General features: G+C 45.7%; 2 long non-coding RNA genes across 2 annotated transcripts; both read right to left on the bottom strand.

The window, feature by feature from the left end:
• Positions 1 to 28,101: 28,101 nt before the first annotated feature.
• Positions 28,102 to 119,802, bottom strand: LOC142575993 (uncharacterized). The gene is made up of 3 exons (XR_012826751.1): positions 119,646 to 119,802; positions 37,293 to 37,323; positions 28,102 to 28,283 (listed from the first exon to the last, which is right to left on the bottom strand). It is a non-coding gene; the product is annotated as an uncharacterized LOC142575993 (long non-coding RNA).
• On the bottom strand, positions 75,788 to 94,764 carry LOC142575994 (uncharacterized). The gene is made up of 3 exons (XR_012826752.1): positions 94,625 to 94,764; positions 92,884 to 92,914; positions 75,788 to 75,966 (listed from the first exon to the last, which is right to left on the bottom strand). It is a non-coding gene; the product is annotated as an uncharacterized LOC142575994 (long non-coding RNA).
• Positions 119,803 to 134,400: the final 14,598 nt, after the last annotated feature.

Raw genomic sequence — 134,400 nt, 5'->3', positions numbered from 1 at the left:
CATCAGGCAGCTCAACTAATAACTGTAGAAGCTGCATTCAAATCACAGTGAGCATTCTCCACTTCCGGTGTCATTTTCTCTGCTTCCTTTCTAAATAAAAAGAGTTTCACGCGTAAATATTTTCACAAACAACAATTAAATTTGTTCATTTTTGCTTTTCCTTCCTCCTTGGCTGTTGCTTCGGCTCTCTCCCTTAGTAGATCACCTAATTTTTCAACTTCTTGCGACTCTTGTCTGCCGTTGCCAATATTTCACGAAAAGTGCCGTACAATTGGTGAAAAAACGACACGAGGCAACGGGTGTCGGTCATATTGCTTATGGGTTTAGCGGTTATTCCAAGCCTTCATTAAAATTTTGAGGTTATTTGGGATGGCTGTGAAACGTAGATATCTGAAAAATCATCAGTGGGGCCTTTCCAGCGGGAAACCCCTTGAGATTACGAAACAATCTTCGAAATATTGAGAAAGGCGAAAACATTCCTTCTGCAGCACAGAATCACAAGATGTGGCACAGAAAGAGGTCAAAGAATAGGAGCACGCGTCATACATATATACATACATAAAGTCACTAATCGTTGACTTGCGCTGTTAATGATGCGGAATACACAAGTAGAGAGACACATTTAAAACATTAAGTTACTTTATCTTGACGTCTCAAAACGACCACATGATTACAAGGCGCGGTGTAGCGGAGGACTCGAAAATAACATTGACCACCTGGTGTTCTTCAGTGTGCCCAAAATGTAGAACCTAGCCGTCTCGCAAGTTGCAAGTCATGCTGCACAGCTGATTTCACGTTTAGATTGGTGCCGGTGTGAGGGCGTAAATGCGTTGCTCAAGTGGCCGAAGAGTGCTATGATGACGGGAAGCTCAAACACTTGCATCACGTCGTCTGCTTGGCCCAGCACTTGCGTATAAATAAAAGTAATGATTCTTGTGATGCTGCATGCATAATAGGTCAAGAACTATGCGTTGCCAATGGCCGTGGTAAACGTTTGGTTATAGATGTTTCGACAGGAAAGCGAAAGTTTTGTGAATGATATCCTGAAGGTAATGCGGAGGAGAAGAGTCCCAATGTTGCAGCCTGTATGAGGCGCGCTAAATTTAAAAAGGAACAATTGTCGGGAAGAAAAATGCTTAATGGATGAGGGGCACTTCGGAACAGTGAAAACTTTCGAATGTGTTTTCCTTTGCAATCAACTGTGAAACGAAACATCGGCGTACCTATAAACCCGCTGCATTTTTATCTGTGAACTACGGAAACGTTTGCCTATTGTGGCGAATGAAATTGGGTGGATGTGTGATATTCTTCTAAAAATATACTGCTTCTTTTTAGTTGTGCGCTGCAACTCACGGAAGTAAGCTTACCTCTACTGATCGGGAAGGCAAAAATATTGAAATGAAGGTCTTCGCTCAGTTAAGTCCTGGCATTAGAGCATAAAATAAAAGTTATATATTGAGAAGTCGAATTCGAATATGTTACTGCAGTGAGCCAAATAAAGCTACTAATAAACGGTTCGCTTATCGAGCTGAGAATGACATGACCTCCAAAATATTTGGATCCCTTTTTTTCAAGGAAGCCACGTCTCTGTTTGTTTGAATTGTCTATAAATTACCCGAACATAAAAATAATAAAACTCTTCGTTGTTGGCACGAACGAATGATGGGATTGTTCGTTTACGCGGTGCAACTGTCTAGCATTTATGTCAAGATCTTTAAAAACTTTCCCAAAATAGTATCTGTTGAGTACTTAAAAAGCAAACTGGTACATAGACTAAAACTTATTACGGCTGTGCCGGATGGTCTAAGTGACTTCTTTATGCTTCTTTATGTAACTCTCCAGAATATCACTGAGCACGTACAAAGCACAGTTATTCTGGCGTGTCAATAGCTTCACCTAAAAAGCAGTGGCGCTGATCCAAGAAACTCTTTTGATTGGAGTGATTAAGCACGAGTTGTAAATTACTGAACTAGCAATAACCGTTGTGTACTGCAGGACATTATGAAGGACACATCGTACATTGGTGGGAGAAGGGCCATCAAGGAGTATTGACGGTTCTTCAAGGAAGGTTTTCTATAATATTTGGGCGAACAAATGTGATCGCTGGGCAAGAAAATATATAGAGGGGTGAATTTGTCATGTTGGAAGAGAAGTATTTAATGTCCGATCCATGTGATGCATAGTAAAAGTTCGCTTATGTCGTTAATGGCGTAGCATACACAGCTCTACCACACACCTGACAAGAACGAAAGAAAAATAGGTAACACGGTGTTGAGCTTAGAAGCCCAAGTAAGGAATCTCGATTCTTCTATATGGAAGTTGACCTCAAAAAACATCTTCCTTTAAAGTCCATTTGCATCATTGAGCCTCCTAAATTTTATGCTAAATTTTTAGAGCTGACGTAGAAAGCGCAGTTCTGCCTCAAGTTTAAAAGGCATGCTCCGACGCTAGTTCCATATATACATAATGCCTGTTGTTGTGAAGGCGGAGAGACATTGCCGCAGCTGCCTAAGAGTGCCACGATGTCGGAGAGCGAGCAAGCCGGTATCCCGTGGCGTCCTCAGCTATGCCCTTGGTGGAAAACATGACTTGTGACTCTTGTCAGAGGCGATAAATAATAGCTCGAGGAATATTGGGGGGCTCGAACAGCATTACCGTATATTTCAGAAAACGCATTCGGAGACTGAATAGAAGGTTTTAAGAAGAGTAAGCCCACGGTCATGCTGAAGAGAAAAGTGCAAATTCACAGCCGATATCTGGCGTACTCAAATAAGAACAGTTGTTCGCAACCAAAACACACGATATATCACGGCCACTTGTGCGCTCAAACAACTTTTGACTTTCAACATCTGTGTTTGCAAAAACTGTAAACGGAAACAAGGACATACCTATGCATCCATTATCTTCTTTTTGGTACATTTATGGAAACACTTCCCCATTTTTCCATTCCACTTATTTTGATAGCTGTGTGATAATATTGTACGAAAGTATTACAAATTTTTTCTGCGTAGGCTGCACGGCACGGAGCAAAGCTTACCTCTGTTGATCTGGAAGGCAAACACTTTTGAAATAAAACTGTTGAGGGTGTGAAATTTTAGCCCTACATTCTAAATGAAAGTTTTAGAACTACTTTACCGCTGGTCGCCTAAAGCCACATACTAATGGTGCCTAAGCGAGATCGGAAAGTGAAAAATATGTTAGTTTCTTTAGAGAGAGCAATGCCTGGTATGTGCGTAAACTTTATTAAAGCAAATTAACATAAAAGAAGAAGATTGTTCAGCAATAGTTAGCGCAAATCTGAGGACAAGGTTGCTTTTTTTATTATAAGTGTATTGCGTCGCTGATTTCACGATAAAGAACAGCGTAAAAAGTGTGAGCCATCAATCAAGAACGTCACCAATTTATGATACTCGCGTCCTTTAATGTACAGCACCTTTACATAATGAGTGACACCGTTAACTAAGTTCATTGTAATAAAGAAACATGCTTAGAGAACCCATTGATGCGAAGCTTTCAGCTAAACAAGAACGCCGTTCTTGTTTAGCTACCATTTGCAAGAGAAGGCACCTGTCGTATATCCGTCCTATACAACAAAGGGGGTGCAGTGTCAGAAGAATGTCAATCGCATTACCAAGCATGGTGTTTGATTGCGACAGCACTTATATGGACACTCTAGACGCAGTTCTGCCGTCGACGTCGCCCTTGGATTGAGATGGCTAATGTGCCTAAAACACATGAAGGTCTACGAGATCACATGATCTTTGAACAGTTTCTTCGTTGTTGTGAACCAAAGCTAGTCATTTTCTTGAAGGAGCGAGAGTGCAAATCCCTTGCCGAACTTGCTAGTTTGGTGGATCGCTTTTTTGAAGCGCAGAACTGGACAAACCTAGGAAAGTGTCCCGATAACACAAATGATTCTGCTGGGGAAAACATTGAAGCTCCCAGGAAACCTCAACTTATGTGCACCCTCTGTCACCGGTTTGGATATTTGGCTCCTGACTACCGTGCCCCACCTAAGCGTACGCTGAAGTGTGACTTATATTACAGAACCAGACATACAGCTGAAAATTGCCGAAATCAGTACGGGTACAACAGACCGAGTTCTTTGTGTGCACTCACGGAATGTGAACCAGTTAGGCCTCGTCCAGTGAAAGCATCAAAACGTTCAGAAAAGAAGACTCGCCGATCAAGTGACAGCGATGACGAGAAACCTGGAAATGCTGTAACCTTCCTCATCGACGGGATGCCAGTGGTTGAAGGCCGGCTGTTAGGAAGAACTGTTCGTGTATTACGAGACACCGGTTGTAATACCGCAATGGTCTGACGAGAACTTGTTCCAGAGGTGTATATGACGGGAAGAACGAGCAACGTTGTTCTTCTGGACGGCTCAACAGGCTACCTACCTGAAGCTGTCGTACAAATGAACACGCGTACTTTACAGGCAAATTAACAGTGCCATGTATGGACACGCCCCACTACGACGTAATTCTGGAAAATCTTCCGGGCGTCAGAGGACCATACTATCCAGACTCTGACTGGAAGCACCCCGCTGCTCCCAACGCGGAGTCGTCGTCGATAGAAATGAAGTTTACTAAGGCGCCTAGGAAGCATAAGCATGTATAGAGCGTAGCTGAAGCCAAAACTGAAGAACAAGGACAAGGCAAGATTCGTCCTTTGTGTGTTCCGACAATTGTCTTTCGAGAAGTAACTAAAGGACAACTCATTGAAGAACAGCGGAAAGACCCGACGCTGAAACATTCTTTTGCTAAAGTAAATAAATCGTTTAACTCGTCAAAGGGTCACAGCTACGAATTCGTCGAAGAAAAAGGATTATTGTATCGCTTTTACCACCGGGCCACTGGCAGAACCTTTAAGCAGGTGGTCATACCAAAAGCATTTAGACATGGCGTATTAGAAGTGGCACATGAAAACAGCAAGGCAGGATATAAATGTATCAGGAGAACAACCAACCGTGTCCTACAAAAATTTTATTGGCCAGGTGTACACAGAGACGTAAAATGCTTCGTGAAGTCGTGCGACAAGTGCCGAATGACAACCCCTAAAGGGAAAGTACAAGCCGCTCCACTTCCGGGTGCGTGCAAAAATACGACAAGTTTGTTCAGTCCTGAAGTTTTAGAAGCGCCGACACAAGGCCCGCCGAAGTCGAAAAAGCGCCGGTGACCAGACCAGCAAAACCAAGCCCATAGAGGAGCACGCAAAACACGTCAACAGCAGAGTTTTGCGTTGGAGTCTCCTGTTGCAGGAGTATTCTTTTACTGTTCAATATATAAAATGTTGTGACAATTTCGGAGCTAACTACTCGAGCCGCGCGTAATGACATGTTTATATACCAAAATGCGATTGGGCAATCGAGTGATTGGGACCTCAATTAAGTGCTTAGTAATTAGTTGTAAAGGAACAGACTTGTGCCTTCGTTCTTTAACTGGGCGCTACACCCTGTGGACAATGTGTTGTGTGCTCATATGAACAATCGGACAAACAAACACGACAATTTTCCTTTTTCTTCTTTTGCATCCCGCATCCTTGTGTTAGAATAGTTGTGAGCAATTTGCTCGAGAAGGGGGGGTATTTTGATAATATATGGTACGCCTGAGTCGAAAGTATAAACATATGAAGGCAGTGCGCCGTGCGGTGGCGAAGAGTACACCGACTCTTTGAAAATACCCGCGAGAGAAGCCATCATCATCATCGACGCCGATTTGGGAGCGTCGACAGTGGCGCCTCAAAAAGCGTGGCGCGAGCGAGTGTGGCCCGTGGCGTGAGCAGTGCGCTAGGTTTGGTGTTCGAGGGCAAAGAGCTTCCTCGTTGGGCGTCCGGCCCATAGGAGCTATCGCCGCCCCGCGCCACTACGCCACACCCGAGTCAACGTTGTCGCCCGCTGAGAGCTGAGAAGTTACCTCGCCCCACCCTCCCGCTGGGCAACTCGTCCAGGAGGGCTGGTGGTCCTGAACCGGGGTGATAGAGCGTTCGGGTGAGCGGCCACAGGGCTACCCCGCCAGCTGTGGACGCGACCCGGTGACTGCGGCCGTATGCTCCCGAGCGCAAACTCCGCCGGAGGGAAACCGGGCACGCGGAGGCTCCCGTATATCGACTGTTGCGCAGGGCCACCTGAGCCCCGCGAGGCGGTCCGACCCGGCTGTCCGACCCGGCTGTCCAACCCGGCTGTCCAACCCGGCCGTCCGACCCGGCTGTCCGACCCAGCCGTCCGACACTGTTGTCCGACCCCGCTGGCGACATCGGTTCCACGAGGTCTCCGACAAGGCGACACGCGCTTCCGCCTGAACTGTAGGCCAATTATAATTCACTGATACATAGATATAGCTGCATGTCTTCTATGAGGTATTTTGGGGAACTTTCACGTGTGTGTGCCGTTTTCTGTGTTATGTGCGTCAATACAAGTTTGATGTGTGTTTGTGCTTCCGCGTGCTGCTTCTCCCTTTTCCTGGAGTGATCCGGCGCCCGATAACATCACAGACACAACATCCACTCAATAGAGTAGGAGGCAGCGCTATGCTGGTGCATGCTTGACATTCATGTCAGGACGTCAGCTACGACAAATTTCGTCCTAGCAGTTTGTGTTTTTGAAACTTCCTTGTCCACATGATACACAGTACGGATTTCTTGCTGTTCGACGAAATCAAAACACCAGTGACTACGGTCGTGTTCTGCTCTGTCCTTCTACAACCCCAGCCCAGAGCACCATGACAACTTCCACACTAGTTCCGACACCGACAGGTGAGCCTTCGAATTCGCCTACCTTGTCCTGCGCACTCACTCTGCGCTGCATTGTTCGCCCATAGCAAGGGCAACCTCCCAGGCACTAAATTGCTGGTCCATCATACACCCATGCGTGACTACAAACCGAGATGTGTGCCACTGTGAAGGTACGCGGAACGGGAGAGTACAGAGATTCTCGAACACGTGCCTGAAATCCTGGACGGGGACATTAGTCGGCCCTCACGGAGCCCATGGGCAGAACCTGTAGTGCGTGTTCAGAAAAAGAATGGCTCATTGTCATTTTGCGCAGATTACAGGCAGCTCCACAAGTCTAAGACACCCGGCGCACAGCACTATCTCAAATTTATGACGCTATTGATAAGTTTAGTCATTCCAGGTTCTTTTTATGGCTTGATTTACGCGCAGGGTATTGGCGTATCATTGTCCATGAAGAAGATAACTGCAAGACAGCCTTTCGGACTCCTGCAGGCGTGTACTAATTTAGCCGCATGCCATTTGGGTGCCGCACTGTTCCTGTTACCTATAAGCGCACCATGAATTGCGTGCTAGGAGCTCTGAAGAACCAAGCTTGTGTCGCATATTTGCATGAAATCCTCGTCGTTCGCGCAACGGAGGTAGAACATCTTCGCACTTAGAATGAAACAGCACACAAGCTCTATGAGGCTATTTCTCGGTTGAATCGTGACAAGATTTTATACCTCGAACATACTACTCACCAAACGGCATGCAGCCGCTGTCGACGGGCATGACTATAAAGGTAGAGTATGCTACACCAACATGCCTGAGACAAGTTCAGTCGTTGGTGGGTATGGCTTGGTATTACGCCGATTTATTCTCCACGTCGCATGGACGACCACTCCTCTATCCGATTTACTGCAGAAGGAAGTCTATTTTTAGGAAAAGAAATTGTTTACGCTCTTGAAAAGAGCAGTTAACCCATTGTCCTGTACTAAGTCACTTCATTGAGGACTAGGCCGTTGAAGTGCACACTGATGGAAGCCAGATAGACCTCGGGTCAGTGCTTATGCAAAGTGACCTTTATGGCTTCGAAGGTGTTGTCGGACACGCGTGCCAGAATCTTTCAGAAACCGAGCGCAAATATTACTCTCATGAGCAGGATTGGGCTGAAAAGGCTTCGAAGGTCTTGCCGCACACGCGTGCCAGAATCTTTCAGAAACCGAGAGCAAGTATTACTCTCATGAGCAGGAATGAGCTGAAAAGACGGGAGGCTAACGTGTACGGAGCATAAATATTTCGAGTATACTGGACTTAAAATACGAGAGAACGATGCCGGTGGCGGAGACAAATGCTTCACAGCGATTGGCGCTTACATGTTTCGGGTTCGCATTCGCACGGCCGTACACCACCACTGTTGTATTTCAGTTGCCTCGCAATCGATCAGAAAGGGAGAAGACGTTCCAATACCCGCTGTCAATTCGCAGGCGCCACTTTTCTTTGTCGAGTAAAAGCCACTACAGTGAAAATATTTCACACGTGCAAGACGTAAGCACACGGCGCCTCGTGATGCATATGGCATGCTTTCGCAGCCAAGGGGAAATTTCCACATACCCTAGTTACCACTGCACTGAAAGCCTACACAGTGGTTCTCAGGCAACCTCACAAGAAATGAAATCATGTAAATTTCACAGAGAACGAGCTTAAAAACCTCAAAATGGTTGCGCTATAAGCCATGGCAACACATTCAAGTAGTGCCACGCTAGCTCGCACATACCAGATGAAGGAAAGGCTTCCCGCACGCCGTTTCCTGCTCACCCGATGAAAAGGCTCAATAAGCTTCCCAACTTGCGCTTGGCGGTGCTACAAACGCTGCTGAGCAGCGCCGCCAGTGCTGCCGCGGCTGTCGATTTCTCAGTAAATCTACTGATACTTAAAATCTTCTGCTGATTCACTGATATGGCGTTTAAAACTACTAAATTTTTGCCTGTTCTAAGGAAACGAAAGCAAAAGCTGCTACTTTTCCAGTACTGAATTTAGTTTAATGCGCTGCCACCTCGGCAACCAAAAAAGGCTCGCTGGATCAGAGAAGCACATTCTTGCCTTTCAAGATTCTCTAACCTAGCGCAACCTGGCGCAACGGATTCATAAATGTCATGAATCAATGGAAGTGAGCACATACCAAGTCCCACAAGTATGAAATCACAGCCAATGACTCTTCTACTTCTGGTGCTTTGACGACTTATGGGCTAATAGGGAATAGGAACCCGCACTTACTAGTTCCTAATAGTGTAGTAAAGTTTTCAGTTGCTGCTTGTTTATGGCGCATGCCACATGTGACAGAGAACGTCACTCATTGCGTCGCATAAATTCACGCGTTAATCAGGCAACTTCGGCGCGCACACTTCTTTAGAGCTCACTGGAGCTCATCGAGACTGAAGCATTCCGGTACAGTCATCATAATCAAACTGTCATGACTAAGCTACAAGGCTTAGTAACCACGCTACCGTGGATAATAGAAAACATTAGATCAAGCGTCAAACTTGCGCAGTCCAACATACTTGATTTTGCCGGTAACGATTATCCATGCCTCCCTGGGTTATTTTTCATATGATTTACCAGGGAAACTGTTAATATTGACAGGCGGCTTTTGCTCCCGGAGTTTTTGTCACTGTTGTGGCAATACACCACAAAACAGTACCAGGATCCTTGACTACCCGACCTTTGTACCATTTTTAAACATCGACGACGCGAGCAGCCATTTCGCAGAGATCACGGTAAGGTTGGTAATATCAAAGAACGATTTATCTTTATCGATGTCCACTTTTTATTTAATCGACTTAATCGATTATACATGTTTTATTGATGGCTTTCTAGGGCTTGAATGGAGTGTCGCGAAAATATTCAGATTTTACTAGTTTTACGGCTGTGGAAGAGCGACTGCCGACTGCTTCTGCTAGTGTCCCCAGTGATGCCGAGCAGAGAGCTTCCCTTCTCTTCCTCCCACACCGCATATGCCATCAGGCCGCCGAAAGCCGGAGACTGAAATGTTCTCGCTATTCAAGGCATATAATGGAAACCTGCTCGTTGATCGTCTTGTCATTCTGAGTGCACTGTCGCGCAGAATTTGCTCAGGTTTGGAGCTTGTAATTGAAGTAGCAATGGAGTTTATGTCGATTCCAGCAAATGTATAGCTTCTGAGCGTCTATTCTCGCACTCTCGTTTTACAGCGGCTATAGGCAATCCAAAGCCCCTCCTCACCCAGACCTAGACAGGAGACAAGCACGGGACTGGCACCACCTGCAAACAAATACTTTCCCACATTTATACAGGCTGCACAAAATGTACCCAGACAAATACTGCAACAAATGCCTGTAGTGCGAAGCAACACGGACATTGGAACACATAACATTCCAGTGCGCGTTACGTCCGGCGGCTGCCACCTCGCCGCTGCTAGAGAACACTCCCCATAGCTGGATGTGGGAGGCGCGACTCGCGGAAGTGGAATTGGAAAGCCAACTGGCGACCCTTTACCAGGCCCTGCGACCTGCTGTAACCAGTGGGGCCCTGGAGGAGGGGCTCCACCCACCATAACCTGACAACCTCTACTACAATAAACGTTCACTCTCTCTCTCTCTCGCATTCTGGTTGTGGGGCCACTAAAAACAACTGTCGCTTTCGCCGAAGCATCCTAGCTAACTGTGATTCATTCGCTCTGTAGAAAACAACATAGAGCTCAATACCACCGACCCGTATTCTTCTTTTCCTCTGCGCATATTGCAATTTCTTGCATATATTAGTTGGACTTAACCTTTAATATTTGTCATTTTGCTGCGAAGCAGTTTATGGCTAGCCGGACATGAAATTTTGATGTGCGCGGGCACAACGTCAGCGGTCTCGGTTTGTCGTCGCTCCAAGCCCGTGCGTGCCTAGTTTCTTTCCGTTACTGCCTTGGGACCGTGGGCGGTGCTGTCGAAATGTCACGCATTCCGCCGGCTCCTCGGGGCTGCAGCGCTGCAGTCGCGGGCGCGGCTAGTTTCCTTCCGCTCTCCAAGGTAGTGGTACATGTACACGGTGGAGCACAATAATAAAACCTGCAGCTGCCGAGTAGCGCATTTCACTGAGCGTGAGCCATACGTCGTGCTCTGGCCTAGAGTGTGTCTAGCTTTGTGCCCGAGCCGATCAGCGTCATCATCATCAGCCTGGTTACGCCCACTGCAGGGCAAAGGCCTCTCTCATATTTCTCCAACAGCGCCGGTCATGTACTAATTGTGGCCATGCCGTCCCTGGAAACTTCTTAATCTCAGCCGCCCACCTAACTTTCTGCCGCCCCCTGCTACGCTTCCCTTCCCTTGGAATCCAGTCCGTAACCCTTAATGACCATCGGTTATCTTCCCTCCTCATTACATGTCCTGCCCATGCCCATTTCTTTTTCTTGATTTCAACTAAGATGTCATTAACTCGCGTTTGCTCCCTCACCCAATCTGCTCTTTTCTTATCCCTTAACGTTATACCTATCATTCTTCTTTCCATAGCTCGTTGCGTCGTCCTCAATTTGAGTAGAACCCTTTTCGTAAGCCTCCATGTTTCTGCCCCGTAGGTGAGTACTGGTAAGACACAGCTATTACACACTTTTCTCTTGAGGGATAATGGCAACCTGCTGTTCATGATCTGAGAATGCCTGCCAAACGCAGCCCAGCCCATTCTTATTCTTCTGATTATTTCCGTCTCATTATCCGGATCCGCAGTCACTACCTGCCCTAAGTAGATGTATTCCCTTACGACTTCCAGTGCCTCGCTGCCTATTGTAAATTGCTGTTCTCTTCCGAGACTGTTAAATATTACTCTAGTTTTCTGCAGATTAATTTTTAGACCCACTCTTCTGCTTTGCCTCTCCAGGTCAATGAGCATGCACTGCAGTTGGTCCCCTGAGTTACTAAGCAAGGCAATATCATCAGCGAATCGCAAGTCACTAAGGTATTCTCCATTAACTTTTATCCCCATTTCTTCCCAATCCAGGTCTCTGAATACCTCCTGTAAACATGCTGTGAATAGCATTGGAGAGATCGTATCTCCCTGCCTGACGCCTTTCTTTATTGGGATTTTGTTGCTTTCTTTATGGAGGACTATGGTGGCTGTGGAGCCGCTACAGATATCTTTCAGTATTTTTACATACGGCTCGTCTACACCCTGATTCCGTAATGCTGAGGTTTCGACAGAATCAAATGCTTTCTCGTAATCAATGAAAGCTATATATAAGGGTTGGTTATATTGGCCGATCAGCGTGTACCATAGCAACCACAAGACCACCGTCACCGCTATCACGATAAAAAAAAAACAATGACCTACCGATCAAGAAAATAAATGTGCGTTCGTACCTTTATTCACGATGAAGCAGCCGTCTGGGCCACAAATGAGGTTGGATCTTTGTTTAAAATTCTGTGTCACCTCTGTATCGCGTGCGAACAGCTTCGTTGCTCGTCCGCCTTAACAATTGTTCGCGTTTTTTTTTCTAGTTCTTGTTTACGTGTGCTGCGGAGAGATTCAGTAGCGTCATGTATCCTGTTTAATGCTGCTCTATGTGGCATATTATAACATACACTTTTTTAGCTTTTCAAAGATCACTATTGCAACTCTATTTAGTCTTTAACAAATGAAAGATTATTTTTTGCAACTTTGTACATTTGTATTTCTAAATTGGTTCCTCCTCTCAAACAGTCCAATAGGGCCGTACAAAAGACGATAACTATTTCAACTATTTTACCATGCCCAGCAAATATTTCGATTAATCAATTATTCGATGGAGAGCCCTGCATCGAAAGCGATTCTACGATGAAAGGCTAAAAATGATGAATGATGAATAGTTAATCGAATAAAAAGCCGCATTTTCTCCCGAAAGCCAAAGAATCGATTGCGAAAGAAAATTAGTAGACAACTGTACGAAGTAAGAATAGTACTATTATGGGCCGTATAAATTTGTATACATAGGCGCCCTAAATAAATTAAAAACCATGCTGTCACGAGTGCACAATCAAACTTGAACACACCTGAATCGATGACCGCGCAAACTCGCTGTCAAACCGCTGACGTGAAGAAATGCCGCAACAGCCTTAGCGAGCTAGCGCAGTGATTTTTGTGACATCTGTGTCACAAATATCACAAATGTCGCCGTGTCAGCGAAGTGACAAAGAACGCACCAAGCTACGAGCCGCCGAGGAACCTCAACTCTTCCCCTTACGCAGATCGCCTCAAGGTACGGTAGCGCGACCGCAGGCAAGCGCCACACGCGCACTTTAGGCCGGTATAGAATGCCGACCCCCTCTCCTCCAACTGGCGCCTTGCAACGTGGCTTGCCACGCGGACGACGCCACTGCGCGCTTGCTATCTGCTTTCGTCTCTTTCGCGTGGGCGAGAGTGAGCTACGATCCCCCGCTTCCATCGCACGCCTTCACTCGCATATACAGCGTATGGCGCGTTGCGACGGTGTTATCGCCCTTGGACTTTATACAGAACCTCACGGCGATGGCAACACGGACGCCAATGCCGACTGCGGAAATGCGCTTTTAGTGTCAATGCATTTGCGCAGTAAAGATTAATCGACCACACATAGATCCCGGGGGTCGCGAGTGCCTCATGGTGCCGGCGACTTGGTGACACCGCTGTCCGCTAGAGGATGGAGCGGCCCCGGTGTGTCTCGAAAAAGTTGAGGTTGAGAGGCCTATAGTGAGAGAATGCTAAAGGCATTGCCATAGGCAGTCATCCTGAGATGGGTGCCGTCAAATTATTTTTCATGTCATTGCAGGTTATCAGCTTGTGCGCATTGGACAATTTATAATGTTTACGGAGAAGTAGGTTACGACTTCTCTATGACTAAATTACCAATATCAGTCACGTGAATTTGCAATTTAATTAAAATAATTACAAAGTAACCGTAGCTTTTACGCGGACTAGCTATACCGGAATCTGGCGGCTTCAATGACATTGCCGCGAACCGAGGGGTTGCTACGGAAAGCTACAAGAGGATCAACGTTGCAGGCGCTTAGAATGCACTAGCGCTTGTAGCGCTTGCGCCTCGAGCACGCGCCGCCCAGCTTTATTTTCGTCAACTTTCGCAGTGCCGAGCGAGAACGCCAACATTTAGCGTCTGCACGTAGCGTCGTCGGTGGCCGCTGCAGGGGTCCCCGTTCAGTGGAAAGGTGAAATTTACTTGTCGACAAAGTAGAGACTATGCCATCTTGGTTGACTGGAGAGTACATGGATACACCTACGACATCCGCGGGGAGCTCCGTGGGAGGATTTTCGAGGTATACCGGTTTGAGGCAGTCTAATGAGACTACCTCTTCGCGAACATTCACTAAGATAATGACGCACTTCCACGTCTTATGCAGGACACGGTACGGCCCATCGTAGGAGAGTGTAAGAGGTGCATTTACAGCGACTCGTCGCGAAAAGGTTGGGTCGTAGATGGAAGGCTCGGATACACAAAGATGATGTGGTCCAAAGATCGAGGTGGGACCCGGCGCATTCACTGAATACATTGAAGGCACTGAAAATACTTCAGCCGCTGGGACCCGGGGTCCAAAGGAGCGAACAAGTCTCCAGAAAGCCACAGGGGTGCACCATAGACGAGTTCGGCCTGAGAACAGCTGAGGTCGCGATGAAAGCGCGTAGGCGGAGAAGCACGATAGAAAGGTGGTCGACCCAGGGCTCCCGATCCAAGCGTCCAGCAAGAGCAGCCTAGATCTGGCGGTAGAGCCACCCAACCACGCTGTTGGCATAGGGATGATGTGCAGTGGTGCGCCAGTGTTTAGCGCCATGTGGGTGGTCGAGGAAAGTGAAGAGAGTACAGTCAAATAGCTGTCCGCGATCAATGGTCACGATGCTGAGGCAGCCAAAGCGGGAAACCCATGCTGAAACGAAGGCTTCGGTGACCGTTTCCACAGAGATGCCCGGAATGGGCACGGCTTCGTGCCAACGGGTGAAGCGGCGAATTAGTGCTAGAATGTACCGACAGTCGTGAGAGGGAAAAAGTTGTCCAAGTAAATGAAAATAGACCAGGTCAGAACGACAGTGAAGTGGCAAGAAAAACTGCGGGAATCTTCATGTGGCGGGTCACTTTGGCGGTTCGGCACGTGAGGCACGAACGTGTCCACTGGCAAACATCAATGTTTGGCAAGACCTAGCGCTGCTTAACGAGGTACTGTGTGGCTCGGATGCTGGGATGGTAGATGTCGTGAAGTAAGTGGAACACTGCACGAAGCAAGCCAGGCGGTATGAAGGGGCGAGTTGCAGCCGCTGACATGTCACGCCAGAGTGAGGCAGGCACAAACGGGTGAGGAACAAGTTGTAGATGAAGGTAACGGGGGTAGTCATGCAGCGCTTGCAGCTCAGACTTTTCCGCCAGCGCCTGAGCTAGACGTTCCCAGTCCGCACATGATGCAGAATAGCCGAGGGAGGTGTTGTGGGAGAGTACATAAACTGCCTCACTTCCGGTGCCTTTGATATGCTGGATATCTGTAGTGAACATCGATATATATTCCAATTGACGAAACTCATGTGCGACGCAGTTAGAAGTGTTTCTACGGAAGAAATTACCCCAGGGGGTTATCATCCTTAAAAACATAAAATGGCTGACCCTCCAAGAAGAGCCGAAAGTTGTGGATGAAGGAGTAGATGGCAAGCAGCTTGCAGCCAGAAGCGCTGCAGCGAGTTTTGGCCGGTTCGACCTTCTGAGAGAAGAAGCGCAGTGGACGCCACTCGGAGTAGACTTGCTGTTGCACAAGAGCGCCGCCGTCCACACTAGCAGCATCTGCCATGATGCGAATAGGCACGTTAGTTCTGGGTGGATGAGAAGTGTCGAATTGGCGACGGCTTGTTTAGCAGCCCTGAAAGCAGCTTGAACTTTGGTAGACTAGGAAAGCGTTGATAAGGAGCCCTTGGTAGTGCGAAGGTCACTCAGTGGGTGTAGAATCTCAGCGCAGTGCGGACTAAAGCGTCAGGAGAAATTCGCTAGGCTCAGGAAGTCCCGCAGGTGGCATAGGGTGGTAGGGGCTCAGAAGTCTTGCACCCCCTGGATGTTGAAGGGCAACGGACGGATTCCCAGCGCCGAGATTCGGTGATCCAGGAACTTGAGAACGGAAGACTTAAAGACGCATTTCTGGGGGCTCACAACGAGTCCATACTGTTGAAGGTGTTTTAAGAGTTCCTGGAGGTGACGGTCATGATCTTGTGCATTGGCACTGGCGATGAGGATGTCATAGATATAGGCAAATACGACTGTGGAGGCGGCGCGTTACCTTGGCAATGAATTTTCGGAAGGTTTGAGCTGCGTTGCGTAGCCCAGAGTGCGCACGTACATACTAAAACATGCCGAAGGGTGTAGTAATGCACGTCTTCGGGATATCAGCAGGCTCACAGGGCATTTGGTGGTAGGCCTTCAATTCTTCAACTTTACTAAAGATTTCGCATCCTTCCAAGCGGCCTGCAAAATGTTGAATGTTTGGACGGGGATACCTATCGTGGATCGTATGAGCGTTGAGCGACCAGTAGTCGCTGCACAAACACCAGTCACCCGGTTCTTTCTTGAACACCAGATAGAGTGGAGAGGCCCAACTACTGGATGAAGGGCGAATAATACCTAGCTGGAGCATGTGCTCAAATTGCCGTTTAGCAATATGCAGACACTCACGCAAGACGCGGCGCGGACGAGCTAAGACGGCTGGACCACGCGTAACAATGTGGTGGGTTACGCTGTTCTTGGGTGGCTGATTTAAATTGCAAGGTCTCTTCACCTCAGAAATGTCTTCGATGATTCTACCATATGAGCATGGTGGCATCGGCGTGCAGACGCTGGCAGGAGGGACAGCCGACCGAACTCACGGGTTGAAAAGCCACGTGTTGGTGTCGATCAGGCGACGGCTGCACACGCTGTCATCGAGGTCTAATTGCATTAAGTAGTCAGAGCCGAAGATAGGCTGTTTGACGTCGGCTAAGCTGAAGACCCACCGGAACGTGCGACGAAGGCCAAAGTTGAGAGTGACGGTGCGTAGACAATACGTGGAGGTGGAGGTAGAAATCGCCGCGTGAGGCGTATGGCCAGGTGACTTAGAAGAGCGGTCGCGCTGGTAGCAAGGCAATATGCTTGCCTCGGCACCTTTATCTACAAGAAAGCCCAGGCGGAAATGGAGCCCATGACGATGAAACGGCCGGGTTGTAAGGGAAGGCCACATGTCGCCGTCATTGTTCTTGCCGTGCATTTCCCGCATTTCCCATTGGGCGCTGCAACATAAGTGTATTCGGAATGCCCGTAGACGGCAGTGCCATGTAGCAATCAAGGAGAGAAACGTTTCCAGGTCCTTCCTTTAGGATGAGTTTAAGAAGAAGACAGTGCTAACTGGACAGAGAATATAAAAAGGCACTCATCCATATGGGATATGTCTGAACGTACCGTATTTTTTTATTTTCTTTTATTCATCGCACACTGGTTTTAGCATTTTCGGCAGGCATATTAAGCAAATAAAATTTTTATGGTACACTTATTAGGCTTTTAAGTGTTACCGAACGATCAACGCGTTCCAGTTTGCGCTGTATATGAAACGCTGCATAAATACGGGAGAAAAACATTCGGTATTTTTTAGTAACTTTGCAAGAAGTCAAAGCAATATGCGGTAAATACGCGTCAATATGTCTTTCAATACACTCCGTTATATTTATTATTATTATTCGCATCGTACGTGCATTGTAACACGTTTGTCTGGAATGGAAATTTGTAGAAATAAAGTATGTCAGATATTGATGGTTCAGAATCTGAAGATTACTGCAAACATCGGCGAATTATTTTCATTACCTGCGTATGTAATCTTCATAAAATCAAACATATTTCACTGCTTCAGTGGTGGTGGCAACGGACGGAACGGCTCTACAGTGATCGCTATCCTCTGCTTTTGCGGTTACTGCGTTGGAATACTTCACTGTCTTCAAAATCACCGCTTGCCTGCTGCAGCTTCCCAATAGCGGCCGCTACCACGTGTCAGCTACAGCTCTACGTCATGAGCCACGTCACCACCATGCTGACTTAAAGACGACGGCAAGCCTTCGACGAGCCCATTTGCTCAGTGGTGGTGGCAACGGACGGAACGGCTCTACAGTGATCGCTATCCTCTGCTTTTGCAGTTACTGCGTTGGAATACTTCACTGTGTTCAAAATCACCGCTTGCCTGCTGCAGCTTCCCGATAGCGGCCGCTACGACGTGTCAGCTACAGCTCTACGTCATGAGCCACGTCACCGCTGTGCTGACTTAAAGACGACGGGAAGCCTTCGACGAGCCCATCTCAGTGGTGGCGGCAACGGACGGAACGGCTGTACAGTGATCGCTATCCTCTGCTTTTGCAGGTTGGTTTAATTTCTGACTACTTTAATGTACCATATTGCTTCTGCCCCCCCCCCCCCACTGCTGCGTATACTTCCTTTACATTTTGGCGCTGAAGTGCTTTGTAGCTTCTGTTCTGTCAACCGAAATGTCGGAGTTGTGTTTGGTCTGTAATGAGCTGCTCCCAGATAATTGTGTGAATCCAACGTGTTCTGAATGTAACTACAGTTACCATTTGGGAACATGCTCGGGCATAAGCAAAACTGCCTTGAAAGCTAAAGATGATACGACAAAAAGAGCATGGAAATGCCAAACATGTCTTGTCTTAGCTGCCCGTGGCACTCAATGCGCAAGTGGTAACTTGCGGGATGAAAAAGCACTGGAGAAGGTGCTCATTGAAATTAATCGAAAATTGACTCAGTTACCTGCAATTCAGAGTAGGGTGGATGCTCTTTGTTCAATTAAGGAAACGGTCGACAAAATGGAACACTCCATTGAGCATCTGTCTGAGCAGTATGACATGGTACTTGCAGAATAAAAAAAAACTATCTGCAGAAACCCTAAGCCTTGGGAAAAGAATCGATATGGTGGAATCCTCTCACAACAATCAGGAAGTGTCTGAATTAAAGAAACAGGTCGCCGCCCTCGAACAGCACAGTAGAAGACAGAATCTAGAAATTCAGGGACTGCCAGATATTGAAAACGAGAATCTGCTCGTTAGGGTGAATGAACTGGCAAATAAACTTCACCTTCCTCAGTTGACCCGTACCGACTTTGAGGCCTTACAAAGACTGCCTGCCAAGCCTGGCAAAGCCTCGGTAATATTAGTTCGTTTCACATCACGTGTCATGCGCGATGAATGGATGACAAAGAAAAACGACCTTACAGCTGCTCAATTGGCGATACATTTCAAAGACAATTTGACACCGCAGAATAAGAAACTTCTATGGATGATGAAGGCAAAGGCGCGGGAAATGCACTACGAGTTCGCATGGCAAAAGGATGGAAAGCTCTTCATGCGTAGGGCATCTGGCCAGCGGGCAGTGCGCATCAATTGCGAAGCTGATCTTGATAAGATTCGTTGAGCGGCCACAAGATTGCACCGCTTATAATTTTCCTTGTTATGATTTCTGCTTTCGATGACTGACTTCACTAAAGTTATGTACCACGATGTTTCTTCTTTGAAATCCCTAGTACATACCCTGCCCAGAAAAAGCGATAACATGTCATGTTTTCCACGCAAATATAAGAAGCTTGAGGAACATGCAGCTTGAAACAGAGGCATTTTTTGAATCCCTTGATTACAATTTTAACTTCATAGCATTTACGGAAACTTGGTTTCAGAATGTTCAAGATGTTGTACACTTTTCCGGCTATAGGTCTGAAGGTGTTTATAGATCAGGTCGTAGAGGTGGAGGAACTTCATTGTATATTAAAGATGACGTTGCCAATGATGTCTTGTCGCAGTTTTCTGGTATTGCTGCGCATTATGAATCAATCATTGTTAAGAGTGCTGGAACAGTCATTGCTTCAATTTATCGCCCGCCTTCTGGTGAAGCTACAGCATTCTTTGAATATATTACGTCTGTTTTTGAATATGTGTCCTCTGCAATGCTTCCCATTGTCCTGGTTGGCGATTTTAACATTGACTTACTAACAGACACTTCACAGTCTGGACAATTTTTAGGCATAATTGAGTCATTCTCTTGTATAAATGTTACACGCTCGCCGACAAGAATAACAGGATTAAGTCAAACTCTGATTGATCGGCGTGTAATTAGTCATGATGAAAGTGATGTTATACCTGGCATTTTTTCAGTCAATTTGAGTGATCACTAACCTGTATTCTGTATCTTTCCTGTTCCAAAAAACAAAATGTATCCCGCTCGCATTCCCCCAGTACCTTATCGTAGTTTTAATCAAATGAGTCTCTCTGCTTTTCACTCGATGATCGAGTGTGTTGACTGGTCGGATGTTTATGAGGAAGAAAACGCAAGCATTTCGTACGACATCTTTCTGCAAAAAGCTAAAGGTTACTATGAAGAAGCTTTTCCATTGCGTTATGCGAAAAAAGCACATACAAAATGTCGAAAACCATGGGTAACAAAAGAGTTACTTCAAAGAACAAAAGCCCGTGATATTATGTACCGTCAATTTATTAATCTAAAAGATATCTCTGTTCTAAGTGAGTATAAGAAAATTCGAAACAAGTTAAACTCTGATCTCAAGAAAGCTCGATGTGAATATTACAAGAATATGTTTATTGCTGTTTCTCATGACCCCCCAAAAATTTGGAACACATTACGATTGCTTATTGGTCAACAACAGAACAGCATCCCTGGTACACTAACTACTGATGGTGTCGTATACAGTAAAGAGACTTTGTCAGATAAATTCAATTCCCACTTTTTATCTTCAGGCGCATTTTCATCTTCCAGCACTCAGCTAGATGCACAGAAATATATATCCTCTTGCATTACGAATTCTATATTTATGTCTCCTTGCATTGAATTAGAGATCAACTCTTTTCTTAAGAAGCTAAATAAAAATACTGCTGCCGGTAATGACGACATTAAAGCTACTCCAATTATTTTCGCTGGTAACCTTTGATCAGCACCTTTGCAGCATATTTGCAACAGAGCATTATCAACAGGCATTTTTCCAGTTAATATGAAAATAGCTAGGGTTGCGGTCTTGCACAAAGGTGCTCCTTTCAATAGTCTTAACAATTATCGACCGATTTCGGTGTTACCCTTATTCTCAAAGGTTTTAGAGCACATAATAAAAACAAGACTAACCAAGTTTCTTGATGAACATGAATTGCTTATCAAGGAACAATTCGGCTTTCGCGAGAAAAAATCTACTGAAACAGCTTTACTTAGTATCAAAGAAAAATTAGCTAAGAATATTGATAGCAAGGTGTTCACCCTAGGAATTTTTTTAGACTTCCGAAAAGCATTTCACTCGGCCAAGCATAATATACTGTTTGAAAAATTACCACATTACGGCATTCGAGGGGTAGCTCTACAATTAGTGCGCAGTTACTTAACAGACAGGCTGCGGTATACGTTTCTTCACGGGTATAAATCTCAGCTACAGCCTTTGAAGTTCGGTGTACCATAAGGTTCTATACTCGGTCCACTATTTTTTACTATCTACATAAATGATATCGTGCCGGTACCACAATCTTCCTCTATAGTTCTGTATGCGGATGATACCAGCTTGTTTTTCTCTGGTAGCTGTTTAAGAGATTTAGAAATCGCGGCAAACGAGTGGTTGATATCGCTTTCATACTGGCTTGAGTGTAACCAGCTAGAATTAAACGTTAGTAAAACTAAATATATTTTATTCAAAGGCAGAAATAAACGCGAAGATTACACCATTTCTGTTAGATTTAAAAATAATGACATCGAGCGTTTCCCGTTGTTTAAATTCTTAGGTGTACTTTTTCATGAAAATCTCAGTTGGACACCGCAAATCAACAAAGTACATGCCAGTATGTCTAGATCAATTTCTGTCTTATATAAACTTAGGTCTCTGGTACTAAACTGGCTAAAGCTCCACTTATATTATTCACTAGTTCATTCTCATCTCAATTACTGTCTCTTAATATGGGGTACGACTTCAGGAACGAACCTTGAAAGGTTAAAAATTATACAAAAGAGAGCCGTTCGCTGCATAGAAAATCTGGAACCCACTGAACACACTGCGCCATATTTTAGCAAGCTTAAATTGCTTACTGTTAAGCAACTTTTTAATCTGAAGCTCGCCTTGTATATTCGCAAGGAAATTAGAAATGAATTGAATAGTTATATGGCTCAGTGCTACCCTACTAATGTTCCCTATGATCTCCGACACGAGCGATTTAGAATACCGTTATTCAGAACCATTTACGGTAATCAAACATTGCTCTACCTTATACCTAACCTTCTCCGCAACACTAGTTATATCCATGAACTTATTGAAAAATGTACTTCTATCCACAGTTTAAAGAAAAATGTTACAATGTACTTACTGTCTGGTGCTCTGTCCTAAATAAGTTCTTGAGTTAAAAAAAAACCTTTTTATTGTTCTATAACCTCTGTGTTCTGCTGCGTTTTCTAACAGTTATACATTGCTAGGAATTAGTATGTTACGTTTTGTATAACGCTTGCACAAACTTTGTACTTTTTAATATGTTGCCATTTATGTACGCATTTGTGCTTGTTATGGGCTATTGCTGTTGCATTATTGTGCGATTCCGTTACTCAATTTAAGATGCCTAATCGCGATGTTACTTCTGTTCATGAAAATCTTTTTGTGGCGCTTTAATGTACAAGCCATTGTTTTTCTTTTTTTATTCTCACTGCTTCTGAGCAAATGTATGGGTGGAGGGACCTTAGTCAGGCAGAGCTCATCTGCCTTTTAGTCCTTTCAACCCAGGCAATGTATGTCTGAATAAACAAACTGAAACTGAAAAGCGCCACCAATAGCTGAGAAAGGTTAATGGTATTACGTGTCACTCACAAGAGCTGACAGCATATTTTGCTTTTTTTACGACTGTCAAAGAATTAGGTAGGCCATGTACGGGGATGGTTCGGTCCCTCCCCTTAAATTTCTGCCGTGGTCAAGTATGCAAGTGGAGAAAGGTAGATTATGCCACAGAAATTGTATTAGCATGAATTTCAGGGAATTAGCACAAGATATCAGGGAATCTCAAACTTCGATAAGTTTGCGAGTCAAGGTGACGATGTCACCCCGAAGCAAACGCCACTGACATATTGGAGCAACTTCCGCTTTCCATGGCATCTATGCGAACTGTCGAATAATAATCGGTCTCCGGAAGCTTTCCTTCTGCGCCGGGAATCTTACAGCAGGTCAGTGATTTTTCGTTTACTTGCAGCATTTTCATTCCCGCGTAGGCGAATACATTTTGATCTGCACTGTAATTAATACGAAAAGCATGCGCAGGTTATGTGATCGGCTCTAGAGACAAGATTGGCGTGATTGGAACCAATGTCCATGGTCAGGGCAGGTTCCAAACCGCCATTTACTGCGCGCGCACAGATGCCTAACCCAGCCCGAAGTTGTTGCACATACAGTTAACGACGACGACAAGCCTGCGGCCAAGTCAGCTTTGTAATATGCCACTGTAAAGAGTACTATGTAACTGGTAAAATCAAGTATTAGGCAGCCATATCATCCCCTTCCGCAGGTAATATTGAGCAAAATAAAATTACAGTGCCGACAGTATGCATGAACAAAAGGTATACCCACACTTCGTTCTAACCTTTGGACAAAGCCTTCTGTCATCTATCTACTCCCTGTTCATTTTAATGGCCAAAATAGAGCTGGTCTGAGCTGTGCCTTGTTATGTTCGACCAGCGGGGGCTGGCTAACTTCGGGGAAGCGACCGTCGGAAAGGCGCCACCATGTCTATTGCGGCGACTCGCTTTGAAAACAACAATGCACCGAGTCAACAGCATGTTGGCACCACCATGTCTGCTGCGGCGACTCACTTTTAAAGGACGACAATACGTCATTTGCTAACCGTGCTGCACCGGGATGTCTACGATCAGTCGGCGGACCATGTATTGTTAGTGGATTCGCCATTACCTTCACGGCTTGTTTGAAGCGGTGGAAAGTTTTGTGGCGCCGTCTCACGGGCCTTAGAAGTCGGCAGTTAATAGACAGATGCGGCGGCAACTGTCTGAGGGTTCAACACTGGGATGAAGAGGCGCCTGCTCAGGACAAAACCCGTGTCTGCGAAAAACACTCTCACCTTGGTGTGGTCAGTGCAACCTGTGCGGAAGTGAGGGCGTAAACGCTCCCCCTCAAAGGCGGCGGCTACGATGACTTTGGACGCTCCGAATTGGTCGGAGGTCGAACGGCCGTTTTCCCCCACCTAGGGATCTGAGGAGGACAGAGTGTTTATAAGCAGCTGTTGCGCGGCGGCTGAGTGTACATTCTCTTTCAGTTCGACGTAGTAGTTCTGCGGAAACCCGCAAGGTGGAGAGAAGCAATGAATAAAGGGAAAATGAGACATCCACCCGTTTTGTAGCAATTGCTACAAAGGAAACCCATACGGGTTCCTCGAAAGAAAAGCCTCATAGTTGAAGAAAAATTCGTCCTGGTCCGGGACTCGAACCCGGGACCACCGCCTTTCCGGGGCAGCCGCTCTACCATCTGAGCTAACCAGGCGGCTAGCAGATGGTAGGGCGAAGTCGAATTTGTCGACAACACGAAGCAAAGGCAAGAGTTTGACGTAGTAGTTCTGCGGAAACCCGCAAGGTGGAGAGAAGCAATGAATAAAGGGAAAATGAGGCTTTTCTTTCGAGGAACCCGTATGGGTTTCCTTTGTAGCAATTGCTACAAAACGGGTGGATGTCTCATTTTCCCTTTATTCTCTTTCAGTGGTGCTAGACTGATGAACTGCAACGTTCTCATGTAGATTCTGTCAATAAATCCCATATTCCTCGTTCTCAGTGAGAACAAGTCTCTCCCTTCAACGACGTCCTCAGCTTGGATAAGTTGCACGACGACACGGGCCAGGCACCATCTATTTCATGCCAGAGCCCAACCGTTACAGCCTGCGGCTGCCATGATCATTGTAACCAAGCCAGCAACCGCCGATCAGAAGGCACCCAGTGGGTACTGTCACAGGACGAAGTATGGCAGCGTCTGCGGGTACGTTGTTGTAAAATGTCAGTAGCTCGCAGGCTTTTAAAAATGAGCATTTGTTATTTTTCTTATATTGCACTTCATTTGCTGTATTGCTTCAACGCGCAAGATAACTCGGCAAACATCGGAATCAATACAGTTGTCCTTGACAGATCGTCGCTATCCAAAGTCTATTGATGTGTTCAGTTGGCATGCATTAACGATCACGGGAACATAGCATGTTGGAGGGCACTATATTGGAGTTGCTGTGTGCAACCTCGGGATGTTCCTCTGTAGCCTTGAAACATTAAAACCACAGCAGCTAAATTCACAGAATTACTTGAATATTTTTGAATAGGCTACGGAGGATTCTACGTTTAACGCAATAATCTAAATGTCGTTTACTTGTTATTGCAAGTCGTTGATTTCTGCTCAAAATAAAAAAAAAAGATTATTTGGCTTTCTCAATAGGGGAGAAAATAGTACTGAATTGGGGGGGGGGGGGGTGGACACACGTGCATATTCTAGGGCTCGGCGTCACCTATAGCTGAAACGGACTATATAGGATTCAATGTTTCTCTCTAAAGAATACACATCTGTGAGTCATATATGAAGCAGCTAGTCTCAACAATATTTTAGACACTGTTATTCTCTTTTATCTGTCGTGCCATCAGTGGGCCTACAGAGGGCGTCTATATGAACATAAAAATTCGATAACTATAACAACTTTCATGTTTTAGGCTTCGAATTGGCTATAAAGAAAAGGTTATGTGCCGGGAGGTGTTTTTTTTTGTTTGTTTTCGTCGTCGCTGCCTTATCGTTCATGTTTTATATCTTGAGTTGTGGGCCCAAATCGTTAGGTATAGTGTGTTTTCGAGCGGACGATGATATCTTCTAATCTGATTAAATTTTTGGTTCACTTTTAAACATTCACCATTCATTACACGTTTTATCGAAAACTAACTACGTCATAAACCGCCGGCAGCCAAGAGGAATTTGTGATGCCTTCATCACCGACGGTGCGCGTAGCTATCATGCCACTACAACGTTACACATGTTTCGGCGCAAGTTTTCGCACACAAAAATTTCATTTATAAGCAATTTTTGTTTCGATAGCGTTTTAGCTTCTTCATTGTCACTGCATCGCCACTTCCACTGTCGAACGACATCTCTTCATTATTATGCATGCTAATTGTTTATGCAAGCTTTGCTAGTTCCTTGACGTCGAGATCGATGCCGCTTACAGTATAACGTGCACATCAAAAAAACAAGTCTAAAGTAAACGTCTTACTTAAAGATAGGCTAATCTATGCTTTGACTACACAATAATAACCGTATATTACGCGCAGATTCATAGCCATCTAACCTCGTCTATGCCTTCCAGGAGCCCTTAAGCAAAACCTATTGCTTTCATCTTCTGCCATTTTGACACGAGAAGAATCTAATCACTTGTGCTATAAATAGATGTTACTGATTTGTACTATCCGCTCAACAAACCATGTATTACTCATATAGGGAAATTGAATGGTTACGTATTTGCTTATGAAAGCCACACAATAGGCAAACTTGTAAAGCTTATTTCCATCAGGGTAGCCAACCGAAGATAATCTCGGGTTAACCTCCCTGTCTTTCCTTTGCCTTTCTCTCTCTCTCTATTATTTCTATGCAAGAAAGTCCTAATTGATATGCTACAGGTCCTTTTTTATGAAATATTTTTTTTTTTAAATTCCTAACGTGAAAAGTTAGCCTCCTAGGCAGAAAATTAAGTTCTGTTTCATTAAATTGTGTAATTCAAATAACGATACAATGCATTATAATAATAAATTTTCATTTATTGTTCCATCAAGGAAACGCCACCTTCATGAATTTAGTTGTAACTCAAGTGATAATGGCGTAATAATCTAATACATATTACATGTATAATTTATGAAATCCTGCATAAATAGTATACCTACTTGGTAGATACTTGAGTCATATACCATGGTCCCTATACCTTAAAGCTATTCCAAGCTTTTTTTATGGCAGCCTCCTGACGTCAAACTTACGTATTCACTGACGCAAGCGCCGGGCGATGAGCCGTAGCGGTGTTTAAACGAGCCACTGAAACGCTCACTTCGTTTAAGGGAGACGACTTTGCTTTCGAAGCGAATAGCACTGCCTATCACGACAGGTATTTCTTATCTAGTTGGCTGACCAGAGGTGAGGAGCACGCAGCAGTCGAGAGGATTTCGGTGAGGTCTGGTTATCGCAGTGAAAGTAAATAATCCGATGAGGAGGGATGTGTAGGCGTCAGTGATTCGTGCTCTTTTCCTTGCGTAACTTTTGGTGTCTGGTATAAAATCACGGCGGCGTGCAACCGAACGGTAAAAATGCCCCTCGAAACGGACCCTCAGCTAAGTTGGCTGAGCAATGTCGTGTAGTACGTGCTGAAACGGCTGGACAATGTTAAATAGCCACGCAAAAATATGTACTATGTGGAAATAAATCAGTTTCTCCCAGCACCTCCGAGTAGCCAGTACCAGAGCGTTCGGCGGGATGCCATTTTATGCTAATTTGAGAAAGGGGAAGTCCTCCGCTATTCTGAAAAATTAAGTTCACTTTTGTTCAGCATATTAATGAATCTGTAACGTGTTCACGTCACCTTGACGTGGTGAGCTTTCGTGGTCTTGTGACGTCTCGTGACAGGATTGAGAAGTGGACGCAGAACGAAAATTTTAATCAAAAGCAGAGGGCTGGTGGTAAAAAAGGCGTGAAAGTGGAAATAATTATTTTCTTTTGTTATGCCTAATAACGCTTAATGAGTGTGTACACGTCATATCAGATCAGCAGTTCTGGCGATTTTCGTGATGTCCCGTGACAAACAAGCGAAATGGCGTGGCCCGAAAAAGCTTGACCAATCGTGGACGTCTTAAACGAAGAGAAAAATTTCGAATAGCCTTGAGTTACAGCACACCGTGATTTGCTTCAATTAAATATTCTTTGTATTTAAGTACTCGTAGGAATATAATTCTTTGTTTCTATAAGTAAAAGGCTGGCATTGTTACTATAACAATTTTGATGCGCTGTCATCTGGCTGTTCAATAGCATTGTTATTGTCTAAAATTTGCCTGAAGAAGGAATACTGCAGTCTCTTACTCAGGCCCGTCTTTCTCCACGTTATACGTACCCTGTTGCGTACATGTACTGAGTGAAAATAAATATTTATTTTCAACCAAGGCGCAACGCTGCAATGATTGTAGTTCAGAGAACTGAAGAGAAATTTCACATAATTGAGACTGATTCTGCAAATATTGTTCATACGTGTAAATGTTTCGTAGTACCTGTACGAAAAATATTTGAGAACCGGTTCTTTTAAAATAAATCACATTCCCTCCATAAATGTATCCGTAGGAAAGCACACTTTATTCCGTTGTTGTAGGTTCTCAGCGAAAGGAGTATTGTGGACCCGAATTGCTTTCAATTCGAGCACCTGTAGGAATTGCTGGTGCCCGATGATCCAAACGTCAGCGCACACTTGCAGTTGTCTCCGCAATCGACGCCATTTAGATTAGGGTCGCAAGACTGAAAAAGCACGAAGGTAAGTAACATTCAGTTTTATAGATTAAGTGATGCCTAGTGCCTATAGACCACACTGTGCTCGTTGAAGCAGTGAAGTCAGAACAATCTCAGTTTTCAAATCCGAAATCAAGAAAGGCGCTGCCAGATGGAATTTCACGCTGCGGTATACAGGTTATAAATAGAAATAAGGTGCCTCAGAAAGGCTCGCCGACGTTTCGATCGGAGGACGTATCTTCGTCAAAGGTGGCCTCGTCATTCTCGGCATGTTAGTTTTAAAGGGTTTGTGGAGTGACGTCACGTGCATTTGTTGTCGGTGGCGACTGGTTGTAAAGGGAGAGATTTCAAAGAGAATGAGCGCTGTCGCCTAACGTCTGTAAGTATGGTCCCTAAGATGAGAGGATAAGAGCGGGAGAGCGACAAACGGAGAGAAAAGAAAGAAAAGGAGAAAAATAAGGGAAAAATACACGGAGGGCGAAAAAGAAAAAGAAAAGAAAAAGAAGGGCATGAGATGGTGTTGGGGAAACGAGAGGCTAGGTTTTTCTTTCTCCTTCTCTTTCTTTACTCCCCGCCTTCCCACTCTCCCACTCCTGTCCCCTCGCCTAGGAACCACGCTTACAGACAGTCACGTGACAGCGCCCATTCTCTTTTAAGTCTCTCCCTTTACAACCAGCCGCCATCGACAACAACCGCAGGTGACGTCACTCTACTAGCCCTTTAAAGCTAGTATGTCGAGGATGACGAGGCCGCCTTTGACGAAGCTAGGTCCTACTATCCAAACGTTGGCCTGCCTTTCTGAGGCACCTTATCGCTGTTGATAACCCTGACTCTTAAAACTGTAATTCAAGGATAATAACATGACAGTTATAAAAAATCGCGTTAACAGCGGCAAAGGAGATTTTTGTTTCAACGAGCCATTGTATGTGTGAGAAAAGCAACATTAAGGTATGGATGCTTGCCTCGGAAAATGATGCGAGCATCAAAAATACCAAACGACCAAAAATTTCAATACTGTTTTTCATAGCGGAAAATACTTTTGAATGTTTGCAGGGCTTCGGCCCTCGGAGTATATTGAAACCGAGGAAGTTAGATGTCCAATGTTTACATAGAGAACATGTTTGGAATGAGCCTGCGTTGAAGGAACTGCCCTAGGGGCTTTATGAAGATTACGTGGTTTATCTACATTTACTTGAGAAAAGGATCGATGCAACACATTCTCAGGACATCTTCTTGAAATTTCGTAAAAATAGAAAAGATGTGATGACTGGGCGACACCCTATAGGGATGATTGTTACCACGCAGGCATAGGTTAAGTAGATCACGAAGTAGGAATTATTCATATTCATATTCCAAATACATTTTATTTAAAAACAGCAGATGGTTGATCTCACTGCAGCACTTCAAGTTTGTTTTCCGGGCGGCTACAAACCCAAAAAATTTGAGCAGCATATATATATATATATATATATATATATATATATATATATATATATATATATATATATATATATATATATATATATATATATATATATATAGAGTGCCTAATTTAGGATAATATAGATAAAGAGGAGCTTGCGTGAGAAAGTTGACGTTTAAGATGCATGCTGGACCGTGCCAAAAGACTCGCCAAAATGGCTGTTTTTGATATCGAAGCTGAAAAAACGGCACTAATGCCACTCACTAGAAGGGACGCGTAACCTGGAGTGCGCGTCTCCTGTGAGTACGTCCGAGGTAAGGGAGGCGCAGTGGAGCGTGCTAAGTCTTAGGCCATAGTGACAGCCAGTTGTGCACGCGTCGTTCTACAAAGTGCTGTTTGAATTGCGCGTAGACCACCGGATGGTTTCAGTCCGAGTGAGTCAATTTATAAGCGAGTTTGTCGGGCCATGGTCTTGAACGGTATATATTTTGCTCGTACTGAGCATGAATGGAATCCCACGTGTCGGCGTTCGATGAGTAGGGGCTTTGTCTTTTAGAAATACTAATGAAATGCGCAAACGTGCAATGACGTAACATTTTTATATTTGAGGCTGTTTTAGGAGTTGAGAAAAGCGAATCACGTAAATTATAACGATGTAACAACCACATGATTGGGTAATTCATAGTAGAATCTATATAATACCTTTGTCTTTGCCTTAAAATGAAAGTTTTCTGATTTAATATTTGTAGGTGCTCAGAACGACTGTGAAAGCTGGCCTGACTTGTAAAGGTTTTACATTTTATTTTGATTGTTCGATTCAAGTTACATGAAACACTCTGACAATTGGTAGAAATAACGGAGTATTATATAAAGAATATATGCAGGAGAACTTCAAAGTGAAGCAGGCTGCCATTGTTCGGTGAGGAGCCTATTTGTGACGCCGGTAACCAGAGCACAAGTGGGCGTATTTGCTGGCACATTGTGCGCACGTTGACAATTGGCGCTTGGTAGCGTTTAGTAGGAGCTCCTAAGTCACCCGCCATTTCAAGCAGACTGAGATGCGCGCTGATTCGGCCGTGTCCTCCTGCCGAAACTTCTCCCGATTAATATATCTTGCCAGGCTAGATCAGCGGTGGGCGTAAATTTTATGACGCGGAGAGTCTTGTATTCGCCACGGAAGAATTTCGTCTCTTTCACACAACCTTTTTGCTCCATGGAAGGATGTTCCATTTCTAGCATTAGTTTTATCCGCTTTCACTACATGTCGCAGTAAACTGCAGAATAGGCAGCCACAGAAAGAGAGAATTCGCCTGGGTTGACGAAGTGCCACTATCTGTAACAGTTGCCACTATCTGTAACACACTCCGAGAAAATTGTTTTAGTTCGCCTATTCATTGCAACATTCCACAACTTTCTCTTGTTCAAAGACTTCTACAGACTGTACTAAAACTTCCAGCACTTCAGAAACACTAGTTTATTTACGCCCAACTGAAAATTTCGCTATCTTTTTAGCTGCCTTACTGTTCAACGCTCCCATGGTACGACCATTGGCTTCAGGCAACGCTTTTCAAACAGCGGTATTGTTTAAAGCTGGAACCGCATGGCGCGTTTTTCGCTCGCGAAAAACGCGACTGGCGGCAAACGCCCGCGTTGCCGCCGACGCGCGAGCACCCGTACGAAAAAAGGAGCGGCGCTTTCGCTCCGTGTTTTCCGGATTGCCAGACAACATAACTCTCAACGACATGTATTGTGTCTGTTACCGCATATACAATATGCCCTTAAACTTACAGAACACTACAATAAAAATAATCTGAGTGTAATTAGACAGCGACATTTCTTTCCGAAGTGTATTTATCAAGCTTAATTTCAAGCAGCAATATTGTGTGCGAAACTGCGACTATGTACCTTCCGCATGCTGAGAAGCCGCTGCTTGTTTACAACTTCACATATAAAAAGGAGGGTCGGCCGCTTACTACCGAGCTGAAGAGGTGATTGCTACTATTAAGGGGGATGCTGATACTGAAGCAAGAAAAAATGCGGGTCAGGAGGTACATGTGGGTGCGGCCTGCCTGGTTGAGAAGAGAGCGAGCCCAATACACTGGTAATATTATTAGCAAATTGTCTTGCCAGTACTAGCGATGAGACTCGACGCTTCTCCACTTTAGTTAATAGGGCCTCGTTGAAGGTTGCTTTGTTCATTTTGGGTGAACACGATGCGCGAACCAACACGATGCGCGGACGAAATCACGGTAGCACACGTTTTCCTTGACGCGCGCGCCAGTTCTGCCTTGAAAAAAAAAAAATCCGCCAAGGAGGTTCCGTCGAGATGCGCAGAGAGCAGGGCCATCTGGTGGCAAAAAAAGAACCAAAATGCCACGTGACCAAACGCCACGTGACTTACCTGAACTCTGATTGGTGGACGCGCCGCGCGGCGCGTTTTTTACTACTCCGAGCAGCAGCACGCGGTGGCGCGATTTCGTGACGGATCATGCTAGGCACGCGTCAAAATGACGCGCGCGTCCCACCATCCGCGCGTCAATCGCGCCTGAAATCGCGCCATGCGGTTCAGCCTTAAGGAAACACGCTGCCAGAGGCTGTCGTAAAGGATAGTGAGCCGCTAAATTCAAGCACTCAAAGCGTAAAAAGCTATTTCAAAGCGTAAATAACCATCTTAGCATTGTCCTTCTTTTTATGTCAACTAGTTGTAGACTAGGTCTTTTTAGTTGCGCAACAGAAAAATTTTGGGGTGTTCAAGATGTTAAATCGTTTTCTCGCATATTGTTCAAAATATACTCTAGCAGATAGCAGTATTCACGTAGCTCGTCGCATTACACTCTTTGTGTAATTTTGGGTTTTGTAAACATAGGTGTAACTTTGAAATACTTGTATACGATGTCGAACCATGTTTTTCATTTTTCAGTTCGTACATTGTTCTTTTGTTTTTGTTTCCGTGAAACAGTGGCCATCATGTTTCACTGGAGTTATGGCTCCTCCCTCATCTTACACTGCGCAAAGGCACCTTAAGCGTTAATAAATGATAATAATGAAAAAATATTCGCTTCCTTTCACATGCTCAGGGATGCAAGTTGGTCGATGGTTTGCTTCGAACCCTGGTCCTTCAGCACAGCAGCCTGCTGCTGTACCTATTACGCCACGGATTATCCTGAGGCGCAAGCTGGTATGGAAACGGTTAGATAGAAAGGCAGATAGTTCCCTGAAAGCGTACGAAGTTTCCAAATAATGCTAATCGTAGTAAATGTGAGTTGCAGGATAGAATGGGTTGGAGTCGCTGCGCACGGCCCTCTATCGCATCAATCCTTGCGTGATAAGAGTAAGCGAAGCGTCTGAAAACTTAAATTTTTGGATTGCACACTATTCGGGAAAAGCCCACATGTTTATACAGCACTACTATGGGATTCGAAAAAATTCACAGATCTCATCAAGAAACGCCAATGTATGAAAGCCTCTAACCCTACAGCTAGAATAAAACTGGCAAAACTTTCGAAGTTAATCAACAAGCGTAAGACAGCTGACATAAGGAAGTATAATATGGATAGAATTGAACATGCTCTCAGGAACGGCGGAAGCCTAAAAGCAGTGAAGAAGAAACTAGGAATAGGCAAGAATCAGATGTGTGCGTTAAGAGACAAAGCCGGCAATATCGTTACTAATATGGATGAGATAGTTCAAGTGGCTGAGGAGTTCTATAGAGATTTATACAGTACCAGTGGCACCAACGACGATGGTGGAAGAGAGAATAGCCAAGAGGAATTCGAAATCCCACAGGTAACGCCAGAAGAAGTAAAGAAAGCCTTAGGAGCTATGCAAAGGGAGAAGGCAGCTGCGGAGGATCAGGTAACAGCAGATCTGTTGAAGGATGGTGGTCAGATTGTTCTAGAGAAACTGGCCACCCTGTATACGCAATGCCTCATAACGTCGAGCGTACCGGAGTCTTGGAAGAACGCTAACATAATCCTAATCCATAAGAAAGGGGACGCCAAAGACTTGAAAAATTATAGACCAATCAGCTTACTGTCCGTTGCCTACAAAGTATTTACTAAGGTAATCGCAAATAGGATCAGGAACGCCTTAGACTTCTGTAAACCAAAGGACCAGGCAGGATTCTGTAAAGGCTACTCAACAATAGACCATATTCACACTATCAATCAAGTGATAGAGAAATGTGCAGAATATAACCAACCCTTATATATAGCTTTCATTGATTACGAGAAAGCGTTTGATTCAGTCGAAACCTCAGCAGTCATGGAGGCATTACGGAATCAGGGTGTAGATGAGCCATATGTAAAAATACTGGAAGATATCCATAGCGGCTCCACAGCCACCGTAGTCCTCCACAAAGAAAGCAACAAAATCCCAATAAAGAAAGGCGTCAGACAGGGAGATACGATCTCTCCAATGCTATTCACAGCATGTTTACCGGAGGTATTCCGAGACCTGGAGTGGGAAGAATTGGGGATAAAAGTTGATGGAGAATACCATAGCAACTTGCGATTCGCTGATGAGATTCCCTTGTTTAGTAACTCAGGAGACCAATTGCAATGTATGCTCACTGACCTGGAGAGGCAAAGCAGAAGGGTGGGTCTGAAAACTAATCTGCAGAAAACTAAAGTAATGTTTAACAGTCTCGGAAGAGAACAGCAGTTTACAATAAGTAGCGAGGCACAGGAAGTGGTAAGGGACTACATCTATTTAGGACAGGTAGTGACTGCGGATCCGGAACATGAGACTGAAATAATCAGAAGAATAAGAATGGGCTGGGGTGCGTTTGGCACGCATTCTCAGATCATGAACAGCAGGTTGCCATTATCCCTCAAGAGAAAAGTTTATAACAGCTGTGTTTTACCAGTACTCACGTACGGGGCAGAAACCTGGAGGCTTACGAAAAGGATTCTACTTAAATTGAGGACGACGCAACGGGCTATGGAAAGAAGAATGTTAGGTGTAACCTTAAGGGATAAGAAAAGAGCAGATTGGGTGAGGGGACAAATGCGAGTTAATGATATCTTAGTTGATATCAAGAAAAAGAAAAGGGCATGGGCTGGACACGTAATGAGGAGGGAAGATAACCGGTGGTCATTAAGACTGACGGAATGGATTCCAAGGGAAGGGAAGCGTAGCAGAGGGTGGCAGAAAGTTAGGTGGGCGGATGAGATTAAAAAGTTTTCAGGGACAACCTGGCCACAATTAGTACATGACCGGGGTTGTTGGAGGAGTATGGGAAAAGACCGTTGCCCTGCAGTGAGCGTAATCAGGCTGATCATGATGATGATGATGATGATGATGATTCCAGAGCTCTACGCTTCGAGAAAGCAAAACTTGATAAACAACCTTCGGGAGGTCATCGTAATTGGAACAGAGACAATCTCAAAAGCGACAAATAGTCGGACATCTTGTTATAATGAAAGCTAGGTGCCGGTAACATGCCATGTTATCGATAGCTAATTTTCGCAGTATGTGCACGCACTGGAGTGCCTGAAAATGGCTGAAGCTCACAGTGCCGGAAACCAAAAGGGAGTTGAAAGGGTGGAGAGAAAAAAAAGTTAGTTGAAGGGTTGGACACTGCGCGATCCAAGTTCAGTGTTAATTTACATTTTATTTATAAGATGAAAATTTCACTGTGGCAACTACTTATTCCCTTGGATAGTTATATAGTTATTCCTTTGGATAAATATAGTTCGTTGGATATAATGTTTCGCACACACGATGCAGTTGTGCGTAATTGATGTTAAGCATGACTTAGCTGGGTTTTCCGAGTTGCGCACGAAGGCCACAGCTATCGGTGGCCACCACAAGCAAGGCCCAGATGCTCGAGAGCGCAATACCGAAATGTAGCGGCAAAGCATCTTAATGCACTGGTAGTGGCTCAAGCTGTTCTGACGAGCTGGGTCAGCGAGCATCAGATGATGACTAGGCTCCTAAAGCTTCGCATACCCCTATTACTGTGGAGCTTTAGTAGTGTGATGGATTCGAAAACATCCCTGCAGGCCAGTGGAAAGTGTTAGCTGCTGCTGTGAAGGTAATGGAGTCACTTGCTCAAGCCGCAGCAGGGCATTCTGGAGATAAACATTCCACGTTGTCTCTAGTAATTCCTTTGCTGCAGTAAGCTGACATTGTACTTGCTCGGGACGCAGCCCAATCACATCAATCATCTGCAATTACTCCAAGTGTGGTACCCAGCATCAAGGGAAGGTTTTCTGGTGTGAAGACGACTGAGAATACAGTTCTAGCGATGTTACTGGACCCAAGATTTAAGGATGGCTGCTACACGGAATCTGCAGAGAAGTGAGCCTGCGCTGTTCTCAGCAAAGCCGCATAGGGGACAACGCAATTTTTGTGCTGTGAACTACAAAGCGAGACTAGTTCAGGTTTGAATAGCTCCCGAGATGCTTCTGTTGGGGCCTTTGCAAGCTTTGCCTGAGATGTTTCTCAGAATGTGACAGTTCCGTCAAAATGACGTTGAGCTACCTGAGAGTTCCCCTCCTTCTTCCTATGACAACCCACATCAAATGCGCAAGAGCAAAGGCAGGCATCTTCACCCGTCCCTTGTATAACCACATGCTCTGAATCATCAAGTGAGATTATGTCTAAATCATCAAATGATTATGTCTGGAGGAGGAGGGGAGATGGCCTTCGAAAACTTCGCTTCAGAAGTTCCTCAGAATCTATAATCACAGATTTTCAAAGCTACCAGAGAGCTCTTCTCCTTCCTCGCTATGAGAACCCACTTTATTGGTGGAAGAGCAAGGGCAGCCACCTTCTCCCGACCATTCAAAGAGTAGCCCGCGGGTACTTTCAGTGCCAACAATCTTAACAACAAGTGAAAAGCTGTGCTCGACAGCCAGTGCCATTTTAACCTCTTGGAAGGAAGCAAATTCTTCTCCATCATGTGATGCAACGAGTTTTTCTATGTGCAAGTTTCGGGCTTTGAAAGGCGTTTTATGAAATGCAGAAATGCATGTACAGCAAATAGACGCTATCTGTGATATTTTGCACTTGGGTTTTATTATCAAATATTTTTCTTTGATTTCTTTCTCTATGTGTGTATTTTTGGCTTGTAACTAGAAGAAGGAAGGGTCTTCTCACTTGAAGTGGAGCTCCTAGTCCTTATATGTCATGATTTTTTCGCTTGGAATATGTTACCAAATGCTTTTATGTGATGTCTTATGCATTTGTGTGCTGTAGCTTCTTACCTGTGCTGAATGGAGTACTCCTTTAGAGTGTGGGAGCGGCTAGTCTACACACATGATTTTTTTTCTGATTAGGATACGTTATCAAAGAATTCTTTATGATGCCTTTGTATGCTGTGTCCTTCGAAATAAAGGATTTTAGCATTCGAGAACTTGACGTCGTTAAGTTTGGTTATTGGGACAGCTGAAAACTATCCGAATTTGCTCAAATTATTCGACCCTGAGGACTACTGTCTTCAAATTAACTTCGAAACAAAATGATACTATTCACACAAGCCTTCCAAGAACCAAGCAAATAATTTTGAAGAAAATGCTACCATTTGAGACGCACGGAAACCCGATATATATATGATTGAGACATGCTGATGTTTGACACTAGTATCTCACCTGGCTGGGATTGCAACTCGAGTCAACGGTTCTGAAATATAAATGGAAGATGTGCGCTCAACTTTCATCAGCATAAAATAAGTTTTACACGAAGTTTAGATATTTAAGCGCATATACAAGGAAACATTGAATTTTCTGTGCAAGAAATAATTATATTGTATGCGAAGATAAGCTGCACATGTATTTCGCGCAGATAGCAGCCAGAAGCTCCCATCTGGATTTGATGTTGCGGTTTTCGTTACAATGACAACGATGGTATATTTGTCATGTCACTATGGGACTCACCCTCGCCCTCTGGGAAGTGAAAAATTTGCGAACTCCTGGTCCTCTCACAATTTACATGTACAATGTACATGTACATGCAATGCAATGTATATGTACATGCACTGTACAATGTACATGCTACCTACTGTTATTTACTTCATGACCTCATTACTTACAATACTCACATAGTTCGAAGAATATGTGATAAAACTTGAGTCGCTGTTGGCTGACTAATTGGTTATAATTCCGGAATTAGCAATAAAAACTTCCATCTAAAAATCAATATCCAGTGCACCATGCCACCACTTCCACCACTTCAGCCGCGACATGTGCTGAAGTATTCGTTCAGAGGTGTGCTATTGGCAAAGACGTGTGCGTGCGAACGAGCAGGTGAGCACCGCGACAGGAGAAGCGAGAAGGGAGGGAGAGACGTCACATCCGCTGTGCCACTCAGATGTTCAGTCTAGGCCAGGCAAATGGTTTTCATTAATTAGCTGCAATATCACGCCGCCTTTTTGTGTGTGAAGTTATTAGCGACGTCGTTAGTTCCGCTTTCTACTTCCGGGTTTCCAGTAATTTAGCACAAGTCGTGCTCACGTGTTCGTCTCTAATGTCTACGGTTCTGCGCTTTGGTGTGCGATAATCAGCGATTTCTAATTCATTCTATATATTGCAGACACTTCTGTAACTAAACTTGTAACCAAATTCACTTATGGTCTAATATATTTATATTGAAACCCATGAATTTTGTATTGTGCTATTCTTCCTACTGTTTTCCGATTTATTTTGAATTTCGTCCTCGACCGTCCGAGGAGGTGAACCGGAATTGCTACGCAAGAAACAAGAGTGTCCCGCGAAGCTCGTGCCACTAAATATTCGACAGATACTCAAGTATGCTTTCACGTGGGAATGCGAAAACATTATATGGTTTGTAGACCTAGATACGTCATGAATGCGCTCATTTTATGCACTCAGAACATGGCGCCACCTCCTCCCCATTGGCTGTGTCGTCACTTACTCAATGACGCACGCACTAGGCCGCACCTTTAGGCAGCCAGATGGCTGTGACGTGACGTATGCGACGACGCACAGATATGCAGACATGTAGTGAGCCAGGTCTGTGAACCGCCATAGGGTCAGGAAAGTGTGCTCGTCTTGCACCTTGGAGGCCCGGGTTAGATTCCTGCCCAGACCAAAATGTACCATATGCTCTTCAAAGTCATAAGTTTGTGTACGGGAACCCGCTTGTGAAACTTGATATTTATCGGAGCATTCTTTATGTGTTCTTGCTCCTTCCGCCATAGGCAATTTTTGGTGCCATTCCTCGGTCAGGCCGACGGCGAAGAATTTTCGAGTAATGGGGCGTATAATGCTTTCGTACTAAATTGACAATATTAGGAACGCTAATTGTGGCACGAGCCACGCCTTGGGATCGGTTCTCAGTGAGCAAGCGGTGCGTTGTAAAAAAATCATTTGACGCTTCAGTAGGTTGCCGTGCAAATGAATTTCTTGAGTATTTCAGCTTCTATATTTTCTTTTGGGGGGTTGTTAAAGGGTGCCTGAAATGGTTCAGACAAATTTCGTAGACGCGTAACGTACAGCTACAGTAAAGCATTTGTATTAGAATTTGTGTAAAGCGTCTCATATTAATAGAGCTCCTGACGATTACAAGTTACCCTCCTTCATAGGCATGCCTTTTCTCCTTTAACTCGTTCGCCGAGGCATCCTTTGCGTTCACTGGCTCTCTGTCATCCTTAGACATCGTGTCGTCTCCTTCCGGTCATCTTGGAGCCAGCGCAAGAAGCCTCAACCTCTCCGCCAGCCGCCTGGCAGTCGATTCCAAGCGAGAGCTATCGAATCAGCGTAACACATAAGTTCTCCTGTATAGGATGCCTATGTGCCGTGCGTTTAATAAGGTAGGAGAAGGCCAGTGTACGGGCAATCAAAAAGTTTCTTTAACTACTAAGTTCTGGAAAACGGCCATCACTTGCGGTTAATAGAGAGAGGCCGGTATTACAGCGTCAAAATTTCATCATTCATTATCTGCGAAACTCTACCACTCCTTTTTGCCTTTTAACTCTCTCATGCCGGCTATTTCGAGCAATATACACGGCGGAAGCAAAGCACTAAAACATATTGCAACTGTAACCAAAGGAGTACGAAGATTCCGTGGTTTCACCGGAAGCGTGAGGCATTGAAAATGAGAACAACGTTTAGCTTTGCGGTTAAAACTGAGGCGGAGTTTAAAAAGTGCCTGGGTTGACATGCAGGCGCGAGACAGCATACGAGGCAACTCATGCTGCACAGTGGAAACAGCATCATTTGGGCGCCTCAGAACGTTGGCGTGACAAGTAGGACTGTCACTGGTGTTGCCTACGTCGTACGTCAATTACATTCTACCTCAGTGGAGCACAAGATGAAGACGAAGAAGCAACTTTCTTAAGTGAAAAAGGTGCTCGGTGCCTTTATGCCAGGGCCCCAATGGCCAATACCACCGCTGGTGTTCATCAAACAGGGACAGCCGGATACGCATACGCAAGCGATGGAGGATTGCCTTCCGCAACACAGGTTAGTTGGGGAGGCGCGCAGGAGATGAGACCGAAGGAAAACCGTCAGCGCTTGCAGTGGAGAGGGTCTGTTTCCTTCGGGCCACTCTTTATTTAGTTTTCTTTGGTATCAACCCGCAATTCTTTTGTCTAACACTTGTCATGGACCTATCCCGGGAATAATGCATTCTACAAAAGTGGTTAAGCAGCATGCTAGTACCGTACCACCGTGATTCCTGGATATACCACAGGAATCATGTGGCGTATTAAAAGGGAACCGCTCTCCCCTTATTTCCTTGTGATATCTAGCTTTTCGAGACACTTCGTCTCTGCTCGAAGACGCACATGCTGTCCTTTGGAACGCGTCTATCGGAGGTGGTCATCAACGCTGCACCGAGTTCTGAACTGGTTCTTGAAGAAGCGGCGCTTGAAGCGGCGCTTGAAGTGCTGCTTGGCTCCCGCGTACGGGAAAGAACGGTGATAAGATAAGCGCCAACCACAACAGATGTTGCAACATCCTGCCACCAAATAGCCAAATTAAAATTCATGCTAATAATCTCTTCGATAATAACCGTGGTTGGCGCCTCAGAGTATCTAGTGGCACGAGAATCGAATGACACTTTTGTTTCTAGCGCAGCTCTTCGGGTTGACCTCCTCAGACGACGGGGGATGAAATTCAATATAAATAAAAACAAATAGCAAAAATAGTAAAGTAGAATATTCGTGAATTCCTTTATAGATATGATATTTCTTTCTTAGATATAAAATCACAGGATAAGTTTAGTTACAAGTTCAGTTACTGGAGTGCCTAGAGCAATTAGAATTAATTAGACATCACTGATTACCACACACCAAAGCGCAGATCAAATCGTACACTTTATAGACCCGCCACGTGAGCAAGACTCTGGCGAAATTTCTGGAAACCAAGAAGTGGAAAGTGAAAGTAATGACGTCACTAATGACGTTACACACCAGAAGGTGGCACGATATTTAACCGGGTTATCAATGAAAAACAATTGCCTGGTTTAGACTGAACATCTGCCTAGCAGAGCAGATGTGGCCTTTGCATAATTGCTATCGCAATAAAATAACTGTTCTTGCTATTTTCAACCTCTGTTCTTCCAGCTTTTCCTCACGTGGAAGTTTTCACGCCGTTGTCTTTCACGGCGGCCGTGTGTTGAAAGCAAGCATGCGGAAACCACCGTGATAACACGTACGAACAATTCGCTATATTCTCGTGTCATTACTGTGCACAAATTCGCATTAAAACAATGTAGCCGGACTGCATTATCATCAAAGAACCGTAAATACGAGTCTGTAAACTAGCCTTGCGGCGTAAAGTAAATATGTCCGTTCGAGAAAATGGAACATCTAAGCATCGAACAGGAACAAGAAAGTAGCCCTCATAACGCAGCTGGCACCATGGCCTCTGTGTAAAATTTGTTTAGTACATGCCATACGAGCTGCCTTTGCTCAGCTAAATACTCATGAGGGTGGAGCTTGTTCCAACCCCGTTGTACGAAGTATCATAACTTTGCAGCGTCGTAGAAGAGCATGTCAAGCCAAACAGATGCTTCCATTTGGGTGACATGACCCATCAAATTCGTGCAGCATCTCCTATGTTTCTGAATGGGACGAATAAAAAATATCCTAAAAGGTTGGTACTATCTTCGATTCTCGGCAAGGAACCGTGGCCGACTGTTCCCGTCATGTTCACTTGTGTGCGGTGGAACAACCCTGAAGCACTGTAAGATTATCCGCAACCTTAGAAATTTCTTCCAGGTTATCTTCAAAGGCCTATAAATGTCTTCATAAATGATATTAGTAAGTTATAAAAATAATTTCGGCTGGAGAGACTGAAAGACGAGAGTAAGGTCATTCTGATTATGCCTCATCTCAGCCCGTGACTGAGAATAAGCTTCTATAGCCAATCAAAAGATGGCTTAGGCAGTCACCTGCTCTTCCTACGCGTGTAGGATGTGGGATTCAGATGTGGTTTGCCTAAGAGAGCACTCACAATGCGCGTGAAATGTTGCGTCCCACTATCTGCGAACAAACGCCAAAGTAACGCCATCTCGTGCGGATGCCAGGCAATGAGCACGATGATAATTGGGAACGTATACATAGCGACGAAGTTTCGGTGGAGCCTGCGGCATAAACACTTTGGTGTTAAAAATTGTAATAGTCCTTCAATAACTTCCCTAAAGGCACGAAAGGCGGCCAAAAAATTCTAATGTCTAGACTGTGAAAAGTCAGAAATTTAGTCGCGTAATTTAGTAAAGTGTATCGATATTTATAGCTATACTTACACGACCATGAGCATGATTGCGAGTGTGATAAACACAAAGGGAAGAGCCTTGAACTTGAACATCTTACTCTTAGACGATGTAAGTGCTTTCCTGCCGTACCACATCCAGGAAGACCTATTTTATACTCATCGACCACATGTGCCTTCAGTACCACAACTGGAGGCAGATGAATGCGGAGCAACAGAGATTGGACAACAGTGCATGCAAGAATTGCAGTTGCCACAAAAGCTTTTTTATGTAACGGTGCGTTTAAAATATGAACGCCTGATATTTATTCACAATATGGAGTTCGCTGTCGTGAAAGGAGGAAATCGGGAGGGAGGGAAAAGATGTAGGGTAGCCGGTGTCCTCACTTATTTGGAGGACATCTCGTTTCGCTTTTCGTACACAACAGCCATATTTGACATAAAAGAATGGGACAGCTGCGCTGGGCCTACAGTTACGAAAAACGCGTGTGATCTCTCCTAGAAAAATTACTCTGTTTTGTTTGCACGCAATGGCACAAATTCTTTATAAATCCTTAACGATACGCAATTGCATCATCCGAAGATAATTCTATGTAGAGAGAGACAAGTAAATACATTTCGCTCCAATAACTAAAAAAGCTTGATATATACATGATTAAGTTGCGCTAAGTCTTTACACTGAAACAGCGAAAGACTTATATAGTTATGTTGCGTTCAGTTCTTACACTCATCGCAATATAATAATGAGTGTGCGCCAGCTAGTGCCGTTGGTCGCTTTCATTCCCGAACCATACTTTGCACAACAAGTCTATTGGCGAAAAGAAAGCAATCTCCATAACAATAATCGGTTGGTGCACAGTTGTAAAATGAAGGAGGTAGTGTTTAGGCTATATATATATATATATATATATATATATATATATATATATATATATATATATATATTAACCTAATTAATATATTAATTATTATATATTAATATATATTATTATACTTATTATAATTATTATAATATATTAATATATTAACCTAATTAATAAAACCTAACCCCCAAGACAACTTTTCTGTGAAAATGACGGGAGGGTGGAGGTACTTTTACTAGTACAAACGTAACTAATTTTCACCGTACCGTTAGATATAAAGGTGCGTAAACCCACAAAAGACAAATGAAATAAGGTGTATATTCCAAGTACGCCGGGGCTATTCACTTATCCTTTAGTTGGCAAAGCAGGAACCACATCAAATTGACTCGCGCAGCAAATAAACGCAGGAAGGACACCGCTAAGAAGAAGTAAACAAACAATAGCGTAAAATGAAGATTCCTAGTAGTGTTTTTCTAATTAGCTCTGGAATAATTATTGAGAAAGAAATATTTGCGTAACAATTACAGTTATTTTGTATCCACGGTTTGCCGCTCTACCAAGTTAGGTGCCGAAAGCGACTCATATTGTCATTTGAGAAGTTGCGTAATGAAGCGTGGCCACAAGTTCTATAGAACCGCATAGAGCGCACGAAGCTGCGGTTCTAGACGTACTGCACCCGCCGCGGAAGGTTAGAAAAATACCGAGATGAGCACAGCAGAGAAGTGGCTATGTCAGGCGGCTCGACTAATAACTGTACAAGCGTCATGCAAAATACAGGGAGCCATTCTCCACTTCCAGTGTCGGTCTCTCGAATCACTTTCTAAATAAGAGAATTTTCACGCGTAAATATTTTCACAAACAGTTTGTTAATTTGTGTTAATTTTTTAATTTTTGCTTTTCCTTCCTGTTTGAATGTTGCCTCGGCTCTCTCCCTTAGTAGATCACTTAATTTTTCAACTTCTTGCGACACTTGTCTACCGTTGCCAATTTTGCACGAAGGGTGCTGTACAATGAGGGGAAAAACCCGACGGGGTAACGGGTGTTGTTTATATTGATTATGGGTTCAGCGGTTATTGCAGACCTTGACTAAAATTTTCAAATTATTTGGGATGACTGTGAAACGTAGATCACTGAAAAGATATCAGTGGGGCCTTTCCAGCGGCAGGATCTTTCGATTTCGAAACAAACTTCGAAATATTGAGAAAGGCGAAAACATTCCGCCATTTCTTAGCTGAGAGAATATCAATCTGTTTCAGGCCTTCAGTTCAGTGTCTTTTCCCTTGACCCGATGAGCGATCGCTTCCACACCTCGGTCATAATAATACTGTAACAGAAGCCCGGGTTGACCGTCGAACAGCTGTCGTCTCAAGATTTATTTGGCTGCGCTTTAGGAATATGGGTGAGGAGTGGTGGCGTGGGCGAGGAGGGTGGTATGCCGCATAATTCCGGGGGCTTGGGGGGAAGAGGCGGCCTTCCCCGCCCGCCGCCTGGGTACGTGCCTGGTAGTAACACATAAATACCCCGGAAAGTGGATCGGAAAATGGCGTTGCGGTAGCTCAATTGGTAGAACATCGCTCGCCTAATGCGATAACGTGGGATCATTCCCCACTTAAGAAACATCCTATCCCATGCTTTCCCATCCACTTTCAATTACAACAGTTTATCATTTCTTTAATTCAATTTTAAGTACAAGAAATATCCACTCTGTTGTCCTTGGTGCCTTTGTTGGTTGGCTTCTTATGCTATGACCCATGTACACACACACAAATATATATATATATATATATATATATATATATATATATACACACACAGTGCAATCAACAATGTTATGCTCCAGACCACTCTCAGTTGCACTTTGTTTACCGAAGAGCCAGGGCGTGCGTCGCTTGAACTCCTGAAGAGCGCGTTAGAATGTGGTGCACGCTGTTTAAATCGAACCAGAGACTTCAAAAGAGGCCCGACGTAACACTGACACACATTTATCCCACATTTACCGTTAAATCGCCATTGAAATTTTCACTTCTTTAAAACAATATTTCCGCGGAATGTTTGGCTGAGCACACAATAGATTAGCTTTTTGCGCTAACGCTGTGCCAACGTTAGCAAAGAAAAACACAGCTTTAGAGGAATTGTAACAGCCATGTTTCAATAAAAGCATGTAATTTGCAGTTTACATGAAGTCTACTAATCGTTGACTTGCGCTGTTAATGACACGGTATACACAAGTGGTGAAACAGATTTCAAAGATTAAGTTATTTCATCTTTACATGTCAAAACCTGTCAAACATGTCAAAGATTATGAGGCGCGCTGCCGTACGTGGGAGACTGAAAAGTAATTTTGACCAGCTGGTGTTCTTCAGAATGCCCAAAATCTAAAGCCTAGTACTGTCATGAGTGCGCAATTCATGCCGCGCAGCTGATTTCACCTATAGATGATGGGTGCCGGTGTGAGGGCGTAGGTCGTTGCTCAAGTGGCCGTAGAGTGCCATGATGTCGGGAAGCTGGAACACTTCCGTCACGTCGTCTCCTTGGCACTGCACTTGCCTATAAATATATTGGCTCTTCTCATGCTGCATAAATAGTAGGTCAATGAATTCTGCGGTGCCAATGGCCGTGGTAGACGTTCGATTATGGATATCTCGAGACGAAAGCGATAGTTTTATGAAGGATATCCTGAGGGTAATGCTGAAGAGAAGAGTACCAGTTTTGCAGCCTATACGAGGCGCGCTAAATTTAAAAACAAATTGTTGTTCCGAAGATAAATGCTCAATAAATCAGAGACACTTCTCAACAGTGATAACTTTCGAATATGTTTTCTTTTGCAATCAACTGTGAAAAGAAACATCGGTGTACGTATAAACCGGCTCCATTTTCATCTGTAACCTACGAAAAAGTTTGCCCATTTTCGCGAATCAAATTGAGTGGATGTGTGATGTTCTTCTAAAAATATATTGCTTATTTAAGTTGTGCACTGCAACTCAAGGAATTAAGCGGAGCAGGAAGGCAAAAAGATTGAAATAAAGGTCTTCGCTGAGTTAAGTCGTGGCATTACAACATAAAATAAAGGTACGGACTATTACAATTGGAGTTCAAGTATGTCGTTGTAGTAATCCAGATAAAGCTTCTAATAAACGGTTCACTTATCGAGCTGAGAATGACACGACCTCCAAAACATTTGGATATTTCTTTCATGGAAGCCACATATCTATGTGTTTGAATTATATATAAAGTAACCAAAATTAAATATAAAGAAATTCTGCGTAAATCGCCCGAACGCAAGGATACGATTGTTCGTTTACGCGGCACAAATGCCTAGCATTTACGTCAAGAACTTTAAAAACTTTCCGAAAATAGTGTCTGTTGAATACTTAAAAACCAAACAGGTACCTAGCGAAGAACTTATCACGGCTGTGCCCGATGGTCTGAGCGACTTCCCCATGATGAACATTTGCTTTGGAAATGCAAATCGCATTTGTTCTGTGTATATTATTTAGTTCATATTTGAAAACGACATGACATCCCACCATATCCGTAGATATAGTCAAATCATGCGGAATACTGGGCTTCTCCAGATATTTATTTTTATTTTTCGAACATATCACTTGTGATTCGCATAGAGAGACTTACAATCCACACAATATTATGCACTCGCACGCGTTACTACTTCTTTATGCAACTCTCCAGAACAACAGTAAGCACACACAAAGCACAGTTATGCTGGCGTGTCGGTAGCTGTACCTAAATAAGCAGTGACGCTGATCCAAGAAGCACTTGTGATTGGAGCGATTGAGCACGAGTTGCAATAATGTCTGTTTACTGCAGACCATTATGAGGGACACATCGTACATTTATGGGAGAAAGGCCATGAAGGAGTATTCACGGTTCTTCAAGGAAGATTTTTCTATTATATTTGGGTTAAGAAAAGTAGTTAAGCGTTACAGGGGACACTGCGCAAGAAAAATATATAAAGAGGGGTGAATTTGCTATGTTGGAATAAAGGTATTTCATGTTCGATCAATTTAATGCGCAGTAATAGCTGGCTTGCGCTGTTAATGGCGTAGCATACACAGCTCTACCACACAACTGACAAGCCTGAAAGAAAAATAGCTGACACGGTGTTGAGCTTAGAAGCCCAAATAAGGAACCTACGTTCTCCCATATGGAAGTTGATCTGAAAAACATCTTCCTTTATAGTCTACTTGCATCATGGAGCATACCGAACATCCCCTAAATTTCATGCTACAGGTTTTAGAGCTGACGTAGAAAGCGCGCTTCTGCCTCAAGGTTAAAAGGCATGCTCCGACGCTTCTTCCATATATACATAATGCGTGTTGTTGTGAAGGCGGAGAGGCATTGCCGCAGCTGCTTAAGAGCGCCGCGATGTCGGAGAGCGAGCAAGCCGGTTACTCGTGGCGTCCTCAGGTGTGCCGTTGGTGGTAAACAGGAATTCTGACTCATGTCAGAGGCTATAAATAATAGCTCTAGGAACATTGGGGCTCGAACGGCCTTACCATATATTTCAGGAAAGGCATTCTGAGACTAAAGACAAGGCTTTATGAAGGGTAAGCACGCGGTCATGCCGAGGAGGAAAGTGCAGGTGCAACCAAAGTGCAACCAAAACGCACGATATATCACGGCCACTTGTTCGCTCCAACAATTTTCTTTGCAATAAAGGGTAAACGGAAACATCGACATACCTATGCATTCGTTATTTTTTCGGGGTACCTTTATGGAAAAATTTGTCCATTTTTGGAATTGCACTTATCTGGATAGCTGTGTGATAATATTGTATGAAACTATTGCAATTTTGTTTGGCGTAGGCTGCAGGCCATAGAGCAAAGCATACCTTTGTTTATCTAGAAGGCAAACACTTTCGAAATAAAACTTTGAGGGTGTAAAATTCTAGCACTACAATCTCAATAAGTTTCAGAAATTTTCTACGGCTGGTCGCCTAAAACGATGTACTAAGGGTGCCTAAGCGAGTTCGGGATTAGAAAAAAAAAGATATGTTAATTTCTCTAGAGAAAGCAATGCCTTTTATATGCGTGAAGTTGATTAAAGCAAATTAACATATTAAGATAAGAAGTATGTTTAGCCATATTTAGCGCAAATGTGAGGACATGGTTTCTTTTTTTCTTTCTTTACTCTAAGTAAATGCGTCGCTAGTGCGATGATGAAGCAGAGCGCAAAAATTGTTAGTTATCAGTCAAGAGTGAGTGAGTGAGTGAGTGAGTGAGTGAGTGAGTGAGTGAGTGAGTGAGTGAGTGAGTGAGTGAGTGAGTGAGTGAGTGAGTGAGTGAGTGAGTGAGTGAGTGAGTGAGTGAATTTCTATGCACAACTGGCTCAGAGCGGAGCGAGACAAGCCAGTTGTGCATAGAAATCGCGTACGTGAGGTGGCAGAGTACGAAAGTCACCAATGTAAGACACTCGTGTCCCTTAGTGTACAGCATATTTAAGCGATGAGCGATATCGTAAGCTAAGTCACTAGCAATAAAGAAACATGCTTAGGGAATACGCTTAAGAGAAGCTTTCGTTTTGCGAAAATTCTTGTTTAGCTACCCTTTCCAAGATAAGGGCCCGTCCTATACCCGTCCTATACCCCAGAGTGTGGGAAGTATCCTAACAATGCCAATCGCATTTCCAAGCATGGTGTTTTATTGCGATAGCAGTTATATGGACGCTGTAGGCGCAGTTCTCCCTTTCGTGTCGCCGTGAGATTCTGTATGAAGTACGAGGGCTCTTCGCAGTACGTCGTATGCTATGTGTGCGAGTGAAAGCGTGCAGGAGTGAGCTAGCGATCGCGGCTCGGTCTCGCGCAGCAAAGGAGGAAAGCGGGGAGGAAGCGCGCCGTCTCCCGTCGCGCGAGGTTCCGGGGGCAGGCTAGGGAGGGGGAGCGTGTTCTATTCCGGGCGGCCTGGGCGGCTGCGCGCCCCAGCCCGGATCGCTGTGTCTTGAAAACTATCTGCGACGGGGACATAGTCCTCCGCGCACTGTGCTTCCGCGGCTTAAGCCTGCTGCACATGCTGTGACTGGAGAGACGTAAACTGGTCCAGTTGCACGCGTCCCGATGCAATAGTTAGAGTGACCATTTGACATGATCGCGATTTCAATAATGCGACTGGTGTGACGATCTTGTGGTACGCACCGCATAATTCCTTTAATGTAATGAAGAAAACATGTACGTTATAATAGTATTGACTTGCCTTTAATAGTGGGCGCCTTTTCTAATGTATGGATGTTTTGAAATTTAAATTTGTTTGGCAATGCGCCGCGGCGGTTTCCGAAGTTCAGTACGTAGAGACACGGCGTACGTAAACAACACCTCTTCTCTGATTGTTGTTTAGCGCTGCCTGTTGTCTCACAAATCTTCTATGCCCGTGTCGTTCTGCTTGCGCTACAACAAATTACATGATCTATGAACATGTTCATATAGCAACCTTCACCGAATAAGGAGTAGAAGCAATCAAGCTCCAGCGAAGTCGTCGTGTCAGCTCAACGAGATTATCCAGCTACCTGCACTCAGCGTCAGCTTCTGGAAAAATGATGTGTGTATATTGCTCGTGATTGGCGCACAACCGGCGCCTGCTCCTTGCCACATTCTTGCACCAAACGCACCAACAAACACAAACCTGAAAACACATGTCTTCGCCTGAAGGAAGCCGCAAATAATCGGTGTGTTATTGCTGAATGTGGAATAAAAATTTTTAAATTCAACCTTACTGCTAGCCTGGTTCACCCATCGTGGCGGGTGTAATGTGATTATGTATGTATATCGACAAATCACATAGCCGACACATCAAATTTTCGAACAACTCTCGTCATTTGTGTAGAAATTTGTATGTGGCTTTTGCTTTAAAAGTTAAGAGAGAGCATTACGTTACGCACGCAGCCTGCGCAAGCGAAGGCTCAGTAAAGCCAGCTCTTTGCTCAGTGGCGGCCAAACACGCCATCTCTAGCGTCAAGTTCACGGAGTAAGAATCCAGATTTGCAGAGACGTTTTATTGCACCTGCTCAAGGCGTTTTCCTTCTAGCTGGGCAGTACGCTCTGTCTCCCTGGCGTCTTGCGTTGCCTGCCGTGCCTCCTTAAGAGGAACATTTAGCTCGGTTGCTCCTATCTAAATACATGTAAAATTAGAATTCGTTTTCTCGGCAACCACCACACCAAATCTAACGAGGTTTGTAGCATTTAAAGGAAAAACATAAATCTAGCGACTTTTTTCGAATTTTTGATTTAAGCAGTCGCTTTTTTACAAGATATTTGCACATAAGGTATATATTCAGAAAATAATATTATTAAGTTTACAACTCCGTAACTTGGCAATGAAAAATGATATCACATTATTGTGAATTCTATCTCATAGTACCTCCAAAGCGGGCAAAATTTATGTGTGACACATGAATCTCAAGAAAATTTACTAATGTGTATATACAGCATTTGCCAAACCCTTGTGCACAACGTAACAAATTCACGTAAGATATAGATTGACATATCAAATGTGTCCGCTTTGAATGATATAATAGGGGCAGCTTACAGAACCGCGATATCTTTTGTTGATGCAGAGCTATTAATTTATAAACTTTGTGCGTCTATATTTTTCGAACTTGCGAATTTTTCAATATTCGTTACAGAAAGGTCAGGCCCTAAGTCAAAATTCCGCTTCCAACAGTCACTATAATTTAACATTCTTTCTGAAATGGAACAAAGTTTATTAAAATAGGACCAGGGGTTGGCTCAGAATAAAACGTTTTTTTTTTGCGGTTTACACGTATTTGAATAGGCCGCGTCAGAGCTGGGCCCCAGCTAAAGATTAAACCCCATGAGCGCGATTTTGTGCTCGACAGCGACGAGCGACGGCTTCGAGCGATGGATCGGGCCGTTGCTTGAGCAGATCGCTCGGTCTTGTCGCGCGATCGCCCGGTTACGCAAATCTGGAATTCGTCGCTGGTTGCCCCGAAGTGCTAGGAGCGACTACCCAATAGTAGGCATCCGGAACGGGATGTACATCAGTGACGTACTGCCGGCTGCCGCACGTGCGCGCTTCTCGGTATACAAAACCACGTGCTGGGTTGAGCGCACAACCTCCCTGGGTCGAGCGTTGTGCAGCGTTTGTGTTTAGCATGGCGAACGCCGACAGCAAGAACGCATTCAGTGATCGTCTGACAGACGCAGTTCACCTAAAGCGCTGCCTCTGAGATCTGCAGCACAGGGACAGCACCTGCCTCCTCTTCATTATCAAAAGTGGCTGTAAAGCAGCTAGTTTCCTACGCCGCTCCATCAGACGCACAGAAAAAATTACAGCAGGGATATAAAAAATTGGAGGACGCTTAAGCTTCGCCTTCAAGAGTGGAACGCGACAGCGTTCCCGTCGACCCGCCAAGGGGTGTAAGACAATGGGCTACGGCGCAGCGCCTACGCGCCCCGCATCGGGGAGGCCGCGTCCGGCGAGTGAAGCGATCGGACGCATGTCACCTCGGCTCCGTCATTTTTCGACAGGAGCCACGGACCAATTCGTCGAACCCAGCCAATTTTGCATCCATCGGACGCAGCAAGTTGCCCGGCACACAGGGACATCACTTTCATCCAGGTGGGCCAAATTTTTCGCCAATTTAGAGCGGACTTTCACTCGTGCTTGGCGGCGCCGCCGCTAAGCCTAACGGCTGCACCGGCACCCGGCGTCGAAGAAACCGCTCTCCGCACCAACATGGCGAACTCCCCACCTCAACGCGGCTACGACCCGGAGGCCATGGCCTGGTCGACGATTCCTCAAGCCAAGGAACCCAATTCGGCAACATCGGACCAGCTCCGGAACGAAAATCTCCTGCGTCTCGTTGAGAGCCGCTCTCAACGCCGGAACGCCAAAATGACGGCAGACGCCACAACGACAACCGGCAAGTCGACCTCACCTCAGCACGGTCCCGTCTCGCATATGGCCAAGGACCGCCAACTTAAATCAACATGGAGGCCCAAACCTCGCCCCAAGTTCCAACCCGACGATTTCGTCGTGATCATCAAGCCCCGAGCCACTGTGGCCATCGGGAGTGCCTTCCAATATGGTGAGCTGGGCCTGGCCTTGCGTGCCTACCTCGGACCGCAAATGGCGGCGGAACTCAGCTTCGTCTTTTCCCGCGAGCAAAATCTACTCATTGCGAGCACCAAGAACGCCTACGTGGCGGACCGCCTGCTTGGTGATTTCGTGATCAAAGCGGCTCAGGGAGACGTGCCACTGCGGGGCCATCTCAAGCAAAATGGCGAAGAAATTTGCTACGGCGTCATCACTGTAGCAAATCAAGAAACGGGAAACTCTGAAAGACGGTATCCAGTGGAGGCATGGCACCATCTTAGAAATTCGTAAATTTGGAACCTCCAATAAGGCTCGCCTGACCTTTGCCGGAAAAGTGAGGCCCCGGACAGTGAACTACAACTCGGAGATTGTCCAAGTGCAGCCCTACCTACGCACTATCCCTGCCTGTGGTGTGTGTGGCACCGTGGGCCATAGAGCAGACTCATGTCCAAATTCAATGCAAGACAAGTGCGGCCTGTGTGGACTGCAGGCTCCTTTCGTGGAAGGGTTGCGGGCCCCTCATGAGTGCAATCCGAAATGTGCTGTTTGTGGTGGCGGCCATGCCACAAACTCCAGAGACTGTACTGCCAAGTACCGCCTCGACACCAAGTCGGCCGCCCAAAAGGGCGGAAAACCTGGCGCGACGAGGAAGAAGCCAGGTCAGCAGCAACGCGCCACCGGCGGTGGCTCAGCTCCCCGCGGTGACGTCACCAACTCCAAGAACCAAGCGCCCCCAAACGGGCGTGACGCTAAGGGCGACCAAGCGCCACCACCGCCCCCACACGGCGGATTGGGGAAGCAAGCCCACTACCAAGGCGAGACCGGTGCCTGGGCAACTGCGGTCAAAAAGGGAAAACAGGTGAGCGGCTCGGGCAGGGTTGCCTCCTCCTCCCAACTACGCTCTCCTTCCCCTAGCTCGGCGACCGACGCCGAGCTTCACAACTTGGTAGCATCTCTCCGGGTCCAAAACGAGATGCTACTTGCCAAAATTGAAGCCTTAGAAGCTAAAACCGCTGCTCCCCCCAATCTGCACCCCTAGCAGAAGCCATGGAGAGCGACGCGGCGGCGCCGGTGACGTCGGACGCCTTTGTGGCCAATCTTGAAGCCCGTCTTAACGCCAAATTCGAGACCCTTATCGGGACGGCAATGGAACGCATCATTGCCAAGGTCATGGAGGCCCTTCCTACCATGATTGCCCAACATGTCGCGAATCTCCCCCGCACGTCTCGCAGGGCCAGTCCTCTTAAATAGGTATCCGGCCGGCCCTCCAAATCGTCGCGTCGAGCAATTGATCTGGAAGATGATGAGGACAGCTGCCCCCTATCAGGAGCTGAATTTCAGCCCCTGGTTGCTGGCTCCGGGACACCTACCTTCTCTCCTCTAACCCCTAAATCCGAACATGGCGGGACAACCTCGGTGTAGGCGTTCCCCCTTATCTAAATTGGCATATCCTGTCACTGTAACTCAATGGAACTGCCGAGGACTACGGTCTCGTACTAAGCGGGCCAACCTTCGGCTTTTCCTTTCCACTTTTGAGCGTATGCCCGCCGTGGTGGCCCTTCAAGAGCCAGGAAGGGGCGCCACCTTAACAAACTATACGACGTTTCAGCAGGACCCCTCGTCTTGTATATGCGTTCATAAAAATTATACTGCAAATATGGTCGACTTTGACCTCCACCTTGAGTTTTCCCATGTAATGGTGACTCTCCTCCCCCTCCGCAAACAGGACTCACCATTGCACATTCTAAATGTCTACTGCACACCCAAATTGCCGAATGTATCATTCTCCGACCTATTTAGCCGTGCGCTAAGAGTTGCGGGTCGGGACCCCCTCTTGATTGTTGGCGATTTCAACGCCCCCAGTCGAGTCTGGGGGTACCAGCGTGAAGAGAAACGGGGACGCAAGTTGGCGGAGCTTGCGTCAACGTTGGGCCTCACTCTTCACACGGACCCCGTCCACCCAACCCGTATAGGCAATTCCGTGACACGGGATACATGTCCGGATTTGACCTTTACCCGCAACATTCAGTATGCAGACTGGGTCAACACAGAGGAAACCCTCGGTAGCGACCACTGCATCCTAAACACTACAATTCGGACCAAGCCATTAGCAAAACCCACAACACAGGCCCGACTCCCAGATTGGTCCAAGTTTAGGCAAAATTACAACACAGCGACATCTATACTCGAGCAAGGCTACCAGTCATGGTCCCAACAATTGGTTTCTAGCCTTCGCTCCACCGAAACCAAAATTCAGCTTTCCGAGGCGGTATCGGACGTGGATAACCACCTCCTCCACCTCTGGGAAGCGCGGCATTGCCTCGTCCGCCGGTGGCGCCGACAGAAGCGTAACCGCAAACTTAAGGCTCGAATTGCCGAGCTCACCCAGCGGGCGACCGAGTATGCGGCCCAGCTCGCAGACGCCAACTGGGTGAATCGTTGCAACACGGCGGCGCGGCAGATGTCCAGCAGGAATACCTGGCGGCTCTTCCGCGCCCTTATAGACCCAACGCAGACACGCACAGAAACTCATAAACATCTACAACGTGCCATACACAGTTTTCACGGCAACACAACTCAGCTAGCGCACAAGTTACGGGACCAATACTTGTGCACTACCCAGGACCCCTGCGGATCGGCGTACTCTTATGCAGGTTCGGAGAACGCTGAGCTGGATCAGCCGTTCCAGCTCAACGATTTGCGGGCAGCCCTGGCGAAAATGAAACGTGGCACAGCCCCGGGTCGGGACAAAATTACAGTCAAATTACTCGCTAACTTACCCGACCCGGCCTACCAGTCCTTATTGGATTACATCAATTCAATCTGGCTCGGGGACGCGCCACTCCCCAACGATTGGAAAACCGCTCTGGTCACTTTCATTCCCAAACCTGGCAAGGCCATCAACACGGACAACCTTCGCCCCATCTCTCTCACCTCGTGTGTGGGCAAACTAATGGAGACGATGGTGCGTGACAGGTTGTCCGAGTTCATGGAAAATCAACACATCTTCGCAGACACCATGTTCGGATTTCGCCCGCACAGGTCCGCACAGGATGTTCTGCTACAACTCAATCGGGACATCCTTGACCCGGTCGAATGCTTCCACAACGATAAGGTCGTACTCGCCTTAGACTTGAAGGGGGCCTTCGACAACGTTACTCACGAGGTAATACTCACCCATCTTTCACAAACCGGCTGCGGACGCAACGCGTTCAGATACATTCGGCAATTTTTGACAGATCGTGACTCCTACATTAAAATCCAGGACACTGAACACGGTCCCTTCCGACTTGGAACCAGAGGAACACCACAGGGTGCAGTGCTGTCTCCTCTCCTATTCAATCTGGCTATGATGCACCTGCCGGCCCAATTGGGTGCTGTCGCTGGTGTGCAGCATGCGCTGTATGCCGACGACATCACCCTGTGGGCCACGCAGGGCTCACTCGGAGACATTGAGGCCAACCTGCAACAAGCGGCGACCATAGTGGACCGTTATGCTCGCCACTGTGGCCTGCAATGCTCCCCTCAAAAGTCTGAATTTGTACACATACGCCCCTCACCAAAGTGTACAGCCAAAATTGAGCTCTTTCTGGAGACAGGACCAATTCCTGAACACACAGAAGTCCGGGTACTGGGGCTTTTCATTGATCAACATAGACGGTCGAACACTACCCTGGCCCAGCTCCGTAAGGTGGGGGACCAGGTGGGCCGCATGGTCCGCCGGGTTTCCAACAAACGCGGGGGGTTGCGGTGCAAAGACGCCTTGCGGCTGGCGCATGCATTCGTGACCAGTCGAATCTTATATTCGACTCCTTACCTCCACCTCCGGAAACAAGACGAGGATGCACTCGAAGTCATCCTCCGCAAAATTATTAAGAGAGCCCTCGATCTCCCCGTGAACACCTCCAACCAGCGACTCCTGGGTCTAGGCATGGTGAACACGTTCCGGGAGCTCCGAGAGGCTCACTTAACTAACCAATACACACGCCTCTCTAAGACACTGTCGGGTCGCCGCCTCCTTGCCCGATTACACATCCAACACACCACCCTTATGGAAGAGCGAGTACGACTCCCCTTCGAGTGGAGATGCGCCCTCCACGTACGCCCTCTTCCTAACAACATGACACGTGAGGACCATAATGGTCGGCGCCTGGCGCGGGCGGAAGCCCTGGGCCGCCACTATGGGTCGAAACCCGGCACTTATTACGTGGACGCCTCCGGCCCCCACCATGGGGGATGGTACACGGCCGCAGTCGTTCACCAGTCCAAAACAGTTAACGGGCTTACATTTCGCGCCCGCGACATAACTCATGCGGAGGAGGTCGCCATTTCACTGGCTGCTACCCACTCTGATCCCAAAACAATTATCTCCGACTCGCGAGGGGCCTGTCGGAACGTCGAGCAAGGCTGGGCTCCATACTTAGCCTACCGACTACTTCGAAGTTGCACCTACGCCGGGGACCCCGCTCACCGGAACATAGTATGGGCTCCTGCTCATATGGGTCTCGAGGGGAATGAGGCAGCCGATGCCGCCGCCCGCGCGCTCTCTCTCCGGGCTTCCTTTCTCGACCCCCTAGATCAGGATCTTGAATTCAATCCCGCGTATTCTTTTAAAGACATTGTCCTGCATTATCAATCTGGCCATAGCCTTTACCCTCGCCCGAGTAAAGGTCTATCTAAGACGGAGGAGCGGCTTCTACTCCGTCTCTATACGAACACTCTGCTGTGCCCGGCAGCACTCAAACATTTTGATCGTTCTTTCACGGGCAGTTGTCCGCACTGTGCGGAGACGTCTTCGGACATCTACCACATGGTGTGGGCCTGCCCATCTAACCCAGCTATTGCCCCTCACCCAAACCCCACTCGGGAGGACTGGGAGGCGACCCTGCTCGGCTGCTATGACCTACAGGCCCAAAGGGCCTTGGTCGAGCGCGCCCGGGCAGCGGCCGACGCCACTGGGGTCCCGTACTAGGGATTCCACCCAGTATTTTAAGGGCCGGGCCCCTAAGGACCAACCCATGTGCGTGCCTCCATGTGCTTCTCGTCTGAGAGCAATAAAAGTTTTTCAGCAACAACCACCCCGCATCGGACGCGGTGAGCGTCGAGCAACGCAGCGTTCGGCGCGACAACGAAATGTGCGCCTGAGCAAGCGACGCACGCCTGAGCCGTAGAAACAGCTCGTTTCTAAGGCAACACCGCGTTCACTAGAGGCGCTTTTGTACCGCTTTGAAGCATCGAACTCGTGGCTCAGTAGAAAATGAACTGCAACGTGAGCTTGATTTTTTGTACACCGTGGAAAGCGAGAGACCCGGGAGCCGAACAAAAGAAATAAAAGAACTGAAAAGCCAGCTTGAGCTTATCGAAGAAGAGAAGTTCAAAGGAGCAGTTGTAAGGGCACGAGCTGAAAGGGTTTGGCTAGGTGAGACACCGACTAAACGAGCCTTATCTGACGAAAAGACATACGCGAGGCGAAATGAAATCAGAATGATTCAATACGAGAACGAGATCACGAGCCAACCTAAAAAAATTGAAGAGGCGTTTCTTGATCATTATAGCAAATTATTCGGGACTGTTAAAGACGTCACAGAAGAATTCAAGACGGACTTTTTGTCAAACATGCGGCAATTAGAGGAAGACATTCAAAAACGTCTGGAGTGGCCTCTGAGCATCACCGAAGTGGGAGGAGCCATAGATGATTTAGTTGTAGGCAAGTCTCCGGGACCTGATGGACTCGGAGCGGCCTTTTATAAAGCCTTCAAAAGTGATGTCAGTGAGATCCTGTTACGGTTGTTTAAGGAGGCCTATGCGGAAAAACAGGTTCCTCCTTCTTTTCGGACATCGCACGTAGTTCTGATACCGAAATCAGAGGACCCAGAAAAATTGTTAGCTGTCGACGCTTACCGGCCGATATTACTAATGAATGTAGACTATAAGATATTTACAAAAGTGCTCGGAAAGCGATTACAGGGCGTGGTGCCCAGAATAGTAGGGTCGCATCAAACATGCGGCATTAAAGGAAGGTCTATCTACACAAACATTCATATTACCAGAAGCATTTTAGAATACTGTAACGACCTAGGTGAACACTGCGCCATGTTACAGTTAGATATGCAGAAGGCTTTCGACCGTGTGGCCCATAAAATTCTTTTCAGTATTCTAGAACACATAAATATAGGGGATTTGATCTTAGATGGGGTAAAGATGTGCTATCAAGACTGTACCGCCAGCCTCATTATAAACAAGGAGGTTAACAAAACCTTTAGCGTCCGGTCATCTGTGCGCCAGGGGTGTGGTTTGTCGCCTCTTTTATTCGCAATTTACCTAGAGCCGCTTTGTAGGAAAATCAAGAATGACAATAGAATACCGGGTTTCAGAGTGCAGTCCGCGGAAGTGAAAGGGCTGGCATACGCAGATGACATCGCGTTGTTTTGTCGGGATAAAGAAAGCATCGAAATCGCGATCGCAGAGGCTTTATCATACTGCAGAATGACAGGCAGTGCAACTTTGATAAATCCATGGGAGTATGGATCGGCAACTGGGAAGACCATCCGAGTACGTTTGCAAATATCCGCTGGACAGTCACGCCTGCAAAGTACCTAGGGGTGCCGCTTGAGCACTACCGTGACGCCGTTGATTACTGGAATGCCGAAACTGAAAGGGTTCGTGAACGTACACTGAAATGGGGAGGCCGCAATTTCTCTATGTTTGCTCGTGCGACAGTGTGTAACCTGTTTGCCGTCGCTAAAATTTCTTACGTGCTCCAAGCGTTGTGCATGTCAAGGGCTAACATCCAACGTTTACAAAGAGTGCTCGCAGTGTTTGTGTGGGGTTCAAGCTGGGAGCGCACCAGTCGCACTAATCTCTTTCGTTCGGTTAAAAATGGAGGATTAGGTCTGGCACATTTGTTCATTAGGCAGATTGTGTCGAGGTTTGTTTTCTTGCGGGACCAAAATGACCCATTTTTAGTAACTATGTTTCAAACAAGGTTGAGCGAAGCTATTTCTGAGTTTATTGTATCGTCACATCGGTGCAGTCAAGGCAGAGCGCGTGGTTTCCTAAAAGAGGTAGGCCTGTATTCACAAACGGAACTTACTCTTAACTTATGACTTAAGTAGCCGGTCGATGCTTAACGCCTTTCATAGACAAATCTTGTACTTAAAGTAAACTTTAATCGACACTTGAGTGCCGGAAAGTAAAGTATGGTAATTGGCAACCTTAAGTGCGACTTTCGCTACTGTCGCCTAGCAAGCAAGAAGGCCGCCTGCTACGGCAGCCTCGACGACTTTGCCGATTTCGCCGGACGTGTGCGCAGTATTACGGAGGATCAGGCATACCGATACGTGTCGCCATTGCGGCCACGGCTTAAGGATCGACAGAATCCCATGGAAGTATACAACAGCGCGGAATTCTCATGGCGGTACCAATTTTCCAAGCAAGCGGTGCTATGGCTGTTGGAACTGCTGCTACTGGTCCCCAAAGACAACGAACGAGGTCACCCCGTGCCGCTGCTGCTCCAGCTTCAAATCGTGCTGCGATTCTACGGCGTCGGAACATTTCAGGTTGTCTCCGGGAACCTCGTTAATGTTTCGCAAGCAACTGTGTCTCGAATCATTGCGCGAATGTCAAGAATGATTGCCGAGACTTTGTGCCCGCAGCTCGTGAAGTTGCCAAATGCTGATGATTTGGCATCCGTAATGGAGGAGTTCTACACTATCGTACGGTGTTTTGGTGTGAGCGGGTGCATTAACTGCACTCATGTACAATCATCAGAAGTCCCAGAGGAGATGACGCGGAGGTTTTTCACTGTCGAAATTCTGCGATGGCGCGAAACGAACTGAAGGAGCACGGCGCGTTCTTCGGCAAAGCTTGTTTTCCTTTTTTCCATCGTCCGCGCAGGTTGAAAACACGCAACGCGCACACACTCTCTGCGCAAGGACACTGCAAGTTTTCAGCAGCAAAACCAAAAAAGTCGGGACGGCGACACACATACCCGCAGTGGCTGCGAGAACCAACGTGAACTTGTGGCCAGACGAATTTGAGTAAAGCGCTAAAACCACACGATTCTTTGTATTTTACTCAGAAGAATGCGCGAGCAAGCACTGTAACAGTTATATCCACAATACTCCGCTGCAAAAGTTGTTTTTTTTGCGATTGAACCTATCGTACACGTAAAATATTTACGTATCCTCGACACCAGACGACTTACCTGACTCGAAAAGTGTTACTTTCGGAAGTGACACTTAAGTGTCGTTTTTGAAGTACTCGCCTAAAACTTTCCTAACACTTGTACTTTGCCCGCACTTATTGACGCCCTACTTAAGCCCTGTTCCTGAATACGGGCCGTAGTCTAGGCTTTTCAGCTGTTAAAGGTTCGGTTTTCCATGGAATACTTAAGTAGGGTACCACGAAAGCGCTTATATAAGGACCTGGTAGACACAATGTTGCCGGTGCCATTGTATCGCTCGATGTTCTGCATTGGACCTGAAAAGGATGTACTAAAAAGAGTAAAACGAATGCCAGTACGCCCGTCGGTAAAGTCCATCTTTTTCCAGCTCCCCACCAATACTTTACCTGTGAAACCGTGGCTAGATGAAAAAGGCCTTTCCGGGCCTTGGAGCGTCAACTGTTTACTATGCCGGAAACCCGAAACAGTAGAACACATTTTTCTTGACTGCTGGGATGCTGTGTTCCATTGGGACATCTTACAGAGAACACTAAAGAAGGACTTGCCGATTACACCATATATGATTCGTTTCTTGCCTACTCTAAATGAAGACAAAGTACCCTATGACATGTTCATGCTCGTGTCTTTATATAGCTTATGGAAAACTAGAATGGCCGTGAGACATGCCGATGTCAATGCCCGGCCTGTTAGAGAATGCTTCGTTGAAAGCATTTGTCATATTAAGGAAACGTATAATTTGCAAAAAGAAAAACCAACATGGCTCAGTGTGATGACTGAGCTAGCGAATTTCAAGCGTTTTTAGCCCTGTGACTGCCAACCAGTGGCAGAGATTTTGTCGTGACCGTTGTGTATTGTTAAAATGTCGTGTTTTGTAGCCTTGTTGCCATGTCGGTAATAAAGAAAAAAAAACTCGTGACTCAGTGGTAACGTCTCCGTCTCACACTCCGGAGACCCTGGTTCGATTCCCACCCAGCCCATCTTGGAAGTTGCTTTTTATTTATGAATGCCTGCCGTGATTTATCGCTCACGGCTAACGCCGCGGACGCCGACACTGACGCCGACGACACCGGCTTTTCTGCGACACGAGCTCGTTAACGCTATCGCGTTAAAAAACGCTCGGAGGCTCGAACAGCAAAATGACACGTGCGGTTCAGGTATCGCGGGAGAGAAGTGGAAGCGCACAGCATTTTGCAGAGTTGGCCGCGCCACGCGTCGTGGACGCATCGAGCGAACCACCCATTTTTGATATGTAAAAAAAAAACCTGCTACAAGGCCTGCGGAAATACATTACGTTGCTTTGTGCAGCCAAACAAATTAACTTTATTATAGCAAGTGTCACGCCAGGTTTGGCGCTAACTAGATCCCCTAACACCGGCAACACTGGTGAGCCATCGCGCGAAGCCGTCGCTCGCTTGGAGTTTGACTTCTGGGCGAGGAGTGAACGCGACAGCCGTCTCCATCGAGTCGCTTGTCGCTATCGCGCGAGAAATCGCTTGCATGGGGTTTATCCTTAAAGCTTCCTCTTAAGAGGAAGCTTTAGATCGGACCCAACTCTGACGCGGTCAATTCAAATAAATGTAAAACGCAAAAACGCTATTCTGAGATAACCTCCGGACCCATTTTAATGAAATTCGTTGCAGTTGATAGAGAAAGTTCAATTATACTGATTGCTGGAAGGAGAATTTCGATTCAGGTTTGAATGCTGTTGAGTAATTTTTGAAAAAATTGTAAGTTCGAAAAAAATAAAAGCAGGAAGGTTACTAAATAATTGCCCTCTGTCATGAAGGAACATAGAAGTTCTGTAAACATCAGTTATTAGGAGATTCAAAGCGGACAAATTCGATATGTCAATTTATACATTACATGAATTTGTTACGTTGTGTACAAGGGTTCGGCAAAAGCTGTATTTACACATTAGCAAATTTTTTGAGACTCGTGTGTAACACATCAATTTTGTCCGCTTTGGAGGTACTATGAGATCCAATTTACAAAATTGTGATATCGTTTTTCATTGTGGAGTTACGGAGTTGTATACTTAATAGTTTCATTTCCTGAAAATATGCGTTATTTGCCAATTTTTAGTAAAAGATCGTCTGCTTCAATCAAAAATTCGAAAAAAGTTCACTCGATTTTAAGATTTCCTTTTAAATGCAAACAACGTGGTCATGTTTAATGCTGTGGTTACCGAGAAAATAGAATTCTCCTTTTACACGTATTTATATCAGAGTGCGCCTGCGCAAACTCCACTATGTGCCCCCGGTGCGCGTAGTCACACACGGCAGATGTCTGCCGTACATCAAACTTTAGGTGTGGAAACTGAAGACACCCAAGAAGCTAAATCCAAAGAATGCCCAAGAATCAAAAAAGAGTTCGAAGTTCGGAAGAAAATGGTCGGGAAGAACTTAACCAATAGAGAAGCCTCAGAAAAGATCCGGCGTTGACGTCGTCATCGACGAAAACGCTCAAGACAGGGTGGTGTTCGTGCACCGCTTGCGCCAACGCCATCATCTTCAAATAGAACGCCTGAGAGCACATGGAGGCATCAGACGGAAAAGGCTGCCCCCGTTGCATAAAGCAATGTACTTCGGTCTTGACGCGCTCGCGCTAAATACCAGTGCATGCATATCGAGTTCGCGCAAAAAAAAAGATAACTAGCAAATGTAGAACTTTTCAATATATATTCAAAATTCATTTTCAGTTCTGAAATATTTATTTGCGATAAATATTAAGTTGTTTCTCGATCCGTGTTTAAACACTCACCATTGCGCTGCAGCCTTAGTTTCTTACACTGTCAATGTTCATGCACTGCACGCACGTCGCGTGTGAGGAGCTAGGTCTGTAGAGACACGCCGCGAATTTGAATGCTTAAACAACGAATCTGATAGGACGCTTCGTCCCGAGGTGCTCAATCGGTTCGCCCAGGGCCAGACCCGTGTTCTGGATATTGTTGTTGGCGGGATCCTGGCGCACACTATTATTAACGTTTCCGCTGTAAACCGGCGTGCATACCACACAGGGGCATAGATATAGTGCCCCGCGCAGACATACAATTACCACCAAGCTAGATCTATACAATCCTTTTTTGGACGCGAGATCAGAGTGTATTGATTGCGCGCTTGACCAGCTGGCAGCAGGCTTGCCTACAGTTCAGTTTCACTGGAGTGAGTGAGCACATTTTGCTCCGTTGGCAAACAAAAAAGAAAAGCAGTGACTCGCCGCACGCTTAATTATGCGCTCGTGCTGCGGCACTAGCTCATCGCCTTGCTGCTGCCGGCCACGTTCAGCGCGCCGAACTGTGAAGGGGCCCAACATTTGTAGCGATTCTGGCGTCGCCGGCGTAACGTATGTGACTACATTAGACGCTGCATGACACGCCAGCAACGTCGGCAGCGCTTGAAACACTGTAATATACGCGCTCTTTTAGGTGCCGACGAGTTTTTCTCGTGCGAACGTCAAAGTGCCGCGCCTCCAACACCGATGGCGATGGCGAGGCCAGTATAAACTCGGCATTCTAAAACATACCTTCAGTCCAACGCTAGACCTCGCTATCTCCTTTGATGTTTTTCTTTCGATTAAACTACCAACTTTTGAATATATTAAACATGTTTTTCTAGATGGTTATTTCCGGGCACTCAAATGAAATGGACCAATTGACAAGGTTTCCTTCTTTTCCGGCACAATATAGGTGATCGTACGCTCTCGTAAACTTTATTACTTGCGCTCGTGCTGGAAATGTATGAATGCCTCTCTGCGCGTCCACCGGAAATATATAAGCGCTTTTATCCTCTATGCCCTCATTACGGCGCCCCAATTGTAGGCAAAGACATGCATTACCTAGCCCCACAACGTGCTTAATCAGGTTTCTGCTCAGGTATTAGGGCCTGTATTCTCTAACGAAGGCTGGGCTATGGAAGAAAAAATCTATCGAAGGCTAATGATAATCTGAGGAACTGATACTTCAAGTTAAGCTAATTTCTATAAGATACTTGGAACACAGATTGGGAGAACTAAGTGTCGGTTTCTTGGCGTTTCCTATGATGAATAATCACCGACGCCTGGTCATACTGCTGCTTCGGGCATCCCAAGCAGACGGGGGTGTTGAACAATGCCAACGATTTTTACTGCAGCTCAGGTATAAACTCCTACAAGTAGGAGCTCTTCCAACTTCTTACCAACATAGGTTAAGCCAGCGCGTGTCCCTACCTCGCCCATGACATAGATGCTTTGTGAGGTGGTGTTCGCGTATAGGCCAAGAGATTTGACTCTTAATCTAAATGCTAGGGGAAATAAAATATGAAAGCTTTTTGTTCCGGACAAAATGACATTTTCGCATAGTACAGATCGGTCATCTTGAATTAAATTTGCAAACACGTTAAGTATTTGTCCTAAAAACAATAACAAAACAGATACCCATCTATGAATATTTGTATGGCAAAGCAAGCAATGTTAAACTGGTGAGTAGTCCGAGCAATGTGCTAGTTCTTCTTCACTAAATGGTAATGGCTTATCGTGCCCCAGCTAAGATGGCGCAACCGGGCTGTTGGGCAACAGCAGCGTTTGAATATTACTGCAAGCATCGCAGTCCATACAACCTGAGAGTTGTGGAGCCTGTGCGCTTATTTTGTAGGCCAGAACAAGTAATACAATTTATGGATGACAATGTGTACCGCATAGACATTGTTCTTTTGGAAGTAAGACGAGGGCGTTCACCAGAACTCTGATCTGCTCAACACCTAGGCCTCTTTCGATCATCGTTCAGCCTCACCTATAAAAAATCGCACCTCACCAAAGCAGTATGTACAAAAATGTAGACATGGTACGGGTCTACATGGGTGAACTTTTAAAATACATCGTTTAATACAGGATTAAGAAATGTATGACACCACTTATAAAGAAAATACAGCTTCACTTTATTTTTGTTGCAATCGTGCATAGTCACTCTACTATATGTCATTTTCCCTTTTGTTGTAAAGCAAAGCCATCTTTACAATGTTGCACGGTGGTGTTACTCGGCACACTACTTGTAGATAACGCCGGCTGTTCTGCAAGTACATCGTATGCTGAAAAAACGGCGTGACCTGCTTCCTTTGTGGCCTTTGCGTGTGATGGTTTGTGGTGAACATTACGGCCGAATTGGGAGAAACCATCGCAGTCCTCTGGCCGTAATATAGCCGTTGTTTTTTCAAATTTTCTTCTTTTTTTAGGTCCCTTCACTAAACATAAGAAATAACCTGCTTCGTTCACCACAGATTCAACTGGGTTACGCTAAAAAGGCAGGTATTATTAAAGGCGAAATCAAAATGCATAATTGTCTTATTAACAAAACTTCAAAGATCAGATTTTTAGCTAATTACAAGTACTTTAACGCACTTATTGTATTATATAAACTAAAGCTAGTGATAGCACAAGGCGCTTCCACTTAGAACAAATCTTCAAATCAGCACCTGTTTTGACATTAACGGTGCCAAACTTCTTGTAAACGTACACTGCTCTGCTTACATTTCTGACAAAATTTATATTGAATTTTTAGGCACTGAAGCACAAAGATTACTGGAACACCAATGCATTGGTTCGCAAAATTTCTCAACCCGTGTATCGAAACTGTCATCTCCACAATTCATTCAAAGTGGACATCACTTTCGAAGTCACCAGCTACAACTCGTTGTAATTGGAATATTGAGATAGGTTTAAAGTTTTCTTATTTGTTTAATAATTTGTTTAGAGCTTAATTAGCGAACCTTCAGTATTTTATTATATATTAATTTTGAACTCTCATGCAAGTTATGTACACGTATCTTTCAGAGTAATGCCGCTCAAAGGGAGCGAGGCAGAAGATAGAGTAAACGCAGGTAATATAAGCAGGGGGAGAGATCCGGTTTGCTACCCTACACTGGGCGGAGATGGGAGGGAGAGGTAATGTGATAGGAATGTATAAAGAGAGAAGAAAAAACGAGCACCGATACAGAACCACAGTCGGTGACTATCACCGCTTACTATCACCGCGCAACTCACCGGGATTGCTTAGCGGCTATGGTGTTGGGCTTTGCTAAACACGAGGGCGCGGGATCGAATCGCGGATGCCGTTGCTGAATTACGACGGGAGCGAAATGCGAAAACGCCCGTGTACTTAGATTTAGTTTCACGTTAAAGAACCCCACGGGCCCCAAATTTCTGGAGTCGCCACTAAGGCGTGACTCATAATCAGATGGCAGTTTTGGCACGTAAAACACCATAATTTATTCACCGCACAGCGCACTACTACTTGTAGCACTGTAAACATAAGTTCAAGCTACAACCTGAGCTTGAGTAACTAATGCTGGCTAGACGCCTGACGTGAAGAAGACTTCTGAATGCAAACTGGAACGTTCTGTACTTATTTGCACCTTTTTGATGAGTGTCCTTTCTTCTATAGCGAATCTTTTAAGAGCTACTTTCTCCACTATCGTGTAGGTGTGTAGAAAAAAAAATCCTGAAAATAGTGCGATGCCGGGCCGACCAGTGGCGGAAGTGAAGCAGGCGTTAAGCACTCCCCATACTTGGGCAACCCTGAAGATAGCGCAATAAGAGGCCGACTCCCGGTGGACATGAAACAGGCGTTAAACCCTCCCGTTATGTGGGCCGATCCCGAAGATAGTAATATGCTGGGCCGACCCGCGGCGAAGTCGCAGTTCGCCGACAAGGGGCTCACATAAATAGCTTCACTGATCATCCTTCTTCGCAGTGCAGAAGGGTACTGAGTCTTTTGGCCGTAAACCTACTACCATACCAAATGAGATGACGTCAAAGCATCAATTTCATTAGTGCCGAAATTCGGTACCGCTTGCGTTAAGTGGGTAATTCCGGTACATCGGAGAAGGCATTATGTGAGATGATGAAGACGACAGTTGGAGAAGTCGTTAATCGTTGTTGTTGATGCGCCTTCTTAATCGTGTCTTGCTCCTGCATCTTGTGAAAACATTTTTTTTTGTTATTTTCGCCTACCATATTCTCGTCACAATGTGTCGAAAGTGGTGTGCCCCAACATCTGCAGCTGTTGGATGATTGTGGAGCTGGTGGAGAACAGTTGAATGGAGGATGCAAGGAAGTCAAGCAAAAGTTCGGGGCCGTCGGAGTTATCCTCGCAAAGGTATCGAATATCACCACAGATGAGAAACTGGTTAATCTACGGGTACAAGACACACGAGAGTTGTACTCATAAGAGTGTAGGTGTCGGACCATCACAGATAGATATCGCTCATTATGCAACTTTTAAAAATAATTAGTACGAAGCTAAATGAGGAGAACAGTCGGAATGAATGCATTCTACCGGCGCTAACATATGGGGCAGAAACTTTGAGATTGACAAGAAAGCTCGAGAACAAGTTAAGGACCGCGCAAAGAGCAATGGAACGAAGAATGATAGGCGTGACGTTAAGAGACAGTAAGAGAGCGCTGTGGATCAGAGAGCAATGAGAGATAGCCGATACTCTAATTGACGTTAAGAAAAAAAAATGGAGCTGGGCAGGCCATGTAGAGCGTACGTTACATAATCGGTGGGCCATTAGACTTACAGAATGGGTGCCAAGACAAGAGAAATGGCAGTTGAGGACGGCAGAAGAATAGGTGGCGTGATGAAATTAGGAAATACGCAGGTGCTAGATGGAATCGGTTGGCACAGATTAGAGAAATCGGGCATCCAGGGAGAGGCCTTCGTCCTGCAGTGGGCACAAAATAAGGTGCTGCTGCTGATGATGAGGATCCCGAATCAAAATGTTCGCGATGCTTATCGCATGTAGATTCGCTCCCTTTATTTGCTCGAACATGCAGAATTCCTAACGACCGTCACACAATAAAGGGGTTTTATGAAATCTTTTTGAGTTATCCACTTTTCTCTTGAAACAAATAATCACGCTACTATAACGACAAATATTGTAATAAGAAGAAATGCAGCAGAAACGCCGCCAATGGAAACTGACCATGGCAGCATTTGACATCCGAACTCTTTCGAGTGAAGCTAGCTTAGCAGGTCTCTATGAGGAACTATCAGGCAGTGTTTGGGATATGATTGGGCTTAGTGAGGTTAAAGAACTGGTGCGGCTTATACAGGCCTGACTGATGACCAGGTCACCTGGTATAGAGGACTTCAAGATACGAAGCAGTATGGAGTAAGATTCCTAATCCGTAAGGACATAGCGGGCAACATTGACTGATTCTACAACATTATTGAGAGCGCAGCCGTAGTCGTAAGAAAACTTAATGAGAGGTATAGATTAAAGGTAGTACAAGCCTACGCTTCAACCTCCAGTCATGATGATGATGAAGTAGATCAGTTTTATGAAGTTGTTGAATTACCGATGAGAAATGTACAAACTCAGTATATTGTACTAATAGGTGACTTCAATGCAAAAGTGGAGGAAAGGCAGACTGGAGAGCAAGCAATTGGCAACTACAGCGTCTATCTTAAGGGCACTACAGGAGAGATGTTGGTAGAATTCACGGAAAGTAATAAGCTGTGGATATTGAACACGTACTTCAGGAACCGTAGCAAAAATGGACTTGGAATAAAGCTCCACTTGTAAAAACAGAAATGAAATTGATTTCATACTGTCTGCCCATCCTAGCATAATATAGGAGCATGAAGAAAGGTAAAGAAGGGTAAAGTGCAGTGATCACAGGTCAGTGTGGCATAGCCTTCACCTCAAGTTGAAAAGAGAAAAAGTAAAATTGGTCAAGAAGAAACAGGCCATCCTTTATGAAGTAAGGTTAACAGCAGACAAATTCAGGCTGGTTCTTGCAAAGAAATATGCAGCCTTTGAACAGCGAGATGATCACATAGAGGTAATAAGCGAAACCGTAACTAGGTTGGCTTCAGAAGCAGCAGATGAAGTGGCAGGTGATGCGCCAAGGCCACCTATAGGTGGGCTCTCCCAAGCAACGAAGGACCTAGTAAGGAAACAACAAATAATAAAAGTGTCCAACTCAAGAGATCAGATAGAATTCACGGAATTGTCAAAGCTGTTCAACAAGGAGAAAATAAGAGATATTCCAAATTGGAACCTAAGAAAGACTACGCATGTAGTGAAAAATGGACGCTTCATGAAACCAGTGAGAAGAAAACTTGGCCTAGGGCAAGCCAACATGTATGCACTGAAAGATAAACTGGGTAACATCATGAGCTATTTGGAACATATAGTAAAAGCGTCAAGTGCTCACAAAGGACCCTGATCTTGAGCAGGAAATTTACAGGAGAATAAAATGGGTTGGAGCGCATTCGGCAGACATTGTCAGATCATGACTGGAAGCTTGCCATTATCATTGAAAAGGAAGGTGTACAATCAGTGCATCTTACCGACGTTAACATTTGGGGCAGAAACTTGGAGATTGACAAAAACGTTCGAGAACAAGTTAAGGACCGCGCAAAGAGCGATGGAACGAAGAATGTTACGCGTTACGTTAAGAGACAGTAAGAAAGCGTTGTGGATCCGAAAGCAAACAGCGATAGCCGATATTCTGATTGACATTAAGAGGAAGAAAATGAGCTGGGCAGGTCATGGTATGCATAGGTTAGATAACCGGTGGTGCAGTAGGGTTACCGAATGGGTGCGATCTCAAGGTAAGCGCAGTCGAGGGCGGCAGCAGGCTAGGTGGGGTGATGAAATTATAAAATTCACAGGCGCTAACTGGAAACGGTTGGTGCAGGGTGGGGCAATTGGAGATCGCCTTCGTCCTGCAGTGGACATCAAAGGGGCTGATGATGATGAGTACCGGCACTATTATACGAAGAGAGTAGGTTTTGTTTTATTTAAACTATGGAATTGCCGGCTTCATAAACCATTAATCTTCCATTGAAATTCCATTTAAAACCAATAAAAAATTCCCCTCGTACGGTATTATACATCGATGCGTGCGAAAATGAAATCTGTAGTTGAAAGTGAAGCGCCGTCTCTCTGTACCTGTTTCTTTCTACGCCCTCATCCTATGGCGTTTATACACTGTACCATGCATTAATGTTCAGCTACTGCGTCATCAGTTTACCGTGGCTTTCATGAATTCAATTCAAACCACTTTATATCACCATCATTATCATCATCGTCGTTAGCCTACTTTGTTTGCACTTCAAGATGAAGGCCTGCTCCTGCGATGTCCAATTGTCTCTGTCCTGCGCCAACTGATTCCAAGTGGCACCTGTGAATTTCCTAATTTCTTGGTCCCAACGGGGAGCGACCCACTGAGCTAGGAAACTAGTGCGACCTAATGGGCCAAAATAATGTTTTTCCAACCATACATCCATCACCCCACCTACATTTCTGTCATACTTGCCTGTACTTTTCTTCTCTTGACACCCACTCTGTAACTCTAATAGTCGACCGCTTATCCATCCTACGCATTACATCCCCGGCCCAGCTCCATTTTTTTCTCTTAAAATTAGAATATCAGCTACCCCGTTTGCTCTTTGATCTTCGTCGCTCTCTGCCTGTCTTTTAGCTTTGCACCTAACATTCTTTGTTCTAACGTTCTTTGCGTGGTCCTTATCTTGTTCTCGAGCTTCTTTGTAACCATCACCTGTAAGGCACAGTCATTGTACACCTTTCTTTTCAATGATACTCGTACATTCTGACACAGGATCCGGTAATGTCGGCCATATGCACTCGAACTCATTCTTTATTCTTCTGTAAACTTCCTTCTCGTCATCAGGATCCCCTGAAAGTAGTGGGCATAGATGAGCGTACCCCTTCACAGACCATAGAGGCTGACTAGTGATCTTGAACTCTAGTTGCCTTGCCAAGCTACTGAGCGTTATTCTTGTCTTCTGCATATTAACCTTAAACCCCACTTTGACACTTTCTCGGTTAAAGTCTTGAAACATTTGTTGCAATTCGTCCCCAGTGTTACTGAACAGGACAATCTCTTCTTCAAACCGAAGGTTGCTAAGATATTCGCCCTTGATTCTTACTGCTAAACATTCCCTGTATAATAGCTTGAATACTTCTTCCAATCGTGCAGTGATTAGCATTGGAAACGTTGTGTCTCCTTGCCCGACCCCTTTCTCTGTAGGTATCTGTCTACATTTTTTCTGGAGAGCCAACGTAGCTGTGGAATATTTTTAGTATTTTCCAAGATATTCACCTACGCCTCCTGTACTGCTTGATTACGTAATGTCTCTATGACTGCTTTTAACACAGGGAGAATCTCGGAAGACGCCCGCCAAATTCTACTCAAAAACCCTCCTAGGAGGGACATTTGGGTTCCGGCGCATGAAGAAGTCCCAGGCAACGAAGCCACTCACGAGCTCGCCCGAGCACTGCACCACCGGGCAACTCTAAACAGCCAGTTCCAGGGATCAAAGATAGCATCATCACGTACAGGGAAATTGTAGATCATTACAAAGGCGAAAGAAGAATCTTTCCGCCTTCGCATTGGTCTCTCTCTCTGGAGGACGCTCGCATTTGGCGGCGCCTCTAGGGAAACAATTATACATCACCACATTTGATCTACATAACACAGATGAGGGGCTATAACGACGCCCTCTGCAATATTTGTAAGCAAAAAGGCACGCTAGACCATATAATATGGGAGTGTACTGGCTTCCCAGGGGCGAAGGAAAACACTGACAGTAGCGAAGCCTGGGAGGCCTTGCTCCAGAGCGAGACCAGCGTCGAGCAATCAGCCTGGCCGTTGAGGCCGTGAAGACTCACCGTCCTGAACGCGCGGGGACTGCTTCGCCCTCCCCCCTACCCTGTGTAGGTTAAGAGGCGGGCACCCCAACTCGGTGGAATAATAAAGTTTTCAACCAATCAATCTACGACTGCTGGTATCTACACTAAATCGAATGCCCCCGCCGTGGTTGCTCTGTGGCTATGGTGTTGGGCTGCTGAGCACGAGGTCGCGGGATTGAATCGTGGCCAAAGCAGCAGCATTTCGATAGGCGCGAAATGCGAAAACGCCCATGTACTTAGATTTAGGTGCACGTTAAAGAACCTCGGGTGGTAGAAATTGCCGGAGACTTCCACTACGGCGTGCCTCATAATCAGAAAGTGATTTTGGCACGTAAAACCATATAATTTAGTAATTTAATTGGGATAAAATGCCTGCTCATAATCTATGAAAGTCATGTAGAGAGGTTCATTGGGCTCTGCAGATTTCTCGATCAGCTGATTGATGGCATGGATTTGATTCATTGTATAGTACGCTTCCTGAAGCCAGCCTGTTCTCTTGGTGGACTGAAGTAAAGCGTTGTCCTTATTCTATTAGAAATTCCCTTGGTTAATATTTTATACAGCACTGAAAGCAGGCCGATTGGCCTCTAATTTTTAATTTCTTTAACGTCTCCGTTTTTGTGAGTTAATTTAATGTTGGCATTCTTCCAGTTCTGTGGAAACCTCGAAGTCGTGAAACATTTCGTGTAAACGGCCGCAAGCTTTTCAAACATGATATCTTCTGCATCTTTGAATAAATCGAACGTTATTCCGTCTTCTGCGGCGTTTCCCCAGTTCACGTCTAGTAAGGCCCTTCTAACTTCATCGCTGAATACTCACGTACTCACGTACGGGGCAGACACCTGGAGGCTTACGAACAGGGTTCTACTTAAATTGAGGACGACACAACAAGCTATGGAAAGAAGAATGATGGGTGTAACGTTAAGGGATAAGAAAAGAGCAGATTGATGAGGGAACAAATGCGAGTTAATGACATCTTAGTTGAAATCAAGAAAAAGAAATGAGCATGGGCAGGACATGTAATGAGGAGGAAAGATGACCGATGGTCATTAAGGGTTACGGACTGGATTCCAAAGGAAGGGAAGCGCAGCAGGAGGCGGCAGAAAGTTAGGTGGGCGGATGAGATTAAGAAGTTTGCAGGGGTGACATGGCCACAATTAGTACAAGACCGGGGTAGTTGGAGAAGTATGGGAGAGGCCTTTGCCCTGCAGTGCACTTAACCAGGCTGATGATGACGATGAACTTCATCGCCCATTATAGAAGGAGCCTTTGTAGCCTTTTCATTAATATTTCGAATGGAGGTTGCCTACCTACTGATTGCCTTGTTGTCTTACCTCTCCCTTCAGTTGCTGCTTCTGGGGCCAGCCTAGTTAAGATTTTATTTATTACCGCCCCCCCCCATGTCATGTTCACCTCTGTGTTCTTAAGCTGCATACTTATTTGCAAGCACCAGCCCCAATTGGTCAGCTTTTAACCTTACTGCGTCTAGGTGGGCCTATTTCTTCTTGACTAATTTTACTATCTCTCTCTTCATATTGAGGTAAATCCTAGACGTCACTGACCTATGATCGCTGCACTTTACCTTACGTAACACTTCTACACCCTGCACTACGGTAGCTTTGGCAGAAAGTATGGAATCTATTTCATTTATTATTTCTCCATTAGGGATTTTCCAGGTCCACTTTCTGTTGTTTCACTTTCTGCGGCGTCTCTTTCATTTTACGGAGGTTATTCCTTTCCGCACATCCTAGCGACATCTCTCCTCTAGTGTTAGTAGAAAGGATGCCGTAATTGTGAATTGCTTGTTCACCACCATGTTTTCCCCGAATTTAACACTGAAGTTGCCCATGACTACAGTATACTGAATTTGCACTTATGTCATTGCTAATTCAACATCTTCATAACACTGTTCTATTCCATCATCACCGTGACTGGAGGTTGGAGCGTAGGCTTGTACTACCTTTATTTCTTACATATTATTCATCCTTATTACGACTGGTGTTACCCTTTCATTATTGCTGTGGAATTCGTCAATGTTGCCCGTTATGTACTCATGAATTAGGATTGTACCTCGTATTGCTTCGTATCAGGGAGTCCTCGGTAGCAGAGGACGTTGCCGTTAGTCAGCTCTGTATAAGCCCACCCAAATCCTGCCGAAATAGTAAATCTACTTGCGAGATAGCTTGTACCCTTGTCCAAGTGTGCTTTAACGTACAACTATTTCAATATGTTTTATTCCAGTCTATTCACGTCAAATTTCTGTAATCACCAACTCTAGCACCGGAGGTCACCTGCGGCGATGTTTGAACGTACCAGTGAAACGCTGCTCTCGTTTATTGAAGGTCACTCTGCTTTCAAACCGAAGAAAATTGTCTGTCTTGGCAGGAATGTTTATCTAATTGGCTGATTATATTTGAGGAGCACGCAGAAGTGGAAAGGATTTCGCTGAGGCCTGGTTAACACCGTGAAAGTAGATAACCGGGTGAGGAGGGCAATGGCTGGCGTTAGCGCTTGGTGCTGTTGTCCTTGCTCAGCTGCTTTAGAACATCGCGGAAGTGTGCAACGGAACGGTAAAGACGCCGCTAAAACGGATCCTGAGCAGAGAAAAGTTGCCTGAGCGGTGTCGTGTACAGGCTCAAAGGGCTCGATAACCTCATACTGCCCCTTAGACATGTTTGATTTACGCAAGTAAATCAATTGCGCGCGGCAGCTCCGAGTAGCCAGCGCCAGAGCGATCGTCGAGCAGCCGTCTGTTATTCATATGGAAAAGGGGAAGCCGTCGTCTATTCCGAAAGAAAGTTCAGCTTTGTTCGGTGTATTATTGCATCTTTAGCGCACACACGACACTTTGGCGTAACGAATTTTCATGGTCTTTTGACATCGCGTGGCAAACAGGAGAAGTATACGCAGCCCGAAACTTTTGAGCGAGAGCGGAGGGCTTGAGGTGAAAAATGCGTAGAACCGGAAATAATTATTTTCTTTTGTTTGGTCTAACCATGGAGAATGCGTATGTACACGTCATATCAGATGAGTAGTTGTCGCGCTTCTCCTTATGTCCCGTGGCATACAAGTTAATCGGGGTGGGCCGAAAAAACTGACCAACTGTGGACGGGTGATTGCAGAAATGGAATACTAAACATTGGAAGAGCTTTACCTTATAGTGCCCGATGATATGCCTAAAAGAAATATTATTCGTGTTTCATGTACCGTTATGGTTATTATTATTTGTATCAATATGTAAAACGTTGGTATTGTTAATATAATATTTCTATACCGCATTATTTTGCTGTTCAGTAGAACGGTTCTCTAAAATTTCCTTTAAGGAAGAAATACTGAAGTCTTTTGCTCAGGCCCCTTTTTCTGCACGTTATACGTACCCAAAACTGTACATGTAATAAGTGTCAATAAATATTTATTTTAAACGAAGGTGCAGTGTTGCGACGACTGTGGTTAAGAGAACTGGAAATAAATTTCGCATAATTGACACTTAGGTGTCAATTATGTGATTTTTCTTAGGTGGAAATATTTCGTTCTACATGTACAAAAAATTAGTGACAACTGCTGCTTTTCAAATAAATTACGATGCTTCAGGAATACAATCTGTAGGAAAACACACTTTATTGCTTTGTTGTAGATTCGCAGCAAAAGGAATGTTATCGATCTTGATTTCTTTCAGTACGAGCACCTGTATGCATTGCCGTTGCCCAATGATGTTCTAATCAGCAGCACACACTGGCATCGTTCTCCGCAGTCTACCCCGTGTAGGGAATGGTCACAAGCCTGGAAATGTCCATTAAAATAAGTTAAATTTAGTTCTTTTGATCAAGTATGTGATGCCTATTTCCTCTACTACTACATTGGCCTTGTTGAAGCAGTGAATTGAAAAGAATCTCACTTTTCATATGTAATTCGAGGAGATAATATGGGAGTGACAAAGAAAATTGGGTAAACAACGCCAACAGAGATCTTCGTTTCACCACTGGCCTTGTAGGTGGGAGCAAGGTAAGAATAAGTTATGGATGGTTGACTTTAATATATATACTAATATCAAAAATGCCATAACACCAGGCTTCGACCTCGAAACTGGCAGGGTTTCAAGGAGAAAGCGCATTTTGCCTGCAAATAACTAATTAGAAAGGTTGTTATTGCAAATTGTAAACTGACGTTTGCTCTACGTGAACAGCCTCGCATGCCACATGACCGTACTGTTTTTGATAGCCGAAAGCACCTTTTAATGCTTGCAGGGTTACAGCCACCGGAGTATATTAAAACCAAGCCAGCTGATGTCCAATGCTTGCACGAATAACCTAGTTGCTATGAGCCTCCATTGAAGGAAATGCCCTAGGGGTTTTATAAAAACTATATAGTCATTAGACCTACTTGGAAAATGGTGGGTACAACAGATCTTCAGGAAATGCATTAGAAATTTTGTAAAAATAGGAACGATATGATAATTAGGCGACTCCATTGAGACAGTTTCCACCATGGAGCCGTGAATTAAATAGGTCACGAGGTTGGACATTTAAATTTGAAATCATGCCAAATACTTATTTGTTTGGGAGTGTCAGATGGATGATCTCATTGATCTTATAGCAGAACTTCTTACTTGTTTTCCAAGGCGTGCTAACGGATTGCTGAGTCAAAGGATGTTTATTTTGGTAATTTTTCTATCACATTAAATTTCAGTCAGTTTCTCGCAGAAAATCGGAACTGAAGTGCTGAGGCACGCAGCAGTTGCGCTCTCCCGCTTCTGTGTCGTTTGACTGCTCTGGCATGCCAGTCGTCGTCGCGCGCACATGCTTGCCGTTTGTATACCGCAACATATAGTCCCTTACATGTACCAGATTTTGTTATTTGTGTCTTTGCTCGCTTGTACGCTTCCCTTGTTTAGCATGTGCGAGCTACTATCGCGCACAGCTTTGTGCAGCCTTGGTGTAGTCCTTCGTTTGTCTTAGCCGCGTTGCAGCGCTTGTTGTACGTCTTTCACAGAACAAGCTGTCCGAGCAGACTGTCTTTATCTTGCACATGTATTAATGCAAATAGGTTAGGAAGCTGTGCCGCGAAATGCCCCGTAACTGCTTTTCGTATACATAGAGGAATTCAGAAGCTATGTACACAGATGTGAATATTCTTAAAGGGCGACAGAAAGCAGGCGTGTCGTGTGCTGTAGCTTGACAAGGTAAAAGAAGCGTATTGTGAGGTAGACGCCCGGGCGATTGAGTCGCGTGGTTACTTCAAGCCTCAGCGCATGGCCACTTTACGCTAGAGAAGGTCCTCCGCGCGTTGTTCATTCGTTTGCTCGCTCACGCGCTCGTTCGGCGTCTTAATGCCCATTGTAAAAAAGGAAGGACGACACAGAATGCCTAATTTAATGTAATGTAGACGAAGAAAAAAGTGCAGTGGTGGCGTAGAGGTATAACATCCGCCTCGCGTGCAAGAGGACCGTGGTTCAAATCCCGGTGCCGCGCAATTTTCCACCGGATTAAAAAAAAATCCGCGTGTTGATAAAATTCCATAAACAGGCCTGGAGTGCGGCCTGATCCCGGGGCCCAGATCCGGTAACGCACTCCCTCACCAGAGCAGGATTGGCCACCCTGGTGCAGTACTTGGCCACAACCTCCCATATGAATACAACAATCAAACCCCGGCCCTCAGTCCCAAGCAGCTGCGAAGCAACTGGCGGCGGTCAGACCAGTGACGCAGCAGAGGGTGTTAAGAATCCCTGGATTCGGACAGGCCGCCATTGGAATCTGAACCTGATTGAACAGAAGAGGACGACGAGCGATAGGCTCGCTTCCGAACGCCCGTCAGTAATTTTAAGTCTTTTTTAGCAAGTGTAGAGAAGCGAGAGAAGCACAACAAGCGGCTCCCGAAGCGCACCGGACCGAAGCAGCGCAGCGAGCCTCCGCCGTCGGCCGCCCTTCGTGATGCTCTGATGGCATTCGTCGCAAGCAATCAGCAATCAGGTCAGCATGTTCCTTCTGTAGACCATAGAGATGATTAGCAAGCAAGGAAAAGGCTACGTGAAGATGGGGTCGACACAAGGGAATCTACAGGAGAAAAGGAAGAGATGGACCAGACAGCCTTCACTGTTGTCTCTTACAAAAAGAAAAGAGCCGCAGGTGTTCCTGTTATATTCAAGCCAACTCAGCCTGGCAGCAGCTTATGGAAAGTAAACCCAAATTTTCTGGCTTCTGCGGTAGTGACAACAGCCGAAGAAAATATACTCAACCACCGTCTCAAGAAGGATGGCAGCCTCATGGTGACAGTGTCTACACTTGCTGCAGCCAATCGTCTCCTCACAGTGACATATCTATCGCGTATTCCTGCAGAAGCTCGAGTTCCATACTCCTACTCTGCCACGTACGGGAGGATACAGGACGTTCCTATTGAGTACTCGGATGACGACCTCAAGAACTGTTTGAGTGGACAAGGAGTCATATCTGCTAAAAGGCAAGTTTTTACGTCCCTAACGAAGATGGCGTAGTAACGGAAACCCGAAGACGCTCGGTCATCCTGGAATTTTCTAAGGACGCCCTTTTACCAAACCGAGTGTAGCTTGGATTCTGCAGTTATACCGTGACGGAATACATGCTGTCTGCTACTTAATGTTTCAGATGTCAAAGACATGGACATATAGCGAAATATTGTAAAGGCGCCATCCGCTGCCAGATATGCGCTGGTCCACATACGCATAAGGAGTGTACGTCACGTTCCCAGCCTCGATGTGCAAACTGTGGAGCTGAGCATGGTGCGTCATACGGAGGGTGTTCTGAAAAGAAATCAGCCACTCTTGTACGGGTGATGGGGCAAATCCAAGGAAAAGTGTGGAAACGACGAGAACAACCACCGAATCCGGATGTGATATTTACATCTACAAACTAAAAGCAACACGACACGGTGCAGCGCAGCGACACGGCTTTGAAAAAGTCCTTCGCCTCAGTCGTGAAAGAAAACCAGCAAAGGCCTTCAACTGCAAGAAGTCTATCAAAGCCCTCAAATGATATAACCTCATGTCCAAGACAGCAACAAGTGTCCTCAAGGTCGTAGCAGAAGAACAGGAAGAACCAAGAAAAGCTGTTAGATGGTAGTACTGCAAATGAGATATCAAGTATGCTGATTCCCATAATGTTCGCCACAATCAAGGCTATTCTCCGTGCAAGCCCATCGTTTAAGAGCATCCCTGAGGTAGAGGCTGTCCTGGCTTTGGAACCGCTGGTGTCGTCTTCTTTCACGGCGCAAAGCCGTGATTCTTCGCAGTAGCAACGATGGCTTCGCCAAGAATCGTCTCACAAGCGGTGTCCACCAACAAACACTTCCGCACATGTACTATATTCCAGTGGAACGCTCGCGGTTTGCGCTCGAAGTTCGCAGACTTTAAGCATCTTGCGCGAGTGTACCGACTCCCTTTTATGGTCATTTCCGAGTCTCGCGTCGACGAGCAGTTTAGGATAAAGGGTTCTTATTTTCGTCATTCAAGGCGACAAAATGGAATTAGCCGACGGCTTGTTGGATTTGGCAACGACATACCTGCCTCTGCGATTGATGTAGCACCACATGACAAGAACGAATATATTTGCGCAACCACAGTGATTGCATTCGAAGAGTTTACCCTGATCGGCGTCTGCTTAGAACCAGGATCACCTTTCGACCTGACAAGATTGGAAAACTTGTTGACAAACACTCAGTCACCACATATTATTTGTGGCGATATCAACGCACATAACGAGATCTGGCGCAGTTCACATACATGTGATCGGGGTGCTATAAGCTGGCGAAGCTTCTTGCAAAATACAATATAGAGCCCTTAAACAATGGCAGCATAACGTACCTGAGAAATCCGTAGACTGTTAGCTGCATTGACGTCACATTCGTATCAAGTCAAGTGGCCCTGTGTTCGGATGGTGTACAGATTTCGAGACTCGAGGTAGTGCTCACTACACGATCCTAGTCTCTGCCCTTCATTTTCGGACGTCGCCCAGAAAAGTGAAACTGAAGTCGGTAGACTGGGAAGCATACACAGCAGCCGTAGAGAAAGGGATCACAGCCTCGACTACGAATGCAGAATTAATACCGACAATAGCTCATTGCCTCAAAGTACCCGCTCTGCCACTAAGCATTCTAATGTACCGACTAACGACGAGGAATTTGAAAGGTTATGTGCCATTCGAAGGCGTGCCGAAAGGAAGGCTCTACGTACTAAGAATATCGAAGACCTCAGAACTTGTCGACGGGCACAAAGACATATACCACGTTGCCTCACCAAACTGGACCCAAAAAGGTCGAGGGACTTTTGTGGGACACTGGACATACGACAACCGCTGAGCAAAATTCGGCGAGTCGTCAGAGGCATTCGCAAAGAGCCGCAACAGCTTTATCCTTTTATCGCCCTCTCATTATATGAGCGCCCATCCCTGAAAGAGGTGGCAGAACAGTACTGCAGGCTCCTTTCCAACGGGGCACAACCTTTTCGGCAAATTGCAAATCAGCCTACTCCACCTCGAGCTAGCCTTCCTGACTTAGAATTACCATTCACCATCGCAGAGCTCACGGCAGCAATCGATGACGTAAACAAGCGATCATCACCTGGCCATGACAGCGTGAGTTACGAAGGGCTCGCAAATCTATGCCACACATCTCGCCTACGCCTTCTGGAGTACTACAACGTGTCATGGGGGGGGGGGATAACTGGGGAGGTTCCTGCGGAATGGAAGCTTGCGAAAGTTATTCCTATATTGAAGCCAGGGAAGCAGCCAACAAACTACGCCTCCTTCAGTCCCATATCTCTGCTTAGCTGCGTAGGGAAGCTATTCGAAAAAATTAGGCACAAACGACTAAATTGGTTCCTCGAAACTACAAAAGTTTACCCGGAGGAAATGAATGGCTTCCGGCAAAATTGATCTGCAATTGATAATGTCATTGCCTTAGTCTCGTCAGTTGAAGAGGAATTGGTCTCTGGAAACGTACCTACTGCATTATTTTAGACATTAAGGCAGCATAGGATTCGTTCTATCATAAATCAATACTTGACGCATTGGAAACCCTTGGTCTTGGAAGACGACGTTACGCATGGATTGAAGACTTTCTTCAAGGACGCCAACTTTTCATGTGCACCCCGGATGGCCCCACGGCGCTTTATGCTGTCGAGAAGGGAGTGCCACAAGGAGCTGTGTTAAGCCCCGTATTATTTAATTTAGTCCTCATCCATTTGAGAAGAAACCTGCCCCGCGGCGTCAAAATCACACTGTATGCAGACGACATCTGCATTTGGAGTGCGGCGCGTTCCCTCAGTACCACCCAACAACGTCTCCAGAGAGCGCTAGCAAACATATCGGCCTACCTAAATCCTAGGGGTCTGAAATTGTCCCCCGACAAAAGCGTTGCCATGGCTTTCACGCGGAGGTGTATGGAAAAGTACCCACTAGCGTTGGGTAATCGTGCCCTTCCATACGTCAAGACGCAAAGGTTTCTTGGAGTGACGATCAATAGGAACCTCACATGGTCGCCCCAAGTGAAAAAACTGAGATTTCCTCGGCGTCGCCCGTATTCCGATTTTAAGCCGGATCACAGTGGCGCAGCAACTGTCGATCAATGGTGCTCCTCCATCAGGCCTACGTCGACGGAACACTACGATATTACCTCCCGATCCTGCACAAACTGTCTCCCACAAGCAAGAGAGAACTTGAGGCAACACGAAACAACTGCCTTCGCGTATGTCTTGGCCTTCCGAAGGAGTCGTCCCACTCAGGAACTGTAGCAGAAGCTGGATGCCTGCCTCTCGAAGTGCTATCTTCGCAGGAGACACTTCGCATTAACTTCTGTCACGTCATTCATACGAAGACTCATTTTTAAAGGATACATCTAGCTTTGGGCAGGCCGTTGGAAGCATATCTATTTCGATTCCTGCTCAGACGCAACAAATTATGCCACGAAACAATTCACCATGGACACTGTTCCCACTGGAAATCGTGCCATATATACCTGGAATCAGTGCGAAAAAGAAAATGCCTCAAGCAGCGACTTATCAGATAGCTTTGGAATATATGCACAAAAAATACGCTGCCGCAACGCACATTTTCACAGATGGCTCTACAACTCCACATCGTTCATCATGCGGAATTTTTGTTCCCTCTACAGGGTAACGATTCTCCTTTCGTCTTGAGCGAGCGACATCATCTGCTTCAGCGCAGCTATATGGCATTAAGGAGGCCCTTGTGTATGTACTTCGACAGCAGCCGCCAAGGACATGGGCGATTTTCACAGATTCAAAAGCAGCCCTACAAAGTATGTGCAACAGGCACAATCGTTGCAATAATCAACCTGTAGCATTTGATATTGCTTATCTTCACCACAGGGCTAAGATTGCTGGGCATTGCATAAAGTTCCAGTCGATACCTGGCCATGCCGGCATTTCGGGAAATGAAAGAGCTGATGAAGCTGCTAGAAATGGACTCCAATACCGCAAGTTCAAAAGAACATTTTTTTACAAAACGCGACGCTTCAAACATGGCAAAAAACATATGCCTATCAAGAAAAAGACCGCATCTGGAATCTACCGCTTCACCAAGATAACTTCCTGCGTTACATTGACCCAGAAATGAGACCGAAAATTCTACGACCACTTCCTCGACACTTAGAGACATTGTATCATCGTCTTCGACTGAACGTGGCATACACGAACAATTATCTGTACCGTATAGGGTTTACCACTAACCGATACTGTGATAACTGTCGCAACTTAGAGACAATTGAGCACATATTATTAGAATGCCCCGCGTACAACGACGAAAGACAATTTTTTGAGCAACAAATGGATATGATTTGCCACGGACCGTTAACGTTACCGAGAATCTTAGGTCCAACGCCCTGCCCTTCAAAACAGCGACGGGTTTTGGATTTATTGTTCAAATACCTGCCAGAAATTGGTCTAATAGGAAAGCTTTAAAAATTGCACACCTCATATACAAAAGCCTAAATTTACCCGCCATGTCACCTGTAAGTATTAGTATCAGGTCCACTCGGACATTCGATATTTATTATTATCTTCTTTTTCTCCCACTCTCTTCTGGAATCTTTTAATCCTATTCCCCATCCCTAAACAGAGTAGCATGCGAGTGGTTATATACGCGCCGGCAAAGTTCTCTGTTTTTCTAACCAAGAGATCTCTCTCGCTCTCTCTCGGAACCTGGCATGGTTTAACGCTAGAACTTTATCTGGTGAAGAGAGTCTAGCAGTGCTATTAGAGGAATTAGAGGGCAGTAAATTGGACATAATAGGGCTCAGTGAAGCTAGGAGGCCAAGAGAAGCATATACAGTGCTAAAAAGCGGGCACATCCTGTGCTACCGAGGCTTAGCGGAGAGACGAGAACTAGGAGTCGGATTCCTGATTAATAAGAATATAGCTGGTAACATACAGAAATTCTGTAGCATCAAGGAGAGGGTAGCATGTGTTGTTGTGAAACTTATTAAGAGGTACAAATAGAAGGTCGTACAGGTCTACGCCCCTACATCTAGAAGTGATGACCAGGAAGTCGAAAGCTTCTATGAAGACCTCGAAATGGCGATGGGTAAAGTCAAAACAAAATACACTATACTGATGGGCAACTTCAATGCCAAGGTAGGCAAGAAGCAGGCTGGAGACAAGTCAGTGTGGGAATATGGCATAGGCACTAGCAATAGCAGAGGAGAGTTATTAGTAGAGTTTGCAGAACAGAATAATATGCGGATAATGAATACCTTCTTCCGCAAGCGGGATAGGCGAAAGTGGACGTGGAAGAGCCCGAATGGCGAGACTAGAAATGAAACAGACTTCATTCTCTGTGCTAACCCTGGCATCATACAGGATGCGGACGTGCTCGGCAAGGCGCGCTGCAGTGAGAATAGAATGGTAAGAACTCGAATTAGCTTAGACTTGAGGAGGGAACGGAAAAAACTGGTACATAAGAAGTCGATCAATCAGTTAGCAGTACGAGGGAAAATACAGGAATTCCTGACCAAGCTACAGAATGGGTATTCGGCTTTAACTCAGGAAGAGGACCTTAGTGTTGAAGCAATGAACGACAATCTTACAGGCAATAGAAGTCGGTGGTAACTTCGCTAGACAGGATACCAGTAAGCTATCGAGGCGAAAAATCTGATCGAGAAACGCTAATGTAAGAAAGCCTCTAACCCTACAGCTAGAATAGAACTGGCAGAAACTTCCAATTTAACCAACATGCGTAAGACAGCTGACATAAGAAAGTATACTACGGATAGAATCGAACATGCTCTCAGAACAGAGGAAGCCTAAAAGCAGTGAAGAAGAAACTAGGAATAGGCAAGAATCAGATGTGTGCGTTAAGAGACAATGCCGGCAATATCGTTACTAATATGGATGAGATAGTTCAAGTGGCTGAGGAGTTCTATAAAGATTTATACAGTAGCAGTGGCACCCACGACGATAGTGGAAGAGAGAATAGCCTAGAGGAATTCGAAATACCACAGGTAACGCCAGAAGAAGTAAAGAAAGCCTTAGGAGCTATGCAAAGGGGGAAGGCAGCTGGGGAGGATCAGGTAACAGGAGATTTGTTGAAGGATGGTGGGCAGATTGTTCAAGAATAACTGGCCACCCTGTTTGCACAATGCCCCATGACCTCGAGCGTACCGGCATCTTGGAAGAACGCTAATATAGTCGTAATACATAAGAAAGGGGACGCGAAAGACTTGAAAAATTATAGACCGATCAACTTATACCTTCCGTTGCCTACACAGTATTTACTATGGTAATCGCAAATAGAATCAGGAGCACCTTAGACTTCTGTCAACGAAAGGACCAGGCAGGATTCCGTAAAGGCTACTCAACAATAGACCATATTCACTCTGTCAATCAGGTGATAGAGAAATGTGCGCAATATAACCAACCCTTATATATAGCTTTCATTGATTACGAGAAAGCGTTTGATTGAGTCGAAACCTCAGCAGTCATGGAGCATTACGGAATCAGGGTGTAGACGAGCCGTATGTAAAAATACTGAAAGATATCTATAGCGGCTCCACAGTCACCGTAGTCCTCCATAAAAAAAGCAACAAAATCCCAATAAAGAAAGGCGTCAGGCAGGGAGATACGATCTCTCCAATGCTGTTCACAGCGTGTTTACAGGAGCTATTCAGAGACCAGGATTGGGAAGTATTGGGGATAAGAGTTAATAGAGAATACCTTAGTAACTTGCGATTCACTGATAATATTGCCTTGCTTAGTAACTCAGGGAACCAATTGCAATGCATGCTTACTGACCTGGAGAGGCAAAGCAGGAGAGTGGGTCTAAAAATTAATCTGCAGAAAACTAAAATAATGCTTAACAGTCTCGGAAGAGAACAGCAGTTTACGATAGGTAGCGAGGCACTGGAAGCGGTAAACGAATAGATCTACTTAGGGCAGGCAGTGACCGCGGACCCGGCTAACCAGACTGAAATAATCAGAAGAATAAGAATGGGCTGGGGTGTGTTTGGCAGGCATTCTCAGATTACGAACATCAGGTTGCCATTATCCCTTAAGAGCAAAGTATATAACAGCTGTTTCTTACCAGTACTCACGTGCGGGGCACAAACCTGGAGGCTTACGAAAAGGGTTCTACTTAAGTTGAGGACGACGCAACGAGCTATGGAAAGAGGAATGATAGGTGTAACGTTAAGGGATAAGAAAAGAGGAGATTGGGTAAGGGAACAAAGTCGAGTTAATGACATCTTAGTTGAAATCAAGAAAAAGAAATGGGCATGGGCAGGGTATGTATTGAGGAGGGAAGATAACCGATGGTCATTAAGTGTTACGGACTGAATTCCAAGGGACGGGGAGCGTAACAGGGGAAGGTAGAAAGTTAGGTGGGCGGATGAGATTAAGAAGTTTGCAGGGACGACATGGCCTCAACTAGTGCATGACCTGGGTAGTTGGAGAAGTATGGGAGAGGTTTTGCCCTGGAGTGGGCGTAACCAGGCTGATGATGATGAGGTGAAGAAGAGCCTGCGTGAAACTCTTGGAGTTTCAAATGGAAGCGTGAGCGTGAGCCCTTCGCGAAAAGAGCCCTTCTTGATACCGAAGGTGAAAAATCGGCTTTATTATCACTTACCAGGAGTGACGCGTGACCTGGAGGGCACCTCTGCTATCGTTACCTCCGAAATAAGGAAGCCCCGACGGTGCGTTGAAAAATTTCTGAGGTGGCGTGCTAGGACTTGGGTGATAGCGACAATCACTTGTGCACGCGTCATTCGATTGGGTAATGTTTGAACGCGGCTAACGAATTAACTATGCATTTACCAGCCCTGCGGTGTTCCCAAGACTGATTTAGTGGAATTATACTAATAATCTATAACAAATTAGGCCATAGAGGAATTTTGTTGCAGTTGGCCTTTAAAACCCTAGGCAATACGACACCGACTGAGTGCGCATCGGGTCGCTACAGCGCCACCAGCTCGACGGGCTTCGGCGTCTCATGCTTGAACCATTCGCGCAAAGCTTCGCATTATGTAGCTATCAACTACACATGAGTTCAGCAATTTTTTTTCTCAATGCAACCGCTGTAGCTTGTGTATGAAAATATGTAGGGAGCGTTGAATTTGTTGGTCAATTGCAATGTGCGTTCTAATTATCGCGTTGTGGGAATTTGTATAAAGACTTGTAATTGCGCTCACAGCATGGTTAGTCTCAGTCTGAGTAAGTCAACTCATGAGCGAGATTTCCGGCCCATGGTCTTATATCCTGAATAATTTGCGGGTACTGAGCACGAATGGAATCCGAGGTGTCGGCGTTTCCTGGGTAGGAGCTTCGTCTTTTAGAAATAGGAATGGAATGCACAAACGTGCCGTGACGTAACTTTTTTTATACTTTGGGGCTGTTTTGTGAGTTTGGAAAAAAAGAATCACGTAAATTTTAACGACGTTACAACAGCTTGATTGGGTAAATTGCAATACGATCTACATCTTAATTTTGTCTTTTGCCTTAAAATGAAGGTTTGAAGGTTTTACACATCTTGAACTAGTTTTTTACCCAATTAACCGACATTCGAAAATACGTGTAGGTTCTTATAATGACTGTAAAAGATGGTCTGACTTGTAAAGGTGTTACGCTTTATTTTGATTGTTTGATTCAAGGTACATGAAACACTCCGACAATTGGTAGAAATGAGGGATTATCGAATATATGCAGGAGAACTTCAATATAGAGGAGGCTGCCATGGTTCAGTGAAGAGCCAATTTGTGACGCCAGTAACCAGAGTACAAGCGGGCGTACTTGCTGACAAAATGTGCGCAAGTTGACAATTGGTGATTCCTAGCATCTAGTAGGCGCTCATAAGCCAACCGCCATTTAAAGCAGACGAAGATGCCCGCTGACTCGGCGGTGTCCGCCGGCGAAACTCCGCACGATGAAAATATCTGGCCAGGCCAGATTAGCGGCGGGCGTCATTTTTTTTTAAGCAGAGAGTTTTGTATTCGCCGGCGGAAGAATTTCGTCGCTTTGACACCGGCTTTTCGCTCCATGAAAACATGAGTAATTTCTCACATTGGTTCTATCCCCGTTCATTATATGGCGCAGTAAACTGCAGATTACATAGCAAAAGGAAGCGAGGAGAATTTGCCAGCATCTGTAACACGCTCCGATAAAATTGTGAGTTCGCCCATTCAGTGCAAGATCCTACAAGTTTCTCTTTTTTAAACACTTCTATAAAATATACAACTTCCAGCACTTCAGGAACAATACCTTATTTGCACCCAACCGAACGTTTAGCCATATTTTCAGCAGCCTTACTTGTCAATGTTTGAACGGTGTGACCAATCGCTTCAAGTAGTGGTTTTTAACTACTGCTATTGTCCATTGAAACACGTTTCCAGAGACTCATTCAGGATAGGTAGCCGCTAAATTGAAGTAGTTACTGTACTGTTATTTCAAAGCGTAAATAACCATCGTAGCATTATCATTATTTTATTCAACTAGCTGTAGACTAGTTTCCTTTTAGTTGCGCAATATAAAGGTTTTAGGGCGTTCAAGATATAATCGTTTTCTCGCGTATTGTTCACAATATACTCTCGCAGATAACCGTATTGAGTTAGCTCGTCGCATTACTCTCTTTATGTAATTTCGTGTTTTGTAAAAATTGGTTTGAATGACCCATATTTGTATGCCGTATTGTACCTTGTTCTTTATGTTTATGTTCGTGCATTGTTTTTTTTTTTCATTCTGTGAAACAGTGTCCATCCTGTTTAACTGGAACTATGGCTCCTCCCTCATCGAACACTGCGCAAAGGATCCTCAAGTGATAATGATAAAGAGTGATAATGATGAAATATTGTCTTCCTTTGCACATGCTAAGTAATGCAAGTTGGTCGATGGCTGATTTCGAACCCTGTTCCTTGAGAACATCAGCCCCATGCTTTATATATTGGAACAAAAATTACAAAGAGACCAAATTTAGCATGAAAACGGTTAGATAGAAAGCCACATAGTTGCCTCAAAGTGCACGAAGTTTCCACAGAATGCTAATCGTAGTATATGTGAACTGCGGCATAGAATGGGGTGGAGTCGCTGCACACGGCACTCTATCACATCAACCCTTGCGTGATGAGAGTAAGCGAAGCGTCTGACAACCTGACTTTTTCAATTGCACACTATTCGGGACAAGCCCACATGTTAAGAGAGCACTACTACGAGTTTGGCTAAAATTTACAGATTGCGAATAGCCACAGAAGCGACCTACATTTTATTGCGTTGGCATTCTTTGGGTATTTTACGTAGTTTTCGAGGGATATTGATCTATACTTAATTCTACGTACGCACAGGCGCCGATTGCGAGGAAGTGTCTGGGGGCCTGGCCCCCTCCGGAGTTTGCTTTCGGGGGCAGTGCCTTTTATCATTGGCGTGTGAAATGCACGTGAATCATGTGTATCTCAGTATCGCTTACCGTTCGAGTAAGCAATGTTAACGACACACGAAAAGAAACATCTTCTAATAATTTACAAAATATTTTTAGGGATGAAAACACTGTTACTTGCATGCAGATGTCAAATACATTAAGAGTCTCCAAATTAAATACATGCGCTCATATTTTTAAGAAAAGAAAAATTGCGTTAGTAGAAGAAAATCTAGAGCATATTGTTTCCGGTATTGTGGAATAACTGCCAATATTATTTTCATCACAGAGGCTTAATTAAGCAATTGTAATTATTTCACTCGAGAACAACTATTCTAATTTTCAAAGTGTAAAGAAGGCATTTGTAGGCAGAGCCAAGGGGCTCTGCCTACAAATGATATCAGATATTGTCATCATCGTCGGTGAATATTTTGTAAAGTTCATGCCAGGCCAAGAACACATGATTCACGTGCATTTCACACGCCGTTGATAAAAGGCACTGCCCCCGACGGCAAACTCCGGAGGCGGCCAAGCCCCCAGACACTTTCTCGCAATCGGCGCCTGTGCGTACGTAGAATAAAATATAGAATAACATATTGCGGTATATTCACAGACATACTAATTACTTACAAATTTTTTCTGACTGATAAAGAAACGCCACGAAAAAGGAAAAATACCACGCCGCCTCCTATATGCACCATAAACGCGGTTGGGAGGTCACGTAGCCTTGCGATTAGAAAGGCAGACGCGCCACACTTCGGTCCTCTCGGAAAGGGCCGCACGAGACATATTGTCCGCGCCAGCCAATATGTCCGCGCCAGGCCAAGAGGCCCAGTGCCTGAAATACTACGCTGTTATGATGACGCCAACGGTGACTGCGACAACTTTGTCAACGCACTTGAAAGGCAGCCGGACTTCTTCATGGCTTACGATAATGAATGTTGTGCGCGCAAAAGCGTGAAGAAGGCTGCTGTTGTCGCTAAGCCCGAGGCGCAACAACCTTCAGTAGCTTACTGCTGCAAGCCCGAGCTAAAACATACGAAACCAAAATCTCTGTTAATGACAAAGGCTGTCTCTTGATACAAAGTGCGTTGGATGCATTTTACAGCTTTTTGTTGCGGAGAGGGGCTTTGTGGCTGTTATGAACGTTGCTTTGTCGGAGTACGTAGTGCCGTCGCGGACAACGTTTTCGAGAGGAAATATTCCGCAGCTCTATGCTTCGAGGAAGCAAAACTTGATAAACAACCTTCAGGAGGTCATCACAATAGGAACAGGGGCCATCTCAATAGCGACAAATAGTCGCACTGATAATGCAAAAATGGGGTAAGGCACGCAGACACGGACACCGGACACAAGAGAAGAGAAGTGGACAACAGGGCATTCATGTTGTTCACTTCTCTTCTCTTATGCCCGTGTCTGCCCGCCTTACCCCTTTTTTACATTATGAATCTTTACAAACTAGCTCAGCTTCCAGTCGTTCTAAATAGTCGGACATCATGTACTTATAGAAGCTAAGTGCCGGTAAGATGCCACATCATAGATAGCTCATTTGAGGAGTATGTGCACGCACTGGTGTGCATGAAAATGGCAGACGCTCACACTGCCGGAAACTTAGGTTCTTTCTCAAAAGCGGGTTGAAGGGGGCGGGGGGGACACTACGCGACCCAAGAGCAGTGTTATTTTATAATTTTCTTGCTATGGGAAAAATTTTCACTACGGCAATTACTTAGTCCCCTTGGATAGGTATGTAATGTTTCGCACACACGTTGCAGTTGTGCGCGATTGATTTTAAGCGTGACGTATCTGGGTATTCCTAGTTGCGCACAAAGGCCAGGGCTATTGGTGGCCGCAACATGAATGGTCCAGACGCTTGGGAGCGCCTCACAAAAATGCAAAGGGAATGCATCTTAATGCACTGGTAGTGGTGCGAGCTCTTCTGACGTGTAGGATGAGCGAGCATCAGATGATGACTAGGCTGCTAAAGCTTCGGAAACCCTGATTGCTGTGGAGCTCTAGCAGTGTGATGGAGTTGATAGCCTCACTGCAGCTTAGTTAAAGGTAATGGTAGCTCCTCTGAAAGTATTGGAGTTACTTGGTCAAGCCCGAAGAGGCCACTCTGGAGATAAATATCCCACGTTTTCTCAATTATTGGAATGCATTATGTAACCGCAGAAAAACATGGGACAAAGAAGGAACACACAAGATAGGCGCGGATGTGTTCCTTCTTTGTCCCTTGTTTTTGTGCGGTTACATGATGCATTCTAATATCGACCACCAACTAGCCCGCCTATCCCTGTTAAATATGTTTCTCAAGTAATTCCTTTGCTGGAGTACGCTAGAATCCTGCTTGCTCGACCCGCGGCCCAATCAGATGAGTCACGTGCAATTGCTCCAAGTGTGGCACCCAGCATCAAGGGAAGGTTTCCTGGTGTGAAGATGACTAAGAATACAGTTCTAGCGATGTTGCTGGATACAAGATTTAAAGATGCCTGTTATACGGAATATGCAGAGAAGTGAGCCTGCGCTGTTCTCAGCCAAGCATCATAGGGGACAACGCAAGGTTTATGCTCTGAACCACCAAGCGAGACTAGTGCCACTTTGAATAGCTCCCGAGATTCCTTTGTTGGGGCCATAGGAAGTTTTGCTTCATATCTTTCTCAGAACCTGCACCTTTCGTCAAAAAGACGTTGAACTACCTGAGAGTTCCCTTCCTTCTTCCTGTGACAACCCACTTGAATGGGGAAAAGAGTAAAGGCAACCATCTTCACTAGTCCCTTGTATCACCACATGCTCTGAATCATCAAGTGAGAGTAGTGCAGGTCTGGACACCTCCAGGGATGCTTATGCTTGGGGGGAGGGGAAGAGGGCTTTCGCAAACTTTGCTTCAGAAGTTCCTCAGAATCTAGAATCACAGATCTTTAATGCTACCAGAGAGCTCCTCTCTTTCCTGGCTATAAGAATTCACTTTATTGGTGGAGGGGCAAAGGAAGCCACCTTCTCCCGGCCCTTAAAAGAGTTGCTCGCAGGTACTTTCAGTGCCAACAACCTAAACAAGTGAAAGGCTGTGCTCGACAGCCAGTGGCATTTTAACCTCTAGAACGGAGCACCCTATTCTCCAGCAAGTGACACAACTTTTCGGCATGCAAACTTTGCGCTTTGAAAGACGTTTTATGAAATGCAGAAACGAGCACCGTTTACTGCATGTAGAGCAAATAGGCGCTATCTGTGAGATCTTTTCACTTGACTCTTATTATCAAAGATTTTCTGTGATTTCTTTCTTTGTGTGTATATTTTGGCTCGTGACTAGAAGAAGGAAGGGTTTTATTCACTAGTTGTGGAGCTCCTAGTCTTTATATGTCATAATTATTTAGCTTGGAATATGTTACCAAAGGATTTTCTGTGATGTCTTTTGGATGTGTATGTTGTAGCTTGTTACCTGTGTAGAAGGGAGTACTCCTTTTACAGTGTGGGAGCAGCTAGTCTACATACATGATTTTTTACTGATTAGGATAGGCTATAAAAGGATCCTCTGTGAGGCCTTTCTAGGCAGTATGCTCCGAAATAAAGGATTTTTACATTGAACACATTGAAGATGTTTAGTTTGGTTATTTGGACACTTGACACCCATTTAAATTTTCTTCAATTATTCGACTCCGAGGACTACTCCTTTCAAATTAGCTTCGAACCAAAATATTACTATTCAAACAACCCTTCAAAGAAGCAAGAAAATAATTTTGAATGAAAAAGGCTGCATATTGTGACAAACAGAAACCCGATATATATGATTGAGACATGCTGATGGTTAACAGTTGTATCTTACCTGGCTGGTATTGCAACTCAAGGCATCGGTACTGAAATATAAATTGAAGATTTGCGCTCAACTTTCATCATCATAAAAAGCGTTTTAGAAGAATGTTTAGATATCGAAGCGCATAAACAAGGAGAGATGCGATTTTCTGTGCAAGAATAAATTATACTGTATACGAAGATAAGCGGCACATGCATTTTGCGGCGAAAGCAGTTCAAAGCTCCGAACTGGATTTGATGTTGTTTCCGTTACACTGACAACGACGGTTTCTTTGTCATATCACTATGGGACTCACCCTCACCTTGTGGGAAGTGAAAAATTTGCGAACTTCTGCTTATCTTGCAATGTAGAATTGGGAGCCTGAGGCATTAGCCGCTATGCCACCCTACTGTTATCTACTGCGTAACTTCATTACTTACAATACTCACATTTTTGGAAAAACAATGGCATGCTATGAAAAAAATGAGTCACTGTTGCCTGACTGATTGCTTAGAATTCCGGAATTACCAACAAAACTGGCATCTAAAAATCAACATCCAGTACACATGTCAGCATTTCCACCACTTCCACCACTTCAGCCACGACATGCCCTGAAATATTGGTACAGAGGTGTTGTATTCGCAAACACGTATGCGTGGAGAACACTGGACGCACCGCAATGTTGATCATGCACAAATCAGTTGGCCAGAAGATAAATGTACGGGGCTCGGTGAGAAAACTACGTCCGTTATTGCCTCTATTTTGGCATCTAACATTAAAATATTCACTTAAGCATTTTTTCAAAATATACCATCCGGGGTTCTAGCTTACATAAAACGAAGATTACGCTTTTTTATACGCTGAAATTGCAATTTTTCTGTGATGATCACGAGAGTGAAAGGCATACCGTCCACACTAAACGTTTCGTAAAACGAGCGGCAGCGCTGCAACCGGAAGAAAGTGCTTTGGTATTTACCATGGGCAATGAGACGTAACACAAAGACTGTTTATGAATGGTAAATTGTCAAGGAAGACCTGAAAAGTGCGTCCTAGTGCCTCTGCAAATAGTACTGCAGTAGGAATTCGCCGCTTCCTAAAAGGGAAACATTGCTGTTTCATGATTAAGAAGGAAAAAAAATGTTTGGCGAACCTAACCTTTGACATAAGTGTCTCTTAGTAGCACTCGCCCCTCGCCGTTGTTTAGGTTAAGCGAGCAAACGTCTTTCCTTTGGCGTGATATGCGGGAGAGGAGGCAGGGAGGGTGAGGAAGAAGCGCATTGCTCGCCAACTGGCGTGCGTAACCCTCAAAGCGAGTGGCGCACGAAGCGCACCTTACGTGCTCTCTCCGGTGCTGACGTCAGAGCATCTAACGAGCGCGCACTCACAGCTGTTGCAAGCTAGCGACCGAGCGAGCAAGTGAGCTCCGGGAAAGGAGAAGCGAGAGAGGGAGGGACGCCACATCCGCTCGGCTACGCAGATGTTCAGTTTATGCCAGGCAACTGTTTTTCAATAATTAGCCTTTAAATATCGTGCCACTTTCGTGTGTGTGAAGTCGTTAATGACGTCGCTACTTTCGCTTTGTACTTCACATTTTCAGGAATTTCCCCGCATCCTGGCTCACGTGACGGGTCTATAACATCTGCGATTCTGTGCTTTGGAGTGCGGTAATCAGTGACATCTAACTCTAATTATTTCAGACAACTAAACTTGCAAGTAAATTTCTGTATGGTCTGATATTATATTTATAATGAAACCCATGAATATTGTACTGTACCTTTGTTTCAATTTTTACTGATTTGTTCAGAATTTTGTCCCCGGTCGTCTCATGAGGTGAACCTGAAGTGCTGCGCAAGAAACAAGATTCTCATTCGAAGCTCGTGCCACTACAAATTCGACAGAGACTTAAGATTGCTTACGTGTGGCAATGCGAAAGCAATATACCCTTTTTAGACCTCAGAGCGTCATGAAACCGCTCATTTTATACACTCACGACCATGGCGCCACCTCCTCCCCATTGGATGCTTCGTCACGTGCCCAATAACGAACGCACTAGGCCGCACCGTTAGTCAGCCAGACGGCTTCGACGTGACGTAGGCAATGTAGGCAGACCTCTAGTCACCTGGATCCATGGAACCGCCGTGGAGTCAGGGAAGCCTGCTTGTTTTGCACCTCCGAGGCCTAAGTTTGATTTCAACACAGACCGACATATACCAAATTTTCTCTTTACATCCACGCATTTACTATATTTAGAGAAACCTCCCTGAGAAAGCTGACGTCAATTGGAGCATTTTTGAGCGTTTTTGCTCCTTGCGCCGTTGGCCATCTCTGGTGCCGTTTTTCAGGCAGGCTGAGTGAGTGAGTGAGAAAATTTATTTTGAATCAGAACGATTCGCGTCCGGCGAGTTAGTGGGCATGTTCCTATTGGTGGGCCAGCTATGGGCCCAGCTTGCCGTGTTAATTGAGTTAGTGGGATGGGGCACCAGCCGACGTTACGGCCAAGAGTTCTTGCCTCTCGGCGGCATCCTTGGTCCGCTGGGCTACCCAGAGTTGGTCTTCCAGGCTCGAGCTGAGCAGCGCGGCTTGCGATCGCGTGCGGAGGCTGTCGATGAAGGCTTCGCTCGCATCGTCCTGTATTAGTTCTTGGCATTCCCATAGCATGTGTTCTAGCGTGGCTCTGGTGCCACACACTTTGCATCTATCTGTTCTGCATATGTCTGCATAAATAGCGTGCATTAGTATCGGGCTGTTGTATGATTTGGTTTATAGTTGTCACCACTGGACAGCTTGCGATCTAGTGAGTTGTGGATTGGGTGGTGGATAAGTGCATCTTTGCATCTTGTAATGGTTGGTGATGTCGTTGAACCTGGTCATTCTGCCTTCCCATTCCCGTACTTCGGAGGGCCCTGTCGAGGGGTCTACGTTCGTCGCCACTCGGAAAGTCAGTCCTCGAGCTACGTTGTGTGCCGCCGCGTTAGTGTTGTCCTCTCCCGTTGAGTCGGTTGTGTGGGCTAGTATCCATAGGTTTTGGACGCATCTGTCTTCCTTTGTTGATTTGCCTTTTCTGAGTATGTTTAGCGCCTCAGCTGAGATCCGACCGTTCGTGAAGTTGCGAAGTTGCTTGGAATGGCTGATTATATAGTATACGTTGGTTTGTGCTAGGGTAACGCTATAGGGGCTTCGTCTGCCGTTTCGATGCTTGTCGTGCTTATAGTCAAGCTTGTTGGACATTGCCTGGTGCGACATACTGCTGTGACAAAGCTGCGTTTCTGTTTTTAACGTGCAGCGTCTACAAAGACTCCGTGCTTGTTTCTTCCGTAGTTCTTCGCCATGTTCTTTGCCCTGCTTTTTCTCCTGCCCTCGTGGCGTCATCATCATCATCATCAGCCTAGTTACGCCCACTGCAGGGGAAAGGCCTCTCCCATACTTCTCCAACTACCCAGGTCATGTACTAATTGTGGCCATGTTGTCCCTGCAAACGTCTTAATGTCATCCGCCCACCTAACTTTCTGCAGCCCCCTGCTACGCTTCCCTTCCCTTGGAATCCAGTCCGTAACCCTTAATGACCATCGGTTATCTTCCCTCCTCATTACATGTCCGGCCCATGCTCATTTCTTTTTCTTGATTTCAACTAAGATGTCATTTACCCACGTTTGTTCCCTCACCCAATCTGCTCTTTTCTTATCCCTTAACGTTTCACCCATCATTCTTCTTTCCATAGCTCGTTGCGTCGTCCTCAATTTCAGCAGAACCCTTTTCGTAAGCCTCCTGGTTTCTGCCCCATATGTGAGTACAGGTAACACACAGCTGTTACACACTTTCCTTTTGAGGGATAGTGGCAACCTGCTGTTCATGACTTGAGAATGCCTGCCAACCGCACCACAGCCCATTCTTATTCTTCTGGTTATTTCAGTCTCATGATCCGGATCCGTGGTCACTACCTGCCCTAAGCAAATGTATTCCCATACCACTTCCAGTGCCTCGCTACTTATCGTAAACTGCTGTTCTCTTCCGAGACTGTTAAACATTACTTTATTTTTCTGCAGATTAATTTTCTGACCCACCCTTCTGCTTTGCCTCTCCAGGTCAGTGAGCATGAATTGCAATTGGTCTCCTGAGTTACTAAGCAAGGCAATATCATCAGCGAATCGCAAGTTGCTAAGGTATTCTCCATCAACTTTTATCCCCAATTCTTCCCACTCCAGGTATCTGAATACCTCCTGTAAACATGCTGTGAATAGCATAGGAGGAATCGTGTCTCCCTGTCTGACGCCTTTCTTTATCGGGATTTTGTTGCTTTCTTTGTGGAGGACTACGGTGGCTCTGGAGCCGCTATAGATATCTTCCAGTATTTTTACATGTGGCTCATCTACACCCAGATTCCGTAATGCCTCCATGACTGCTGAGGTTTCGACAGAATCAAACGCTTTCTCCTACTCAATGAAATGTATATATAAGGGTTGGTTATATTCTGCACCTTTCTCTATCACTTGATTGATAGTGTGAATATGGTCTATTGTTGAGTAGCCTTTACTGAATCCTGCCTTGTCCTTTGGTGTACAGAAGTCTAAGGTGTTCCTGATTCAATTTGAGATTACCTTAGTAAATACTTTGTTGACAACGGACAGTAAGCTGATCAGTCTATAATTTTTCAAGTCTTTGGCGTCCCCTTTGTTATGGATTAGGATTATGTCAACGACCTATAGGACAGATCGCGAAGAAACAATTTAATTTTTCATGGCATCCCTTATTCTCGTGAATCATGGGAAGAATCTGAGGCCCCCATCATTAACACGCTAGCAACTATCATCGGCAGTCTACTCGACATAGCAATTGAACGCGCTCATCGTCTCGGTTCCTATTCACCTGATAAATGCCGCCCCATTATAGCAAAATTCAGCAACTACAAAGTAAAGGAAAAGGTGCTTTCCGCGCGTAAGCTCCTAAAAGATAAAGACATCGCGATCTGTGATGACTACTCACCTGCCACCCGCCATATCCGAAGTAAACTGATTTCCTTTGCAAAACAGTTACCGGGCAAACCCCTGTTTCATCTTCGATACAACAAATTAGTTGCAAACAAGAAGCAGTACACGTACGATTCTGTTACAGAGAGCGTGACAGAGTGCACGTCACAACACACGCGTGCTAACACCGAACCGCGTACTGCGCCACCTTATCATCCATAGGGAAGCTCGAGGGGCAGTGGAAGTCACTTATATCCCGTGTCTGTCCTTTTCATTAACATTCGAAGCATCAAGAACAAACGCGACTCATTCACTTCGACAGTCGACACGTTTAACCCAGATATTATTGCACTTACCGAAACTTGGCTGCATACACATATAAGAGACCACGAAATCTTCTCTACCGCACATGGCTTCTCAGTTTATCGCTGCGACCGTACGTTGCGTCAAGGTGGTGATGTTCTTCTGGCAATTAATAAACACCTACTCTCTCAACCCATTACGATTGCTACTAACTTGGAGATAGTCTGGGCAATTATCGAATTAAACTACGTAAAAATTATAATGGGCGTATGTTATCGCGCTCCTACTGACGTTGCCTCCTTTGCTGACGAATTACAAGACACAATCAATATCGTCGTAACACGCTTTCCTTCCTTACGCTTGTTTCTACTGGGTGACTTCAACATTCCAAACATAGTCTGGCATAGTGAACCTATCGTGTTACACCCGTTCTCCGCGTTAGCAAAAGATTTTCTTGAATTGTGCGCACTGTTCTCTTTCAATCAACCGATAACCCAGTCCACCAGAATGACACGACAAGTCGCTAACACCCTTGACCTTCTGTTAACAACACGACACGATTTTATTTCGAACATTACTTACTTACCATCCTTAAGCGATCACTCCCTTATCAAGTTCAACATCAACATTTCACATCCGAAATCAGAAAAAAAGGTCAAGACAATTCACGACTACAAGAAAGCTGACTTTGAATCAATTAACCACGAGCTCTGTATATTGCTTGATACTTTCCTGACTGATTTGGATAACCGCAGTGTTCAATTGAACTGGAATATGTTTGTTACTAAAATTCGTGAATTAACAGGAAAATGTATCCCTACCTACACTCTTTCCTGTAATGATAACGCTCCCTGGTACAACACCCACATTAAGCGCCTTTCAAACAAAAAGAAACGTTCGTACAGACTAGCTAAAACATCTGGAAACGCTCAAAAATGGACAGCTTGCAAACGCGCTACATATAACTACATAACAGCGCTTAAACAAGCTAAAGATAACTTTTTAAATAACACATTGCCATCCATGCTAACTACTGATACGAAAAAGTTCTGGCGCACTATTAACCCAAAACATGACGACGTCATAACCCTTGTTGATAGCAACGATACCGCAATTCCCCCTGCCGATTGCGCATCTGTATTAAATGACGTTTTTGCGCGTAACTTTTCTAAGCACGCTCATGTAACACGCCCAACTACACTATCTTACGACTACGCCGCAATGCACCCTTTAATAATCGAACCCGTTGGCATAGAAAAAATTATCGCCTCATAGAAACTCTCATACGCTCCTGGCTGTGGCTTAATTAACGCTAAGTGTCTAAAAAACACTAGCACATATTGTTCCATTATTCTTGCAAAGATTTTCCAGCAATCACTTGACAAAGGTTCACTGCCAGCTGATTGGAAGGTGGGGAAGGTGATTCCACTCTACAAAACAGGTACTAAACATTCTCCACTGAACTATCGGCATATTTACTTAACCAGTATACTATGCAAAATTATCGAACATGTTCTGTCTTCTCGTATTGCCAACTTCTTAGAAGAAAACTCCTTTATTTCTAAGTTTCAACATGGCTTCCGCAAAACATATTCATGTGACACCCAACTAGTATCATTCACGCATAAACTAAACCTATTGCTTGACCACTCTTCAGTTGCAGATCTAATTTTTTTGGACTTCGCAAAAGCGTTCGATGAAGTGTGCCACAGCTTATTAATCTACAAACTGCAACAACTAAACCTTGACCCTAAAATTCTGTACTGGCTTGACGTTTTCCTCACTAACCGTTCACAGTTCGTTTCAGCTAACGAAGTAACATCTAATCTGAGTCCTGTTCATTCAGGTGTACCACAAGGCTCCGTGCTTGGACCCCTCCTATTTCTCATATATATTAACGACTTACCTTCCTGTGTTTCATCTCAAATTCACCTATTTGCTGACGACTGCGTAATTTACACCGAAATAACTCGCGACCAGGATGTTACCAGGCTTCAAGCTGACCTTAACGCCGTTTCTGCATGGTGCAATTCATGGTTAATGGAACTAAATGTTAACAAGTGTAAATTCATCCGTGTATCTCGAACTACCAGTGAACCACCTGTGTACTCCCTTAATAACGCTCCATTAGAATTGGTAACAACTTACAAGTACCTTGGCCTTCACATCACCTCTGATCTTACTTGGAATACCCACATCACCCATATAATAAGTAACGCTAACAGAATGCTAGGTTACTTACGACTCAACTTTTCCAAAGCACCTTCTTCCTTAAAATTAATCCTCTATAAAACTCTCATACGACCTAAACTTGAGTATGCTGCTTCAATCTGGGATCCAGGTCAAGTGAACCTAATGCACTCACTGGAAATGGTTCAGAATAACTCAACTCGTTTCATTCTTTCTAACTATAATAGAACCGCGAGTATCAGTGCCATGAAATCTAGGCTTAACCTACCGTCCTTGTCATCACGTCGAAAATTGTTCCGTTTGTGCCTTTTTCATAAATTATTTCATCACCCGCTGCTGCGCAACAAAGTTATTTCTCCGCCTCCGTATGTATCACCCAAACTAGACCACATTCATAAGGTCGGCATTTCATTTTGCAGATCCAACGCTTTTTTGCAGTCATTTGTACCACGCACTTCCAATGAGTGGAACCACCTCCTCGCCTCAATAGCCACTATCGCAGATCACCTATTATTCAAGAATGCCATAGCTAGCACTGTATAACTAGGAACCTTTTTTTCTTATTGTTCAACCTGTACTCACAAACGCCTTAGCTAACATTGTATATCTAGGTGCCATTTGTTAAATAGTTCTGTTTATAACATATCTATATACATAATTTTCTGCACTAGTAACTCCTGTTTGTTAAATTTACCCGTTTTGCTTGTAACCACTCCCCTCTAAAATGCCGTAATGGCCCTGAGGGTATTAAAAATAAAAAAAAATAAATGTTAGCGTTCTTCCAAGATACCGGTACGTTCGAGGTCATGAGGCATTGTGTATATAGGGCGGCCAATCTTTCTAGGACAGTGTTCCCACCATCCTTCAACAAATCTCCTGTTACCCGATCCTCCCCAGCTGCCTTCCCCCTTTGCATAGCTCCTAAGGCTTTCTTTACTTCTTCAGGCGTTACCTGTGGGATTTCGAATTCCTCTAGGCTATTCTCTCTTCCACTATCGTCGTGGGGGCCACTGCTACTGTATAAGTCTTTATAGAACTCCTCAGCCACTTGAACTATCTCATCCATATTAGTACTGATATTGCCGGCTTTGTCTCTTAACGCACACATCTGATTCTTGCCTATTCCTAGTTTCTTCTTCACTGCTTTTAGGCTTCCTCCGTTCCTGAGAGCTTGTTCACTTCTATCCATATTATAGTTCCTTATGTCCGCTGTCTTAGGCTTGTTGATTAACTTCGAAAGTTCTACCAGTTCTATTCTAGCTGTAGGGTTAGAGGCTTTCATACATTGGCGTTTCTTGACGAGATCTTTCGTCTCCTGCCATAGCTTACTGGTTTCCTGTCTAACGGCGTTACCACCGACTTCTATTGCGCGCTCCTTAATGATGCCCATAAGATTGTTGCTCACTGCTTCAACACTAAGGTCCTCTTCCTGAGTTAAAGCCGAATACCTGTTCTGTAGCTTGATCCGGAATTCCTCTAGTTTCCCTCTTACCGCTAACTCATTGATTGGCTTCTTGTGTACCAGTTTCTTCCGTTCCCTCCTCAAGTCAAGGCTAATTCAAGTTCTTACCATCCTATGGTCACTGCAGCGTACCTTGCCGAGCACGTCTACATCTTGTATGATGCCAGGGTTCGCGCAGAGTAAGAAGTCGATTTCATTTCTAGTCTCACCATTCGGGCTCCTCCACGTCAACTTTCGGCTAACCCGCTTTCGGAAAAAGGTATTCATTATCCGCATATTTTTCTGTTCTGCAAACTCTACTAATAACTCTCCTCTGCTATTCCTAGAGCCTATGCCATATTCCCCCCTGACTTGTCTCCAGCCTGCTTCTTGCCTACCCTGGCATTGAAGTCGCCCATCAGTATAGTGTATTTTGTTTTGACTTTACCCATCGCCGATTCCACGTCTTCATAAGAACTTTCGACTTCCTGGTCATCGTGACTGCATGTAGGGGCATAGACTTATACCTACCCGCCGTGGTTGCTCAGTGGCTATGGTGTTGGGCTGCTGAGCACGAGGTCGCGGGATCGAATCCCGGCCACGGCGGCCGCATTTCGATGGGGGCGAAATGCGAAAACACCCGTGTGCTTAGATTTAGGTGCACGTTAAAGAACCCCAGGTGGTCAAAATTTCCGGAGTCCTCCACTACGGCGTGCCTCATAATCAGAAAGTGGTTTTGGCACGTAAAACCGCAAATATTATTATTAGACTTATACTACCTACAATTTGTACCTCTTATTATGTTTCACAAGACCTGCCACCCTCTCGTCAATGCTATAGAATTCCTGTATGGTACAAGCTATTTCCTTATTAATCAGGAATCCGACTCCTAGTTCTCGTCTCTCCGCTAAGCCCCGGTAGCACAGTACGTGCCCGCTTTTTAGCACTGTATATGCTTAATTTGTCCTCCTAACCTCACTGAGCCCTATTATATCCCATTTACTACCCTCTAATTCCTCCAATAACACTGCTAGACTCGCCTCACTAGATAACGTTCTAACGTTAAACGTTGCCAGGTTCAGATTCCAATGGCGGCCTGTCCGGAGCCAGGTATTCTCAGCACCCTCTGCTGCGTCACAGATCCGACCGCCGCCGTGGTCAGTTGCTTCGCGGCTGCTGGGGACTGAGGGCCGGGGGTTCGATTGTTGTATTCATATAGGAGGTTGTGGCCAAGTACTGCACCAGGGTGGCCAATCTTGTTCTGGTGAGAGGGTGCGTTACCGGTTCTGGTCACCGGGATCAGGCCGCACTCCACGCCTGTTTGTGCAATTTTCTCAACACACGGTTTTTTTTGTATTTTCCGGTGGAGAATTGCGCGGCACCGGGATTTCAACCACGGTCCTCTTGCAATGGAGGCGAATACTCTACCGTCCCCGCAGGAGTTAAATTAAAAAATTAAATTATGGGGTTTTACGTGACAAAACCACTTTCTGTTTATTAGGCACGCCGTAGTGGAGGACTCCGGAAATTTCGACCACCTGGGGTTCTTTAACGTGCACCTAATTCTAAGTACACGGGTGTTTTCGCATTTCGCCCCCATCGAAATGCGGCCGCCGTGGCCGGGATCCGATCCCGCGACCTCGTGCTCAGCAGTCTAACACCATAACCACTGAGCAACCACGGCGGGTCCCGCAGGAGTTGTACGCCTCATTTAACCTACAGTGGTGCCTTATTTGATCAGTCAAGGTGGACCAATCTGAGCTCGGTTATACCGCACGGATGGCACTCGGCTAGAGAACCTGTTATTTATGACCTGCACATGTGCGGCCATACATAATTGAGGATATATATAATTTTTAGGAGGGTTCCCGTACAGTGATAAAATAAAATACATTGAAAAACAGAAAAAAGGGAAAGAAAGGAAGAGAACCGGTGATTTGAACTCGTTCGTGGTGTACAGGATGCATATTCTTGGGTAAGGGGGTTAGCGTGAGTTTGGCCTGGCCCTTACTTCCTTTCTTTGGGTATGTCCCGTTTGTCTCTATGTTGCGTGTGGTAGCGGATCCCTAATTTATCTAGGATGTGTCTGCCCGCCGTCTTCTTGGAGAGGCGCTAGTATTGCGCTATACGTTCCGCTTCTGTTAGCTCCTCTAGCGTGTTGTGCAGTGCCGATCTAGGAGTTTCGCCGTGCTCGTGCTTAGCATGAGTCCCATCGCTGGTTTGTATATCTTTCGAATCAGGTCGTCTAGCTTCTTCTTTTCTGCTGCGTGTCGTCTGTGGTATGCCACCACATACGTAATCTGACCTATGACGAACGGCTAGATGACTACTCTCATGACGCTTGCTTCTTTCATTCCCTCGTGCTTGTTGGTGATTCTCTTGATCAATCGCATCGTCTGAGAAACTTTGGCTTCGGTTTTGCGAACAACTTCTCCGTTGGTGTCCTTGGCTTCTATAATCATTGACTACACCCTTTCCTAACACCATGTTAGACCAGTGCCTTCTAGGTTATTTCTGGACTGTTTCAACAACTTCTTGTTGTCTCTGTTCAATCGATCCATCACTACGATCCTTTATCCATAGCGTGATGTCGTCTGCATAGATTGTATGGTTAAGTCCTTCGATTCTTTGTAATATGCCTACGCTGAAGAACTTTTAGGTAATGGGGTATATAATGCTTTCGCACTAAAATGACAATACTGGGAATGTTAATTCTGGCATGGGCCACAGCTTGCGATTGGCTCTCAGTGAGTATGCCAACGATTGTAAAGAATATATTAGGCTTCAATGGATTGCTGTGCCAATAAATTTCTTGAGTGTTTCAGCTACTAACTCTTTTTTTGGGGGGGGGGGGGAGTGAAAGGGTTCCTGAAGCGGTTCGGACAAATTTCGTAGATGCGTAGGGTGCAGCTAGAGTAAAACATTCGTGCCACAACTTGTGTGAAGCCTGTCATATTAAGAGCTACGGACGATTACAAGTTATCTTACTTTATAGCCGTGCTTTTTCTCCTCAACTCGTTCGCCGAGATATACTTTGCCTTCACTGGCTCTGTGTCATCATGGAACGTCGTATCATCTATTTCCGGTCGCTTGGAGCCAGCTCGCGAAGCCTCTCCAGCCTCTCCGCCAGCCACCAGGTAGTCGATTCCAAGTGAGAGCTATCGAAGTGGCGTGTATTGGGAGCATTCCCTCGCTACTCCGACCATGTCCGGTATTCTGGTAACCACAGGCGAGCTGGGCGTTTTGACGGATGCGTGGAGCCGTAAACTAAAGCCCCTCAATATTACTATGGCGGTCATGAAAGAGCTTTAGCGTAGGCGTACGTGAGCGATCTGATCGCTCTGCATGGTCCATCCAACCTCGCGGCGCCGAGATTAACCAGCCAAAATCAGAGCTAATATTTGCTGTAACTAGGTGTAACACATTTTAAACATTCAGAAGAACAACGTGTTCTCGATTGCGCTCCTGCCAAAATTTTACACCAGCAGCAAAGTAGAATAGATGTCGTTACTGCTATATTAGTTTTCTGTTAAGCTCTGTGCCACCAGGTGACTGCACCTTGCCGGCGGCTTACGTTTGCGCCTGCGCTCATACCGGAAAAACGCCCAGTCCCAGTCCCGCTTGCGCTTGCATCTGCATTTCCCGAATACTGGGCACATGTAACACTATTGTTGCAGCAATCCTTCGTTCTGAAGGGATGGCTGCAAAGGCGCAGACGCTGGCGCCGATCGGATAACGACAAGCAGCGCTGCACTCAACTCAACTCGCATGTTTGCCTTGCAGAGGGAGACGATGTCGGAGCTTGAAATGTCGCCGATCGTAATACGTTTGCAGGTCACAACGCAAGTCATCGAGACGAACGCAGACCGCGCACCTCGTGTCAACACAGCGTACATTGTAAGATAAGCAGTCGACTCTTTCTGCGTGCCGGAAGTGCTTAAGTGTAGTGATCAATCGTGCTTGTGCATTTTCTTTCTGTTACCTTCTTTTTTATCGAAACAAATCAACTAACATTCCCACTATTACGAACGACACTCGTTGACCATAAACTTGGAAAAATTGACGATGACGCGCCTAGGGCAGCCAACCGGATAGCTCGCCCTAATTGCGTCATATGGTCAACTCGCGTCATTTAGACAAGGGCGACTTAAAACTCAGATGAGTGGTGGGCTGTGATCGGTAGCGGTGTACATTTTTAAAACTTTATAATAATTAATGCGCTTTACGCGGAACACTTACATGCACCAATTATAGATTTCAAAGGCCTACCCTATAACGACTCAGTACATTTGTAGAAAATTGTTAAGATCGTTTTACGGTCCCTTCAACAACAAAAAAATGACCTGTATATCCTGCGGGATAAAAATTGTCCGCGTTGTCAGACTAGCTAGACATGGTACACATATATCTGAGAGTATTCTGCAGGTACTATGCGCTTCGTATGACATTGCTATGAATTAGTGCCTGCGCTGTGATATTCAATAAGTTATGTACATTCTCTTTCTTTAGGGCGCTAAGTTTTTCTTCTCTTCGAGCGAAAAGAAGACAGGAAATACTTCCATATTGGTAATATTCTTGCCTTTCTTTTTTTTTCCAGCCTTCGGAAACAATCGGTGCTACGAGGCGAGCAAATCAATGTGTTAGATGTACCATGCATATATTACAATAGCCGATTGCAGCAGCTGAGTGACTGTGGTGTTCTGTGATTATTTCCGTTTTAATGGTTTGAATTTCCTCCTTCAATGCGTCAGGTACTTGAACTCTGTCTGTCGTGAGGCTTGAAGTGTAAAAGATGCGAAGTTGTGTGGAGTCTTCTGTAGTTTGAATGTTACGTTGCCATAGTTGCATCCAATCTGCCTGACAAAGAATTGCAGCAATTTTTACTTGAGAAGCCGGCATTTTCACGCTCTCCGTAGTAGGTAAAGGGACTTTTGTTGGTCGGAGGTATTTGAGGTAACAATTGCTCTAAAAAAGCAATTCTTCCGCTCTGCTGATTTCATAAATTGGCTCGGGCTGCATCATGAAAACAGGCACGTGGATACTTTAAATCAACCTGTGGAAGCTTGCCTGGGATGATAAGCTGTCTACCTGGGCGCATCTCAGTTGGGAAGGTCTTAATTGTAGGAAAAGTGTTTCTTGGCCTAAATGCGAGCTTTGAAGACCTTCTAGGCAGCCTGGATGATCCACCATTCAATTCTGTTTGAGAGTGGATAAGGCGGTGAGCAACTGGTGTTTACATGAAACTTAGCATTTTAGGAATGCTATGAATTCTGCTAAGGTAAAATGGGCGCGTTCTCGTACAGCAGGTATGCGGAATATTGCATGGAAATTCCGTGTGTCCTTATGTGTAACCTATTTTGGTTATCTTCTTGTTGCGACTTCAATAAAATTGCCTTGAAGATAACAATTAATGAATTGGCAGATGTCAATCATCAGCAGGCATTTAGCATGAGAAAATGAAAGAAGAAATTGTAAAGTTTTACGCAGTCGCGCTGGCAGCTCTTTAGGAGTCTTGGACTCTCACTGGCTAGATAGACCTCTGTTGTAGATGGTAAATGAATAAGGAAGATAAAATATGGCAAGTCGTTTGACATAAGAGAACTTTATTTTTTTGGCAGGTTCATTGCAGTTTGCTCAGTTATTCTCCTTCTTCTGCGACAAACAAGTTTGTTTATCAGATCAAATTCTTTTTGTCATTGCGCATATTGCACCGCCACCTATTGCACACGAAGACGCACTGGAGATACGCGCTGAACGTTAACACTTGCTGAAAATGGTAACTTTCTGTGTCGTGATGCGTCAGTGCTCCATCTTCGTTTTGTGACGTGGTGATTGTCTCCATAGGTCGAATTCTTTGAAGCTTCCAGTTTGGAATATATCTTGTCGGAACCACACAGCGTGTCGAGTCAGTGTGGGGAGGGAGACAACATTCACCTGTGCAGTGTTACTTGTATAAGATTAGCTCAGCCCTTTCAGTAATAAGTTGGGTTCGTGGCATCATGATCAGAATGTCATAATGGCTTGTTATCGGTACCGACATCCACATGGTGGTCGATTGTGTAACAGCAACAGTGCCCACTCGAGAAAACGACAGTAAAAGTAGTTTTATATTGCCGCGCCAATACTCCGATGAAGAATAAAAAAGAGGTCAACGAGTGTAAGCATGAGCGTTTTGTCAAGACGCAGTGATGAAGAAGTCGCAATTGCGCTCAGTTTTAAAAAACGCGACCCGCCGCTGTGCCTCCTGAATAGCGCTCTACGACCCCTGTTTGTGACAATGCGACACTGGTGGAGGTGCTGGAGCCTGTCACCCCATGCGGGCAACCCCTGTTCAGAGCCGTACACCAAGTCCTGAAGTTCCACCTTTCATAACGACTCCAGTCCACCGTTTCAATCGGCGCCTGCTCGGCGTCAGCCCGGAGCTCCCTCCCATTGCGACTCTCACCGACATGGCTACATCATCGGCACTTCTTACTCCTTCACAGACGGCGCCTGCCCTTTCCCAGGTGACACTTGAACACCCTCCCGTGCCAGACATCTTCCATGGCGATGCTTTTGAATATGTTGAGGAATGGATTGACCAGTACGAATGTGTCACTCTGGTCAATCGCTGGAACGACCAACAAAATGTCGCCCATGCTTATTTCGCGCTTGAAAATAGCGCTCCCACGGAGTACGCGAACAGGGAAGCGAGCTTCCACACAAGGGGCAATTTTCGTCGTCAGCTTCTCTATACATTCTCGAGCTTGGACCGGCCCGAGTATGCGCAACAACTTATGGAAGCTCTGGTACAGAAACCCAACGAAACCGTCGCCATCTATGCGAAAGATATGGCCCATCTGTTTCGCTGAGCTGACCCGGATATGACCGAGGTGAAAAAAGTGTGTCATCTTATGCGAATAATTATGGAACCGCTGTTTGCCGGTCTCCTCTGAAACCCGCCAACAACGGTCGACGAATTCATCAAGGAAGCGACTGTCATCGAGCGGGCACTTCAGCAATGTTGCCGCCACTTCGACCGCCAGCCAAACAACACACCAATTAGCTCCGCAGCTCCAATGGTTGACCACACTTCTTTACGCGACGTGATTCGTGACACCCTGAGTGAAGAGCTGCAAGCCCTTGACACTCCTCCTATGGAGTCGCCGGTCGTTTCTGTTGCTAAATTCGTGGGCCAGGAGTGGCAGCAAGCCTTCTCCTTACCAGCCCCTTGTCCAGAAACACGTCCGCCGACCTATGCCGACATGGTTCGACGTCCTCTCCCTTCGCCTGCGGTAGCAACATTTCAGCCACGGCCCGCTCCCTTGCCGTGGTGGCAACGGGAGTCTGTGAGACGACCTCCAATTTGCCGTACCGACTTGTGGCGCGCGGCCGACTGTCGACCACTCTGCTTCCACTACGGCGAACCAGGCCACCTTGCACGTTAGTGCCCCCATCCTGACGCAGGAGCCGCCCCCTTTTTGCCTGCCGATTCTGTGCACTTCGATGACCGTCGCGTGCCGCGCAGTGATCAGCTGTTGACCAGCCAAGCAGCTTCACCGCGTCGTCACTGGCAATCCCCGTCCCCTGCGCGTTACACTTCTCCAAACCACCAGAGTTTCCCCACTGACGTCGGCCGGGGTTGTCGCTACCCTAGTCCACGCCTGGGAAAGTAACGGCAGTGACCTCCGGGGGGAAGGTTGCCCTGTGTCGAGATGCCAAAAATACCCCCCACACCCGTCATGAAGACGACCTGACGACGACGAGTACTCATGCCGACGACGATGATATGACAACGACAAATACTCAGACCGATGACGTTGCCCATGCCGATCTCAGCATTCTGGTGGATGGACATCACGTCACCGCATTTGACACTGGCGCAGACTTCTCGATTATGTAGCAAGAGCTGGCCGACCGAATTAGGAAAGTAAAGACGCCGTGGACAATGCCCCACATCAGGAGGACCGGTGGTCAGCTAATGACACCAACGGGCACATGCACGGCCCGAAGCCGCATCGATAATTCCAGCTTCGTTGCCGCTTTCGTCATCCTCCCCGACTGCTGCAAAGATCTCATCTTGGGGATGGATTTTCTGCCAGATCACGGCGCAGTCATAAAGATTCCAGAGCGTATGGTGACATTTTCTGCCAGCCCATACGGCGACACGGTGAGTGACGGGCCACATGAGCGTTTGCCAATCTCCGACGGTGTGACCATTCAGCCGCGATCCTGTCGCCTTGTATCTGTATCATGCGCGAAGCCCTACCACGGGGATGTGATCACGGAGCAAATCGTTGCGCTATTGCTAACGCAAGGCGCTTCCATTCCTAGAGTCGTACTCGACATGACTCATGGTCATACGTAAGTCCTTCTCACGAACTTCTGCAACGAACGCCGTCACATCCAGAAGGGTACCGCAATTGCGTACTGCGAGACATCACTCAAGTTAGAGATTGTTTCGCTCTACAAGCAACGACTGCACTCCTTTGTTTGTCGACGTCAGCTTAACCTTGTCGCCTAACGGAGCTGAGACACAAGTTCGAAGGTTGCTTTTCTACTGTGTCAAAGGTAGCACAAATACCACTGACCAAGCACCGTATCATCACGGATCATACTACGCGGCCGATTGGAAAAAATCTCTACCGTGTAGCTCCAAAGGAACGCGAAGAGATTCAAAATCAAGTAGAGAAGATGTTCCAGGATGATGTAATACTGCCTTATAAAAGTAGCTGGGTGTCACCCGATGTCTTCGTCAAAAAGAAAGACGGCAGTTTGCGATTCTGCATCGATTACCGAAAATTAAACCAAGTCACGAAGAAAGACGTCTATCTGCTGCCACGCATCGACGATTAACTGGACAGGCTGCAACATGCACGTTATTTTTCATCAATGCACCTACGAAGCGTGTATTGGCACATCGAGGTCGATGAGAGAGATCGTGAGAAAACTGCCTTCATGATCCCCGATGGCCTTTACAAATTTAAGGTCCTTCCTTTCGGTTTGTCCTCAGCGCCTGCCACTTTTCAGCGTCTAATGGACACCGTACTTTCAGGCCTGAAGTGGCAAATATGCTTGGTCTATTTGACGACGTCATAGTGTTCTCAGCTACATTTGAGAAGCACCTAACCCGGTTACTCACTGTTCTCTAAGCCATCCGCTCGGCTGATCTGACGTTAAAGCCAGAGAAATGTCATCTAGGTCTCAATGAAGTGTGCTTCCTCGGCCACGTCGTCAGACGCGCGGGTGCATGACCTCATCCGGCTAAAATAAATGCTCTGCCAAAGTCTCCCACACCAGGTAGCGAGGCGCTTCTTGGGGCTGTGCGCCTTTTAGCTACGCTTTGTTGCGAATTTTTCATGTATTGCTGCGCCGTTAACACACCTGACACCAGACGATGTTCCCGTTTTGGGGGGGGGGAAATGAGCAAATAGCATTTTGGTGAACCACACCAAGACCTGCAAACGCCTCCTGTTGTGGCGCACTTCGACCAAGATGCACCTACAACACTTCACACTGATGAGAATAATGTTCGTCTGGGGGCCGTACTGGTGCAGTGGCAAGAGGGCTCCGAAAAAGTAATCGCCTACGCTAGCCGAGCTCTCTCTCGTACGGAGGAAAACTACTCAACTACCAAGAAGGAATGCCTCGCCGTTGTGTGGGCGCTTATCAACTTTCGCCCGTACTTCTACCGCCGTTCATCCAAGGTTGTCAGCGATCATCATTCTCTTTGTTGGCTGACTAGCTTAAGATACCCACTAGGCAGGCTGGCGCACTGGAGTCTTAGGCTTTAGAAGTTGGACATGACCATCATTTAGAAATCCGGAAAGAGGCACACCGACGCCGACGGCCTCTCGCGGTCACTAATCGAGTCCGCAGGTAATGATGACGCAGACGATGCATTTTTGAGCGTTAGTTGGCGCCGTCACTATTTCACAGGAGCAGCGCCGCGACCCAGAGCTGCTCTCACCCATTAATTTCTTGGAAGGCCGATGTAAAGACGTTCCGCGGCTTTATGCCAAGGCACTTCCGTGGTTTTGTCTCCGGAACGAAGTTTCATATAAGGAGAACTTTCCTGCCAGGAGCATCATGCACCTGCTTGTCGTACCGGCATTACTTCGAAGAGAACTGCTAAAAGCATGCCACGATGAAACCACCGCAGGCCATCTCGGCTACACGAGAACATTGTCCCGACTCCGATGCAAGTACTAGTGGCCGAAGCTACCCGCTGCTGCAAAACGTCATGTACAAACATGTGCGGACTGCCAAAGAAGCAAAGCGCCTCCCCTCAAGTCCCGAGGTCACTCGCACCCATTCGAGGTACCAGGCCAGCCGTTCGCCCAACTTGAAATGGATTTCCTGGGCCTATTTCCATATTCCACAGCCGGCAACAGAGGGTCGTTGCTGCCACCTATTACCTGACGCGCGACGCGGAGCGGAAAGCTACACAGCGGGGCACAGCAGCAGAAGCAGCTCATTTTTTCATTTAAAACATCGTCATTAGACACGGCGCCCCAAAAGTACTCGTCACAGACAGGGGAACTGCCTTCACTGCCGAACTTCTTGACTCGCTTCTCAAACTCAGTGGTACTATCCACTTGAATACAACCGCTTATCATCCCCGGACGAACGGAATAACCGAGCGTTTTAATAAGACCCTCACAGACGTGCTGTGCATGTATTTCGACATAGAACATAAGAACTCGGATCAGGTTTTGCCTAACGTAACATTCCCCTGCAATACCGCTCAACAGGAAACTACTAGAATGACACCGTCAGCTTGGTCCATGGTCGCGAAACCACGACAACGCTGACAACGCTGGTTGCCATGTTGCCGCACGAGTTTGACGACCTAGCTTCCAGCGTTGACACATTTACTCAACGCACCGAAGAAGCAAGACAGCTTGCCCACCTATGTTTCTGCATTAAACAAGGCCAAGATGCAAAACGGTCCAACGCAGGTCCGTTTTCTACACCCCCGGCGACAAAGTATAAGTCTTGTTACCCATACGTGGTCGTGGGCTCTCCGAAAAACTCCTACGACGGTACTTTGGGTCGTACAGAGTGATCCGCCGCCTGAGCGACGGGAATTACGAGGTCGTTCCCAACAGTGACAATAGCTCTTTCACCGCAAGCACTTACCCGAAGTTGTGTCTCTATTCTGTTGTACTCTGTCCCATTGTCCTATTTGCCCGATTAATTTGCGCATCGGGGCGATGCTTCCTTCAGAGGGACGTAAATGCTGCGCCAGTACTGCGATGAAGACGAGGTCAATAGGTATAGGCATGAGCGTTTTTGTCAAGGCGCACTGAAGAAGAAGTCGCAATTGCGCTCGGTATAAAAAAGGCTAGCCGCCGCTCTGCCTCCTGAATAGCGCTCTACGACCCCTGTTTGCGACGTTGCGACCATATGGGAGTGGTTTTAAGGTGTGTGTTGGAGGGATATAGGGGCAGGTGTTACCCGTAACAACAACCAGAGATTACGAGTAGAATGGTGCACAATACACGGACAAGGCCAGCAAGAACTGCGTGCAGTAGGCTTGAGAGTGCGATGTGCTATTTACATAGCTTTAGTTATGCGAAATTTGATATGCTTATTCTAGAGTATCAATTATCATCAAAGCATTGCACAAAGCACAAAAAACAGCCAAATTAAGATGTTTTTGTCAAGTTCCTTTTAACGTGGTTATCGTATATGGGCTATGAAAAGAGCCATTAGGTATTAAGAACATAAAACTACGTTCGTGTGCGTTTTGACAGCAGCAGTGTCATTCAAGTTTTGAAATAATCAAGCCTGCATGCAGTCGGAAAAAAAGCAATCAGCCGTTGTGCCCAGGATGCATGAGCACTTTCGTTGTGAACATCGGAATCTGCCACAGTCCTAAATGATAAACTAAAGGCAGTCGTTGAAAGCTGAACAGAGATGCAAACGCACTTGTGAGCTTTCTGTATAATGGATTCGCTTGTTTCGGTCTTTCAAAATATGATTCGGCGGCGGCATTCACTAAGTTGCGCCCTTCGTATGCAATTTGTTAGCCGATAAGTGCTTACACTAAGTATGAGTGCTACCAAAGTGGTGGCGCATATAGCTTGCCGCGTGTTTTGAAGACGAAAAATAAAGGAAAACTTGAATTATACGACAAGGTATAAAAGAATGGTAGTTTCGTAGTCGCGGTATGTCATGATATTGATTGAGGCGCGTATAGATGAGGCTGTCCTCTGACCCCCAATTGCTGTTTGCCGCTTTTTGCTGGTTTCCGTTTTTTGGCGTGTGCTCACGACCGTGTTCGGGTGCTTGCTGCTCCCTCAGATCAATTGCTGTGCGGACGTCAGTTAATGAACCTCTCGTTCACTAAAATCTGCATGGTTGCTGAACCAAGGTGTCCACATAAGGTGACTGTTCGTAACTTAGCAATGTACGTTGTTGGGTGAGTCGGTACATATTTACAGAATGGAAGAGCACCAAAGTGCATGTACGAGGCAGCACATGTCCTGTTGCCTTTCTCTTCCTTGAGAAATGTTGTGCTCTTTCCTGCCGTTTAGAAAACTTGATAGTAACTTCAAGAAATGTGTGACTAGAGCAAAACTTGTGTTGCCCCAAAAAAAGGTGTGTCAGAAAACAACGCACAGTGAGAGGACCTGTCCCTATGCCTATCACAGTCTTCTTGTGTGTGCTTTTCTAAGTAAATAAGCACTGCCCTGTCTACTGTAATTACAAAGTCTACATAGCCTTTCGGCAGCATATTTCAGGCATAAAGCGGAGAGACGGACACATTCACGCCAATTTGCCAAATGAAAAGTTTAGAAACGGAGAGTCATTTCACTGGCTGCTCAAGTTTATAAGGTTTATTGAGGCGTGGCTCGCGCTAGGTGTCTGTAATTTTAATGTATGGTTTTTACTTACACAAAAATAGGCCTTTTACCGCTCATTTCAATCCATGTGAGAACCCAACGCGTGAATACAGCTTTATTGTATCACCTGCATCGCGCAGAGCTCACCGACAGTATGTTCCAGCCTATGGTGTCGCATAGATTATGAGTACTCTAGTTTGACGTTTGCGCTCATCAGATTCAATACCGCATGTTAACCTATAGTAGTAGCCTCTACTAGCATATAACAGATATACTAGCCGTAGAAAGCCTACAGTGCGTGGAAGAGCCATCTCGTCGACATAAAAAATGCGGCAAATAAAGAGACGACTGTATTACGGCGCCAAAATTTAATCCTTTATGACCTGCGAAAATATGCCACATCTCTTTCCCCCAAACGCAATCATGTGGACTTCTTCGCGCAGTCTACGCGATGGAAGCGGGGTACTAAATCATATTTCAAGTGTAAGCTAAAGGAGTACGAAGACTGGGCAGTTTCACTCGAAGCGCGAAGCACTGGAAGCAATAGCAACGGTTAGCTTCGCGCTTAAGAAATTCAGACGGAGTTAGTGCGACGATTAGTGCTGTCACTGGCGTTGCTGGTGTCGTACGTCAATTACACTCAACCTCTATGGAGAAGAAGATGGTGAAGCAGAACAAGGAACTTTCTTAGGTGAAAGAGGTGCTTGGCACCCTTATTACAGCGCCCCAATGGCCACTACCACCGCTCATGCTCATTAATAAGGGCCAGAGTGACATGAAACTCAGAACGACTGTGCATTGCTTTCCACACCACATAGGTTGGTTAGGGCGAGGCGCAGGAAAGGAGACCGAAGGAAAACCTTCATAATTTGAACCTTGAAGTGCATGCTGTCCATTTCGCCTCGGAGCACTCTTGATTTAGTTTCCTTTGGTAGCAACGAGCAAATTCTTTTGTCTAGGTGTTATCGTGGAGATAACCTGAAAAAAATGCGGTCTAACACAGTGGCAAAAACAGCATGGTGGTACCGTTCCGCCGTTAGGTAGTACCAGATGTACCACTCTAATCGCGTGGCGTATTAAGCGGGAGCCGCTCTCATTATTTCTAAGGGGTATCTGGCGTTTTGAGACACTGCGTCTCTGCTGAAAGGCGCATACGCTGTCCTACGGCACGCTTCGATCAGAGGCAGTCACAGGCGCTGCAGCAAGCTCCGAACTGATCCTTGAGGAAGTGACCCTTGAAGTACTGGTTGGCTCCCGCGTACGCGTAAGGAACGGTGATAAGATGAGCGCCACCCATAACAGATCACAGAACATGCTAACGCAATATAGCCAACTTGAAATTCATGCTAATACATTTTTCGACAATAACCATGGTTTGCGCCTGAAGATGTGTTGCCCTACGGTATGGTATGTTACACAGATGCTCAAAAACCCCTAGTGTTTGTGCGCACTGTGCTCATAACAAGAGTGAAAGGCAGAATGCTACCCAGCTCGATCCGTCGTAGAGTCATTTGAGCGGAGCACGCGGGTGCGTTCCATTGGCTCCTGTATCTTGTACCGAAGGGCACGGCGCATCTGTCGCTTCTCTGGGCACCGTCTACCCATCCAGTCATGGGCCGCGCATGCTCGTAGAAACCGTAGAGAGGACGAGAGCGCTCACGGTTGTGCCAATGGCGAAAAAACCCTTCTTTTGGGCCCTAAGCACTGTTTTAAGCCTAACATAAAACCCGCGGACGTATTAAGCATACCGCGCTGCATCACCAGGTTCCTCCCGTAAGAAGAACGTTCACGCTGTATTTCAGTTTGCATTGCAAGCATTCAACAATAAAATTCTTATTTTAATATGTCTGACCCTGTGCGACCGTTAGTTAATTACCTTGTAGAGTATAAATTTAGACGAGTAATATCTGACAGGGAAGGTTATTTCGTAATTATACCAGATGACATGTTTTCAGAAAAAGCGATTTCAGCCATAGAAAAGAATTTACACCCGATAAAACTCAAGCCCTCGGCAGCTAAGCAACGCGCGGTCGACCTCCTGTTAAGACATAATCTTGATATCTTTGTCTATAATGACAGTAAAGAAAAATCCCTCACATTAGAAAATTTTTTCTCGGCGAAGACCCTTAAGCAAGAAATTTTTTTTCGTGCTATAGTGTCAGAGAAAGGGACGTAGCAGGTCTGTGTCGCTAGTTGCCGACAGAAATGCTTAGCTTCACTAGTTTTTTTCAGACCCCTTTTGCTTGCGTAATTCTCAAGCACTATTTCAGTATTTGGTGATTTGGTGAGTATTTGGAAATCCTGGTGATTGTACAGCTTTTAGTATGGATATCGAAGACCTGTATTACTCCTTGCCGCATGACGAGTTGCTAAATTCCGTAAATGAGTCCATTAAAGAACTAGTGCAAGAGTCAGCTTTTATTGACAAATGCGGTGTTTCCACGGGAGCGTTTCGGAAAATTCTTTCAATGTACATAAAGTCGACGCTGATTAGGTGGAGAGATGGCGTGTTTCTGCAAAAATCAGGCATTTGTATTGGCTCAAAAGTTGCTGCTATACTTAGCGATATTTACCTGAGTGAGGTTGACATTTGCTTAGAGAAAGCCTTAGGTGATTGCGTTATCAAGATATTTCGTTACGTTGATGATTACCTGATTTTCTGCAATAGGGAAGAATTCAATTCCGCTGCTACTTTAGAAAGTGAGCAATTTAATCTTTGTGGAGGAGGACTAAAGTTTACCAAGGAATTTCCTCAGAGCCGCATACTTCAGTTTCTAGACATTTCCTTGGTCTTCGAACAAAATCACGTTTGTTCGCAGTACTCCCCACGATCTTCGAAGCCGTTGTTACCCATTCAATCAAAGCATTCCAAAGTAGTAAAAAACGGAATTGCCATGTCGTGCCTTAATTCTTATCTCACCAGATTCTGCATACACAAAATGGACGCCAGTTTTAATGAACAGGTCCGGTGCCTCTTAAAAACAGGATTGCCTAGCGTAATAGTGGCCACTGTGGCTGAACGCCTTAAGAAGTCGGTTTCGAGGGGGATGGACGTGGTTACAGAAAGCAGTAACAGCCAAAAAAAGGAAGAGTAGCAGGTATTCCGTACATTCATTCAGTATCGCACAGGCTTAAAAAAGTTGCAAGTAGATACAATGTTAATGCTGCTTTCACTGCTCCGAATAAGCTAGGTAAGATATTCGCTGCCGTACAGAAGAAAAAGGAGCAGGTAAAAGGCAGAAAAGAACAGATATTTGTCCAGTGAAGCACAATAAGAACCACAGTTTTTGACTGTCGTATGGGTATGGTTTATAACGTTCCATTTAGCTGTGGTCAGTTCTACGTAGGGCAAACGGGGCGGTGTATCAATCACAGGCTAATGGAACATAAAAGGTCGTTAACCGGTGGATCGCCTTCTAATCTTTCCATTCATTGCGAAGATTGTAACTGCACGCCAGTGTCAGATGAATGTGTCATATTGTACAGGCACAAGAATTAAGATACGCGTCTTATGGTAGAGGCACGGTATATCTATAATGGTGGAAGTGCGTGCGCGAGTCAACCTTCGACTACTTTTCATAAGGAAGAGATTAGGTGCCTTTACAGCTATCTCTCCCGTAGACTGGCACATGCACCCAACTGACACGTGGTGATACCATTCTAGAGCTCACGCAGGTGAGTTTTGTGTCGTTATTTTTTTCGCCTCAGTGCTCCCTTCAGTTGATAGTCGGCGTTCGTGTTGTCCACTTCTCTTGTCTTGTGTCCTGTCTGCACGCCTCACCTTTCTTTCTTGCATAATGAATCCTTACCAATTAGCTCAGCTTTCTGTCGTTCTAAACGGGGACAAGTTTGCACAATTGCTAACGCAATGAAGTTTCTTTTTTGCAACTTTCAACCTGCAGCCCCTTTGACTGAGCGTCGTTTTTCTAGCGTTTCCTCACGCCTAAGTTTTGCGTGCTGTGTTAAATATAGGCTTTCTTGCTTTCACACCCGATTCTTGGGCGGTGGCCGTGCCTTGAAAGCAACCAGGGAGAATTGAGGGCGCTAACATGTACTAACAATCCGCGATTTCATCATGTCCGGTCTGTCCGCACATTTGCATTAAAACATTGAATACGGGCTGGACTATCACCAAAGAACCGCAAATACGAGCCTGTAAACTAGTCTTGTGGTTCAAAGTAAAGAAGTACGTTGAAGAAAATTGAACAGGGAAACATCAAGCAGTAACAAGAATGTAGTCGTCAGAGCGCGGCTGCCACCACTACCTCTGTTTAACATTTGTTTAGTAGACGGCATATGGACTTGCATTTGCTTAGCGATATACTCATAACTGTCGCACTTGTTCCATTTTGGTGACATGATAGACTAAACACGTGCAACATTCACGATGTTTCTCAATAGAAAACAAAAATATAATAAAAGGTTGATATTATCTGCGATTCTCGACTAGAAACCATCGTTGACTCTCCCCGCTATGTTTATTTGTGTTATATGGAACCGTGAAACACGGTACAATTTTCCGCAGCCTTAGGAATTTCTTATTCGCAAACGCCTATAAATAGGTTCTTAAGTGAGATTACGAAATTAAAAAAATCCTTTCGGCTTGACAGACGGACAGATAACAGCAAGGTCATTTTCATTATGCCTCATATATGCGTGCGATTTAGTATCAGCGTCTGCAGCCAGTAAAAACATGGCATAGGCTGTCATCTGCTCTTCTTGAGCGGGTTGTCTGTTTGGATGTGGGCTGCGTAACGGAACATTTACATTGCACAGGAAATGTTGTATTCCATTTTTTACGAACAAATGCCAAATAACACCCACTCACGTGGATGCCAGGTAATAAGCGTGATGATAATTTGGTCACATATGCAAAGCGACAAAGCTTCCATGGTGTCCGCGGTGTAAACATTTTCAGCTCAAAAATTGAAATTGTCCTTAAATAACTTTCCTAAAGACACGAAAAGTGGTCAAACAAAATTTTAAGGTCTAAACTGCGAAAACTCAGTTGTACCGTTGTCGTTGCGCAAGGTAGTAAAATATATGAATATTTTCAACTATACTTACGCGAACATGATCACAATTGCGACTGTGAGAAATATAAAGGCAAGAGCCTTGAATGCAAACATCTTGCTCTTTGATGAGGCAAACGCTTTCTCCCGTGCCACATCCAGGTAGCCCTATTTTATACGCAAGAACAACGTGTACCTTCACTAACGCAACTGCAGGCAGATGAAGGAGGAGCAAGAGAGATTGGCCAACCGCGCGTACAACAATTGCAGTCGTCGCAAGAGCTTTTTTTTAATGTAAAGGTTCGTTTAAAACTAGACCATCTGATATTTAATCACAATAAGGAGTTCACATTGGTGAAAGGCGAAGATCAGTGGAGGAAAGGAGGCAGGGACGAAAAACAAGTTTGGAAGCTGGTATATTCACTTAATTTGAGGTCATCTGGCTTCGGGGCTTTTCGTGTACAACAAAAATAAGCCGTATTTGATATGAACAATAGGAAAGCTACGCTGGGGCTGCAGCTACGAAGAATGCGAGTGATCTGCTCAAGAATTATTACTCTCTTTTGTTTGTGCGCAATGGCAGCTGAAACTATTTCAAGAAAAGAAATTCCTAACGACACGCAATTGCATCATTCGCAGATGGTGCTATCTGGAGAGTGAAATGTAAATATAATTTTCACACCAATAATTAAACTGCTTGGCATGTACATGATGAAGCAGCGCCAACTCTTTACACTGAAACAACGATATACATATAGAATTATGTTGCGTTGAGTTCTCACACTCAGCGCAATATAATCATGAATGTGTACCAAGTCGCTTTATTAACCATGACATACATTCCACAAAAAGCGTAATGGCTAAATCGAAGCAATCTTCATAGCAATCTGCTGGCGCACATTTGCAAAAATTAAGGCGGTAATATAAACGTCATATATATAGGTCGAGTGAACTCTTGCGCAACATGTTGCAATGTGGTGCACGCGGTTGAAATCATGAATCAGTGAACTCAAAGAGGTAGCACACTTCTCCCGCATTTACCGTTAAAGCGCCACTCAAATTTTGATTTTTTAAACGCGATTGTGCATAATGTTTGGCTGAGCAAACAATAGGTGTGCATGTTACGCTAACACTGTGCCAAAGTGAAAAACAGTTTTAGAAGCCTTGTCATAAGAGCAATGTTTCAATAAAAGCATGTCGTCTGCGGTTTACATGAAGTCCAGTAACCGTCACTGTTAATGACGGGGAATACGCGAGTAGTGATAGACGCTTATGAAATTAAGTTACTTTATCTTGGTGTGCCAAAATCACGATAAGATTATAAGGTGCGCTGTAGTGGAAGACTCCAGAATAAGTTTCACCGCCTGCGATTCTTCACAGTGCCCAAAACCTAAAGCTAAGTTCGGTCCTAGGTTTACTAGTCGCCCTGCGCAGCTGATTTCGCCTATAGATGACGGCTGCAGGTGTGCGGGTGAAGATGCATTGCTCAAGCGGCCGAAGAGCGCAATGATGTCGGGGAACTGGAACACTTCCGTCACGTTTTCTCTTTGGTGCTTCACTTGTAAATAGTAATCCTGGCTTTTGACAGGTGGCATAAATATTAGGTCAACAAACTATGCGGTGCTATTTGCCGTTCCAGATGTTCCTTGAAAGATATTATGAGACGAAGGCTAAAGTATTATGAAGGATAAGCTGAGGGCGATGCGGAGGAGAAGAGTACCAATTTTTTAACCTATATGAAGTACGCTTAAATTAAAAAGAAATAGTAGGAGGAAAAGAAAAACGCCCTCTCATCAGGACCACTTCTGAACACTGATAACTTTTAAATGTTTTGCTTTGTAATCCACTCCGCAAAGAAACATCGACATAACTATAAGTCGGCTGCATTTTCATCTGTGACCTACGTAAATGTTTCCCGATTTTGGCACATAAAATAGAATGGGTGTGGGATATTCTTCTACAAATATATTGCTTGTTATTGTGCACTGCAACTCAGGGAACTAAGCTTACCTCGACTGATCGCGAATGCAAAAAAGTTAAATAAAGGTCTTCGCTGAGTTAAGTACTGGCATTAAAACATAAAATGAAATTGATGGGCATTGACAATTCGAATTCCAATATATCATTGCTGCAAGCCACATAAAGCTACTGATAAACGATTCACTAAGCGAGCTCACAATGACATGAGTTCAAAAAATTTGAATCTTTTTTTCATGGATGCCACGTCACTATGTGTTTGAATTATATATAAAATAACCCAATAAAACTATTAAGCAATTCTGCGTAGTTGGTGCGAACGCACGGATATGATCTTTCATTTACGGGGCACGAATGCCTAACATATATTTTAATATCTTTAAAACCTTCCCAATATAGTATCGGCTGAATAATTAAGAAGCAAACTGGTTCCTAGCGAAGAACTCATCACGGCTGTGTCCGATGGTCAGAGAGGCTTCCCAGTGATGAACATTTGCTCAGGACATGCAAGACGCACTTGTTCTGAATATAGTATTTAGGTCGAATTTGAAAATGACACGGTATCCCACCCTATCCATGGATATAGTCAAACCATACCGTATATTCGACTTCTCCAGAGTTTACTTTTTATTTTTCGTACCTACCGCTAGCGATTCGCAAATCCAGATTTACAAACCTCACGAAATTATGCACTGGGACGCGCTACTACTTTTTTATGGAACTCACCAAAACAACAGGGACCACGTACAAATCACAGTTATTCTACGTCATGTCAGTAGCTGTACCCATATAAGCAGTGGTGCTGATCCGAGAAGCTTTTGTAAATGGAGCGAATAAGCACTAGCTTGTAAAGAGTGGGCACTAGAGTGGGCATGCGAGCAGCACTAGTTGCACTATGCCTCATGGGCAACTTTTCTTCGCTCCACAGATTTTCCTGATGCTGGCTCTTGTTTCACCTTCTGCGCCCATCCAAACGTGCCCTACCATGGGCGAACGCGTCGATGCTGTCCAAGATCAAGAGGCCGTCACCGGCACGTGTGGCCTCCATAATCTTCCATCCTTCCTGGATGTACCGCTAGATGGACACTGCATCGTTTCTGGGACGACGTCATGGGCTGTTTCACCGCCCTTTCCCAGCCCCTTCATAAGCAGCTTGCTGATGAAGTACTCCTTCAGTGGGCATGCGAGCAGCACTAGTTGCACTATGCCTCATGCGCAACTTTTCTTTGCTCCACAGATTTTCCTGATGCTGGCTCTTGTTTCACCTTCTGCGCCCATCCAAACGTGCCCTACCATGGGCGAACGCGTCGATGCTGTCCAAGATCAAGAGGCCGTCACCGGCACGTGTGGCCTCCATAATCTTCCATCCTTCCTGGATGTACCGCTAGATGGACACTGCATCGTTTCTGGGACGACGTCATGGGCTGTTTCACCGCCCTTTCCCAGCCCCTTCATAAGCAGCTTGCTGATGAACTACTCCTTCAGTGGGCATGCGAGCAATACTAGTTGCACTATGCCTCATGCGCAACTTTTCTTTGCTCCACAGATTTTCCTGATGCTGGCTCTTGTTTCACCTTCTGCGCCCATCCAAACGTGCCCTACCATGGGCGAACGCGTCGATGCTGTCCAAGATCAAGAGGCCGTCACCGGCACGTGTGGCCTCCATAATCTTCCATCCTTCCTGGATGTACCGCTAGATGGACACTGCATCGTTTCTGGGACGACGTCATGGGCTGTTTCACCGCCCTTTCCCAGCCCCTTCATAAGCAGCTTGCTGATGAAGTACTCCTTCAGTGGGCATGCGAGCAGCACTAGTTGCACTATGCCTCATGCGCAACTTTTCTTTGCTCCACAGATTTTCCTGATGCTGGCTCTTGTTTCACCTTCTGCGCCCATCCAAACGTGCCCTACCATGGGCGAACGCGTCGATGCTGTCCAAGATCAAGAGGCCGTCACCGGCACGTGTGGCCTCCATAATCTTCCATCCTTCCTGGATGTACCGCTAGATGGACACTGCATCGTTTCTGGGACGACGTCATGGGCTGTTTCACCGCCCTTTCCCAGCCCCTTCATAAGCAGCTTGCTGATGAAGTACTCCTTCAGTGGGCATGCGAGCAGCACTAGTTGCACTATGCCTCATGCGCAACTTTTCTTTGCTCCACAGATTTTCCTGATGCTGGCTCTTGTTTCACCTTCTGCGCCCATCCAAACGTGCCCTACCATGGGCGAACGCGTCGATGCTGTCCAAGATCAAGAGGCCGTCACCGGCACGTGTGGCCTCCATTATCTTCCATCCTTCCTGGATGTACCGCTAGATGGACACTGCATCGTTTCTGGGACGACGTCACGGGCTGTTTCACCGCCCTTTCCCAGCCCCTTCATAAGCAGCTTGCTGATGAAGTACTCCTTCAGTGGGCATGCGAGCAGCACTAGTTGCACTATGCCTCATACGCAACTTTTCTTTGCTCCACAGATTTTCCTGATGCTGGCTCTTGTTTCACCTTCTGCGCCCATCCAAACGTGCCCTACCATGGGCGAACGCGTCGATGCTGTCCAAGATCAAGAGGCCGTCACCGGCACGTGTGGCCTCCATAATCTTCCATCCTTCCTGGATGTACCGCTAGATGGACACTGCATCGTTTCTGGGACGACGTCATGGGCTGTTTCACCGCCCTTTCCCAGCCCCTTCATAAGCAGCTTGCTGATGAAGTACTCCTTCAGTGGGCATGCGAGCAGCACTAGTTGCACTATGCCTCATGCGCAACTTTTCTTTGCTCCACAGATTTTCCTGATGCTGGCTCTTGTTTCACCTTCTGCGCCCATCCAAACGTGCCCTACCATGGGCGAACGCGTCGATGCTGTCCAAGATCAAGAGGCCGTCACCGGCACGTGTGGCCTCCATAATCTTCCATCCTTCCTGGATGTACCGCTAGATGGACACTGCATCGTTTCTGGGACGACGTCATGGGCTGTTTCACCGCCCTTTCCCAGCCCCTTCATAAGCAGCTTGCTGATGAAGTACTCCTTCAGTGGGCATGCGAGCAGCACTAGTTGCACTATGCCTCATGCGCAACTTTTCTTTGCTCCACAGATTTTCCTGATGCTGGCTCTTGTTTCACCTTCTGCGCCCATCCAAACGTGCCCTACCATGGGCGAACGCGTCGATGCTGTCCAAGATCAAGAGGCCGTCACCGGCACGTGTGGCCTCCATAATCTTCCATCCTTCCTGGATGTACCGCTAGATGGACACTGCATCGTTTCTGGGACGACGTCACGGGCTGTTTCACCGCCCTTTCCCAGCCCCTTCATAAGCAGCTTGCTGATGAAGTACTCCTTCAGTGGGCATGCGAGCAGCACTAGTTGCACTATGCCTCATACGCAACTTTTCTTTGCTCCACAGATTTTCCTGATGCTGGCTCTTGTTTCACCTTCTGCGCCCATCCAAACGTGCCCTACCATGGGCGAACGCGTCGATGCTGTCCAAGATCAAGAGGCCGTCACCGGCACGTGTGGCCTCCATAATCTTCCATCCTTCCTGGATGTACCGCTAGATGGACACTGCATCGTTTCTGGGACGACGTCATGGGCTGTTTCACCGCCCTTTCCCAGCCCCTTCATAAGCAGCTTGCTGATGAAGTACTCCTTCAGTGGGCATGCGAGCAGCACTAGTTGCACTATGCCTCATGCGCAACTTTTCCTTGCTCCACAGATTTTCCTGATGCTGGCTCTTGTTTCACCTTCTGCGCCCATCCAAACGTGCCCTACCATGGGCGAACGCGTCGATGCTGTCCAAGATCAAGAGGCCGTCACCGGCACGTGTGGCCTCCATAATCTTCCATCCTTCCTGGATGTACCGCTAGATGGACACTGCATCGTTTCTGGGACGACGTCATGGGCTGTTTCACCGCCCTTTCCCAGCCCCTTCATAAGCAGCTTGCTGATGAAGTACTCCTTCAGTGGGCATGCGAGCAGCACTAGTTGCACTATGCCTCATGCGCAACTTTTCTTTGCTCCACAGATTTTCCTGATGCTGGCTCTTGTTTCACCTTCTGCGCCCATCCAAACGTGCCCTACCATGGGCGAACGCGTCGATGCTGTCCAAGATCAAGAGGCCGTCACCGGCACGTGTGGCCTCCATAATCTTCCATCCTTCCTGGATGTACCGCTAGATGGACACTGCATCGTTTCTGGGACGACGTCACGGGCTGTTTCACCGCCCTTTCCCAGCCCCTTCATAAGCAGCTTGCTGATGAAGTACTCCTTCAGTGGGCATGCGAGCAGCACTAGTTGCACTATGCCTCATACGCAACTTTTCTTCGCTCCACAGATTCTCCTGATGCTGGCTCTTGTTTCACCTTCTGCGCCCATCCAAACGTGCCCTACCATGGGCGAACGCGTCGATGCTGTCCAAGATCAAGAGGCCGTCACCGGCACGTGTGGCCTCCATAATCTTCCATCCTTCCTGGATGTACCGCTAGATGGACACTGCATCGTTTCTGGGACGACGTCATGGGCTGTTTCACCGCCCTTTCCCAGCCCCTTCATAAGCAGCTTGCTGATGAAGTACTCCTTCAGTGGGCATGCGAGCAGCACTAGTTGCACTATGCCTCATGCGCAACTTTTCTTCGCTCCACAGATTTTCCTGATGCTGGCTCTTGTTTCACCTTCTGCGCCCATCCAAACGTGCCCTACCATGGGCGAACGCGTCGATGCTGTCCAAGATCAAGAGGGCGTCACCGGCACGTGTGGCCTCCATAATCTTCCATCCTTCCTGGATGTACCGCTAGATGGACACTGCATCGTTTCTGAGACGACGTCACGGGCTGTTTCACCGCCCTTTCCCAGCCCCTTCATAAGCAGCTTGCTGATGAAGTACTCCTTCAGTGGGCATGCGAGCAGCACTAGTTGCACTATGCCTCATGCGCAACTTTTCTTCGCTCCACAGATTTTCCTGATGCTGGCTCTTGTTTCACCTTCTGCGCCCATCCAAACGTGCCCTACCATGGGCGAACGCGTCGATGCTGTCCAAGATCAAGAGGCCGTCACCGGCACGTGTGGCCTCCATAATCTTCCATCCTTCCTGGATGTACCGCTAGATGGACACTGCATCGTTTCTGGGACGACGTCATGGGCTGTTTCACCGCCCTTTCCCAGCCCCTTCATAAGCAGCTTGCTGATGAACTACTCCTTCAGTGGGCATGCGAGCAATACTAGTTGCACTATGCCTCATGCGCAACTTTTCTTCGCTCCACAGATTTTCCTGATGCTGGCTCTTGTTTCACCTTCTGCGCCCATCCAAACGTGCCCTACCATGGGCGAACGCGTCGATGCTGTCCAAGATCAAGAGGCCGTCACCGGCACGTGTGGCCTCCATAATCTTCCATCCTTCCTGGATGTACCGCTAGATGGACACTGCATCGTTTCTGGGACGACGTCATGGGCTGTTTCACCGCCCTTTCCCAGCCCCTTCATAAGCAGCTTGCTGATGAAGTACTCCTTCAGTGGGCATGCGAGCAGCACTAGTTGCACTATGCCTCATGCGCAACTTTTCTTTGCTCCACAGATTTTCCTGATGCTGGCTCTTGTTTCACCTTCTGCGCCCATCCAAACGTGCCCTACCATGGGCGAACGCGTCGATGCTGTCCAAGATCAAGAGGCCGTCACCGGCACGTGTGGCCTCCATAATCTTCCATCCTTCCTGGATGTACCGCTAGATGGACACTGCATCGTTTCTGGGACGACGTCATGGGCTGTTTCACCGCCCTTTCCCAGCCCCTTCATAAGCAGCTTGCTGATGAAGTACTCCTTCAGTGGGCATGCGAGCAGCACTAGTTGCACTATGCCTCATGCGCAACTTTTCTTCACTCCACAGATTTTCCTGATGCTGGCTCTTGTTTCACCTTCTGCGCCCATCCAAACGTGCCCTACCATGGGCGAACGCGTCGATGCTGTCCAAGATCAAGAGGCCGTCACCGGCACGTGTGGCCTCCATAATCTTCCATCCTTCCTGGATGTACCGCTAGATGGACACTGCATCGTTTCTGGGACGACGTCATGGGCTGTTTCACCGCCCTTTCCCAGCCCCTTCATAAGCAGCTTGCTGATGAAGTACTCCTTCAGTGGGCATGCGAGCAGCACTAGTTGCACTATGCCTCATGCGCAACTTTTCTTCGCTCCACAGATTTTCCTGATGCTGGCTCTTGTTTCACCTTCTGCGCCCATCCAAACGTGCCCTACCATGGGCGAACGCGTCGATGCTGTCCAAGATCAAGAGGGCGTCACCGGCACGTGTGGCCTCCATAATCTTCCATCCTTCCTGGATGTACCGCTAGATGGACACTGCATCGTTTCTGGGACGACGTCATGGGCTGTTTCACCGCCCTTTCCCAGCCCCTTCATAAGCAGCTTGCTGATGAAGTACTCCTTCAGTGGGCATGCGAGCAGCACTAGTTGCACTATGCCTCATGCGCAACTTTTCTTCGCTCCACAGATTTTCCTGATGCTGGCTCTTGTTTCACCTTCTGCGCCCATCCAAACGTGCCCTACCATGGGCGAACGCGTCGATGCTGTCCAAGATCAAGAGGCCGTCACCGGCACGTGTGGCCTCCATAATCTTGCATCCTTCCTGGATGTACCGCTAGATGGACACTGCATCGTTTCTGGGACGACGTCACGGGCTGTTTCACCGCCCTTTCCCAGCCCCTTCATAAGCAGCTTGCTGATGAACTACTCCTTCAGTGGGCATGCGAGCAGCACTAGTTGCACTATGCCTCATGCGCAACTTTTCTTCGCTCCACAGGTGCGGAACAATTTGACCCTGTATGCTAAACGGAGTGATAATCGCTCACTTTTGCTGCTCCCATGCCCACTTGTCTTATATGCTACTATGTGTGATTGCTGCGACGTGGCGCTGTTGTTGTTGCAATGCGGTGATGTCGAGGAAAACCCGGGGCCTCCAAGGGTGCAGAGGTCGGCTCAAGATGACTCTGCGTCGAGTAGTCTTCCCGAGTCCCAGTCGGATCAAATGCGTACAGTGCTATTAATGCTAAAGGACATAAAGAAGTCGACAGTCGAGCTTGCCAAAGGTCAGTCCGAGTTGAAATCAGATATGAAGGATGTGAAAGCCAGCCAAAACGCACTCGAAGGCAAGCTAACTGATATTTTCCGCCGTCTTGAATCACTTGAGAAAAAATCTGAAGCCCTAGACACATTTTGCAAAGATATCGCCATACTTCAAGAGAGTGCTGAACGGTCAAAAAAGCGGCAGGACACCATAGTCTCGCGCTTAGATGACTTGGAAGACAGGTCAAGGCGAAATAACTTGGTTTTTCACGGCATACCTGATTCCCATGAGTCATGGCTGCAAACTGAACAAAAAACCGTGGATGCCCTTTCGTCAGCTATGGGAAATGCCTTGCCACCAAACTCAGTTGAACGGGCGCATCGAATCGGGACTTTTTCCAACACGAAATGTCGTCCGGTTATAATGAAACTAACAAACTTCAAAATTAAGGAGAGCATACTTTCGTCGCGCAGCCAGCCTAAAAATAGTAACATTTCAGTAACTGAGGACTTCTCGCCTGCGACAAGGCTCGCTCGAAAAAAGCTTCTCCAATTTGGTAAAAACCAACCTAATTCCCCCTCATTTAAACTACGTTTCAACAAGCTTTTCATTGGTAATCAATGTTTTATGTATGATTCAACAACTGACAGCGTAAAGCAAGTTAAAAGTAGTGTTCCAGATCAGGCAAGCGCACCTGACAATCTGCGTCATCATCCTGCTACATAGCAATGCGCAAAGGGCAGTGGCGTATCTTTAACACCACAAGTCTCCGTGCTTGTTGCAAACGCTCGAAGTGTGTTTCGCAAACGCGTGGAACTAGAATCGCTCATCGACAGCTGTAATGCTGGTATTATTGCATTAACCGAAACGTGGCTACAACCCCATGTGCAAGATTGTGAAATCTTTGACTTGTCTCGATTTCATACCTTCCGTTGCGATCGCACTAATCGCAAAGGCGGAGGCGTACTACTCGCTATTTCAAAATCCCTGCAAGGTCATCAAGTCCACTTATACTGTAACCTGGAAGTTGTGTGCGCGTGCGTCGATATTGGTTACCGTAAAATTACGATTGTTGTCTGCTACCGCGCTCCTTCCTACCCATCCACTTTCACCACTGAGCTTCACGATGTGCTTAACACCCTTACTTTGCGGCATCCTTCGAACCCCATCATATTATTGGGGGATTTCAATTTCCCCAACATATGCTGGACTACTGAACCTCCGCACTGTTATCCATTTTCTTCGCAAAGTAACGACTTTCTTGATCTCTGCTCTTTGTTTTCCCTAACACAATTAGTATTAGAACCAACGAGGATCTCGGAAAGCGCCGCTAACCTCCTTGACTTAATATTATGCTCTCATCCTGACATAGTTACCAATGTTTCATGCTTACCGGGCTTAAGCGATCACCTGGGTCTTTCTTTCAACATATTATCTCCTGTGATAAAACCAATTGTTGAAAAAAAAATAATTTACCACTACGATAGGGCAAACTTTGACGATATTAATTTTCATCTAGCTAATTTTCTTGATCCTTTCCTAAGCCAATTTGATGATCGCACGGTTGATGAGAACTGGACCGTTTTCAAAAATAAGATACATGAGCTCACCGACAAGTTTATTCCATCAAGCGTAATATCCTGCAATGTCAAGAAACCCTGGTTCAACTCCAAGTTAAAAAGGCTTTCAAACCGAAAAAAACGACTGTATCGAATAGCCAATAAAAGTTCACTGGCATCGAAATGGGACGCTTATAAGGAGGCAAACAGTACTTACACAGAAGCTATTAAACTTGCCAAAAAGACTTTCCAAGTACACACTTTGCCCACAATGCTTGCGAATGACCCTAAAAGGTTTTGGCGTGTTATTAACCCTTCCAAAGATAATTCAATCACGTTGATTGATTCCAACGGTTCACCGGTACCCGAAGATGTATGTCCCCGTATCCTTAACTCTGTGTTCTGTAACAACTTTATCGTATGTAGTAACCCTGTGCTTCCAACCCTCGAGTCTTGCAATTACCCACCTATGGACTTTATTATCATTGAACCTCTTGGGGTCGAAAATGTAATTAAAGGTCTTAAGTTGTCATCAAGTCCTGGTGCTGATTTGGTTAATGCGAAATTCCTGAAAAATACTGTTGTTTATTCATCTGTTCTGCTTTCGAAAATTTTTCAGCAATCCTTAGATACCCACCGGCTACCTACAGATTGGAAGGTCGGGAAGGTGGTCCCACTTCATAAGTCCGGTAGCAAACATTCGCCACTCAACTACCGCGCCATTTCCCTCACAAGCATTCCTTGGAAGGTTCTTGAACATATTCTGTACTCACATTTAGCTAAGCACTTACACAATAATTCATTTTTTACAAAAGCACAACATGGTTTCCGAAAAAACTTGTCATGTGAAACCCAACTTCTTTCTTTTACTCACAGCCTTCATCTTATTCTCGACAAAGGTTCTTTCGCAGACTGTGTTTTCTTTGATTTCGCCAAGGCCTTCAACAAAGTGTGCCATAAATTACTTCTATTTAAACTTAGTAAACTTAATCTTGATCCTCACCTGTTAGCATGGCTTGAACATTTTCTATTTAATCTGTCACAGTATGTTGTGGTTGAAAATCATATGTCCTCATCTAATCCTGTAGACTCTGGTGTGTCCCAAGGATCTGTTATAGGCCCTCTTATTTTTTTAATTTACATTAACGACTGACCCAATGACGTTTGTTCTAACATTTACCTTTTCGCAGATGCCTGTGTTATCCTCCGTGAAATCTCGGACAAATCTGATAACAAATTCTTACAAGACGATATAAACGCTATCTCTAACTGGTGTGACGTATGGTTAATGCAACTTAACGTAAGTAAATGTAAATTTATGCGTGTAACTCGCAGCCATATTCCTCCACCGAACTATTACCTTAATGATACTCCGCTGGAGGTCATAACATCATATAAATACCTAGGCGTCCACATAACCTCATCATTTTCCTGGTCGTTGCACATCGACAGCGTAATTAACAATACTAATCGCATGCTAGGTTATCTTCGCCGAAACTTTTCTTCTGCTCCTACATCATTAAAATTAATTCTATACAAAACGCTTATTAGGAGTAAAATGGAGTACGCTTCATCCATCTGGGACCCGCACCTCGAAACCCTTACTCAATCACTCGAACTAATCCAAAACAATGCCGTACGTTTCATTCATAGCAACTATAGCCGTACATCAAGCGTAACTGCCATGAAAAACTCTTTGCTGCTTGCTCCTCTCTCAGCCCGGCGTAAGTGCTTTCGCCTTGCTTTATTTCATAAACTATATTTCCACAATTCGTACCTACGCGATAATCTAATATCACCTCCTACCTACATTTCCTCTCGCATCGACCATAGCCATAAGGTTGGAATCATTCAGTGCCGCACCAGAACCTGTAACGAATCATTCATTCCTAGGACCTCTCAGGAATGGAACCACCTTCCTGGCGCAGTAGTCGCAATCAAGGACAACTCAAAGTTTCGTTCGGCCTTATCAGACATCATCACTCCCGGATGCAATTAACTAATCACATTTGTTGTTTATTGCTGCTTTGTTTATTTACTTGTGTATGTTTTTTTAACCAATCCCCTCTGTAATACTTCGGTCTTGAGGGTACAATAAAATAAATAAATAAATAAATAAATGACCGAACAGAACATTATGCGCGACACATCGCACGTTGGTGGGACAAGGGCCATAAAAAATATTCACGGTTTGTTCAAGGATGATTTTTCTGAAATATTTGGCTTAGCAAAAGTAGGTCAGCATTATACGTGAACGCTGCGCAAGAAAAAAAAATAAAGAGGGGTGAATTTGCCATGTTGAAATAAAATATTTCATGTCCGCTCCATGTGATGCATAGTAATCGTTCGCTTGTGCTGTTAATGAAGCTGAAATACACCGGCCGTAAGACACGCCTAAAAACATGAAAGAAAGATAGCTGAAGCCCCGGTGCGCTTAGAAGGCCAAGTAAGGAACCTACGTTCTTCCATATCGAAGCTGACCTAAAACACACCTATCTTTATTGTCCATTTTCATCGTGCTGCATACTGAACGTCACCTAAATTTTATACTTCGTGTTATAGAGCTGACGTAGAAAGTACAGTTCTGCCTCAAGTTTAAAAAGCATGCTCCGACGCTCGTTCCATATATACATAATGCCTGTTCTTGTGAAGGCGGAGAGGCTCTGTCGCTGCTGCTTCAGAGAGCCACGATGTCGGAAAGCGAGCAAGCCTCCATCCCAAGGCGTCTTGTGACTCTTGTGAGAGGGTATAAATAATAGCTCTAAGAACATTGGGGCTCGAACGGCCTTACCGTGTATTTCACAAAAGGCTTTCTGAGACTAAAGAGAAGGTTTTATGAAGGGCAAGCACGTGGTCATGCCGAGGAGAAATGTGCAGGTTCACAGGCGATATCTGGCGCTCTGAAATAAGAACAGTTGTTCGCAACCACAACGAACGATATATCACGGCCACTTGTGCGCTCCAACAACTTTCAGCTTTCAACAGCTTTCTTTCCGATAAACTGTAAAAAGAAACATCGACATACGCATGCATCCATTACAATTTTTTCGTTACGTTTATGGAAACATTGCCCATTTTTGCAACTGCACTGTTTTTGACAGCTGTGTGGTATTATTGTACGAAAATATTCGAACATCTTGTGCGCAGGCTGCAAGACGCGGAGCAAAGCATAGCGTTGTTGATCTGGAAGGGAAACACTTCTGAAAGAAAACTGTTCAGAGTTTGAACTTTTAGCACTACAATCTAAATAAAAGGTTCCGATGCTTTCTACGGCTGGTCACCTAAAACGACATGCTATGGGTACCTAAGAGAACTCGGAAAGTGAAAAATATGTTAATTTCTTTAGAGAAAGCAGAGCCTTTTTTGTCCGTGAAGTTTATCAAAGCGAATCAACATAAAAAGAAGTGTGTTTAGCCAACTTAGCGCAAGCTTAGGTACAGGATGTTTTTATTTCTTTATTTTATTATAAATATATTGCGTCCCTGATGCGACGATGAAGAACAAAGCAAAATTGGGAGTGATCAATAAAGAAAGTCACCAATGTGCAACACTCGTGTCCAGTAGTGAACAACATCTTTATACAATGACACCGATAGCTAAGCCCCTAGTAATATAAAAAAAACGTGCTTAGGGAATCCGTTGAAGCGAAGCTTTCGTTTTGTGAAGAACGCCGTTCTTGTATAGCTGCTATTTGCAAGATAACGCACCTATCCTATACCTATTCTATACCGCAATGTGGGTGAAGTGGTCCAAGAATGCCAATCGCAATACCAAGCCCGGTGTTTTATTGCGATAGCAGTTATATGGACTCTCTAGGCGCAGTTCTGCCGCCGGCGTCGCCGTGGGGTTCCGCGTAAGGTCACAGGGCTCGTCGCCGCGCGCCGTATGCTGTGAGCGAGTGAATGCGTGCGAGGGTGCGGCGCCGATCGCGGCTCGGTCTCGCGCACGCAAAGGAGGGAAGCAGGAAGGAAGTGGCTCGTCCTCCGTCGCGCGATGCTGCGGGGGGAGGCGAGTTCCTTTTCTGGCGGCCCGGGCGGCGGCGCTCCCCAGCACGAACCGATGTGTCTTGAAAACCATCTGCGATGGGGACATAGTCCACCGCGCGCTGTGCTTCCGCGGTTTGAGCCTGTTTCATATGCTGCGACTGGAGAGACGAAAATGCGCATGAACGAAAAATGCGCAAATTCCACATGATTTCGACTTCAACAATG

Source organism: Dermacentor variabilis, chromosome 3, assembly GCF_050947875.1.
Source record: "Dermacentor variabilis isolate Ectoservices chromosome 3, ASM5094787v1, whole genome shotgun sequence".
Taxonomy (NCBI): domain Eukaryota; kingdom Metazoa; phylum Arthropoda; class Arachnida; order Ixodida; family Ixodidae; genus Dermacentor; species Dermacentor variabilis.
This window is presented reverse-complemented; position numbering and strand designations above follow the sequence as displayed.